Source organism: Schistosoma haematobium, chromosome 1 (assembly GCF_000699445.3).
Source record: "Schistosoma haematobium chromosome 1, whole genome shotgun sequence".
Lineage (NCBI taxonomy): Eukaryota > Metazoa > Platyhelminthes > Trematoda > Strigeidida > Schistosomatidae > Schistosoma > Schistosoma haematobium.
In genome coordinates this window covers 80,686,297-80,802,537 of record NC_067196.1, presented here as the reverse complement: position 1 = coordinate 80,802,537, position 116,241 = coordinate 80,686,297, and the positions used below count along the sequence as shown (strand labels likewise).

At 33.7% G+C, this 116,241-nt stretch overlaps 1 protein-coding gene across 1 annotated transcript; it reads right to left on the bottom strand.

Annotated features, from left to right (window-relative positions):
• Positions 1-54,439: 54,439 nt before the first annotated feature.
• Positions 54,440-101,546, bottom strand: CNTN2 (contactin 2 (axonal)). The gene is made up of 20 exons (XM_051209812.1): positions 101,386-101,546; positions 99,772-99,875; positions 92,780-93,196; positions 89,570-89,710; positions 87,746-87,904; positions 82,008-82,232; positions 81,807-81,902; positions 80,151-80,300; positions 76,384-76,524; positions 74,048-74,533; positions 73,313-73,531; positions 71,948-72,105; positions 70,725-70,958; positions 69,701-69,862; positions 68,811-68,975; positions 67,250-67,538; positions 65,199-65,855; positions 60,884-61,568; positions 57,831-58,102; positions 54,440-56,281 (listed from the first exon to the last, which is right to left on the bottom strand). The coding sequence occupies exons 2-19, from the start codon at positions 99,863-99,865 to the stop codon at positions 57,973-57,975; spliced, it is 4,608 nt and encodes a 1,535-aa protein (XP_051075274.1). The 5' UTR covers positions 99,866-99,875; positions 101,386-101,546; the 3' UTR covers positions 54,440-56,281; positions 57,831-57,972.
• Between the last annotated feature and the right edge of the window lie 14,695 nt (positions 101,547-116,241).

Sequence of the window (116,241 nt, the reverse complement as noted above, 5' to 3'; positions counted from 1 at the left end):
GTTACAAAATCCGGTCTATTGACCTCGAAGTTAGATGTCCACTGAATCTTTCACCCAGTTCAGCAACACTCTGTTGAAAACATTTCCTGGTACCGATATTAGTATTGCCTGTGTAGTTCTCACATTTACCTAGATCTCCTTTCTTTGGCAGTTGTTCATCCCTCCAAATCTTCCCTAATAGAATGTGGAACATTTTTGTAGTAACCTCTATGTGTGACTTCACTGTGTCAACAGGTATGTTCTCAAGTCCTACTGCCTGATGGCCATCCTGATTTCTTTGATCGTTGAAGTAACAGTTATAGGAAGGTTTGTAGGTTTTGCATCAATGTCTTGTTGGTTCATTGGAGCTGGTCTGCTCGAGAGTTTTCCACAGTGCTCGACCCACCTTTCCGCTGTTCATAAATCTCAGTGGTTATCTGTCCTTCTTTGTCCGTGACAATATTTCCTTGTTAGTTTCTTCATTGTATCATATATTTATCTCATATATATTCCTCTCCTACAGCTTTTACCGCGGTCATTCATAGGTAGTCCATTGTCGACTCTAAGTGTACAGAAATAGGTATATACGTTATTTAATGAATTCTTAACTGGAAAGAAGACATTCATAGCATATAAATTCATCTATATTCAGTTTTGTTTTATTATAAGGGTTAATAAACATCTTGAGATTTCTACATAAATCAAATAAATATTTTATGATTGAATTAGTATGTATTTAAAGTGTTAATAAAATAAAAGGCTAATACGTGACGTTGCATAATTCATTTACTTATTAAGGTTTACATCAAGATAAACATTGTGTAACATGGGCTGTTTGAATTATGCTATGCAAACTATTGTAAACATTCTATGGATATTTAAATCATTGAACAATTCCTATCATTTGTTTATTTATTTATTTTAACACATAGATATTGGTACAACGAGGCAACAAATGGATTTCGACAATTATTATTAATAACGCACTATAAATCAACTATACACTATTAGATTTGAATAATATAAAATCAGTGATTATCCGAATAATGTTATATATAACAGCAGTACATTTTGAATAATCTGATCATTCATATTATCGTGCTATTAAACATTTGTCATAATACTACCAATATTTCTAAAGGAATACAAACACTAATGTCAAATATTTAAATCTTATATACTTTACAATTTATCCAACTACACTAGTTTACATATTACAGATCTATTTATTTATTTTAACACATATATATTGGTACAAGGAGGCAACAAATATATATGCATCACACAAATCTCATTTGGTAGGTGTAAGGGCTGTGATACTGCTCAGATGCCCAAACCGAAGCAGATGGTTTTCTCAGGGAGCCACATCCGGAGCCTTCGACATGAAGGTCTGACCCACAAAGCAGTGGAGCAACGTAAGGAGATGCATTCCCATGGTAGCCGGTGACCAACAATTGGTCCATACGCCATTTTTTCCTTCAGGATACGGGAGCCCATGTGCACGGTTGGTTTGGAATCAGGGTTTTCCAACTCTCCTGGGTGGACTCTCCATGTCCACGAACCCGGTTAAAGCGCCGGATATTCGCTTTTCGCCCTCTCAATTTCGTAAACAACACCCTTGCCACGAGAAGACAGTGAGTAGGACTACCCTGTCAGAGGCTATATACGCGTAGCCATGTGAAAGCAGTTGGAGAGGTAGAGCGGGCCCGCCCCACTCTCTGCCGTAACAGGGCATTTGGGGGCAATTCCTATCATATTAAAATATAGATATATGAAAGAAGAATATTTTTATCAACTAACCGCTCGTTAATATGTGAGCTGTTATTTTTTCTTGTGACCAACAGAAAAGAATAGAAATAATTTATAGTAATGTCTTACAATCCCAAATGAATAGTCTGATTCATAATGTAATACAAAAAACTACATTAATTATAGTTTCATTGTAACCAGATGTTAAAACCACCGTATAGACCTTTTATTCACTATTTGTTAGCATCATTGATTTATAGTCAGAATCTTCTAACATTCTAAAATAAAAATATTATTATTATTATTTGTTATATTCGGTCATCGTAGTTGTTGTGCCGGAAAACGCTGATCACTTATACTCGGAACGAGGGACCACGGCAATTCCCACGGTGCGAAAGTAAGAACACAAAACTGGTATAAGTGAAGATTTATTAGATCCAAACACTATGACGACGACACTGGTTTATATACTGATCGTACACCCATTTTGATTAATAATTAGGGTTAAATCACATACTCAGTTATAACAAATTACATAATGAGCATAGTTCATGTCAATGGAATACAAGAATATCGTATATTATTACTGAAGAAAATATCATACTGGGAAAACAATCAAATACTACACTGAATGATCCTCATGTTGAATCAAAACGGATGTAATATTGAATAAAACTGATAATGAGTAATTCAATCGAAAATTGACCTTTCTTTCCATCATATCATTATTGTTATGCATATATCTACGCTCCCATAGATAACACTTCAAATTTGTAGAATAAAACGTGACAGCTCATCTAAACCCTATAACTTATCTAAGTCAATTCATATCACTAGAATGAGTTTAGTTATTCCTTTTTTTACTATAAAATACATTTAAATAAGAACTTTCGTTTAAATTTGATCAAATAATTTCACAGTATTTGGATGCTGAGTTGATGTGAGATAAACTGGTTCAAGCTTTCCTTGAAAACGTTTGAACCAGATTGCCGGACGAAACGTTGGATATACTACGAATTCATTCGCTGAGATTTTACAAAAACATTCTTCCTCTTTAAAATACATTTAAGTTTAAAAATAATTAAATTTTACATATTTTGTAAATAACTTAATAGAAGTACACATTGGATTATTATCTAGGGTAACACCAAAGAAAAAAATAGGTGAAATTCTTAAAATTATGATTATATACTATTCAAGATTTGTAATTATTTATTATGACAATACCTAAGAGGAATTAAATATGCAAAAAACATACAGATAAATTATCTTATAAAGTATATTCAATAAGATTTTAAGACAATAATAATTTGTTTGATTTATCTTCACCATTAAATCGATCAGTCAAAATTACTCTTGACAAGTCCCAACCGTTGTTGCTACCTTGAGGTGGTGGTCAAGCTTGCCTATCGTGATGAACCAATCAAGCTATACTGGCTGGAACAACCGTTCCTCAAGGTCCTACTATGCCAGAAAGGTTAGTTGAAGAGCGGTAAGACTAAAAGCAACAAACCAAAGGTCCGAAGGCGAAGTTATACTGCTGACTGTACAGAGGTGTGACAACAGTAAGGTGTTTCCTTCAGACAACCAGCATGACAGCAATACTGCCTTCCCACAAAAAGGGGTGGGGTTAGAGAAGGTCGACCCTAAAAATGCACACCTCGCCTTATCCCATAGATATCCGTCTCCGGCGGAAAGGTCTCAACAGGTACGGAGTTAATATGAAAATTACTCATAAAAAGGTGTGTGACTGACCTCAAGCAGTTGTCCCTTGGGCACTGCGGTCAAGCTCTCAGGTCACTAAAACCACCTCTAGTCCAATTCCCTTTTCAGGTACCTCCAGAAGAACAGGGGAGTGATAACCGCCCTCATACCTCTAACAGCATTCAAGACCACTGACTCTAGACATGTGAACGTTTCGACTATAAACGAACAAACAAAATATTGAATTTTTTTTAAAAAACAACGTATTTCTAGCATTTTAAGTTCGTGATCAAGCATATGTTACAAGACCTAATAATGTTTACTATTATTCCAGCTCGGACACTGAATATAACAAATTTCCAATGTTCCTTAGTTTTTATGTTCACTAATTTAATGTGTATCATCATTAGCTAAACATGTGAAATCATAATCCTAAGTTATTGATTTAGAACGGAAGAATTCACAGCGTTTATATCACAATATAACACTATCTTATTTGTGAACGTAGTATAACAGGCACTGCGTTTTTTAAGGTTTAAATATAGGTACTGGTTTTTTTCAAAACTTTGATAAGAATCCATGATATTATCCTAGCTCCAGATGTTGTAAGACTGTATTGCGATTAACATTACGAGATAAGAAAGAAATGTTTTCTCACTTGATTGTCATTTGCTGGAATCATCTGTTTTGGCTTTCATGTTTTCTGTGAAACCTATAATAACTAGTCACATATCCATCCGCTTAATTATGAAGTATATGCAGTCCATTGGAAATACATTATTATTTCCTGTCATAGCTGATGAATCAGTTGTGAGTTAATTATTTTTTCAGTGTTGAACAAAATTATGAAAATACAGGTTACTAATGACAAAATAATTGGTAATTAATACTATTTAGAAGTATATTATTAAACTAATGATATAAAAGTACTTGGTTCACTAATGAGGAAAATGGCATTGTAAGCATACAAGAACAAAGAATGCAACTTCCATTTTGATGAAGAGTGTGCTGTGGACACAAATTAACAAGATATGAGTCTTTGATCCCTGTAAAATATCTCTTTCAGACATATTATACCTACGGCCATGGATTAGACGAATGTAATCTCTACTTAGTTTCATTAGGGCACTTCTCAGTGGAGCATGTATATATGATCACATCTGTCCAAGTCCTTCAAATTCCACCTTAAACATTTAAAGTTTTATGATTGCGTTAGGTTAAATCTGAGTAAATCTCACATTCGTTGTCAACTGAATTTTTTTCCATAGAACTTATAATACCTAAAGTAAGAAAAACCAAAAACGCAGGTGTTGAAGCAAACATTTTACCACGGAACTGCTGAGTTTAAATATAGTCGATGAAGAAGGAGGATCGGATGCAGACGTAAAGACGAGCATTGTCAAAGCGAGGACAGCACTACTACAATTGAACAACATATGGAAATCAAAACAACATTCAACCAATAGCAAAGTCAGAATCTTCAATACGAATATCAAGATAGTTCTGCTATACGGAGCTGGGACTTGCACAACTACCACAACCAACATCAAAATGTTGCAAGTATTTATAAACAATTGTCTACACATGATACTCAATCCCTGTTGATCGGATTCCATCAATAACAGTCTACTGTGGGAGAGAACAAACAAGCTTGCCTCTGAATATGCTATTATGAAATGACGTTGGAAGTGAATAGGACATACATTGAGGAAGTCATCAAACTGCATCATGAGACAAGCGCTAACTTGGAATCCTGAATAAAGAACATACTGAGTCGTGAATCGGAAGCAGACATGAAAAAAATTATTAGCAACTGGAAAGCATTTCCCAGAACACGATTGGATGAAGAGTGCTGGATGGCGGCCTAGACTCCTCCACGAGGAGTAACGGGCGTAAGTAAATCAGTAACATACTTATAACTCCAGAGAATTTACATTTACACATCAAACTTTACCTATATTTAGAATGTTTTGCAATATGTAGGAAGATTCATTTGGACTATTAATTTAATTAATTATTATGATTCGAAATTATCTAAGTGGAAGATTCGCCTTCAAATTGTTAAGATAGAAGAAAACATAAGATGATATTTTCATAAAATGTGTCATTTATTCAATCTATCCTAAATTATATGTTTAGCATTAATCAGTGTTTGTTTTTTTCGTTGAATTTCATCTTCTATTAGTTTTTTTATGTTTCATTCTTAGATGGTTCGAATCTCTTTTCTTCATTTAACAATAATCAATTTTTTTAAAAATTCAATCTTAACATATAAGTAAGAACTTTTATCTAAATTTATTCGAATAGTTTCACAGGATTTGAGCGCCAAGTTGATATGTGACATTAAATAGGAAGAATTTGTTTTGATGGAGTTTTGTACTCTGAGTTGTATGGTTTAGTCGTGGAGCTTTCATCGTTCTTCTGAACGACATCATCCGCACAAACTTCAGATAGAAGTGAAATGTTCGAATTTCTCCATATGCGTTTCACAGCTTGTTCTGTACACCTCGACGTTGATTGGTTCTTATTGACCTGGGCTACAAATCTTCACCATCTCAGAATATATTTGTAGTGTAATGATTTCCAATTACATTTTTAACAATTTCATATTGTTGATAGAGTTTTGTTCTCTAAGCTGAATGGTTTAGTCGTGAAGATTTCATCGTTCTTCTGAACCATGTCATCAGCACAAACTTCAGATAGAAGTTTAACAATTTTTTTTATTTATATTCAACGAGTTCATTTTCTTCTCTTTTCTTTTCTTTTTTTTGTAAAGAATAAAAAAACCAGGACAGAAATGATAAATGTTTACGTGATAAATAAAAGAAAAATAAAAGTAAATAAACAACTTGAAGGTTATGGTGTGTTCTTTAATTCTATACTTTCCCATTTGTTTTTATTTATTTATTCTTATAATAAGACACATTTCTAACTACACAATAACAAACTGGAATTCATTCAGTTTTCTAAGGTTATCATCATTGTTTATTTAATTTGTATATTTATTATATATAGAATAGAAAGACAAACATTTTACTACCATTATAACTGTTAGTAGTAAGAAAGTAAATTTAGAAAATGATTCCCTTTTAATTCACATTATAATTTGTAATATTAAAATTAGTAAAATCTAAAACTGATTTAATACTGAAATCATCTTTCAATATAATAAATAATAATAATAATAATAATGAAAGGAAAGAGAAACATAAAAGAGGTTATGAATAAAGATAACGAATAAATTAATCAACTGTTTTGATAATGTAATAAGGCAATGAAAATTATCAGAACTGTATGGTATATATATTAGCGCAATACATTTCAAACAATCCGATCACATATATAAAAATAAAAGGTCAACTAAACTAGAAATGGAGGGTAAGAGGAGGCATGGATAATAATAATAATAATAATAATGTGAACACAATTCGAAACCTAATCACTCTGGATAATAAGCCAATGTAGGGCCAGTGAAATGTCACTGAGCCCTAGCCAAATCATCCGGCAGTTGGATCACTGAATGTCGAACAGATCATCACTCCCTGCCAAAGTCATGTACAACCAACGCGCATTAGTTAATCGTATGCCATGGACTGGCCCATGCGGCAGTGGTCTCACTTTCGCCTGTATCTACTTTAACTAATATATTTCTGTAATAACGTCCTCTGTGTTGTACAGTCGTCAAAGCATCTATGGTACCTTGATACGTCAATGGGGGTAGTCCACGTAAGGTGCTGACCATGAGGTGTGACTTCGACATTAGCTAGTTTGTCACATCATTCACGTCTAACTCGAGTAGGCCTCCAATCATTTCGACGTAGATCATCTACGTTGGTGACTTATACCAATATTACTAGGGTAGGTCTAAGGTGAGAATAAACTGTTTTTGAATACACGGAGGGGGTTTAAATTTTCGTAAGGCTAAGACTTCAATAAACCCTAGTATACTCCGTTTTATACTTTTGTACAACACCACAAAAGCCGAGTTAAGATCAATCTTATAACCTGTTTCAGTTGTGTTCGGCAACAGAGGATGATGGATTTTTATCCTCTACTCTTATTGGGTCACTTGATTCTATTCGTTTCTGCAACCATTTACGTATATGTTCACACACCCTAATTTTGAGATCACGATAACTCCTCCCTATGTATGTGTGACCACACACACATTTAAATCAACTGTTATTATTCTCTCTACTTTTTTTGACGGTTGATTAGGGAAAAATATACATCAGAATATAGTGTATGTTGAGTTAGTTAAGCATTATTAACTTTTCAGTATATAGTTTTGTATAGATGGTAGAATTTTCTTAATTTAAGTCACGTATTAGTTTTACCCAGCCCGTTATTGAAAACCAGAGAGCGCTGGATAGTAAATTCACTTGATGTTGTTTTACTTGTATCTTCCCATTGTTATTTAGGACTGCAATTGATCATTCTCATGTTGCCATATGTGTATCCTGTGCGGATTGCCTCGATATACTCTTAAGTCACAAGCTTTATGAGCAAAGATGGATAGTGGCTAGCAGTGGAAACCAGGACGCGCGTTTCGTCCTATTTGGGACACGTCATCTGGATGTACCTGTATCTCAAAGTTAATGGTTACTCTGAGACTTCAACCCAGTACCATAATCCTAGTACCTAGGACTTAGTAGCTAAGTGGATAACGCGATGGCGTTTGAAGTGAACACCACTGGGTTCGAGTCCCGGAGTGAACATTAACTCCGAGATGCAGGCGCACCAAGCTGATGAGTCCCAAATAGGACGAAACGCGCGTCCTGGATTTCACTACTAGCCACTATCCATCTTTGCTTTAAGCACTGGATAGTAGTTTCATCTCAGTACGAAAACCCACAACAGCATATATTCGAAAATAGAAAAGAGGATAGATTTATGTGACGGTTGGAATACGCTAAACATTCGAATATGAAACTTTTAGTATAGGATATTGGTGAATTATACGTTTTAATAAGTGGATGAGTAACAACTAATGTTTACATACCCATATACTACCACGCAATAGAATATATTCTTTGATATGACGAGCTAATTAGAAGCCCAATGAAAAGGTCAATCGATGGTGACCTGAAGGACAAGTACGTTTTATCGGCTAAGAAATGAATTGATTTTGTAAGGGATATATATACATATATATATTTATATGCAGTATTTGTGCATATTGACTCATTGACTCTTGCATTCTCGCTCAAATAGTCAGTTGAATTGCTAGCGCCTAGCTCATTGAGTCTCAGTATCCGTTTTCGGACACCAACCGTCACATTATTCTATTGATAGTTTTTGTTAAACAGTCGCTCTATATATATTTTAGATGATACACTTCAATAAATGTCAATGCTAAAGTGTTACCTGAAAAATGTACATTGGAAACATATAAAAATTAATGCACATTATTTTCAATGCCTAACGACTAATCTGAAATGAAGTAAAAACATTTCAAATGTAAGTATGAATATATACTTATCTGATACTACTATAAATAAATTACATTTTTCTCCAAAATATTCCTGTAGCAAAATTTACATGTTACTTTCTGATTTCTGACAATCAAGTGGATCAAATATAATCTAGAAGTTTATATGAAATCCTGTGTTGATTCATTTTACAGATTATAGTGAATTGTTTTTCATGAGTTAAACATATTCCATAACTATCATTTTTTTGTCATGTAACTGGAATATAATCAAACAAATATGATGAATAGAGAAATGATGTGGTTGCTGAGTTATGATGAGTTGAAAAGAAAATTTTAAACTATTAAAGTGACTAATATCAGAAGCGGTTTTGTGGATAATATAATAATTTCGCTAGTTGAGATCATGAGTCAATTGAAGCTAAACAACCATGGAAAACCCGGAAGTACTGGATGTCCGTTTTGTCCTATTGTGGGACTCCTCAGCAGCGTGCATCCATGACCTATCAGTTTCGCGCGCGAGCGCTTCACCACGAGAACACTGAGCCGTCCGACATCCAAAGTTGTTAATGTCTAACTTAAACCACGAACTTGACTTATGATTTCAACTATTGAAATTACTATAATATCCACAAAACCCCTTCTGATACTAATCAACATATGCTCACTAGTGACGGTTTCTAAGAGGTATTTCCTGGAGTTCTAGTGAGAAGCAGTGACCAGTGGAGTTCAACCGAGTCTGTTGTGATAGTAACTCACTGATGACAATGGTCGATGTGTCGCTCAATTTTGTGGATTATTTGAAGTTAGACATTAACACCGTTGGACGCCGGCTGGCTCATTCGTCTAGTGGTTATGCTCTCCCATGCGAGACTGATAAATCCTGGATTCGTATCACGCGAGGCAGGATCGTGGATGCGCACTGCTGAGGAGTTGTCTAGATATAATTGGCTCATGATCTTAATTATTGATATTAAATTGACATATTAGTTCAGATAAAATTCACCAATCTAATGAAGTAGACAAATGTATATTATCTTTTGTTGGAATGGAAGATACTGTATGATGTTCATTAACGTTTAATATATGTAATTGTTTTAATTCTAAAAAAAACATCATTTTGTTTACTCAACAGTGATAAAGGCATAAATTACAATATAAATCTTGTTTACTCATAAAAATTCTATAAAGCATAGGAAGCGGCAGAAGTTTATTTCAACATATTAAGTCATTGATTATTGAGTTAGGATTTTTTTAGAGAGTAAATGCTGATCTATTCAGTTACATGATAGGAGAAACCCCACTGAACAATCAATTACATCATTAACCAATCAACACGAACCATTGATTCATTCTTTTTTACAATTTTAGTTGGCTTTTAAAATTTATACACAGAACAAGACTTGGCTCAAATATTATTTCACTGGTTGAAATCATGAGTCAATTGAAGCTAGACCACCGTGGAAAACCTCGAAGCACTGGACAGCCGTCTCGTCCTAATCTGGGACTCCTCAGCAGTGCGCATCCACGACCTCGCCCCCTGCGAGACTCAAACCTAGGACCTACTGGTTTCGCGCGCGAACATTTAACTACTAGACCACTTACCCGGCCGGCATCCAACGGTGTTAATGTATAAATTCAACCAATCCACGAAGTTGCGCCACCGTACACCATTGTCTTCAGTGAGTTGATATCTCACAACGGTCCTGGTTGAACTCCACGGGTAACAGCTTCGTTGTTAATCTATGTATTATCAATGGAAATCCAGTTGGATTATTGTTTTATAAATTAGATATATTCTCATATCAGTCAAAAAACAACTTTCTTTCTACTTTCATTTCTTTCCAAAACACCATTTTTTTATTTCTAGAACAAAAAATAATCAATAAATTTCCTTTAATTGATTTCCTATTTTAGAAGGTCAATAGTAACAATTAATACTGTTACGTGTTTTGATAGTTTTGTTGTAATCACTAAATGTTACCAATCAGCTGTTTGATATACGATTCATGTTTTTCTTCAGATGATTACACATTAATATTTGTATATAAGATTTTGGAAAATTTATTACAAGTTGATGATGAAAAAGAAAACATAGAGAATTTGTTATTCAGATACTTACTTTCTATTGTGATTCATTGCTTCAATTGAATAATGTAACTCCAAAGGTATTGTATTACAAAACTTTTAAATTTATGGAAAAAAACACTATTTTATACCAGAAAGGGTTTTGTGGAGATTGTAGTAATTTAAACAGTTGAGACCATGAGTCAATTGAAGCTAGATCACCATGGAAAACCTGGAAGCACTTGACGACCGTTTCGTTCCATTGTGGGACTCCTCAGTAGTGCGCGTCCACGACCCCGCCTTGCGGGATTCGAACCCAGGACCTGTCAGTCTCGCGCCAGGCGCTTAACCAGATACACTATTGAGCCGGCATCCAACAATCGTGGGTGCGCACTACTGAAGAGTCCCACACCAGAACGAAACGAACATCCAGTGTTTCCAGGTTTTCCATGGTGGTCTAGCTTTAGTCGACTTATCAGTTCAACTCTAAACTCCACAAAACCCTTCCAGATAAATATTTTCTAATGATTTTCAGTTGTTCAGAATTGTGATTAAAATTAATTATATTTTATTATTTCAACATTATCCAGCAGTAGAAAACTTCTAGGTTTCCGCATCTTTACTATTTCATTTGTTCAAGTCCGCCGATTTCAGCTATGTATTTAAGTAAAATTGTAAATACAAAATCTTGATGTTTCTTAAATCACTCCTAGTTCTATTATCTTTTTAAAAAATGTGATTCCTAAACATGATCTTTGATTTACCTATGAACTGTTGGGTGTACTACTTATGTCGACATAAGTAGTATATAACGCTGGTCAGGAATAGAATGTCTGGCAACAGAAGGTTGAGAAGATCCAGGAGGAAAGAATGGGTACAGAAATCAATAGGCATGGAAATACAGGAACAATGAAGTCTGAAACAATTAATGAACATTTTGCAAATAAAGTACTGGAGAATGTTTTTTTCTATTTTATCAAGTAAATACTAAACGTACTTTGAGGTGATTTGGAAGTGTTTTAGATAAAATAGTTCTCCAATAACTTCTTATTTAAAAAACTTTAATCATAATTAAATACTTAGTAAGTATATTCAGTAAATAAATAGTCAGTCAGTTTGGTTTAAGCAAAGGTTTACCAACTTTTGACTGTCTTGCTTTACTTTCGCATCATTAAGTATAATAGATGAAATGTAAAACAATTAAACGTTGACTTTTTAAAACTGTAAACAAAATGAATAAATTAAGCGTATACAGATTTCATGAAATGTTATTTTGTCTATTAAGAATGATTTATGATGGTGGAGAAGATTTATAGCTCAGGTGGATGATATTGATGGAGTTTTGTTCTCTGAGCTGAATGTGTTGATAGAAGTTTGTACTGATGATGTTGTTCAGAAGAATGATGAAATCTTCATGACCAAACCATCCAGCTAAGAGAACAAAACTCTATCAAAAAGAACAATTTGTAAATTTTGATAAATAAACAAATTATAAAATTTTGCAGAAATAGTAGCCTGCTTAACATTTTTTAATTTATGATAACTATAAGTAGTTTACGATCATCTAAAATACTTATACAATGATATACTTATTAGTGTTACAATTGTAGTGATCGAGAACAACTATGGAGAAAATCGAATGTAATTGAATACAAAATTACACAATCTCTTATTAAAATCTGAGAACCATACTATAATATTTCATGTGCAAAATATCAATCAACTATCTCAGAGTTGACTGTTCCTTCGTTTCTATGCCAATCACTATCTGTTCTTATTCTCTTCTTTTCGATTTTGTTAACCTTCTTCCACCAGGCATTCCAATTTCAACTGATAATACATACAACTTATATCTGCCGATATCAGTAGCATACACCACATAGCTAGTAAAGTTATACTATTTGATTTGTATTCTTAATAAATAATAAAAATCAGATGACTGATAGATAAAATCCTTGGTCAAGAAGCGACTTCTTTGATTATTAACATTATACTCTGATAGGGAGTAAATTAGAAATGTATTTACTACGCATTCTGTTTTATGCTGAATTATTTATAACTTTAATAGAATAATCAGTTTCAATAATTTCACTATTAATTTCTTTGTAGCTCGAGATCACTTTCCATAGTTCAATGCTTCTACGACTGATTAGATACTGTTTATCTTTGACTGCATCAATTGTATCAACTGTAAAGTTGATATTACCGTGTTAAGTATATAAAAACAATTGACTGGTTCATAATTATACATTCATAATCATATATAATACACAATTAATTAATTCATTTTCAAATGAACAAATGTGACCTTTTCATTAAATGAAATAATTCTTATATTACATCTATTAACCATCCAGGTTTTCCATGATGGTCCAACTTCAATTGACTCATTAATTCAACTATTGAAGTGACAAGCAATTTAGAAAACAATTTTTTTCTTCCAATATCATTGAATTTTATTAGAAATGACATTTTGATTTTACTGCAAAGTAGGACATTGTATATTAATGGATTCATATTAAAGTAACGAGTATATTGAAGAAAATAAACACAATCTAATTGTTAGGTCACGATAAGCATAATGAATGGTAACTGTTGGGATACATTTGTGGACCAATTCTATGCGCCTATTTTTATCGTATAATTGTTAAATAACTAAACTATTCATATTCATGTCTCACTTATTATGAGTTTTATTTTGACCTATGAACTATTATTATACGATTTACCATTCTTCAGTTATACCATGTCTATTAATTACTACCTTCCACATTCACAGCCACTTTTGTCCAAATATTGTACAAATATTATTTTCTATTTTATGGTACGTTGTGGTCGGTTTGATTGGTATATAAACCCCGTATGTTTGAAATAAATGATTCATATTGCAGAGGCAAGGGTCTGATTCCTACAATTGAACAACATATGGAACTCAAAACAACTTTCAACCAATATCAAAGTGAGAATCTTCAATACGAACGTCAAGGCAGTTCTACTGTATGGAGCTGAAACTTGGAGAACTACAACAACCACAATCAAGAAAGTACAAGTATTTATAAATAGCTGTCTACGCAAGATACTCAACATCCATTGGCCGGATACCATCAGCAATAGCCTTCTATGGGAGAGAACAAACCAACTTCCAGCTGAAGAAGAAATTAGGAAAAGACGATGGAAATGGATAGGACATACATTACGCAAATCGTCAAACTGCATCACGAGATAAGCCCTAACATGGAATCCTGAAGGGAAGCGGAAAAGCAGGAGGCCAAAGAACACATTACGTTGGGAAATAGAAGCAGATATGGAAAGGATGAATAATTACTAGAAAGAGCTGAAAAGGATTGCCCAGGATAGGGTTGGATGAAGAATGCTGGTGAGCGGCCTATGCTTCTTCACGAGGAGTAACAGGCGTAAGTAAGTAGGTAAGTAAGTAAGTAAGTAAGTAAGTAAGTAGGTAGGTAGGTAAGTAAGTAAGTAAGTAAGTAAGTAAGTATGTAAGTAAGTATTGCAGAGGCTGAGATTGGTGTTCTGAACTCAACTGGCTGGGAAGCAAGACCAATCAAGACTCTAGGCTGCTCGCATATGTTTAATGCCTCACTGGTTCAATCGATAACTCACTGCTCTCTGATTGGCAGTATCGTTGCGTTATCCAATATACAGGGCGCACAGGTTCACAAGTTATAACATCTATGATTAACATTTTAATACTAAGTGAAACAATTCGTGAATAATACAATGTTATGGAATACAAATTATTTGAGAGAGTAAAAACTATGATTTGCGGCGAATAACATGAGTTGCTTTTTCTGTTGAGTTCTTGTTAACTATCCACAATTTATAATCAAAACTGTCATAAATTTATTATACATATAATAATAATTGGTTAGTTATTAGTATGCATCCTCGTAGGGAAGAGATGATCCAAATAAGGATAATCGATGAAGTTTTAAAAGTATCAAAGATCAATGCAGCATGCGAGAGAAGATTCTAGATCATCGAAAATAATAACAAAAGATCATAGAATCAAAAAATTAGTTGATTATGTAATAAAGTAGTTAAAATAAGGTTAATGATCATTAAATATAACATGAATGGAAATCAATTAGTTAATAATTAACTTAGGAATTTGAATAAAATTGATATGATACAAATGAAACAAGCAAAAGAATTACGAGATTAATATGTCATCATGGTTAGGAAGGATTTACTACTGTTGTTATGGCTTCAGTAGAGTTTAGAAGAATATAGTTTTATTGACAAATATCAATCTTCATGAATTTTAGTTAATCAAACTAACGTACTTAAAATCATTAATGGTAGTACATACAACATCAATGTAAGTAAAAATAATAAATATTAAGCAGAAAAAGAGAAATAAACAAAACATATGAGTCACAATATGAAGAATACATATACTTCATCAATCGGTTCTTTTTAATTTTATGGAAGTTCTGTTCTATGAGCTGGAAGAATGATGAAACTTCCACAACCAAACCACCCAGTTCAGAGAACAAAACGCCCGTTGTCATTTCGTAGAACTAGAGGTGACTTGACTACAGTTTTCAAATTGCTTAGTGATAAATCTGCACCTGATATTCCCTCATTTTTCTTGTCTTCCAAAACAGAGAATTTACGAGGACACTCCAAAAAAGTTCATAAGCCCAAAACAAATTACCTGTCAGCTGACTATCGACTTTCCCATCGAATCATCAACGAGTGGAATTCATTACCTCAGCACGTGGTTGAGGCTCCATTTGTTGACTCTTTCAAAAGAAAGTTGGATCAACTGAGAGACCGCCATTGCCAGGACTAACACAGGCCATCAAGCCTCCTGTCCTTTCCAAACTGAAACTGAAACTAAAATCATCCACATGAACTACAAATCTTGTCCATCATCTACAAGATTCTTTTGAATACTTGATATTATTTCAGAAGAAATGAATTATTGTATGAAAAAAAGAGATAATAATATAAACAGGAAAAAAATTAATAGTTGAATTTATGAGTCAATTGAAGCTAAACCGCCATGGAAAACCTGGAAACACTGGATGGCCGTTTCGTCTTAGTATGGGACTCCTCAGCAGCGCGCATCCACCATCCTGCCTTGAAAGATTCGAACCGAAGACCTATCAGTCTAGAGTGCGAGCGCTTGAAAATTGTCAAACTCTGTGATAATAAGAAATATGGACGATAACAAATTAATGGTATGAAACACATGGAGATCACACATTATTATCATGAATCACTGAGTTATTTTTATTCATTTGACAAGATGTTGATTTTTGTGTTTATTGTAAGTGAATGATTATGTAATAAAAAATTGCTTATCATTTACTGAATAAGATAAAAAAATTTTACAGCTTTTATTTAGCAACATATTTAAGAATAGAAGTTATTGAGTAGGTCTGGGGTCTTGATTCCTAACGTTTTAGGACAAATATGTTGGTTTAAACAAAGTAGACCAGAAACTTGGTAGTTATACATAATGTATATTTTCTTTGATAATTCTATGAGATTACATAATGATATATAAGAAATTCCATTTAAATTTGAAGAATATTATATAATATTAATAGGAATGGTGAGATATTATTGACTATTCTATGCCAGCTAGTAACTATTAAGTAAACCTTAAGTCATTGCATTTTTTTCCCATTAAAGCTATCACTTAGCATTAACGATTACTTTCATTTATTTCTATCAGTTGATTAATCTGAATATTTGATGAACACAAAAGCATACTTTCGTCTAAATTTGCTCGAATAGTTTCACAGTATTTGGGCACCGAGTTGATGTGAGACATTAAAGTGGAAGAATGTATTTGTAAAATCTCAGAGAACAAATTTGAAGTAAATTTAACGTTTCGCCTAGTAATCTGGTCCAAGCTTTTTCAAGGAAATAGAATCAAACATCGAAATTGTCGAATATAAATAAGCACATGGGTCTCCGGTTCACTGTATACTAAATACGTCATCCAATCATCGTTAACAATGTTTAAAGTAGGTATTTGTATAACTGTGTAAGAGACACGTAGTGTGAAATGAAGATGAGCTTAACGCCTTGCATAATACTCTCAGGGAGGACGGTTGCCCTAGAAAGCTTATAATTAAATATATGATCACGAAGGTGAAAATAAGCGGAATGAAAACGGTGAATAAAAAAATCCCTGTTCATGCATCTACAATGAAGAGGGGGATGCGGCTAGCGAAATATTAACTCAGAGATCACGCAGGACAATACAAAAATCTTCTAACGCCGGGGAACTACGATTAATGTTTTCTACGCGTCCAATGATGACACAGGCTAAAAGATGAATTCCGTGGAATGACCACCTCATTTTGTATTTATCAGTTTGACTGCTCCTGTAGAGCGAGTTATATCGGTCGAAGTTCTAGGAATTTACATTTTCGTGCACGTGAACATCTCCCAGCGTGGCTAAACAAAGGTTTGATGAAGAAAGTGAACAGCTCGATAATGGCCCATTTAGTAAAAAGTGGTCATAGTGCCAGTATAAACTAGTCTTTTTCAATTATTTATAAGGTCAGTAATTTTTTTCCAAAACTGGTCAGACTGAAAGTCCTTCAAACGGCTGAAGCAGTAGCCATCCGGATGAAGAAACCGGAGCTATGTGTACAACAGAAATATCTTCAACCACTTCTCCTTCCCTGACTAACCTCAAGGCCAATTAGTCAGTAGTAATCTTAGCTATTGAATGACGTATTTTGACTATGGTACTCACGACGTTTCGTAGTAAAATGTTATTGTCTCTATAATCTTTATTCACATATATTTTTATTATTATTATTATCATCGTCATTATTGTTATTACTGTTGGTTACACATCATTATCAATCTCTCCAACACATGATTCATTTACTTCTCAGTCATCCCACCTTATTACATCATACTAATATTTTACACAATATAGTCTTTCAATGAACGTTTGATCGGATTGTAATATTTCCCTCACCCTTACTTACTTACTTACTTACTTACTTACTTACTTACTTACTTACGTCTGTTACTCCTCGTGAAGGAGCATAGGCCAACCACCAGCATTCTCCATCGAACCCTGTCCAAAGCAATCCTTTCCAGATCTTTCTAGTAATTATTCGTCCTTTTCATATCTGCTTCTATTTCCTGACGTAATGTGTTCTTTGGCCTTCCTCTTTTCCTTCTTTCTTCAGGATTCCATGTTAGGGCTTGCCTCGTGATGTAGTTTGACGATTTGCGTAATGTATGTCCTATCCATTTCCATCGTGTTTTCTTAATTTCTTCTTCGGCTGGAAGCTAGTTTGTTCCCTCATTGATTGAAATCATGAATCAATTGAAGTTAGACCTCCATGGAAAACCTGGTAGCAGTGAACGGCCGTTTCGTCCCAGTATGGGACTCCTCAGCAGTGCTCATCCATGATTTCAATTAGTGAAATTTCTAAAATCTCCACAAAACCCCTTCTGATTATTGAATTGTTTAAAAGTACAATACAAAATTAAATATAGTCAACATAGACAATTCGGTCATAAACATCAATGTATCATGTATTACTTTAATTATTTAAATGTTAATAATATTTTGTATTTTAGGACAGACAAAAAGAAAAACAAAAAAAGAACAAAATAAAAAATGATCACCAGTTCTTTCTTCTTTTTTCTTTTTTTTTTGGGGGGGGACTTTTTTTATGACTTGCTCAATGTTTTGTTTCTTTTTGTTTTTTCTACAAAATGAAACAATGTATTATTGTTTATAGACTTGTTTATATACTTTCAATGAAATTAAAAAGAAAAGAAAAGAAATAAAAACTGTCTTTTCTTATATGTAGGCCAATCATAATATTCATTAGTTTGTTACATTTTTTATTATTATACATGAAAGTTGATTTTTTCGACGAAAAAAAAAACAAAACAAAAACAAGATTCTATATGATATTCAATTTCATGTTATTTTCTCTCTTTTATAGTTTTGGTGCCATAGATCTTATATTTAACATTATAAGTTTTAATGATCATAAAGACACAATATAATTTACACTTAACATGGTGTACTTAAGAAAAATTTAATTATGGTTATATGATGATAACAAGATTCTTATACGGTTTAACTGAATGAGAAATCATGTAACTTATATGTAAAGATGGATAGTGGCTAGTAGTGAAATTTAAGACGCTAGATATATCTGCATCTCAGAGTTGATGTTCACCCTGCGATTCGAACTCAATACCATTCGCTTCAAATGCCATCACGTTATCCACTTACCTTACGATGGTATTTAAAGCTTACGATACTGGGTTCGAGATGTAAGCATATCTAGCTAACCAGTCCCAAATAGGACGAAACGCGCATCCTGGATTCCACTGCTAGCCACTATCTATCTTTGTTTATAATGCTTGTAAATTAAGGCAATATCGAGGCATACGCACAGTATGCACATATGCCAATAAGAGACTGATCAATTTCAGTCTTAAATAACAATAGGAAGATACAAGTAAAACAATATCAAGTGAATTAACCTCCAAAATAGATTAGATATTATGAGACCTATTAACTTAAAATTGACTAACTGAGTAAAGACAAGAAAAAAGTGAGCATTAATAATAGATATTATGAAAAGAAGAATTGCGTAACGAATATTCATGAATAAAATCATCATAGTAAAGCAAGATTCATATTCATGTTTTCTTGATGACCTTATATGATTCGTTTTGAGGATAACATAGCTAAAACAATAATATAAAAACCTCATGTAGTTCTAACATACTTATTACTTCCTTCATGAATCTTTATTATTAAAAAACTGTTCTAATATAGTAATATTATGATATAAAGTATGTAAACCGGTTCTTAATGTTTCATTTATAAGCAGCTAATAACGAATCGCAAAATAAAACAAATTCATGTTATTCTGCTTACTAAAAGGGTGAGAAAAATTTTATGAAACATACTTTCTTATCAGAAGGGGTTTTGTGGAGATATTCGTAATTTTATGGTTGAATTCATCAGTCAATTAAAGCAAGATGATCATGGAAAACCTGGAAGCACTGGATGGCCTTTTCGTCCTATTGTAGTACTCCTCAGAAGTGAGCATCCACAATCTCTCCCCGCGAGATTCGAAGCCAGAACCTATCAGGACAAAATGGTCATCCAGTACTTCCAAATTTTCCACGGTGGTCTAGTTTCAATTGACTCATGAAAATATACTTTCGATTTTTAAAAGCTTATATTTCATACTTGAAGGTTTGTTAAAGAACATGTAACTCGGATAGAACAGTATTTTGAAGTGAATGTACAACATACAGTTAATGAAATATTATATTTGAACAAAATTTTTATCATTCTCTAAAACTCATGTGATCATATAAAGTAAATTATTGTCTCTTATTGTTAATCAGTGCTTGTTTTCAACTCGAACACGGGAACACGTCCAAGTGTGATTCTACAAGGGTGAGAGAAAGGCAGTTAACAGTTTTATACTTGAACATGAATTCGACTGTAATCATTCTATTGATCTACGGTTTGATTTTAAGGTTGCATATACGATTGGTCTAAATCTACCTAGATTTATTCATATCCAACTCATAAAAGTAGCCTCTGCTCTTACCATCCATGAGCTCAGGCCAGAAGTATGAGTACAAAAGAAGTACGTCCTATCTTTATCGTTACCTTGGCCTTAATTTTTATTGTTATTATTATTATTATTGTATTCCCCCCCCTTTACTTATGTCTCATATTCTCATTTATTTTATTCGTAAATGCTGATGACGTTATTCATTTATTTTCACACCTCTATGACCTTTAATCTTTGTAACAAAAATATTTTAGTAAACAACATATATAAGGGAACAGTATTATTTCCGATTAGATCCTCATCAGGCTTTACTCTAATACACAGCAATATTTATACGCATGTACGAAATTGTCAAACCAATCAAGGCAGTTTATGAGTCAATGATAACAATCGAATAGATTACAGAAATAAACATAATAAGTGAAAAGTACAAAATGAAAGTGTTATTATTCACAATACGTAATCTAGTATTATAAACTTCCTATTACATCATCTTAGTTATTCTTTGTTCACATTTCCTCACGGAAATAGTACTTTAACAAAAAACACTGTCGTATATTTATGACTGTACAGCTTGACAATAAATTCGTTGAAAAGAGATTCCCGTTCGATGAACTTCGTGTTCTTAATGTTTAAATGGGAATTATCTATCAGCAGTTTAAAAATCCCCGACAAGTAGATGGGGTAGCAATGGGATCACCTCTAGGCCCGATCCTTGCTAATATTTTTCTAACCAAACTAGAAAATGGACCGCTTAAAGACATCCTAAATAAGCTTGATTATTACTGTCGATACATAGATGACACATTAATCATATGTGACGAAAATATCGACAAACAGGAGATGTTAGACGCTTTCAATAATGTCCACCCAGCCATTAAATTCACCAGCGAGGAGGAAAAGGACAATAGCATAGCTTTTCTAGATGTCCGACTCTCTAGAAGAATAGATGGTTCCATAAAGCGAAATATGTTTAGAAAGTGTACATGGACGGGTCAGTATACCCATTTCCAAAGCTTCACACCTCTGCAATATAAAATAAATTTGGTTAAGTGTCTCAACCACAGAATCAAGGTATTATGTTCTGAAGACAGTGTGGAGGAAGAAATAGTTATGCTAAAGAACACATTACGTAATAATGGCTATCCGGATAATTTCGTTAAAAAATACCTCGTACAAAGTATTAAAAAGAGAAGACATTGCGACACGGTCAGTAAAAAGACCTTATATCTGAAACTTGACTTTAAAGGCGACATAGCGGGTGATATTCTAACACGTCGACTAAAAAGATCTGTCGAGAGGACGTTTCATGCCGCCAAGTTACACATAACTTGCTCGACTAAACCAGTACTCACACAACTAATCAAGGATAAGTTACCGAAGATGGGCTCCTCCATGTGTGTATACCAATTCAACTGCTCCTGTGGAGCTAGTTACATAGGCCGTACTCAGAGGGCTTTATCCTTGCGTGTTCGTGAACATGTACCAGCATGGTTGGGAAAAGGAGTCACCAAATCGATTAACAGCACCATTCTTTCTCACTTGGTAGATAGTGAACATCATATTAAAATAGAGGGAGCTTTCTCTGTTTTATATCAAGTTCCGAAATATCTACCTCAAGGAGCTAGATTACGACTGCTTTACACAGCCGAAGCCATCTGGATCAACTCCAGAAGACCTAACTTATGCATCCAGAAAAAATATATCCAGCCTCTATGTTTACCCTGGCCTACGACTAGATCACCGAATACCTAGACTGAATATTATAAACCTCTTACCCCTTCCTTCCTTCATTTTTATTTATTTTCCTTATTATCATTATTTGTCATTATCTATATCTTAATCTTCATATCCATCATTCCCAATTTGTTGACCGTAATTACCCTGATAACACCCCCCTTATTACATATTATATTCACACAACATTATTATTATTATTATTATTATTATTATCTCAGTTGACAAAATTATTTTCAATTTTGCAATAGTACTATTGTCTTATTGTGACTGAACAATTTACTGACCTTTATTGAATGACCTTTCTAATTTGCAAATATTACAATTTTTTGAAGTATATATATATATATATCGTAACAGATGCAAACGTTCACCATTTTTAACACACAACATTGTCAAACTCATTAATACATGCCTTAATTTTGGCCTTTGTAAAATATTATAATTATGGACTTATAACTGTAGAGCCTGATGATGAAGTTATTGAAAACAATTGTTCGCTCAAATATTCTTCGTTTTTGAATTATCTATCAATTAGTAAAATTAGTTTATTGAAAGTGTAACATAAATAATATTGCTCAGTTTTAAAAAATATCACTCTAATGTAAAAAATAACATTAAAAATTGTATAATATCACTATTATCAGAAAGCGTTTTGTAGATCTTATAGTAATTTTATTAGTTGAGATCATGAGTTAATTGAAGCTAGATAGCCATGGAAAACCTGAAAGCACTGTACGGCCATTTCGTCCTACTGTGGCACTCCTCAACAGTGCTTATCCAAGAACCCACCTCGCGAAATTCGAAATCAGAACCTATCGCTCTCTGTTGTATGATAGTAACTCACAAAAGACAATCGTGGATGTGTCGCTCAATTTCGTGGATTAATTGAAGTTAGTTATTACACCGTTATATGCCGACCGGCTCACTGATCTACAGGTTAAGCGTTCACGCACGATGCATTGGACGGCCGTTTCGTCCTAGTATCGGACTACTCAGCAGTGCACATCCACGATCCCGCCCCACGTGATTCGAACCCATATACTATCAACCATTCAGTGCTTCCAGGTTTTCCATGGTGGTCTAGCTTCAATTGACTCATGATTTCAATTAGTGAAATTTCTAAGATCTACATAAAACCCCTTCTGATAATAATCATCTACTCACTAGTGACTGACTTCAAGAGATACTCTTGGAGTTCTAGTGAGAAGCCGTTGCCAGTGGAGTTCAACCAGATCCGTTGTGAGATATCAACTTGATAAAGACAATGGTGTATGGTGGCGCAATTTCGTGGATTGGTTGAAGTTAGACATTAATACCGTCGGATGCCGGCCGACTCAGTGGTCTAGTTGGTTAGGCGCCTGGTGCGAGACCGATAGGTCCTGTGTTCGAATCTCGCGGGGTGCGTGATCGTGGATGTGCAATGTTAAGTAGTCCCATACTAGAACGAAACGGCCGTCCAATGTATCCGTGTTTTCCATGGCGGTCTAGCTTCAATTGACTCATGATTTCAACCAATAAGTATTTATTAATTAATCAGATATGATGTCACATTAATGAGATTTGATATTGATATGAAATGTATGTTTGATTTACTTAATGATATTCTCAAATTAATTAATTAAATAAAACAAACTTATTTGTACGTGTTCACATTCATTGGAAAAATAAAATTGAACACTGAATCAAGTAATTTCACTATTTAATTGAATTAATAATTGAATAAATAAATTTAGAAACTTTATGCAATTTACTTAATTATTTTTTTAATGATTTATTCGGATAAAAATCAATAAAATCAATTAAGTAATTTATTTATTTATCATTTTTAATCATTATTAAATTTTTACAATATACATAATGGAGATTGTCAACTAGAGGAATTCGTTTGATTAACATTAACTTCCACAATATTTCGATGCTTAACTAAAGGTTGTGAAGAATAGACTAGAGAAAACTAGGCTGGTTTTCGACCTGGACCTGGTTGTATAGACCAGATATTCACACTACGTCAGATCCTATAACATAGACGCATATTCAGACGTCCCACAGTCGTAGTATTTCTCGACCTTAAGGCAGCATTCGACTCTGTTGATCGTGAGGGTTTATGGTAGTGTTTGTCACTGAAATGAGTACCAAAGAAGTACATTAAGCTTGTAAAGGCTCTCTACTCGAACACAACTGGTCGAGTGAGAGCTTATGGCGAACTGTCATCAGAATTGATTACCTCAAGTGGTATTCGTCAGGGCTGTCCACTCTCTCCATTCTTGTTTAACTTTATCATTGATGTGCTCTTAGAGATAACACTTTCCTCATATAAATTTCCAGGAGTTGAGCTGCTACCGGGAGATTCACTTGTTGACTTAGCATTTGCCGATGACATAGTTTTATTTGGTAAAGACGATGACAAATGCAGAGTCTTCTGACCACTCTAAACAACAATGCAAGCATGTTCGGGATGCGATTCTCACCCTCGATATGCAAAATGTTGCTTCAGGATTGGGTTGCATCGACATCCAAACTAATAATAGGGATGGAAGTGGTTGAGCGTGTCGACTGATTCACTTATCATGGAAGTCTCATCAGCCCTTGTGGTCTGGTGTGTGAGGAAATCTCAGCACGGATACAGAAGGCTCGACTAGCTTTCACTTACTTGCGTCATTTATGGCGTAAGCGAGATATTCTTCTATCAACCAAAGGACGTGTTTATTGTGAAACAGTTCGTTCCGTCCTACTTTATGGCAGGGAAACGTGGCCGATGAGAGCAGAGGATATTCGTAGGTTACTAGTATTCGATCATAGGTGTCTTCGAAACATTGCTCATATAACCTGAGACCATGGAGTAAGTAATGTAGTTGATAGGAAACGGGTGCTAGGTAAAGATGGCAAATCAATTGATGAAGTAGTAAAACATTTTGATGATTTCCTCAATGTATGTCGTATCCACTTCCATCGTCTTTCCCTAATTTCTTTCCCATAGTGAGCTGTTGCTGAAACAATTTGTACAAGTCCTACAGTTTAAGATTTTTGCTTTTTATCCAGCATATAGGGCTGCTGTAGACTAACATGTTCGTTACAAACTGTTTCAGATAACTCTAGATGCCTAGAGTAAAATCTGTACTGACAATTACGCTCTAATGTGCAACACCTACCGAATAGATTTGTTTAAATGACCGAAATTGCCGGATTTAATACATCGAAAAATTCGAGGTTGTAGAGAACATTAGTTCCTTTATTGATACATACCTTTTTAAATCCCAATCTTCTATTCGCAGCCTTTCGGGTAAAAGTGTGTTATAGAGAAGAGTCAATCAGAATCAAGGCGACTTCCAGGCCTTTACGCAAAATGCGAGTGGCACACGTAATGAGCAGTGCTCAGAATGTCTTTAATGGTAAAAAAATGATTTTTGCATCCATAGTGTAAACCTGATGCTGTTAACCGTACCAAATGCCTGTTTCTGTCACTTCAGATTATGAATAACAGATAAATCGACACCATCGCTAAATTTTAACCTCCAATACTGAGTCGTAAAATAAATCTTAAACTACAGAGATTATATTTTATGAACAAATTAATCAGATATCATGTCGTGAGCTTTTTTTAGACCTGAAAATCCTTTATCCATATGGCTGCAGAGCAGTTTACATTATGGCTAATATCAGTCTCTTGATGGAAACCCTAACACTAACCTCCTAATCTAAACCCTAAATCTCAAAATATAACTAACAACAATGTTTGGACTTTTTAAAACCTACCCAAGTGCATTTCCTCTGTAAACCACCCATTTACAAGAGCTGTTTTATGCCTGGCTAAGATTTGACTAAAGATTTATCGATTTAATCTAAACCATACACGACGCTGTCGATGTTAGTTTCACATCTAAATAAGTCCTTGATAACAAAGAAGTAACTAAATATTGTGTCCCTTCGATTAGACTGTATTAGGAATTATTAAATTCATATTTTATACTATATTCGCGATTTCGTATTGATAAAGTTAAATATTGTAGTTTTCATGTTACTATTAATTGCGTAATTAAAATATACACACGTACTGTTTTCCTCATTCCCTAATTGTCACCTTATAAAATCCGTACTTTATGATTAGGAATGGTGAAATTATTTCCCTATATATGTTATATATATAACTGGCCTTAGATTTACTTCAAATTCATTGGTTGAAATTTTACAAATACATTCTACCTCTTTAATGTCTCAAATTAACTCAGCGCTCAAATATTATGAAACTTTTTGATTGAGATCATGAACCGATTGATGTTAGACCACCATTGAAGACCTGGAAGCATTGGACGGCCGTTTCGTCCTATTGTGGGACTTCTCAGCAGTGCGCATCCACGATCCCGTTCGCGGGACTCGAACCCAGGACTTTATGTCTCGCGCGCGAACTCTTAACCTACTGGACCACTGAGCCGGCATCCAGCGGTGTCAATGTCTAACCGTGGTGGTCTAACATCAATCGGTTCATGATGTCAATCAAAAACTTAACAATCTCCACAACCTCTATACTGATATTATGAAACTATTCGATTAAACAGCTTTTTGTTGTTGAAAATCATTTCCCTTCTGACAACCAGAGCAACCATTTATTTAGGTACATGGAATAACATCTAAATTATTATTGATTATTAGTAAGTAAAAGAATGTCATTTTTTTTATAAATTTATTTCTGCACTTTTAAGCTCAATGTAACCTTACTTTGTAATAAATCTGTTTGGGGAATAATTCGATTCTTAGATCTTTGGGGAATAAACTTAAATCTGTTGATTAATAAATTAATTTTATTCTGATTATTATTATTTTGATTAGACATTTTTCGGTACATTTGTTTTATTTCAGAAAGCGTGACCTCATGTGATTAATGCAGTGGGATTGAAACTGAAAATTTATTACTTTATGGTTAATATCAGAAATAAGCAAGTTGTGAATTTCATTTTAAATGATACTGAGGAAAAAGACCCAACGGTCTTTTGGAACCAGGGCTAGTTCTAGTGAGAACCCGTGACCAGTGGAGTTCAACAGAGTCTGTTGTGAGATATCAGCTCACTGAAGACAATGGTGGATGTGTCGCTAAATTTTGTGGATTAGTTGAAGTTAGACAATAACACCGTTGGATGCCGGCCGGCTCAATGGTCTAATGGTTAAGCGCTCGTGAGCGAGACTGATAGGTGCGCGGTTCGAATCTCGCGTGGCGGGATCGTGGATGTGCATTAGACATTTAAAAAATGTTTAGTTATTGTGAATTTCACTGTTCACACCTACAACACTGGACAATTTATTGCACAGAATGACTACTGGAATAATAGTACAGATGATATTACGTTTCCATCTGTATTCTATTCACTCTATACGTTTTGGCTTCACACTAGTCTTTACAGCCACTCAGCTTACCAATACGAACGTTTAACAAAAATCTCAATTAAATATCATTAATTAAACAAAATTAACCTAAGTTTTACTATTGTTGTTTGTACAATATTGTTATACAGCATAATAAAATAATAAAACTGTGATCATTTTGAAATGAATAACTGAGATACAGCTAGTTAACTGAAATGGTTGTGCATTATTTACATAACTTATGTTAAACATTTATAAATACCACTTTAGTGGCTTTGCTTTACTAATCAATCACCTTGATAACCGTTATACTATAAATCTCAACGGTGTTTCAAATCAGAAGGCAATGAGATGCGGTGACTACAGTTTACTAGCGGACAGCACAGATCACAAAGCTATAAGCACATCAAGAGAATTTAAAGCAGAGAGACCAATATATGTGTGCGAGAAAATACAGAGGCAAATTTATAGTAAAATCGAATAAAGACACAGCAAGGTAAAGCAAAGGCTAATAATAGGATTCGTGTGTATATATACAGGGGGATGAGAATGACCTATTGAGCGATATTTAAGCAATCAACATTTCAACTAGAGACCGTCATACGATCTGGTGATCATAACAGTACAAAGAAATAGACGAATTGTTACTATCCAAATAACATTATCTGTTAAAGAAGTTAATAAAAGGGCCTAACCAAAACTAAAAACTTAATATCAGAAGAGGTTTTTTGAGGATATTATAGTAATTTTCATGCAATTGGTTCCCTTTATGAATTTAAATAAAGCAAGAACAAATATTGGTGCAGAATAGTATGAATTCATATTATTTCGTCAGCTGCTTACAAACCAAAAACGTGATAGTCTCACAGTAGGACGAAATGACCGTCTATTGCTTCCAGGTTTTCGATGGTAGTCTAGCTTCGACTAACTCATGATCTCAACTATTAAAATTAAAAACTTATTTCATAAGAAATCTATTCATTAACAGTTAATTGTAATATAACATCTTAGAATCAACTTAATAGTTTTAGTTTACATTAACTTGTATTAACCTGTTAAGTTCTATAAATATAACCAATTTTATTTGAACTAAAGAATATTGGTCAATTTGAGGACAGTATTTATTTATCAAACAGTGTTTTACTAGGCAAAACTAATCTTGAATCAACATTTGTTCCATGATAAAATTCTAAATCTTATTAAAAACAAATAAGAAAGTATATACTAAGTTAAAACAATATATAATTAACCGACACTATTACTATAATTTTTAAATATTTATAATGAGATGGTGGAGATTTGTAGCTCAAGTGGATGATTTTGATGAAGTTTTGTTCTCTGAGCTGGATGTTTTAGTCGTGGAGCTTTCATCGTTCCTCTGAACGATATCATCAGCACCAACTTTAGGTAGAAGTGAGGTGTACAGGACAAGTTGTGAACCACATGTGGAGAAATCCTGACACTTCACTTCTGCCTGAAGTTGGTGCTGATCATGTCGTTGAGAGGAACGATGAAAGCTCCACGACTAAACCATCCAGCTCAGAGAACAAAACTTCATCAAAATCATCCATCTGCACTACAAATCTTCTCCACCATCTCAAAATGGTACTGCTTTTCTGACCTACCTTGTTTTGAAATCAATATTTTAAGAGTTCACTCGTTTTAACTGACATTATCTAAAGTAAACGCAGTTCGCAAAAGGCAAACTGTTATCTCGATATAAATCGCCTAAAATGTCGAAATCAGATTATCTGTTTATCGAATATTTTTCATAGAATAAATTACATTTTAAAAAATATGAATCATTTAGATCCGATGTGAAATTTAACAGGTGATTTAATCATATTCACATACAATCTCGACAACTAAACTGTCATCTGTCGTCAAGGTATATTTATTTATTTGGACACATAAGCATTAGTGCAAGGAGGCACCAAATACATATGCGCCATACAATAATAATTAGGCCAATAGCAGTTATGAGTTATTTGTATGAGGGATGTTATACTAGCCGGGTGCCCAAACCGAAGCAGGTAGTTTTCTTAGGGAGCCACTCTCCGAGCCTTTGATCTAGAGGTCTAATCCACAAGGTAGTGGAGCAACGTTAGAAGATCCAGTTCCATGGTAGCCGAAGACCAACAATAAGTTCATACACCATTTTTTCCTTCAGGATCCTGGAGCCCATGTGCATCACTGGTTTGGAATCAAAGTATTCCAACTCTCCTATGTGGGCCCTCCGTGTCCATCAACTTGGTTAAAGCGTCAGACATTTGCTTTTTGTTCTCTTAATTTCGTGAACAAAACCTCTGCCAAGAGAGAAGGCAGTAAGTAGGACTTCCTTGTCAGTGTGAACTTTTTCAGTGATTGATATGTTCACAGTTTTATCTAATTTAATAGGTTCATAAAATTATATTCATTTATTCTTACTATACTGACTAGCTAATTTATTAAATTTTATATTTCGTCTACTTATCGCATTTTATTATTATTAAAAAGTAATGGGGTATAATTTAACAGTATTATGTTTAAAATAATAGTTTTTAAAGTTCAATTTACTAAGAACTGTTGACAAGATAAACGTAATCATCAACCTAATGAGTAGGAGAAATTAGATTTTCTGACGTTTCATGACTCACTGTAAGCCACTTCTTCAGAGAATAAATAACCAAATCAGGATTAATCCAAGTTTAAATAATACAACGGAACAGCAAGGATATTCTGATTTGGTTATATATTCTCTGAAGAAGTGGCTTACACTGAGTCACGGAATGTCAAATAATCTAATTTTTCTACCCATTGGAATATTACAAATATATTAATTTATTTATAACATTCTATCCAATCCTCAATTTATTCGAAATTATCAAGTCAAAACTTATTAACGATACCTACGTAATGACCAACCGTTTCGCATATTAATTTGTATTCTCAAACTTTTCTCAGTCCAAATTGTTTAATAATATTTGTATCGAGTAAAGAATATTTAGCTACTGTAATGGAAGTGGATCATCGTCGAACAATTAATTGGTTAGAACTCGTCACTATACATCAAATTTATTGATTATGAAAAGGCATTAGACAGTGTAGATAGGAGAACGATATGGTAACTTCTTCGACACTACGGAGTTCCTGAGAAAAAATGTCAACATTATCCGGAACTCATACGATGGACTACAGTGCAAAGTCGTGCATGGAGGACAGATGACAGATGCATTCCAAAGCTGTAAACTCTCTCCCTTCCTCTTTCTTCTGGTGGTCGACTGGATTATGAAGACCTCGACATCTGAGGGAAATCACGGCATACAATGCACAGCTAAGAACCAAGCAGACGATTTGGACTTCGCAGATCACCTAGTCCTCCTATCGCATACACACAAACAAATGCAGATAAAGACAGCCAGTGTAGCAGCAGCTTCCACATCAGTAGGCCTCAACATATACAAGGGGAAAACCAAGGTCCTCAAATACCACACCGAGAACAGCAACCCAATCACTCTTGATGGAGAAACTCTGGAAGATGTAGAATCCCTCACATACCTGGGAAGCGTCATCGATGAGTGTGGAGGATCCGATGCAGACGTAAAGGCGAGGATTGGCAAAGCAAGGGTCGCATTCCTACAATTGAAGAACATATGGAACTCAAAACAACTTTCAACGAATATCAAAGTGAGAATCTTCAATACGAACGTCAAGGCAGTTCTACTGTATGGAGCTGAAACTTGGAGAACTACAACAACCACAATCAAGAAAGTACAAGTATTTATAAATAGCTGTCTACGCAAGATACTCAACATCCATTGGCCGGATACCATCAGCAATAGCCTTCTATGGGAGAGAACAAACCAACTTCCAGCTGAAGAAGAAATTAGGAAAAGACGATGGAAATGGATAGGACATACATTACGCAAATCGTCAAACTGCATCACGAGATAAGCCCTAACATGGAATCCTGAAGGGAAGCGGAAAAGCAGGAGGCCAAAGAACACATTACGTTGGGAAATAGAAGCAGATATGGAAAGGATGAATAATTACTAGAAAGAGCTGAAAAGGATTGCCCAGGATAGGGTTGGATGAAGAATGCTGGTGAGTGGCGTATGCTCTTTTATGAGGAGTAACAGGTGTTAGTAAGTAAGTAAGATACCAGGGTAATCTAACATTGATGGTCATATAAATGATGGAAATACTTTTACTTATGATCACTACATCCATGGTATTTGTATGATAGTTGGAAGATGTTGTCTGTATTATTTATTTAAAAAACGAATACAACTTATAATTAAGTGGTAATAAGTGTTTGTAAAATACATCAATGAATTTCCTACTGAGTATTTCATAGGTTAAACGCTTAGAAATGAGCCATGGATAATTGAAATAAAACTATTAGAAACTAAATATATATACACGCTAAAAAAACGCTAACCAGAAAAAAATATTCTAGTTACATTTAAGTGTCAATTATCTGTGATAACATGTTGATCTGCTAAAACTATTGAACCACCGTTATTCGAAAGTGAATTCATTCTCTTATATCTCCTTGGTTCAGATGCATCCTAATTTGCAATTAACTTTAAATAATATATACTTATCCCTTTTCATAAAATGAATAAATCTATAGTGAATTCTGTTACTAAGAAGTACTATCATAGTGAGTTATATATTTTCCTTCACTGTAATCATGTATGTGGTAATGCAGTAGTATATTTAATATTATTGAAAAAGTTACATCACAAACTTATTTTTCACTTAATAGAGAGTCCATATTATGTAATAATAGAAATAATATATTTTTAAACACCTAGTGATTAAAAATTAAGTAAGTAAGTAAGTAAGTAAGTAAGTAAGTAAGTAAGTAAGTAAGTAAGTAAGTAAGTAAGTAAGTAAGTAAGTAAGTAAGTAAGTAAGTAAGTAAGTAAGTAAGTTCAGTGTTATATCTTACTGAAAAATCTACAAATCAATGCAGGATAATTCGAAAGATTATTCTCAATGTTTATTGATGTACTTCAGAAGAACTCTAATCACTACATATTAAACTTAATTTACTTGATATTTTCAAACTACTCTGCTTTACACCACAGTAGAACACCTGAGTACCAGGTTAATAATAATCAATCATTTATTACCACTGTACAAAGTGTAATCACCTATAAAGATGATCATTCACAAAAAAAAATAGCAAAATAAACTAATTTAAGTCTTGTTGTTCAACTAAAAGTTCACTTCAACATGTAGTAAACATTAATGTTGCCCATGATGATTTATGATGATAAATGGCATTAAGATCTATACAAAATTCTTCACAGTTAACGAATAATTGATCAATTCTTCTATTTTTTTCTTCTTATATTGTATTATTTATCTATCAAGAAAAACATACGGAAATTCTTCAATTCATAACATCATTTCTTATTTTCATTTTATCTAGTTTATCTAAAAAAAACAAACGGATCTATGGATCAAACGGAAATTTATAAAACAAAAATAAAACACAAAATATTCCCCCCCCCATAACTTTTGAATATTTAAATTGTTTCCTGTAAGCTTGAACAATAATCGACTATAAACAAAAGCTTGGAAACAAATATTCATTTTTTTATTGTTGTTGTTGATGAAATCACTTCTTGTAAATATATGAATGACAAAACGTATTTGATTATTTTTCAATTAATGAAATTTACAATAATCATTCCTTAAGGATGTTTACAGTGAACAACACATACACACACACACACACGAACATTATACCAATTTACTTTCTTCCGTTATTTTGGCAGAGTAAACTTATTTCAAATTGATTTATTGTTTTCTTGTTTGTTTTTAGGCTTGTAAAACGAAAATAATAATAAACTAAACTAAAATAGATTATGAGTGTTACGAATCTAGTCATGATCAGTAGTTCTTGTTTCATCAAATTCAACAAACAACAAAGAGTATTTCTGAAATGCTTGAATTATAAGTAACATATTTATGTAACAATGAATTGAGAATATAGATGTTTATCACAATAAGATATTTGATAAGTTTTAAGCATTGTATAGTGTTACATCTTCAATGGTTTAGAGTGAAATATTCTCATTAAAGAGAATTAGTGCTGGGTAATTGAAGACAAGCGATGGCATATATATATATGAAGCGATTTTGATCTCTTAGTTTAAAGGAAGACAGAAAGTGTATACACCGACGCCACTGTGATCGATTCTGAGCCATGTCACCAAGTCTCCAACCATTGGTTACGATAGTCACGTGGACCCCAACCAGATGGTCTGCATCTACCAAACTTTTCGTGGGTAATTTTCGTGTTATCTCCGTATTTGTTGAGACCTTACCGCCGGAAACGGATATCCGTGGGATAAGGCGAGGTATGTGTTTTTAGGGTCGACCTTCTCTAACCCCACCCCTCATTGTGGGAAGGTAACATCGCTGTCATGCCGGTTGTCTGAAGGGAACACCTTACTGTTGTCACACCTCTGTACAGTCAGCAGTATAACTTCGCCTTCGGACCTTAGGTTTGCTGCTTTTGGTCTTACCGCTCTTCAACTAACCTTTCTGGCATAGTAGGACCTTGAGGAACAATTGTTCCGGCCAGTATAGCTTGATTGGTTCGTCACGATAGGCAGGCTTAACCACCACGTCAAGGTAGTAACAACGGCCGGGATATATATATATATAGTACGTTATTGTATCATACAACATAATGACTGAAGAACGAACATTCAATTACGTCGATAATAAATATCCCGTCTACAAATAATCTAAAGTACTCTTCATATTCTGATTTTCGAAATACGTGAACTACTGTGTTATTCCATAATATTTGGTAAACAACAGTTTGTTTCATCTTGTTTTAGTTGTTTCAATCCTCCAACTGAAGTTTCGGAGTGAACGTCAACTCTGAGATGCAGGTACATCCAGTAAGAGAGTCCCACGTAGAACGTGACTCTCATACGGGATTTCATCGCTAGCCAATGTACGTCTCTGCTTACGACAGTCTATTTAGTTTGTCATTACTACTTAATCGACTGAAATCATATTTCCCAGTGAGAAGAAAAATACGTTCAGGTTGTTAGTGTTCCAATCCAAATTTATTCTGGAGAGACATTGAAAAAACAATGTCAAGATGTCGAGAATTATCAGTTCGGTTGTTTGACATGAAAGTTATATGTAATGATCATTCATCTATATGGTTTTAGAATTGTCTGTTATTGTTAACAGTTAAAAGATGACGTGTACTGGATTGTAATATGAATCGTTTCAATACTAATTAGAAGAATAGTCAATAGACACTACCTTGATTTATTTAGTGATTCATAGTTCAAACGTGATTATGGAAAATGTGAGGCGTCATAATTCTTGTGAATAAAGATCCTTCAACTCGGAGGACAGAGATTGATCAGTTTAATTTGTTCAAACTGGTTTGAATTTTTGTAGCAAGGTTGTTTTCTTTAGGATGGAACTGACGACTCTAATCCCAACCATCATGCTTTCTGTGGACTTGTGACTGACAGTAACCCTATAAGGGCTATAGGCGGAGTTGTATTATTCTTCAGGATAGTCGGTATCAGATGCCCTGTCCGATCTTGTGCATTGGACTGCCAATCATTTCTCCTTTTCTGATGCTCACGTTTTATTTAGAAAATGAAAAACGAGAATGTCATTTAACAATGATTATCACATCTAATTTAATGTTTATGAAATTGATAACTAAGAATAATCATTTTCACCGAAAAAAAGGATTATTTTTTGGTGTTGTTAAATCATCTACTGAATCAGAAATCAAGTAGTTTAGTCCTACTTTTATAGAAAAGCATTTACAACATTCACGCAGACGCGATGCTATTTACACTATAAAGTAAAAATCATAGATCACTTTCAGTTTTATAGCGTACGTTGCGAAACCACGAATAACATTGAAACTTAGTATTTACACTGTTACCGACTAGTAAGCTACAATGTCGTTCCTGAACTTATTAAAAATCATTCGGGTTACTTTCTCCAAATTTCGATAATACAATGAGAAGACGAAGGTTATCAGAACTATGTGATATATTTGCGCAATATACTTCGAACAATCTGACCACATATATACTTGTTAAGACATTTTTATATGAAAACTAAAAGGTCAACTAGACAAATTAAAGGTAAGTCGTAACAAAGAAAAATAAAGTACTCAAAAACAATGTGATAACCAGTCTGGATGACAAATCAGTATTGCCAGGGTAGATTAATGTCAAGAACAAATTACTTTTGAATTCATGAACGAAGTTTCAGTTTACGTATAATCAAGGCTTCAATAAACCTAAGTGTAGGCCTTTGAAGGCTTTTATAGAAAACTACAAATGCTGACTTCATGTCAACCTTATGACCAGTCTCAACCAGATGTTTCGCAATGGAGGAAGATGTCTGTCTATTCTGTGATCTTATTTGAACCATTGGAATTCATTTGTTTTTGCAACCATCTGGCTATGTGTTCCGCCACCCTTACATGCATATTACGATTGCTCCTCCCGCACATTCATGTAAATTGATAGACACAATGAGATGTGACATAATCCCTTACGTGCTGTTTGAGTTTTTGGTGAAACATAAACCTTGTCTTTTCGATAATGACAAGTTGAGCTGCATAAAATATCCTGTTGACGGCTAATTTAAGTCTTCGTTTCAACATGAGAGTATTTGAGCCGCCTCTAAATTGTAACATAATGTGAACTCGCTTTTTGGGTGCCAGAATCATCATAGGTCTAATCGTATTGCAGCCCTTCCAGTGGTTTATAAACTTCAACGAATAACCATCATTCGTTAACTTGTAGTGTCAGTTACTATGTTAAGCCTATATATCTTATTCTCGCTTTCGGACAGACCAATCAATTGATTCTACTTGAGTCACATTTTGACCTTGTTAATTATTCGCTTATCAATCTTGACTGTTTTTATATGAGCTCATATATGTGTGTACATTTCTTATCCTATATTCATCACATGTCTGTAACTTATTCTTGTGTAGCTATAAATATTGATTAACGTTTGGTTAAAGGGGAGTTAGCTTGCCCACCATCTCCACTGAATGTCGTTTTGCTTTGTTCTATTCCATTCGCTTTGCATAAAAAATATGTGTTAAAAAGTCCATTCTCGTTATATGACTTACTTAATTCCGTTATTGAGTAATGCGATTTAAGTCGATCATTATATACGAAGATAGATTATAACAAACATTCATACGATCAGCTTGGAGTCAGAACTCAAGCCACTAAAGTGGAGAGCCCGTCAACAAACATCGTCCGATCTAAATGACGACAAAATAAAGGACCCACAAACTTTTCAGTCAGCAGCTTCTTTCCTACTTCAGTTGTATCGCTAGCATAAATATCGTTGATTCTATTGAATAAGCCCTTTATTAATCCACGTTTGTAATGCGTTGAGCAGTGACTACGTAAATTAAGATATTACCCTGTCTATGTAAGCTTTCTGTGTACAGAACGTTTGATGGAACCATCATTTCTCCTACTAATCAGTATTGTTTAGAAAAGAAAGTTGATTATCCTTCTCTTCTTCGCGCGTATTAGAAATATGTTTTTAACTTGTGTTGAGTTCTTTTAACAAACTGTTCACATGACGTTTATCTCCTATGATTATGATGTCAACGTACCGCTTATACAGAAACATCTTTTGAATTGAGTATTCAGCTAGATTTTCAACATATCCCATAAACACACCAGCCAGCAATGGTCCAAAAGGGCTGCCCATAGCTACGCCATCGATTTTTCGAAAGTGCTCACCCTCAAAAGTGAATTTTACACTGTCAGTACTCAATAATAATAAACCTTTAAGAGTTTTAACAGGAGATGGCAATATAAGGTTATTCAATGAGATATAGTCAAATAAAATATCAGTAGTTTTCCTAAAAGGTACTTTGTAAATAGAGTGTTCTTATCAAAGGAGCTTATTTTCTTCGTTTGTATATTCATATCCATTAAGTACTTCATTAATCCAAATGAGACAAATAAGGAATACTTATAAAATTGATTTCGGATAGGGTTTAATACTATTATCAGACGTTTTGCAAGGTTGTGTGTATGTGACCGACACATTGATACAATTTATAATCATATATAATGGGTGGATAGATAGTTACTCACAACTGCAGACATTATTTTTCGAAACCGATGCATCTTAGTGCAAACTTAGTGTGCATTACACTAGATTATTTAGTGGTTTCCAATAACTTAATGACTTACACCTGTTGCACCTCGTAGAGAAGCATAGGTCGCCCACAAGCATTACCCATCAAACTCTGTCCTGGACAATCATTCACAGTTGGCCCCAGTTTCTATTCATCCTTTTCATGTCTGCTTCCAATTCTCAACACAATATGTTCTTCGACCTTCCTCTTTTCCGTTTCTCTTCAGCATTCGAAAATAGCGCTTGTTTCGTGATGCAGTTTGATGATTTCTTCAATGTATGTCCTATCCATTTCCAGACATTTCCTAATTTCATCTCCATATGGAAGCTGGTTTGTTCTCTCACACAGTAGACTGTTGTTGATGGTATCCGGTCAGTGGACATTGAGTATAATATGTAGACAATGGTTTGCAAATACTTGCAACATTTTAATGATGATTGTGGTAGTTGTGCAAGTTTCTGCTTCATACAATAGAACTGTCTTGACATTTGTAATGATTCTGATTTTGATGATGGCTTACAGACCGTTGTTTTGAGGAGTTCTGTATGTTGGTCAGTTGTTGGGATGCTGTCCTTACTTTGTCAATCCTCTTCTTTACGTCTGCATTAAATCTTTCTTGTTCATCGATGATGCTGACCATATTATGTACGTGAACGTTTCCACCTATTCCAGAAATTCTTCATCGAGTGTGATTGAGTTTGTGTTCTCTGTGTTGTATTTGAAGATGTTGGTATTTCCTTTATGTATATTGAGGCCTGCTGTTAGACAGTATGCTGATTTAATCTTCATATCGTAAGCTGGGTTTCGATGGAACTCCACCCTGTACAATCCTTTCTCAATAGCATAAAATTCTAGTTAGCAACATCCTGACGATGTCGTTATGACGATATACTATAGTCGCATGACCTTTTCATAAATACTATCACTGTCATTATTATTTTCACAAGCGATATAATATTTCTTATATGATGCATTCTATTCAACTAATTCAGTTACTGATTGTAATTTTCCCCAGTGTAATACAATGAATATGAATTCATCTTTGTATAATCTAGCGATGAAATTATCAAAAACAAATCGCACTCAACTAGTCTTTGGTCTGGATACCCTGTGGGGATCTTTAAACTAGTGATCAATATACGTGGTGTTTCCGAATAAATAAAGTTGACGTTTATTATAAGGATAAGGAAGATGGTTATAGTTCTAACTACTGAGTATGCGAAAGTGATGGTTAATAGCAGGAATAGGGGATCATACCGAAAAATCCACAAGTGATAATTACATTACTCCCGTCGTGGTTAACCTCCACCAGTCACAGTCTCTCACAAGAACCTCTCTCAGTTAGTTATGATCACTACTTAATAAAACAGTTTCTCTAGATCTATTTAATTTGAACAAAATTTACCATTAAGGGTAAACAATTGCTTACTATTATTTTGAGTCAGTCTATACATCATTATTAGAATAGTCAAGAAAGTGTATCCTATTGTTTTAATATGAAAAAACTATTGAATACAGATTTGTACCTTTCTTTTATTATCATAATGTCTATGATTGATATTGTTGTAATTACAATGAGCGATTTAAGACACACTGATAAGACATATTCATGAAGATTATGTATGAGCCAATTGAAATAGGTGTTAGAACGTTCATATATCCATATATACATATACATACATCTATTATCTTTGAAGCCAAGCTACTAAAGTATTTGTACGTCTATAAGCTATGTAACACTTAATTATGCAATCATATTTCGTCTAATTCTATGCACCCAATTAATTATCTAAGTGCAAATTTATGCACAATATACTTTGTTGTACCTGTCATTTGATTATAGGTGTAGAAAATTAAATATTCCATATATATGTTTTCTCTATGAAGCCAAGTTACTAAATTCTCATTTTCTTACTTTATTGCATTTATAATAAGGTCAAAAGTATGACACACTTAATGATATAAATAATGTCTGATTTGAAAAAAAATTACTAAGGTAGCATAGTAAACGGCTACTCAATTTATCCGCTTACATATTACAAATCTTTTAAAATATAATAATGGGTGAACAAAAAGCAGTAATCAAAAATGCCGATATGTCAGAAGATATGCAACAAGACGCTGTTGATTGCGCTACACAAGCTTTAGAAAAATATAATATCGAAAAAGATATAGCAGCATTCATTAAGAAAGAATTTGACAAGAAATACAATCCTACATGGCATTGTATTGTTGGGAGAAATTTCGGAAGGTTAGTAATATTTTGTAACTCGACATAAATATTTATTCATTATTAATATGTAACCAATGTTATTCCTTTACTGTCTATTCCAAGACAGAAATCATTTGAAGTTATAATGTGGAGTTTGTAACGGTGTATAAGGAATTATGTAACTTTATTGGAAGTCAATAGTCTACATGTCATTGGACAGTATTCATTTAACTATTTTTTTGTCACATTTATATAATGCATTTTTTCTTCACATATACACTTACGTACTTGTGTCACCAAAATAAACGGTTCTCATTTTCGTCGTATACATTCGAGGACGAGAAAGGTTCACCAACTATGAGCTTTTAACAGGATTATGTTAGTTTCATTCAATTCATCAAATGATTCTCAAAATCACTGAGAAATAAGAAGCATTATAAAAGTGTAGATGGTAGAGAACAATTTGAACTACACCTAAGAAGAGATCCCTCTCAATGTCGTGAAACTCAATATAACATTTAAATTCTCTCTATAAATGAACAGTCTGATTTTGAATGAACATTATGTCTGTCTGATCAATCAAAAGATACTTCCATGTTTAATGTTAATGTCTTTTATATCTGCATTAATTCGGTCATTGACTCTGTTTATATATAGAATGTCTAACTCAGGGACAGTTTACGTCGAGTTAGTGTAGTTGCAAAACGTTCGATGAAAACACAGATGTTAGTTTAACTGGACGTAGGAATCAAAAGCATCATCAGTGTTGGATTTAGTAATTCATTTATGAATTGTGCAGCAGTCCTCAGAGTAACAATTACAAATCAGACTTAGTTGAATGACAGACAGTTAAATAGAAAAGATAAACAATGAAAACCACTAAGCACTAATCAACAGTGACATCTTGATTTCTGATACTTCTCAATCCAATCCTCAAGTAATTCAAACTATATATTTTGACGGATCGGTAATCTGAATTTGCAATTCTATGAATACTGAGGAATTTCATGTGCTGAATTGGTGGATTCAAATGAAGTTCGTAAGATTTTCTTGTTCTGAAATTTGCTTATATGTTGCTAACTGGTTTTCCAATTCCCTTTCTTCATTGCAGTTATGTGACGCATGAAACCAAACATTTCATCTATTTTTACTTGGGACAACAAGCAATTCTTCTCTTCAAATCTGGTTAATTCGGAGAAAGTCAAGACAACAAGAGAAATACCACCAGAAACCAAATCAAACATTGTAACGCACATCTGATCATTATTCATTCAGCGTAACCCAATTAACTTCACAAACACAATTTTCTGTAGTAATTCATCTTTCTAAGAACAAACAGAAAAAATATAGGTTGAATGAAGAGCACAAAACAGAACAGAATAAATATTAGTATTACTGAGATTGTGTTTCCACATTGTCTTTTGTACTGGTTGATCCACTATCATATTATTGTCAGTGTGTGCTTTTGTGTGTGGTAATTTTATCTGTGGTAGTGTTTCGAAATCGAAAATGAAACATCTTCATTATTAGTAAACAATTGAAATAAACAGTTATTCGTGCAGAAGACCGAGAGTGTTTTCTCTTTATATCTCGTCATATAGGTGTGTTTCAGGATGGGTAATATCATTATCGTTTCTCGTTGCTAGTGAATATATTTAGTAGGAAACAATTATCGAAACAGATAGTTGATATGTAATATTAGGTAATTTTCGAGTCGTATTTAGTGCACAGCCACTGTAGAAGAGGATCATGAGTGTGAGTCAGTAAATCATAACGTGGAGAATATTTCAATGACAATTATGAATTGATAGGTTGGTTCTTTATTGACGCACCTTCAGAATTGATGTATACAATGCACATATTCTGTGACTGTGGAACTTCCATGCAATTATCTAGCATTAACCAACCTATTGGAATCAACGCCCAAATATTTCAGATAACCTGAACTACTTATCGTTTCACTACATGAAGCTATCACAGACATTAGAAGTATATTCACATATATCTAATAGAACCTTCAGTTTATAAACTGCAGTATGTATATTTAACCACTGAAGATAGATTGAGTTAGTATAGTTTCTCGATTACGTGAATAGATCATATACAAAATGTATGCTAGTTATGATCAATTAAACTGTGCATCATATTATGAATTATTAGCAGACATCAGGCAAAGATGCATCTCGAATTGTACCAAAAGATGAATGAGATGCCTGCATATGCATATTTCGCTTGTTAAAGTATATTAATGACAAGTGAATTCCTAAATGCTGATGTCTTTCATCCAATCACTGGTTTCGGTCGCCTTACATATCAAGGTCATTTGGTGAAATGTGTCTCTGACTGATGAAGATGTGAATGTTTCAGCCTTACATGAATATGGTGGTCACGTATTTACCAGGACTACAAACATGTTCACAATCCCATTGTAATCTTATCAAGTATGATGTAAAACTGGTTTTGTGTCGAGGTGAATCGGAACATAGGTATTGATGGTCATAACAACTCAATGTGCAACTCATACCACACTAGGACCGTTGTACAGCTCACTTTGATTTAATTTATCTCTGAAAACTATTACTGCTAAATTCCTAAACAAATGATCACAAATCAGGTTTACGTTGTAAAGACAAAAGAAGAAGGATTATCTTGATAACTGAGACAAATATCACAAAAGACAATGAAATATTAGTCAATAGGCTGACTATAATTAGTACACTCGTAATCACACGAAGAATATTTCACTGAGTCAACACAGATGTGAGATGTCTGGAGTTTTGAACAAACATAGTAATAATTCTGACGAATATATATTTTTTAACAACCAGTTATGCATTTGATGATTCAACTCAACTCATATTTGTGTCGTCAGTCAAATGACATGTCAGAACGTTTCTGATTCCCAGGTTGATTGAAAGCATTTAAGAATATGCACTAAAATCCTTTTCAAACATTACCAGGGTAAAGTAGGTTTGGTGCGATACACTTAAATGTACTCAACAAAAATTGATGAGTTTCATATTTAAATTCTCTTAATCATTTCTAGTTTCGTTAGAACTTCCAATTACAGACACTCGATTTCCTCACGCAAATCGGAAACGCGTGAACGGATGTAATTCACCTCATTGAAATAGCACAATGTCCTATTATATTATCTTCTCACATGTATTAGATAAATCATTAGTGAAAAATCTAATGTTATTTGTTGTAATGTATCCATTTTAAACGACAACGATTTATGCAAGCAAAATGAAATTTATTGGAAGAACAAAAGATCAATCATGCATAAATCACTAAGTCCTTTTTCTTTCCAAAAAAAAACAAAAACAAAAGAAGAATAGGTAGTATGAAACGGCTAGAAATATGTATTCTGTTTCTTTCATTCAATGATCTAAATGTGCATGAATAATTAACAATTGTTGAATGTTAAAAATAATTTTTAGTCACATTACATTTTTAACCTACATGAAGATGCATTTTGTAATGCTTCTTCATTAATCTTTGAAGTGATATTTTAAATGATGAAAAAATCAGCGTATATATACATAGTAATAATTTGATACAGAAGAACATATACTTCGTAATTAATTTGCCTACATGTCAACGAATGGTAAATTTGGATATTTTACATATGAAGTATGAAAAAAAAACATTAACGATGAAGAGTTGATTCACTTCAAAAAGATTATGTATTCGTAACAAAGATATGGTTTAGAATCACAATTGATTGATCACTGGGTGGTGATCAATGTCATGCTTGTCTAGTCCTTATTAGTGCAGATCGAATGCTATCGATCATGTTGCGATGTGGCCACCAGTCTAGGTGACTCGACACTGCGGGCACTATGTATTGCGATTTAGATGATAGTTGGAGGTAGTCAACAGGAAACCCTGAACCCGGGTTTCGTGCTACTTGGCACTCGTCAGCAAGGTGTACCTGTAATCTTGAGGGAACTGGTGCTCCCTGGCGGATTCGATCTCGTGTCACCCAGCTTCACAGTCAGAGACGTTACCACTGAGCTATCCGAGCCGTGACTAACCTACTGTAGGACTGAGATGTAATCACAATTGATTGATCACTGGGTGGTGATCAATGTCATGCTTGTCTAGTCCTTATTATGGTTTAGAATATTTTACTGAAAGAAACAATATAAGTTTTCGTTTCATTTAAAGATTAGGGAATATTGCATAGTACTTTTAGAATCCTACGATATGATGTTCACTGTTGAAAAGTAATTCTGAGAACTCGTAAAATAAAAATACAACTAATCAACTACGAACGGTTTTTTGTAGCTATCAACTGATGTTATTTGACGGTGAAATTCATATTCAAACGGCATCAACTCTCTGTAAAATGATTTAATTCAAACAGGAAATCAAGTGAAAAACAATGGACATTATTCATAAGTTAAATCATTTAAAAAGTAAACAAAATTATTCCGAAAATGATTCTGATCGATTGTTAAACAAATGTTCTCGATGGATTACGCTTAAATTCTGTTATTTTTGATATAACAATGGATGGTAGTATTTAATTTGCAATGCTTTATCATTTTTGAACAGAATTTGTAATGTCTAAACCTATGTCAAGCCCACATACGTTATTCTAGTTTCTGGATAGACCAGTTTATCCATTAACCTCAATCCACATTTTGAACTTGGTAATTATTCACTTATCAACCTTCACTGCTTTTATGTGAACGTATATGTGTACATCGTTTATCCTACTCATCACATATCTGTAACTTATTTTTGTTTTACTATAAATATAGATTCATCCTTGGTTAGATCGAGTTGGCACACATGCTATCTCCGATTCGTTTCGCTCCAGTCTCCTCTCCACTTCGTTTTCCTAATTGTCTCTTCAGACCAACGATTGCATGAAGTATACATACACAAAATCCATTCTCGTGTTTGACTTATTTTAATTCCGTTATTCAGTAACAAGAGTTGAGTCGATAAAAATATACGAGGGTTGGAGGTATGTATATTTCAATAACAATCATTTATTCGATCCAATTGGAGTCAGATATTGGGCCACAAAAAAAACTACGTTATCATACATTAATGATGGAAGCTTATTCAAAATACATACCATAATGTTATTCAAAAATACTTATATATTCTTCATATAACTGATTACTGTGTAATAAGAAGCTTAACTGGAACTAATCAAAAGAAGACCACGATATGTTTGCATTCATAGAATTTATCGTCATTAGTACGTTTGTTGCACTTTTTAATGACATTTACAATCGTAGCATGAAGTCAAATTGCAAAAATTCGAGTTCAAATGAAGTCAAGTGATTCCTTCATTTGAAAATTTAGAAATACTTGGTGGTAATTGTGAAGGTTGTGACTGACGGGTCTTTGAATAATCCTTTTACGACAGTAATTTATATTCGTAATTTATTTACAGCAAAGAGAGAGCTGAACTCGAAATCTATGCAAGAGGCATACTGACGTTTAACTTTAGTTTGAGTATATTTATCTTAAAATAAAGGAATTTTTTAATAAATCATTTAATTTCGCTTACATTACTTAACTAAAGCACTTCAATTTATCCAAGTAAATCAAGTACACAAAAGACTGAGTTCAGTGTTTTAAAGTTCTATTGTGTAAATCATCCATAAAATTAGAATAGTTTAACTTTTAAATGTTTAACGAATAAATGGTATTGGAAAGAAAATCAACGATTAGTGCATTGAGTTGTAGTATTTGACCCCATTAATGGATATGAATAATTGAAATGACTAATTCATCATAGAAACATTTGGAACACATTCAAGTATTAGCATGAATGAAACTCATTATTCATGAAATTATCACATAAACCAGATTAGTCTTAATTCGACAAAGTTCAATATTTGTGGAAGGTGTGTTGCATTTTTTTGTGTAGATAATTCTCATTAGAATTCGTGTACTGAACCTCTTGTCTATTGTGTAAATGATTATCAATTAACCACATAGCATCTCGTTCACATATTTTTTTCTTCATTTCAAACGAATACAATTACGGCCTTACCACCACCTGACTGCAACATGGTTGCTAATCTGTCGTTTGTCTTGACTATCGCACCAATTCCTCAACCCATAATAAACGAACACACTTCATATCATCATATTCCTGAAACTTTAACACTTTCATCAGAACGAACGTCGAACACACCTAATCGATTACTGCATTCCATTGTATTCTAACGAAAACTTTTAAGTGTTGACATATTCCAACATGCTTTCACTTGACTAGCCAAATAAAGTGGCGCTTTCGTTGTTACGGTAACTTAATTCTACTCCTGTGGCTTGTATTGCTAAAACGGCTACCTCTGTTTGTTATTGGTGAAGCTTTATGACTTGTTGTGCAGAAATCAAGGTAACGAATCTCCAATTTATTATGGAATTATTTGCTTGTCTATTTTCACGTATTTATCAAATGCATGGTGCTCATTGATTTCACCAATCTGAACATCAAAATCAGTTCCACTGCATACACTGATGAAGTAATAACTGCAGTGAACAAAACCATTCTATTAATATGATCAGTTGTTGATCAGTAAGGTCGTATTTATTCCCCTCGATACTAGATGTAACTCATTGGTATAGTACGAATTGATGTGTTTGACGCTAAACGCACTTTAACTACGGATGATTGTGATCCATGTCTAATATCCAATCCGAGGTAGACGAAGAGAGATTATGCTCTTTAACGTACAGGTTGGAAGCTGAGTGTTTTAACAAAACATATTTCGTACCCATTGGAATACTGTGGATTTTCGAGAGGAGAAAAATATCCATCACAAATAGGTTTAATAATGTACGAAATACTGGCGAGAAATCTATCAAAAACACGCAAAATAAACACTTGTCTCCTTGACTTCCCTGTAAATTCACTTCAGTAGTATATAATTAACACACACATGCACATACTCGGAACACAATTACACACACATACATGCTTACACAGTTGAATACATACAACTAATCGTACATTAAGCGTTGTTGAAATAACACTTATACATAAAATATGAAACTACCATTGAGCGTTTTTATGTTGAGTTATAGAAAATGTTTGTGTATTGTTTTTTTTTATTTATTCAACTACCTAGTTATCCTTAGAATAAAAGTAAACAATGTTAAACTGTCTTAAATAAACTTAAAAATTGATTTGTTAAAATACTATTGGAAATCAACACAAGTTTTTACTGTTGGAAATCACGTTACATAAATAGCTAAATTCATTTTCATAACAATCTGATGACGAGAAAATTTGAAAGGTAATTCTGATTCCAAGAAACAGACCATTGAAAAAGAATGGAACTTCATACAAAAATAGAGAAGAAACCTTTTTGTAACATTCTATGGAAGAAAAGAGATCAGTCCACTGCAATACTCAACTTCAACATAAGAACAACACAAACTCTTTCGAATAAAATCCGACACCTCATATAATATCCAATTTGGAGATATCATTACCAAGGTTTGATTTGATAATTTCGAATAAATTGAGCATTGAATGAGAAAAAGAGAATTCAACGAAGAAAATTTTTTTTTCGACGATATCATTTACTTAAGCTGTACATTCGTATATATAATTATATGGAAAATGTATGTCTATAGAAAGATAGGAAGGATTGTATCACAAAAAGATGGATTCGAGAATAAATAACAAATGAGGTTACTTACTAATCAAGGGGTAAGGAAGAAAATAGTTTATGGGTCAGATAATAGTCCAATTAACAAATATGATGAAAAGCGACAAACACAAAGGTCATAATAATAGACTGAATAATAATCAAGAAAAATTGCATAAGGTTAGATTGTTATAAATAAATAATATTTGTTCTTTGAAGAAGTGACCTACACTAAGCCATGAAACGTATGGTTACTATTTAAAATATTATTAAATACTTAGTATTCAACTACAAAACATTGAATATCACATTAAATATTTGTTTCTATGTACTTTTAGATGATCTATTCATAAAAGTATAAAACAAAGTGTAAAATATTCTTTATTTATAGAAACATACGAGAAGAAGAATTTTATTTAATTGTAAAGTGTTACTAAAAATTTTTTGTAAATGACTAACTAAACTAGTGATAATTGGAATAAAGTCAATGTGTAATATGATAATGAACTGAAAGAAAGTTCAAATGTTTTTTTTATTTTTGTAAAATAGATTTTCAAGTTTCTAAGTGGTTTTTTTTAATCAAACATTCATAAGATTTTTTCGTTTGTTTTCTTTTAAATACCCATATAACTCATAGAAAAAAAACTCTTAGCAATCATATACTGAATTCATGAGTTTTTATATGAAACAATATAGTTTCAGAGTTATAACCCACATCTATCAGTTAGAATCGATGCATAAAACGAAAAATAAACCGTCCAATTAGTTACCAGGTGGTGGTTCTAGACCAGTTATGAGTAATATTGACAATAGTTAAACAAAAGGTATCATAGTTTACTTAATCGCTTTCGTAAAATCTGACAACTCAACTAATATGATAATAATTTATCTCAATGAGACTGAGGAATATGCAGGCTATATATATATATATATATATATATATATATATATATATATATATATATATATATATATAGCACTGTGTCTTACATTTCTGTGTAATGGCAGCAACTAACGCAACTACAAAGCTTGCTTTACATTGAGATTACTACTTTGAAGTGTTAAAAACATTATTTTTCGGAGTTACAAATATTTAAATGCATAAATCAATTTATGCTACTAGGCGTCATATTATCAAAAAAGTTATTAAACATTCGGGGTTTTTTCTCAACGGAGATTAAAGTATTTTTATTTTCAATGGTTTAAATCTCTCTAGTTATCGATCATCCTCACAAAATATATATAAGGAAAGAAATTGATCAATAACAATGCTCAAAAATGAAAATGAGATCAATCTCTTCTGGACAAGTTAACTGGACTCAGTATTTTAGTGGATTTATATTGAGCAATCGAAACAAAATAAACATCAATAGAATATCAACAATGGAATCAGAGTCCATTAAGATGATTATTTTCAAATAGGGAAAAAAAAGCGTTTTTGGCCCTCCACTACTAGTTACTATTTAACTTCACGTTGAAACAATTAAAAATCCTATTCAATATCAAGTTATATTAAAATGAGTAAACGACATAATTTCCAGTACATTATTTAAAATACCAATATACAACAAAAAAAAACCCAGCAACGACAACTGAAGAATAAATAAATTTTAAAAAAGTATTATTCAATAGACAAAAAAAGAGCATTATTGTATACAAACAATACTGTCCACTAATCATTTAAGTAGTTCAATCAATCCTATTGTCATTTTAAAAACAAAACAAATATTCTAGAGGTAAAAAATTTGTTAGAAAATAAAGTATATAATAAATTATAAACTATTCGTAGTCAAATAATATGCATATTGGGTGGGGGAGAGGCTTTTTTATTATCATTATTAAGGTAAACATTGACAATCACTATGGTAACTTTTAAGGTCAATAGATTTTTTGATAATTCATCTAAATAGAAAACAATTAGCTACAAAATAATTTATCAATTAATAATTACATAAAATATTATAAGAACACAAAAATATTGTAGTTGAATACTTTACTAAGACAATTCGACTAAAAAATTTGTTTCATTTAAACATTTTTTGTTTTGTTTAACAAGATAGATTCAATGAAAGATTCATTGAAAAATGATTATCCATATGAGAGAATTACTTTAATCTTAGTTAGCGATATTATGAATCAAATTTTGAGTTGTTCAATACTTTATATGAGAAAAAAAAGATTTAAAGAGTATAATACAGTGAATAAATTTGGAAAGAGAAAAAAGAGACAAGGAGGAATCAGGAGATTAGAATTTGGAAGAACACAAAGAGTGGATACACCTGCGCCATTGCAAACGATTTTGAGCCATGTCATTCAGGGTCTCTAACCATCGGTTGCTATCATCTCGCGGTCCCCAACCAGGTAGTCTACACCTACCAACATGACTCAGTCCACTTGTCAGTGACTTCATGGACTTGTGCCATGTTTTGGTCTGGCCGCCCCTAGCTTTCTTCCAACCTACTCCTATACCATTGAACATCGCACGTCGAGGCAGTTGGTGGTTGGGCATACGTGACACATGTCCCAGCCATCTCAACTGATGAAGTTTCACTACTTCATCAATTGATTTGCCATCCTTACGTAGTACCCGTTTCCTAACCACTGCGTTACTTACTCGATGGTCCCAGGATATAAGAGCAATATTTCGAAGACACCTATGATCAAGTACTAGTAACCTACAAATATCCTCTACTCTTACCGGCCATGTTTCACTGCCACAAAGTAGGACGGAACAAACTGCTGTGCAGTAAACACGTTCTTTGGTTGATAGACGGATATCTCGCCTACGCCATAAACGACGCAAGTTGGCAAAAGCTAATCGAGCTTTCTGTATCCGTGCTGAGATTTCGTCACACACCAGACCACAAGGGCTGATGAAACTCCCGATATAAGTAAAGCGGTCGACAAGCTCAACTACTTCATTCCCTATCATTAGTTCGGGTATCGATGCAACCCAATCCTGAAGCAACATTTTACATTTCGAAGGGGAGAATCGCATCTCGAATATGCTTACGTTGTTGCTTAGAGTGGTCAGAAGACTCTGCATTTTGTCAGCGTCTTCACCAAATAGAACTATGTCATAGGCATATTCCAAGTCAACAAGTGAATCTCCTGGTAGTTCAACCCCTGGAAATGTAGACGAGGAAAGTGTTATATCTAGAAGCACGTCAACGATAAACTTCAGGTCGAAAACCAGCCTGACTTTCTCTAGTCTGTTCTTTCCGAGCTTTAGTTAGGCGTCGAAGTATTATTGAAGCTAATATATTAGAAACTACATTAGTCAAACAGATTCCTCTGTGATTGTCACAAGAGGACTTTTGTCCTTTCTTATAGACTGGCACCATCAGTGATTGAGACCAGTCAGATGGAATTACGTCCAGTTCCCAAATTCTACCTAAGACCTCAGTTAATCTCACTGCTAATACTGAACCACCATCCTTATAAATCTCAGGAGTAAACCTGTCATGGCCTGCTGCTCTCCCTCGCTTCAGATTTCCTATGGCTTTTTCAACTTCGTAAAGAGATAGAGAACCTACATTAACTTGCCATTCAGGTTGACTGGAGATCGTGGGAAACCGAAGTGTGGCTGAAGGGCAGTTGAACTGATCCCTAAAGTGTTCTTCCCATCTATCCATTCTCCTGGATTGAGAACGTATAATATGTCTATCTTTCTCTGAGAGTGTTTCGCTAACAGTCGGGTTCCTAATATCGGTTTCCTTAACAAGTCTGAACAATTGTCTGCTATTACCTATTGCCGCTGCCTTTTCCATCTCTCTTGCTTTCGCTACTCGAAAGTACGCCTTAGGCAGAATACATGGAGGCCAGTGGAGAAGAGAGTCCAGAGTGCAAAATACATTGGAATATGCAAATGAACGATTAAAGGATTTGTCTATGTACTATGTAAATGTTCCGTAACCTTCTCACATTCAAAATACCTACCGCTTGCCTATTGCTATGCTTTAAAATGGCCATATAGATGAAAAACTGTTCCATAGTCTAGACTAGTTGATAATTAAATGACAGTGAATTAATCACTCGAAAGCTTAGGAAAATCAGTTGCATACAATAATATTTCTCAAGCTATCAGTGTTTGGAGCCTGAAAACCATTATCGAGTAAGATGTTGTAATCACCGTCGGGGTTATGGATGGACACTCTTGTGAAGCCACACTGTGAGAAAGTACAAACTTTCGGTCCATCCTCATGCTCGACAGCACCTCAGCTGAGAGCAGTGTGTCGAAAATACCACCGTTATATAATTCAATAAAAGATTAGCTGTTCGGTTAATTATTGTTCACAAACTAACACGAGTATCGAAAACTCCACCTCATTTACTAATTATCAAACTTTCTAAACACCGGGTTTCAATGTAGTGTTCTTTTCATTGTGCGGGAATAAATTAGTGCGCACAGGAATGTCTTTAGATGACATAAAAACTTATATTAACATATGCAACCTCAGATTAACCACGTTTTCATTAATAAATAGCACGGAGAATTATTTCTATTGAAACCCATGACTTCGGCGTCCACTAAGCCGAGAAAAAAGAATTGTGGCTACAGATGTACAAGGCGTCGAAAACTAAGATGAAATATATGTCTAATACGACTCTAGGTTCGGACAGTTTGTTTATCAACTACTTTCAAATGTTTTACAGTAAATAACGACTGTAGTAAAACAAAAATATACAGTTACACAAAAATATTTATCGTTGGAAATAATTTCTGTTACAGATTATACTATAAACACGCAAATCTAAGTTAAGTACTCAAATGCCCTAGTACAGCCGAGGGTGAGGAGAGACCGATCTCCCTCTCCAAACGCTCTCACATAGCCACGCATATACAGCCACTAAGAGGAAAGTTCTACTCACGGCCTAACAGCGGGTGTTTGTTTACGAAACTTAAAGGACGAAAAGCGAATATCCGGCGCTTTATCAGGGCTGGTGGACATGGACGGTCCACCTAGAGGAGTGAGAAAAACTGGTTCCAAACCAATGGTACACGTCGTCTCCAACATCCTAAAGGAATGAACCAATTATTGGTCACTGGCTACCATGGGACAGCATCACCTGACGTTGCTCCACTACCTTCCAGATCAGACCTTTAAGTCAAAAGTTAAATTTTAATCCCGGAAATCATTTAAGTATTATTTTCAAATTCAACGAATGCGCACATGAGATATAAGTGAGCATTCACAGAAGTAAATCGTTGGATTTTAGAATAATTTGATGGAAAGGTATGGAAAGAATGAGTCAACAACTCAATGATTATCCCTTTCCTCATTTATTATTCGGTCTTGATAAATGTCTCAGTGGCTGTTGAATGAATATCTTGGTGTTTCCTGTATCGACAAAACGGTTATTGTTTCTTTAGATGGCCAACAGTGACAGTGAAATGTCGCGCTTTCATCTATTTGAGGCATGTAAACTGAGTGTATTCGTCGCAATTGCAGGTCAGGTCGGGTCAAGCCGGACAAAGTTCAGTCTATCGATCAATTTAACACCATCCAATACTTTATACACTAGGCTTTCATCAGACACCATATAGCATAGTTCCAAGTTGCATTTACAGTTTCATTTTCACCAAATAATCTACAGATTTAAGATTACTCAACCTATTAATCTGACCTGATTGTATATTCAGTTCCCAACAATGTTGTTTGATTTATTTTCGTTTAATTGAGTATTGTTTACGTTTGCAGTCTTCTTCGGTTCCGAACTTCAGAAAAGTCGTCTCGAAAATGGTAGACAGTGAGAAAACAATGGATTTGTGCAAATTTATTCAAATCCACAGTTTTCATCATAACTTGACATCACCTATAGTATGAAGATTTTGTGTTGCCCTCTCTAGTTTTCAATAGTACTCTGATTTACATACAATCTAAGAACTATCACATCCCATTCATTAACAACAATAGCATCTATGACCTCATTGGTTCAAATGTACATCGGCGCGTTTGCTGAATATTATACTAATAGCTTTTGATGAACGAAATACGGTGTCCGGCTGTGTCAATTTCATGATATAAAAGACGACGAACCCCATGAAAATCCGAGTTCGAAAAATTAATGTTATTTCAGTCATCTAAACGTCCTTAGACCACTACAAAAAGCCACATACTAGCGCAGTTAGTAAGACTAGTAATTAATGATAATTTCATAAATCCTGCGTGATTTATTCGCATGCAAGTGTGTCGTGTTGGTCTCGAATTATTGACAGTGTAAACATTATTGATGTCAAATATCTCACACAGTTCACATGCTCAACTCTTTATGTAATTTATAAACATAATTTGGGATATCAGAAACAAACTAAGACGGTACCTGTAACTTTGAATCATTAATAGGTCAATAGCATTTACGCATATCATTATAGTAACTAAAACTAAATTCAGTTCACGAAACATTTAAGTAAATAACCCCTTTGTAATCAAATTGCAGATATAGTCTCTCATCAACCTAGAAATAAAGAATTTCATAAGTCGTTGCGTTTTGATAGTGCATTCAGAAAGCTATATGTTGAGATGAACTGATTTGTAAATATGGAGTACAGCAAATATATTTAATATGATACCATACTACTTACACTTTGAGAGTAGCTAAAACCATTAGCTGAAATTGCATGACATATTTTGAAAGAACCATTTCAACACAGAATCTGAGTAATTATGAGTCCCCACATTCAGTAAAATATGATGTCTCAACAAAAAAGCAAACCTCATCGTCAATGGCAGGAAGCTTTGACATTCTGTGTAGCTGAAACATCGTAATTGTACTGTATACAGACACAGTAACCAATCATGACATGCATTTACTCTGATTAGTCAGTCAATCAAGAACGTAAAACATGATGCAATCAGAAGAGATAATAAATCTTCAGATTTTAACTGAGCAGTCATAATGTATTGTTTACCCAGGCTGATTTTACACTCAGGCGGTCTACAGTTTAATTAACTAATAACATTTGAGCTTTCAAGAGAAATTATGTCGCTATTTCTTCCTGTATTTATATACGCACATGACTAACTCGAACCTTTAAAAAGAGTAGTGCATATAAAAAGATTAACACGAATTACAGGGAAAAGTGGAACTACCAAAACAACAAACAAGTTCCCAAGAATAATTTTTTTAAGTGGATACCACTCTGGCACATCAGAAGCAAAACTTGTCATTGACTTGTTAAAGAGTGAAACTGTACAATACTTATAAATTCAAATTACTGTGATAACGGTTCGTCAAATAGCTATCACGGTGTTTTTGATAAGTACTGCAAGACAAATGAAAACTTTATCACTAAGACGATTTACTATATGTTGTGTATTCTAGTGTACACAATGATGTATACATGTATTCGTCCTTGTAAACGCACTAGTTATATATGTAGAGAAACGAAAAACGACTTTCCGCAGGTTCCTTTTTTAATCAAAATAAGAAGTCGTAAAGCAGAAAAAATATTTGCATACAATGCAATTGTGAACTCGAGAATTATTCAAAGAAAATAGAGGATACATTGTTAACAATACAATCAATCTCACACAAATAGATAAGCATAATTCCGATAACGATAACAGTAACTAGGGTACTTGGACAACGAGAACGAACAACCAACTTACTCTATATACTAGAATCTAAATAAGATTATTAAAAAAGAACGATCGACTAAAAATCAACTGAGCTATTTATTCATTATTATACAAGTACACAGTTGACACGTCGTATTGAAAAAAAAACATTTCAACTAATTCCGATCATCTAGGTTTTTTTTGTTTGGTAATTCTTCAAGACGCGATGATATATAACATACTGCCTATTTACAGCAAGGCTGAAAAAACTTGCGATCAATAAAAAAGGACACAGAGTGATGGAGTAAAAGTTCAATTGAATATACTAGTTATACTCATTTTTACAAATAAGTATACAGAGATAAATCAAAAGACAAATGATCCGAACGAAACATAACGAAAGAAAATAATCGAGCACCAAAAAAACAAGACAATAGTAGAGAAATTTTATTTACAAAATTACATACAGATTAGTAACTAAAAAAGCAAAACAAGACACTTGAAATTAATCAGTTTTTGTCTTTGGGAAAGGAAACAAAAAAAGAACAAAGCATGAACCATAATTTTCTGGTTTTGAATTGAACAAGAAATGCACTTAGAAAATATAAACAATACATATGTATATAATAATTGCAATAAAATAAATAAATATACACTGTACACTTAAATTTACCAGGTTTAAAAATAAAAGAAGCATAAATGACTTTCTTTTAAATAAAAAAAGGAGAAAAAAATTATAAAACATTGTTGTATCCTCCTAAGTTACTAATCGTTATACATACGTTGTTATATTTATGATGAGTAAGTGAAAAATGGAACAGATAAATTTGGTTAAAATTAAGTAAACAAACGAAAAGAAGCGATTACTTTTAATAAAAAAAAAGGTTGCAAAATCTAATCAATTATGATAAACAAATTAAAAGGTAATTATATTTAAATGTATATGTATATAACTGCTTGATAATTTCAACAGATTCGATCAACCTTTGGACAAAAAGACTATGACAATTTTAAAAGATGGAAGAAGTTTAAAAATTATGTACAAAAGATACAGACTACAAATTTCCTGAGTACATTGACTTTTGTTTTCTAAGGAATATTAGATGAATACCTGCCAAATATATATTAAGAAAAAGTAAAAAAAAAAAGCGGAATCAAAGAAAAACGATCAACTATGCCAAAACAAATTTTATATATATATATATATATATATATATATTATTGATGAGGTTTTTACTTTCTGAGTTGGATGGTTTGGTCGTAGAGCTTTCATCGTTCTTCTAGACGACATCATTAGTACAAATTTCAGACATATATATATATATATATATATATATATATATATATATATATATATATATATATATAACAAGTTCAGAAAATCAGTTCTTAATTATTCTGAGGTAGAAAGTTGTGAACACATGATTTGATATAATTTAGAGTATTTATTTCGAAAGTATTCAGCAACGACTTCATATCAGATTTAACTATACATTTTAGTGATCAGATAAAGGGAACACCAAAGCAGTTTTAGATAATACGTTGAAATGCAATAGTTTGATAGTAATTAATTCATATTCATCGTTCTATGTTAACAGTACATAACCAAATCACGTTTCAATTTATTGATTATGTGACTTATAATATCTCGATCAAAAGAAGTAGAAAACTTTGTATTATCTGTAAATGCGTAAGTGTACAGTGTTGAAAAGTTCTTAACTAAAATCATCATAAATAGATCTTCATTTGCTGCTGATTTTTAAACAGTTTTCAAATTGACACCAATCCAAGATGAATCATGAGGTCAATAGTTGGAGTGTTCAACATTCAGCTACTAAATCACAGGTTCGATACCCCATTTCAACGTTTTCGGTATGAACAATTAACATCTATAATCAACTCTGATACTTGAAGAGTAGCTCGAAGTCTGTACCCGGTAAATGAGTTGTAAAAAATAATAATCCACAATGGAACTAACTGACTAGGTTTGAAAGTTATGTTTAATCCAGTCCATTAGAGGAGTATAGAAATATTTTTAGGTTATAATGTTTTCAAACTTTCACAATGAACAACACATTTGATCAGTAAATATCACAAATTACAGGTGTTAACACAAAGTAAGTGATTTGATATAATCTAATGGATCCATTCTAAGAAGATGTAAATTTATTTCAACCTATGATTAAAAATTAGGAAAAAGAACACTAACTTATTTACAATAACTCTATTTATTTCAATTTTATGAAGTTCTGCTTCAGGCTAATTATTTTAATGAAACGGCTAAATTGAATATCATAATATTACACGATGTATATTCCAGATTCCGTATATTTGTAAATAAAATTGTCTATGAAATCTATCCTGAATGATTAACCAATTTACTAAAAACAGATTCGTGTACTTCAATTTCAGTAGCACTCTAAGTGTGAGAGCTAGCGATACTAACCGCTTGGGTAAACCAAGATAGGAGAAGAGTTCGAACCTACGATTTAATAGCTGAGACAACACTCTAAGTATCTCTCGACATGCAAACAACAAATTGTTTAAGTCAACATTTCAAAGATTTGTGCGTATTAAATACCTAAAATTATTCATGAATAATCATATTCAGGGGCAAACGAACATTAAATTGGAAGGAGAAAAACAACCTGTCCATCTACCTGAAAACAATTGAATTAGAAAAGAAACGTAAAAAACATTTCTTTCCAGATTGAAACTTGATTGAAATTAGTAAACCTGAGGAGAATAATAAAGAAGGACGACACAAAACTGTGATGATAACAATTATTGGTATGATTTCTATTACGATTTGGATAAAGAAACATTGAAGTTCTGTTGTGAATTACTGACACAAGGAATTGAACAATGATTACGATGACAATAATGATTGATTGATTGACTCAAGCCGAAATATTTCACGTTTTTTTCTGAACTGGAAATTTGTTTTAAAGAAAGAAAATTTGTGTTAAGATTCAAAAATAAACAGATGGCATATTCAATAATGCTGAAATATTAACGTTGAAGAAAAAAGCTACAAAAATAAAACCTTTAAAAAATCGTTTCTTAGGCGTTTAAAATCTCGTTGAGGAAAACTAGGACTCATTGTATGGAACATAATTTAGAGATATGTAGATGACATTCGTATCTCCGCTTGTAGCTCTCCTAGGGTTACTGCCGGCCCCAAGCCCGGGTAAAGGACGAGGGTTGGGCAAGGGGTAGGCAACCCCATCACGTACAAAAAAGTCCGATATGGTCATTAGTGTTTTACAGACTTTACAAATCGTAGTTATTTATCAGCAACATGTTATGTTTTGCAAACATGTTTAAGCTATTAGCTTACATATTTTGGTTTAAAAGAACGACCTTCCATAAAAAAATTATACGTAAACGGAATAACATTATAATTTTTACAAAACCATTTAAGCTGTACCCTCCGAGCTCAAGGAAGAATTATGCCACATGGTGAGATACAAAATTCTTCAGAAGTCACGAGGTCGATACCCCTTCTAACAACCAGGGCAACAATTTTTATGAGAACATGGAACGCCCGAACAATGCGGAACACTGAAAGGATCAGTCAAATAGCTACATAAATGAGGAGATACAACTTGACGGTTCTCGGAAACATTGAAACCCAATGGATACAAGTTGGAAGGAAAAGGTGGTATACGGGAGAGATGCTGCTTTACTCAGGTCATGAAGAGGGCAATGCTCCACACAATCAGGCACTTGCTCTAATGCTGCCCGAAGAAGCACGAAATGCAGTCACAGGATCCAGAATCATCAAAGCATCCTTCAAAACAAAGGAGGGAATCCCGATGAATGTTATGAACCCACTAATGATAGCAATATAGACAATAAAAGTCAGTTCTACTCGAGGATACAATCAATCATAGAGAAGTGCCCAAAAAATGATCTCATCATCCTGATGGAAGACCTGGACGCCAAAGTCGGAATGGACAAAACCGGGTATGAAGATATCATGGGACGACATGGAGTGGGGACTGAGAGAAACGAATGAGAACGGTGACAGATTTACAAGTTTATGTGCAATCAACAAATTGGTCATTGGCGGCACAATATTCCTACACAAACTCACACGGAGTATCAGGTCGATCATATTTGCACCACCTAAAAATTCAGAAACTCAATGGGAGATTTGAGAACCAGGAGAGGAGCTGACATAATTTCAGATCATCACCTGGTTGTGACCAAGATGAAACTGAAGCTAAAGAAACACTGAATAACTGCAGGAACAACATTAAAAAGGTTCGATACTGCCTTCCTTCGAGATACTATCAAACTCAACGAATTCAAGATAAATCTCAACAACAAATTCCAAGCCTTGCAGGATCTACTCAAGGAAGAGAAAACTACTGGTTAGTACAAGTGGAAAGGAATCAAAGAAACACCATCAGGAGGTGCTGGGCCTCAAGAAGCATCACCGTAAGCAATGAATCTCTATTAAAACCCTGGAGATTTAAGAATGGAAGAACAAGAAGACAGCAACTAAAAACAACCTAACGAGAACAGAGAAAGCCAAAACGCAGGCCAAATACAGCGAAGCAAACAAGCTGACAAGCAGAAATACGTGGAAGAACTAGCAACGACAGCGGAAAAAGCTGCAACAGAAGGAAATATGAAACGGCTATATGACACAACAGAGAAACTAACAGGGAAATATATTAAACCCGAGAGACCGGTCAAGGATAGAGAAGGCAAGACAATCACTGGGATTCAAGAACAGAGGACCAGATGGGCAGAATACTTTGAGAAACTCTTGAATAGGATAACTCCAGTGAATCAACCGGACATTGATGCAGCACACACAGACCTTTGCCACAGATGTCTCTCCATCAACGATTGAAGAAATCAAGTGTGGGCAAACCAGGTTCCAGCTGAAGAGAAAACAAAGAAAAGACGTTGGAAATGGGTAGGATACACATTGAGGAAATCACCAAACCGTATCACGAAGCAAGCCCTAACTTGGAATCGTGAAGGGAAACGGAAAAGAGGAAGGCCGAAGAACACACTGCGCCGAGAATTGGAAGCAGGCATGAAAAGGATTGCCCAGGCCAGGCTTAGATGGAGAATGCTGGTGGGTCAATAAATAATAGTTCTGATGTGTAAAGATATCGTCATTAATCACTTACCAATCTCTGCTATTATTAGATTGGCTGTTTTCACTTCTACTTTTTGATTCTTATTGTGTTTCACAGTCATATTTCTTGTCATGTGAATAAAGCTGTTCTATAGTAGCTTTGAAATTTTAAATATCAAGCTTATCCCTGAGTCACTGATCTCTTGGTCTTCAATCGCACAGGAGATTATCATTGAATTGTTGTTTATTAACTAGTTGGTCTACCTAGTTCGCTTAAAACTCACCCTGTATTCAGGGAATCAAATTACCACAAGCTATCGCAAAAAAGTACAACCAAAAGCTAGAAAGCACTAGACGCCTATTTAATTTTGGTCTGAGTATTCCTTAGTAGTGGATACCCACGACAGATTTAAAGATTGGACCAATAATATTCAAGTACTTAAGTGGACATGCTACTTTTCAACCACTTAGTTATAATCAAATGATCTGCACTTCCAAATTTAATTAGCTAAGGGTATAGAGCGAATTATTCAACTAAGTTTCTGCCGACAATAGAACAATAGCAAAAAACAGAAGAAATGAGAACTGGCAAACTTAACACTGATCACTTACTTGTTATTATAGCTAGTAATCATTGCAGGGTGAATAAATGATGATGAAAGTGATTGTTGCGGTTGATTGAAACTACATGAATTTGAACGAGGATGACGACGTCTAGTGCGAAGAACTACATTAGGACATGGGTGATTATCGTACATATTTGTTATATAATTATTACTATAATTATGATTATTACTACTATTATTATTATCATGTACTTCATTCACATTGACAATATCCGGAGATGGTGGAGTGAGTAGACCAGGATCATAATTTGGTATAGTTGATGTAAAAATAATATTCGATGGATATTGTTGATGATGATAATTTTCACTCATCATCATATGGTCCACATTGACAAATATATTCGATGAACAAGAATTATCACATGGATTACAATGATTCTGACAATGATAACAATGAGTTGGATTAGAATGTGTATCAATTTGTTGATGCATTGATTGGTATTTTTCATTATTATTTGTACATAAACTAAATTCTCTATTAGGAACTACAATAATTGGATTTGTTCCATCAGTATTACTATTTACATGAACATTATTATTAATTGCATCAATATGATGTGAAGAATGAGATACAATGGGATTCTGATGTGAATACGAACAGAATTCAGTAGAATGAGGATATTCAGACAGATTGGTTATTGGATTTTTGTCACAAGGTAAAACAGATTCATCTGTAGTTAAATAAATAATTCCAGAAAAAAAATAAGCGAAAGTTCGAATTTCCCAGAAAATAATATCGGAAAACATGAATGAACATTATGTTAATCGACTATTAAATGGTTATTGAATGAAAGAATAAATAAATGTACAAAAAATTTATCTAAATAGTAATAATAGTGAAGTTTACATTAAACTAATTTATACTACACAAAACATTAAATTGTTTTATACTTTTCTTGAAAGAATATAAACAAGACGTTTGATTTTGGTGAATAAAGTATTTTAACTCTTCAGATTATATACATATGTAATGATTTGTGTCGCACTTCACTCAGTCATTAACTTAACTTCACTAAAGATATATAAACTTAAGTGATTTCTGAAGCTGATAAAACCTAAAGACTAGTTCTGTGATTCTTCATTAATTGAGTTAAATAAGAAACTGACGATTAGAGACTTTAATCTATATGGCTCAGAATCGTTCACAATTGTGTATTTGATTTTATTCTTTGTGTTCTTTTCGAACCTGAATCCCGAAATCCACTCATACTTTTTCTTCTCTTTCTATATCTAAATCGTTGCAACTTCTACTCCTCTGGGATTTGCTTTGATAATTTTATCGCGTTGTGCTTATGTGGTAAGATAATTTAAACTTATGCAGATGTGTTATGTTCTGCGTTGCATGTGACTAACTTGATCGGATCAAAATGATTCTTTTTGTTATCTTACATATTGTACTCATTGATACTCACATATTATATTAATTTCTCATGTTAAACAATATTTGTAACAATCTGCTGATAAAATTATGAAGAGAAACAGTTTATGAACTTAACAAGTTTAAGAATAAGATAACAGATATAAAACGGGGGGTATTAGAAATCCTAATAAGTCATGCGTAATATTAGAAAATACTGTCGACAAATACTTCGTGTAAGGTTAACCACTAACGGATGATTTTATTCGAAAAATAAACGAATACACAGAAAAATTATTAGACAATTTTAATATGACTCTATCATTATAATATGAAGATGTAAATTTAGTAGTTTCTGTCCAGTAGACGGCTTCGTGTGGTGAAAGCGCTCAAAACTCCAATAACTAAGTTGTTAACGAGATTTAAAAAAATATGACATCTGTTATGGTTGAAGCAGTTGAATAGTATTGTCATTATTAGTCCTCATTAAGTAAGTGGTAACTTGTTCTACACTTATTCTCACTGAGACAAATCGTAATAATTAGACAGAATGTAACAAATGATTCATTTTCATCTTACTACTTATGCACATCATTAGTTGTAAACTTTTAACCATGTACCTTTTTCTGTGTAAGATTGTATATACGTACGTCTATTGAACAATAACCTTATTCAGTCATTTATTCTAAGTCATATCAACTCACTCAAAGACTTGGGATGTATTTGGCTCAGGTCGATATCAATATTGCTCACTTCTGGTTTTTCCGCTGATATATTTGAATTAAATACAAACAACCCAACACAATTTATTATCGGACTGTTTTCTATCACATTTTCGAAGCAAATCTCATGATGTGATTCGAATACAAAACTATGCATTGGATTTAATGAACTTGATAAGCCAAATGATTCGATTATTAAATGTTCAGGAGTTACATAATCGAACTGTCTATAAGTACTAAAATACAATTATTGAGTGAGCAGAACCATAATCACTCACTCAAACAGTACCGGTTATTATTCACAACCTCATACATAAACATAGGTGTTGACGAACATTAACAGGAAAATTTAAACAATACGCAACATTACACAGAATATAAGAAAAAATAAAACTACAAGGGAATACTTTGACGTGAATGCGAGAAAAAAAGAGAGAGGGAGAGGAAAGGTATATAATTAACAGTAAGTATTCACCTAAATTACAAAAACAACAGGGAAAAATTAAAACAAGTATCCATTCAATGTTACATTACATGAAAAACGTAGAGTAAAAAAAGAGAAGTACAAGATATGAAAATAAAATTCAAAAACTTGTGACAGGATTCACAATGACAATTGAAACAAAACACACACACACACACACAGAAGTACATTTATTAAAATACAAATACAAAAGGAAGAAAACTAGTTACACAAGACAATCTCATATATTAAGTCAGGGTAGTCTATGAAGAATAAAAAGAGGGAAAAGGTCAACAATTCTTACGTAATCACAAACTACTAATAATCTTTATTAGTTCCAATATATAATGTTGCATACTTAAAACACAATATGTATAAAGCCTAAGATATCTGGAATTGTGAATACAAAATATTTCTCTATATAAAAGACAATTGATATTGTACATTGAAGAAAGTACATAGACAGATTGGAATAATAAAAGGTTGTAAAATGAACATGAATAAAAAAAAAAAGAAAAAAAATATACTATCACATTCTAGAGAAAATGCCGTCACATAACTGATGAAGAAGATAATGAAAAATTGAATGAAAAGCAAGAGAGAGAGAGAGAGAGAGAGAGAGAAAGAAAGAAAGAAAGAAAGAGAACAATAAGAACATATTAACAACCATGAAAAAAATTATTCTAGTGTGATAAGAATGAATAGAAAACAGTTGTTAGCGTCAACTTCAATTAGTTGTAATTCAAACTCAAATTTTAAAAAGTTAAAAAATGAAACAACCTAATTCTACAGAGTTACAAGAAATTCTCCTTCTACAAATCAATGAATATTTTCAACAATAATTGACAATCATCTAGTTTTGTGTATGATATAGGCAAAAAATATGTAAGAATGTTTGACAGAATAACTGCAGTAAACTATAAACATTGGCAGTTTAGTGGAATAAGATATCAAAAAAAAGTTAATAAACTGAGTATTGATCAAATTGCTTGATCGACGGAAACAATTGTAAAAGACTTTGATACTGGTTTAACAACTATGAATAAGACCTAGATTATTTGCTTTTGATAATCATAAAAATAATCAATGATATCCAGATGGGAATTAGAAACAAACGTTGATGTCACTTGATCATTTCGAACACAAAAGTTGAACAAATAATGATAAAACTATTCTTTCATTTAATTTTATAACACACCTGTAAAGCGACTAGATGGGTAAGGTTAAACCTCAAGTAATGAATAAAAAGTATTAATTATAAAGTGTATGGTGGTTAAAAGAAACTAGACTATTACATAGCATAATTCAATAGATCCACAACCAATTTGTACACTAGGATTGTAAATAAAGAAATGTATCCAAGATTTTGTGTAGCAGAATGTAAAAGTAGACAATAATGAAAAATGCAATTTAGATTTCTAATGAAGATGCTATTCTATTTACTCAAATAAACAAGAATTGTACAAAAATATCACTTAAATGGATATTCTAGGACACCATGAACTTACTGCATCTCTATGAACTAAAAATAGTATTTAACATAAACAACCTCAAATAATATGCTCGAAATTTAATCAATAAATGATTTGCCTTACACCTTCAAGTATGCTACATACTATTTTCTGTCGAGCAAAAAGAGTAAGATTTGAGAAAACAGAAATATTCAAGTGAAATCTTATTCAAGAATAAATGTGCAAACAGATAGATAAATAATGAATAATTAAACGATGAAAAAATAGTAATAAACAATCATTCTTACCATCAGTACCGTCATGCACTGAACCGCCACTTGGTGGTTCACGTTTTAAACCATTTAATATTGCAGATTGTAGTAAATAATTCGATATTTCATGATTGGTTAAGTTATCTATACGATTTACTGTACCGATAGACTTATTGGAAGATACTCCAACAGTAACAGAAGTTCTTGTTGACGATGATGTTGTTAATAATAAGTGAGACTTTGGAAATGAATTATTCACAACAACATTATGACCTTTACAATTCATCATTGTATGAAACACAGGAGAAGATGAAAGAGATGTTACTGCTGATGGTAGGTTATTCGGATAGAAATTAGATGAAGTTACGAAAACAGATTTAGACATATCTATACATTGACGAGGATTGTAAATACTATCACTGTCTAACATCAAACTTTTTAACTCGAAATTTTCATTCCTAGTCAAATATTTAAATGATGATGTTGGTAAATGTGAAGGTGGTGGAGGTGCAGGGCTCATAGGTGGTGGTCGAGAACGTTGATGTGGTAAATTTGTTCTGTCATTTACATCAGCCATTTGATTCCCACAAGAAGTAATAGATGAAGTCATCAAGTTGGCAGCATTCAAATTATCGAGTAAAAACCCACCAGTTCCACTGAAATCTGTCTTCTTTAAACTTTTGTCAACTGTATCTATGGTGAAGCAAAACAATATGCAAGTATACAATAGTGAAAAAGGAAGTTTTAAGTGATTTGTTTTTATTTTTAAAGAAAACCAACACATACACCAATTTATCTACGATATTGTATGGAAGTTAACATAAGACAATATGATTGAGATTTTTTTTAAAAAGATTGTTGAATGCTTTATACACGCACAATGGTCCCAGTTATGAGACTATAGAAATATGATATTTAAATAAATATTATGTGTCTGGTATGAATGTTATGCAATGATAAATATGACAAACTTAACAGCATATATTATTTGCATGTTTAATTAAACGGTATCGAGAACGGGTGAACGGACTGAGATGAAAGGAAAGAATGTATACTCTTAAAGAATAACTCATTCTTAGTGTGATTTACTCAACGTTTCATTAGGAATACAAAGAAACTTTAACGAATAAAAATATGCAGCTCAATATTTGCAGCTTAGTTCAAACAACTAACTATCATTTATGTTGACACTAAAAAGTGTGAGCATTATTTGATTAGAATCTAAGTAACTACAATTACTTTTACTAAACGCCAAGGAAAATGAATTAACACATTACTGGAATGGTGAATTTTTTATCTGTTACGTAATAGTCGGTTAGTGAAAAGTGTTAAGGTAAAGACAATTTTCAACTTGATAACTATTAAAACCGTTGTATACCGGATCAGTGATCTAGGGGTTAAGAGTTCACGTGCGTAACCGAAGGTCCTGGGTTCAATTTCCAGGTGCGGAGTCGTGGATGAGTACTGTTGAGGAGTCCCATACCAGGACAGAACGGCCGTCCAGTGATTCCAGATTTTTAATGGTGGTCTAACATTGACCATTTCATGGTCCTAATTAAAATAATTAAAAGTTGTAATTACGGTTAACTAACAGTCATCAAAATAATTATTCAACGCTATTCTATTCCACTTCAGACTACTATTTTAGCAAATATAATGAACTATAAACACGATTGTACAACTTAAAACAAAATTTTCTTGACTGAATTACCTCTATTATTCTTCAATGATACAGTAGGATCAGTTGACATTCTACAGAGCGCCAGTATAACAAATATAACTTAAACTATTCATCGAAATCTGTCCAATCCTACTTGTAATAAGGTTGCACAGATTTAATATATACCAATATGTAGATATACAACTGATAATTACCATCATACCTAACATAAAACATAGTATTCAACAGTACAAAAGAGTATAAAAGTGGTGGAAAATAATTAAACAGCTGTTAAAATAACCCATAAAGCAAGTGATCAGGTTTTGTAACATATACATACACATGTTCCCAATCAACACATTGATGTATAAGAACAATAAATAAAATACAGAACAAAACATAACATAACACAATTGTTTACACTTACTCATTGAAGAATTACAAGAAATAACATTACATCCATTAGTAGAATTATTCATTATTAAACAATGTTTATCACGTCGTCTTTGACGCCATACACATAATACAACTAAACAGATCATAATTAAAAGCATTACACCAGTTAAAGCACCAAAAATTAAGAACATTAATCGATTTGATTCAGTGGAATTAAATGCAATCACATTTTTAGCATTGTATAATTCACGAGATTTTGATATGGAGCGTAGAGCTGATGAATCGTGTTTATCCAAATTTTCATTTGTAGATAATGAAATCTAAAAAGAATAGAGAAAAAGGAAAGAGGAGAAATTTTCTTATTGAAAAGTTTCCCATGTAAAAATAGAAAGAAATCTATGAACATATGCAGAAAGAAAGTTTCATTACAAAGTGGGAATATTGTTGTCAAGTGGTTGAATCAATCTTATCGAACCATATATTTAACGATTTATTAACGAATTAACATAAATCATCTAATAATTATTTTTTCTGTATGGTTTTAAGTCATCTGAAATGAGTTGCACTATTGTTACTATTTAAATACATAAATATTGGTACAAAGAGGCACCAAATATATATGCGCCACACTTCGTCATTCGATTTTTGTGTGAGCTGGAGTACTGTCCGCATGCCCAAACAGAAGCAGATGGTTTGCTTAGAGGGCCACTCCCTGAGCCTTTGACCTAGAGGTCTAATGCACAAGGCAGTCAAGCAACGTTAGGTGATGCAGTCTCATGGTAGCCGATGAACAACAATAGGTTCAAACACCATTTGTTACCTCAGGACCCTGGAGCCCATGTGCACCATTGTTTTGGAATCAAGGTTTTCAAACTCACACTATTGCTAAGTATTATTTTCTAATAGTTACGGACTAAGTATTATCTTTCGAAAATCCTATGAATCAGTGAGATGTTGAAAGAAAATATTTATACTTGTATGTTTCTGTATCGTAATTGCCATTAATATCCCTATAATAATATTAATCCAGGATGTGACCATATCATGTTAGGTTTACTTGTTCAGAAACCAATCAAATATGATTAATGTAACCGACAGATAGATACATTTTCTAAAGTATACAAACATACGTAACTTTTCTTTCTCATAGGAAACAATAAGATACATTAATTGCTAGAACATATAAATGGCATAATGAACGTCAAAGCGATTCGGAAATGAATCGGTTAAAATAGAGTGAGCTTGATCAACCGTCAATCAATGTTGCAGAAATTAAAGTAACAAAAATAAGTATCAATTGGATAATGTCTAGCGGTGGAATCTAACAAGCGCGTTTCGTCCTATTTTGGACTTGCCAACAAGACCCATCTCCATTTCAGTGCTGTTCGCATTAGGATTTAAACCCAATACAGGATATCTAGTACACTTTTGAAGCAACTTAATGTACACTAAAGTGCTTCGATCATATTATGTAAACACATTTATCATTAAGGTTTATGCAGAATTAATTTCCATTTAAATACTATGTATGTAATCCCAACACAGGCATTGAGAAAAAAAGCACGAACAAAAACCAATACTAGAAAACATACTGAACGTGGCTTTACAAACACTTCATGACTGAATTGAGTAATTTTTCGTCCATTCAATCCACCTGTGAAAATTGTCGATTGTGGGTCGAATCCAGGAGGTGTATACACGCCGTAAACCACAATTTGATACCCTTTACCTGATTCTAAAGCCTGTAGCTTGTGTTCCTAAAAACATTAAATAAAGCAAATGGATGAATAACAACAATTAATATTGCAATTGCATCTTTTTACACTTGAGATTAAATGGTTTTCATTCTGTTTGTAATAATGACAAATTTGTTGTGTGTTAATATTGATGACAAAAAAATCTCTTTTCGCCGACAGATCTCAATATGTTTCAATTTGAGAGCAAGTAAAATAGAAAAGGATGAAGATAGTTTGCCCCCAATTTCGAACTGTTTCGACATAGCTGAACGTTTAAAACCTCTTTAAAAGCAAATTGTCACCGCTTTCACGAGAAAGCTTTTTAAGAAGACAGACAAAGACTGAGCTTAACTTAAAAAGGTCAGAAATTCTAATTTCACACCAGAATAGTTTATATAAAGTCGATGATCCGTAAAAGGCTAATGGCACATAAGCCTTCTTTGATTACTCACTATTATAAAATCCGTCCATCGACGTTGAGCTAGTGCGCCTATGTTATGATCTGTAGTTTAAGTGGAACACTCAGGAGCTAACAAACAGCCTACGGTAGGACAAGCCAATTAAGACTTATTTGTTTTACAGAACTAATGAAATATATTTATGTCATAAATAAAGAAATAGGAATCTATGAAAACATCATGAACATTAATCACTTGAGCAGAACTATAAACAATAACATGAACATCTCTTATTTAACAAAAAATATTTCCCACGAGATTCAAAAACAAAAGAACATTTCCATTTACTGTAGCATTAGATCCATCAACGAAAACTGCTTTAAATCCATTATAAGTGATTCTTCCATTGGCTGAACGTTCTTCTGGACGATAGAGTAGAAGGAAATGATCAATAGGGAATCCAACAGCAGATGTAGCTAATGTCCAACGAGTTAATATTCCACCATCCGACTAGTAAATAAAAAGTAATGTATTTAATAAGAACTATGAGTCAGAAATGACAAGAATCATAATGTTGGAAATTATGGCTCTAATGGAGATTGTTTATAGTTTTAAAAGTAAGAAAAAGATCATATTCTGTCATTCGGAAAGGTGTAGACATCAAACATAACTGCTAAGTTCAACATAATGGTGGTTAGTTTTACGAATTTATTTATCAACAACTACCAGACTGACTGACATGGTAAGAACATATATAACTCATGTCCAAACAGCATCTATCTTGATGGATAATGTCTGGTATAGCAGTATTTTGAAGGAAAGCTATGAATGGTTAGATCAAAATATTGTGTATATTCATGAAATTATTGGTTCTTTGTCTGATCCAGGCTAGTGGACACAAACTACCTAGTTGAGGTTCACATGGTTATCGTGAAGAGTAGCTGGAAACGTTCGATGACATGGTCCAAATTCGATCACAGTGGTGCAAATTTACCTAGTCTTTGTCTTCCCTTATATTCCCAGCTTCAAATTTAACACATTTCATTCATTTCTTTTGAATGAATACGCATTATTCCTAATCGTTCTGTACCATCACTGATATTGCTACTTCTATTTAGATATTCTAGGACATCATGATTTCATCCCACTTTGTTGATATGGTGCAGTAGTTTGGACTGAAGCACATTTATGACATGTTCTATTTTTGATTATGATTAGCTGATTGATTGATGAAAAGAAATTCATCCAACAAAGATTAGTTGTTTTTTTTCAACGGGAAGGATATGTTTTTAATCAAACACAAAACTAGTACTTGAGTAAAGAAATTTAACTTAACAAAGTAAGGGATTAAATATACAAATATAAAACTTACCAATCGTTCAGTTTCTGTAATGACTGGAGCAACTTTAGAAATATGCTGAAAACTAACAGTTTCAGACCATGGACTCTTATCAACTAACCGATCATCATTATTTATTTGTTTAATAGCATTTATACGAAATTGATAGCTTTTACCTGGTACCAATTCACCAGGATGACGATTAGTCAAGTAGAAATGTTTGTTTTTCAAACAACATGCTATGTCATGACTACAACATTCTTCTACCTAGAAAGTAAACGAAGTATAAGGATATAACACTGTGTAAACTGAAAGTTCACTTAAGATGTGGTTAATTATACAATACAAATGAAAAAAACCAGATCCCTAAAAATTCCAATAATTTATATTGTTCAAAATACATAAAAACTGACTTTGTGTATACGATTTGTGAAGTACTTTGAAGAGATAGCAAGAATATAGATGAATAAAGTCCCTAAATACATTTTCAGTGAGTGGACTTTATGAAGGTATCTTGTATCATGAACTGATATTGGTTAAAAAAAAACTTTAAAAATCAGAGACTAAACAGTTGTTTCTTCTTGTTGTATAGGATACGCCACATACAAAAGCACATCCACTATCTTAGATGAGATTATGGTAACGACATAGATATTCCGTGATGAATAATACGTCCTTAGATCACGGAGACAATAATTCTTCCCGAGACATTAGGTCATAATGAAAATTACCAGGGAAACTTGCATCTTTGTATGATTCTAATATTGTAGTGATTCTACACTCACTTTAATAACAGTAAACAGAAAAGTGGTACATATATTGTGAACAAAGACTAATTCAAGTGTTACTAGGAAAAAATTGATATTATTTTTAAGAGCGAAAGAAAGAATTGTGTGAAATAAATGCTCTCGGAAGAGGCAGATGATTGCCAATCAACAGTAACATGATTACCACATTTGTCAGGTACAGATTCGTGTACTTAGTGTGGAGTCACATTCTAAGCGTGAGTGCTAGTGATAGAATCCAGCTGCTTATACTGAAATGGATGGAGAAAGGATGGCAGTCATAACCTCATAGCATACAGAGGATATATCAATTAACCTCGTGAAAATTACATTTTCACACCACGTACATTACTAACATCCTATAAGTATCCATATAGACACTTACCCCTTCCTATCCACAGAATCATAACTACAATGGATAACAACATACGTATATAAATAAATAAATAATACAGATAGACTACTACTAACTGTTTCATCAATTGTTGACCGATCAAATAGGCCATCTGACTCTGGAATATGTGACCTGAGAACAATACGATAAAAATCACAGTTTATTGAATTCCAACTAATTAGTACAGCTAAATTGTCACCAACAGTTGTCGCATTCGGTTTATATAAATGTTCATCTAAGAAAATGAACAGGATAGAGAGAGAGAGAGGAATTAATACAAAACACAATCAATAAAAATAATTAAAGAATGAAAGTGAAAAAGTGATACGCGTCTAATAAATAAACGCTTAACACTGACTTCTAACTATCTAATTCCTAACGAATCTTCTAGACTTCAATCTTGAACAAGCGATAAAAAGTCAAAAATATAAAAAGGAAGATCAGTTTAGATAAATAAAACAAGGATATCTATAGGTCAATGTATGACTTTGATATTCGGAAAGCTTTGCAAACAAACTAAATTTAGTTCCAAAAATTGTCAATTATATAATAAACATATGATAAACAAACCGTTGTTTATCTAGAACTATTTGAGGGATTTCTTATGATCGCTGATTGAACGAAATGTTTTCAGCCTACTCTCAGTTCCTGATGACTTTTTCAATCAATTTTCAAGGGCTACCAACAAAACGATAAAAAAAATTAAATAACAATAGGTTGAAGTGAACACACACCGGTCGATTCGTAATTATATATATATATATATATATATATATATATATATATATATATATATATGTTAACTAGGAAGAATTATGTTTGATCTTATGAAAACTATTCAGATGAGATCGCAAAACTGAAATGACAAATGACATAAGGACGAACAATTTACTCGCCAACTACTCTTTCCATCCTAATAGGTGCATCAGTCAGTCAGCTACAACGTAGTTACATCGAATGAACTAATCCGTTGAAACATTTTTCAAATAAGTCAAACAAAATTTCAACTGTGAACCAAATTCAATATGTTAGGATTGACAGTATACCACTGATTAATTAGTCGCAAGCAATCAAAGAAAATATCTGAGCTATTGATCATAATGATCAATAATTTAGTTCTTGAATCTACCAGGCATACATCAGATACGTATGTCAGAAATATGTCGAGAATTAGTTAATATTATTTAGTGATAAATAAACCGAATTTTTATTAAGCTATAATGTCTTTCAACAACATAATTAAAAAAAAACTAGTTGTTTATCTACTCCATATGATATTATTTCATGCATAAATAGAAATCTAAACTATAATTAGCTTATCAGATCATTTATGGCTGGGACAGCTGATTGTTCTATAAATATGTAGTAAATATAAATCACTGCTCAGCTGAAATATAATCACGTGAATTAACGATAATACAGACGAAAATGAACCCACTTACATGAACTTCTTGGAAATGATAAATTTAACAAAGGCAGTGAACCGATATGTTCAGAAGATGAAGACCATTCATTAACTCTGTGCTCTTGACTACGACGTGTACGATAAAAAGGATTAGTCACTTGACTATTATGCAACAAACTATCCATCTTGTTAGAGCTTCTGTGATGAAGATCAGTGAATTTATTAGTGGAATAGTTAAACTGTAAATCGTTATTCACTAAAAGATTAGAAGGATAAGAAAAAAAATATTGGAACTAATTAAAAAGATTATTGCAAAAACATACTAATCACTTGTATCGAAGTTACAATAATTCTTCTCACTATATACAATTACAAACAAAAAGATATAAATAGAAAATAAATAAAACCAAAATCAGATTCATCATTTAGTTATAGGTCTGTCTTTTCATCTCCTCGGACTTTCCCGGTAAAATCGGGATGTATGTGAAGCACAATAAAAAATCAAAGAAAAATTATCCTTCCATTAATCTATCGCTTCATGTTTTATTTAAACAAAAGATGAGGTCTAAGGATGTGCTAACCTGTAAAAAAACAGACATTTCTAAATGGATTCAATTTAGAATCATAACAAAATTTAAATATATTGAAGTGTAACAGTCAACCAATAACCTGGTTTTTGCATATATAAATGAAATGAATGAAACTATCTGACAGATATGTAAATTATTTAAAATACAATAGTAAATAATAAAAAAAGAGAGAAATAACTTACATGAATACGATGAAATAACAGATTCCATAAGTCCGAAATAACGTTCATATATTAACTGTTCACCAAAATATATATTACAACTGTATAAACCAAAATCAGTTGATCTAGTCACATTGATATCTATTATATACAGTGTAGAACATTGTAATTTATGATTTGAAGCATTATTATTGTGGTTATTGGTATCATTAATATTACTATTCATTGATAATAATGAATTTGAGCTGTCAACTTTCAACCATTTTACATGAATCAAATTTGAAAGACACGAAATATTTAAACGTTCAGATAGACTATTACTATTTCCAATAGGTAATAAATTGTGCAGAGTTTTTGTAATATCATCAACAATTTGGTGATATGGATCTAAATTATACTGTGATAAACATGTCAATTGTTTTTTATTACCGATTTCCACCTTAAATAAATCAATTTTATGATGACGTAAAGGAAATGTAACTTTTGATAAAGCAGAATTGAATTCATCTAAAAGGAATGAAAACAAAGATAATAATATCAAGCTATAGAAGTGTATGCACTGGCAACAAGAGAAATCCGGTTAGGTATCTAGCAAGCAGAGCAAAAAATATCTACTTAGATGATACTATAAAGGAGTTGAAGTTTTTTAATAACATACTGACAGAGAACGGCTATCCAATTTCTTTTAAAGAAGTTTATGTATGCGGAAAATAATAATTTAGAGATATTGACCACTCGTAATAAACCTTTATTCCTAAGACGAAAATTTAACGGGTGTGTGGCTAGCGATGATAAAATAGCGACGGTATTCAATAGGACACAATACGCAGCTAATCTTTTGTCGGTATTGTATGGCAAACCAGTGATATAAACTCAAACAAAGAATAAGTTACTTGAGTTGATCCCTTAGATGTCCATCTACAAAATCAGCTGCTCCTGTTGAGACAATCATACTGGCCGTACTATCAGGTAATGAGTAAACATCTCTCAGCTTGGTTTGGTTAAGACCAGACAAAGACAATATACAACATTAATTTGTCACACTTGGTTGACAATGGTCATATGGTAGACAATACTGAGTTATTTCGAGTGATCGATCGTAAATCTTCATCATTTTTCCATGGGGTGCGATTACGTATTCGCTTATACGCGTTATTCTAATTTTTACAGTGGGAATCTTTAGTAGTTTAAAGTCAATAATTTACAGTTTGCTCGACTTATAGTTACTCTTATCCTGTTGTGTATAACTATTAATTGCCTAGAGATAACAGTGACCGACAAAACAACTACAAAATTAGCCTCTCGCAATTCTAGTGCACTAAAATCCTGATCCTTACAAAGAAACATCAAAGTTAGAAAAGGAAAACATTAGGTAACAGATAAAGTAGCCTAACTAATGTGTTTAACAAAAATCTAACCAAAGTCTAAATTCAATGTTAAGATTAACTCAATATGGAATGGATTAGAATATTATTATTTGAAAGTTAACTACACTTTTTCCCTTTCAAAACGCTCTTCGAAAGTACAATAAAAAATATTTTAGCCAATAATAATTTTAAATAACTCTAAATAAATATTGCCAAAATCCCAAACAATAAGTAACCGATAAGCACTCAATCAGTGTAATCATTGTGAAACATTGGTTATGATGATATAAGATAGTGGACATATTTTTGAATTAGATATATCATCCTGACGATATTCAAATGACACTGAATGATGAAAGAGAAATAATCAGCTTATGATAAAACACAATAGGATAAAGGATAGATTAAATAAACTGGTATTTATTCATTCCTCATAACTTTCTGGATGAAACTCTGTATATCATTCAACCAAATCGAATCTAGGTACAATACAACTAAAAACATAAAACACTAATACAATTCTATTGTAGTTTTTCAAAGTATTCTTCAAATAAAACAAAAACAAAACATGAATTCTAAATAAACCTAAGTTATTTCGTTTGGATTCTTATTTCAAATATATTGGCTTAGTACAAATTCTTTATTTTTCTTCCCTTTCTAAAAACTGTTAATTTCATTTGGATGACGCATTTCCCTCTTTTTTTTTTACTTACTGTCTTTACCATATTTATACATAAAAATAATTTTTGCATACACAGTTTTAGAAAAAAATTTAATTAAAACTTTATACGGTGTACAGATAATAATAATAATAGTAATAGTAATAATAATAATAATAATAATAATAATGGCATAATTTAAATGACTTTAAAATGGAATCTACAATAAGCCTGAAATGAAACTGAAAGATGAAATTTATTATCTAGAAACAAAATATATTACATTGTAAAACAGTCATTAGAAAAAAAAAAAAAACTTTAAAAATTTCACCTCTTGTAAATAATGATTGTTCACGTAAACTAACTGTACTTATTCCATCTATCCATATATTATTGACATCATTTTCAAGAATACACTGATATATACCGACATTTGATAATTGCATTGAATTAATTAACAACGATGTATGGTCTAAAAAAAGATACAGAAAAAGGAAACAAGAGAGATGAGCGTAGAGAAAAGAACATGATCAAATTTATTTACACAACCGGAAGAACTAGAACAGAAATCTAAAGCGAAAAAAAAAAAAGATATAGAAAGAGAGACAGGGGGAAAGAAAAAAACATAAAGATGAAATATTGACTATCTGCAATTTATCTGATTGGACAATCATGGCTGGCGCCGATGTCCATATAATAATTGAATAAAGTAATATCCGCAGAGCACATATATGATATATGATAAAACTCATTAAAATATACAAGAAAATTCAATTTAATCCGACTAAACATAAGGGTTTAAGAGAGATATCAGCATGAGAGGAAAAACGGATGATTTTTATGATTAACCTGTTTTAAGACATGACGTCAGAAATAGATTTAGTTTTAGTCTGAGTGAAAAAAAAAACAATGTTAGTGCAAAATAACAATAAAATGACATCGTTCTAATTGTGTTCCTTAATTTATCTCATTTAACTAGTATTACCTAGTGTATGAATGGAACTATTTATGTGACTAGAATACTTTATTGTATGTTGAACAAAAAGGTGATAATTTGTATTAATCGAAAATACATTACAATTATGTTTATATAAGCATAAAAAATGACTGAATTAAAAGATAAGCTGAGATCATTATGATAATAATCACTTTAGACATTTGTGATGAGATACTCATTTGATTTTAGTTTAATAGAAGTGTAGTATGATTGATCTGACCGACAGTGAATCAATCATAAATACCACATAGCCTGGTTCAAATATGCAAAAGTTTAAGCTTCATTAAATTACCAAGGGTGATATAGCAAAAGATAAATAGTAGTATCATTGATAGTGAGAAAGATTGAATATTGGAGACTATGATTCGGAAAGAAAGGTTGAATATGAAGAAAATATACGGAGTAATATTGAGAATAAACAGTTGAAGGAAGACAAATTGTAAATACTTTTATATTACTGCGTGTTTCTTTTCTTCTAAACGCAGTGTTTCTTTAGGACTATTCCAGGTCATCTCCTAGACCGACCATGGGAATGAAACACTTGAGTGCGTTGACCACTTTACGTATTTTGGAAGTCTCTACAACCCTATTCAGTTGGTGTCCCATGAAAGTTCAGCAATTCAAAAAGGTTGTTTGGCTTCTGCAAACTTACATTACGTCTGGTGTAGGCAAAATGTCTATCTTTATTATTCTATGGCTGTGAAACACATTCTAAGGAGGTAGAAGACATATCTAAGCTGTGAATTTTTATTAACTGAGATGGATGGAATGTGTATTTTCTAACCACCGCCTTGACATCTTGACATACGATGTCAACTGGTATAATAGTAATGTTGAGGGAGTTTTGAGGAAGGTAGACCAAAGTATAAAATTACTTCATAAAGTCACTGACTGTTGGTTTGAGCCATCTTGGTAGATGCAGGTACTCACGATAACCAAGATCAGTGGTTTCAGACCCTGCATGGCTAGCTCAAAATTATTTATAATGAAGTAGATGTATCCATTCTGTACATAACGTTACTCTTTGAATTCTATTATTTCTTCACACATACTTGTACATTCTGTGTTTTCAAACTATATTCTCAATGTTTATTTTCTCTCTTTAATATCGCTACTACATTATTTCGATCAATGTTGCAGTTTATCCCGCTATATCTATCCCGTAGTGCTAATGTGATATGGAAACTTAAGCTAACGCACATTCATAACAAGCTTTACATTTACTATGAATGACTGATAAGATCTTCCTCTGAAATGTTTTTATTCATTTGACCACATTTAACTTGAAAACGAGGATCACTAGCATTATTCACCATAACATTCAATTAATTCATTCTTTTTTATTTAATGCAATTAACTGAAATATTTTTATTGCAGTATGATAGATTCTGCTACGTATATTGAATAGTTACTTATCTTAACCTCAGCTTTTTTGAAAATATCTTTACGCTAGTATAATTCAAACTAATCGATAATAGATGAATCATGGTAATAACAAGTTTGATAATGTAAACTACAGTAGTTGTACCCACGAAGAAGCGCTTATAAAAACCCCAAATCTAGAGAGAGAGAAAGAGAATAGTCTGAATGTAGCCGACATAAAAGAGTTGGGTTATCATTATTTCAGTATAATGTAAAATGGATAATCCGAACACTGGAAGTATACAACCAAATAAACACCTTCATATTACATTTTTTAACATTGGAAAACCCATATCAAAAGAAACCATAGAGCGAAACGAAAAAAGACATAACCACATGTAGTGTAGTGGTATTAGGGTATGTGTAACAGAGTAATAAAAGAAGGAAAACCACACTTACCGAGATAGTTGAACAAGCAAACTTATAACATACTTGTAAGGAGAAAAAAACAGACAACATCCAAAACTAATAGATACTTCAACTGTAGCAAGAATGTAAACTCTATACTTATGAACAAATATATTATTATTGTACTAGTAGTGATTGTTAATATTTTTTTTATTCGGTAATTGATATTTAGTCAAATGTACATATATCATGTACATAGTACAAGTAAATTCAGTTATTCATTCAATCATTCTAATCTGCCCTACTTTCATTCTCCACCACTCTCTCTCTCTCTCCCTCCTTAACTTAATTATCATGTTCATTGTCAAAAATCGGTTAAAATAACATGAAATAGTAAAACATGAGATTATAAATTGGTTTTTTAGGAATAAAAAGGAAAAATATTAAAACAAGCAAGAGAACAAGGGAGAGAGAGAACTGAAGAAACAAAAGGGTGATGACGAAACGATGACTATGAATACAATAATAATACAACAGGATATTGATATTATAGAATTTTCAGCGTTTTTATCCTCAACTTTTTTAAAAAGTTAACTTAGTGGAAAAGAAAAGGGATGAGTAGAAAGGCATGTACAATATAATCTAAGGAACTAAGAAAGGGAAAGCCAAAAGTAAACATGTGAACAAAACATATATACTATCACCATATAGACATGTAAGGTGGCTTATGAATCCTATAGACAACATAAAAGTAGACTGTGCAAAAGAAGATAATTATCAACTGATTGGAACTTTACTCTCAATGACCAGCATCAAAACTAATGAAATACAAAGGTTTCGATCGACTATTTTACAATTGATACGTTTTTTCAATAACTCCGCCTGTGGTCTCTATAGAGCTACTGCCGGTCCCAAGCCCGGATAAAGGATGAGGGTTAGGCATGGGGTTAGCGACCTCATCCCGTAGAAAACTAACTCACTAAAAACACGCTAACGTTTTGTTAATAACAATATGTTAGATTATACATGATAACCACAAAAAATTATCTTGAATCTTCTGAAAAATTTTCAACATAATCAATTGCTGACTAACAGTTCTAAGAGCGTAATACAACCAATGTCAAGAAAATATCTGTAATGTGGAAATCAATACTATTCTTTAATTTAACACTAACCAAACACTCATAAAATATTCCGTTCATATAATTAATTGAATGTTAAGAAATAAGATAACAGACAAGATTTATTTAATAACTTTTTTCAAAAACCATATATATATATATATATATATATATATATATATATATATATATATATATATATATACTTACATGGATTTATAGACACTACAAATTGAACAGGAATTCCGTTGAAATACCAAGTCGGTGTTATATCAATTATAGAACTTATACATGATAAATTAACATAATCTCCTATATTCGCTTTAATATTCTGCGGATAAACGATTAATTGAGGTGAAGCTGAAATAACAATAATAAGTTTAGAAGAAAAAAAGAAAGAAACAATAATACATATATTTGTGGATATCACATTAAACACAAAATTGTATTAGGAAAATGAGAAAGCCAACAAATTTTAACAGGACGATATAATCAAGGGGGAAAATGTATGATATTAGAGTATGTATCAAGGAATAATTTTTGATGAAACGAAATGGAATTTGAAAATAATAATAATAACTTGTAGGTAACATTTATGATAAAATACATATTTTTAGTATAATTTAGTAGTAAATTGAGCTAATAGATTATTTTTTTCATTATGTTTCACTATATGCAACACCGTATTCGTGACTTAGAAACAACTGAACAAACATTAAATGAATCACTTGGTGTTATTTCATGTTTTTTTTGAAATAATACTCTAAACTGCGAGAGGGAAATATTAGTCAAAACTACTCGATCGTGTCCTTTATCAATACCAAATATGAGACGTTACACAATTAAAGTGAATCAGTTGATGAGATGATAAACAATCATTAGATTAGATGATTGTTTTATTTAAATCCAATGACGGTTTACCACAAAATTATATCTCGAGTGATACAAGAATGATTTGAAAAAAAAATCCGAGAATGATCAAACTACAAATTGACACTAAATTATGAAGTCGGTGCTTCGAGGTACGTACAAAAGTGCATGATTCCTAGCCAAATCATTAGGTACTATCATAATCGACAAAAGAAAATTACATTTCGTTACTGGACACTAATCATAATATTTCCTGGAATCATCTACGGTTTGTTTTTATGATTTTAATACTGAACAATTTATTATTCTAATTCGTAAGGAATTGAGTTGTTATTCCTGATTGAATTTTGATTGGTCTTGGTTAGCATATGAGCATCATGGGCGAATTGGCTCGAGAAAGTCATTTTATCACAAGTTTTATAGATGGATTGTAGCTAACAGTGAAATTGAGCAAAACAGTCAGATAACTCAAATTTTTACAAATTAAATTAAATGCATACCCGTAGCACAAGTAGGTAGCCTAAACTTAATTATTTCACTATATTTTGATGCTTGTTTATTCAAATCAAAATAAACTTAACATAAACAAGAAAAGATGGAATGTGGCCAGCATTGGAATCTAAGGCGTGTGTTTTGTTATGTGTGGAGCTCACCAGCCGAAGGTATCTGTACGTCAGAGTTCATCTTCACAACGATAATAGAAGCCAATACCTTACGTTCACACACACAACGCATTATCTGCTTAACCACTAAATGCAGATAGTTACTCGCTTTAGAAATAGGTATGAATGTTAATTCCATTTATAAAGGTTTTTGAATTATCCAAGGAAAAAAAGCGGACTAATCAGTTTTCTGAGGATTTATATTTACTATGGGAATATTTCATTTCATTGCTTAGCTGACAGCTTGATTACACATTTTACATGCATTGATTTCAGATTTGTGAAAACAAATGTTAGGCATATTTATGTATATTTCTTGAAATGCTTAACTTACGAAGAACCTTTAGATAGGCATAAGAAGTAATATTGTTAGCTGTACAAAAGTACAATCCTTCATCATTCTTCGCCAAATTATATATATCTAAAACGCCTAGAAGAAAGAAAAAACGTGCGGTAAATCGATTACTCATCGATTAGGGAGTAGAATCTATTTTTTAAAAATATACACTAAATTTTTCTCAACATTTGGACTTACCAAATAAAGAGTCAAACTTTTGATTTCCATTAGATACACCGATAACTCGACTCACATTAGCCACATATGGTTGTGGTGAACTGAATACGCAAGGTAATGTTATTTTCTGACTTTCATAAGCAGTTATTTTTATTGGTTTCCTAATGTCATTGACCGTATCAATATCCAATAGACTACCATCCAAATTCATGTATAAAACAGTTTTTAATGAAGGATTGGAAGAGACTAAAATAAAATTAGATAAAATAGCTTATGTGAATTTTGAGATTAAATAAATAATTACACATGAACGAATTAACTTATTCAACGTAGAACCATCCGAAAAAAACAAGCACAAAAACTGTGAACAATCATAAAAATTATGCTAACACAGATACAAGAAATAAACAATTCCACTATTTATTAGCATACATTAACAAGTTAGTCATGATTAACTTAGAGTCTGACATACACGTACACCGGCCCAAATTCCCATACCACATGAGACAAGAAGAAAACTGATCGAAATATACAAAATCGCTGCAATTTTCCATAATACATATTTAGGCAACCCAAAGACGGTATTTGTATATATAATTTCCCTCTACTCAAAATTTACTGCACGCACTACCTTAACCATTAAATATAACCTGATGTCTGTGATTTCAACTGGTTACTTTTTACTGTTTCAAACCGCATTATCTAGTTTCATAAATTACAACTGTGTGTTGACATTTGATTAATTTATGAAAATCTTTAAAACATTATTTCTTACAATAACTAAATTATTATATGATTTTGCAGTTTGTTGAATTGGATCTTTGATACTTTATGTAATTAACATCCAAGCAATTATTCATCTTCATTAAATATCACTTTCTATGGATAAATAAAATCTTTATAAATGCTAATACCTAATTAACACAGAAAAATAATAGATTAGTATTATAAAATACATGTAGGTGAAAAATGCCATGATAATGTACTCGTCTAAGAAGAGAATTATAAGTTTATTAATGTGTTGATTATTTTCTAAAAAAAAGGAACAACTAATATATCAGGACTGAACTATATCGAAAAAAATTGACTGAAATTGAATACATAGACAAGTATATCGTGAATTCCTAATTCAACAGTTAACTATTTGTAAAATCCTTTACTGGAGAAAGGTTTACAGATAAAAGAAAGTTAATACTGAAATGATCCTAACAAGAGTAAAACTTTAACATATATAATACTTTAATTAGGTATAGAGAGTGCTTGATTGGGGCCTATGAAATAACCGTAATCTATATTCACTTGGTATTGTTTTACTTGAATCTTCCCATTGATGTTTTAGGACTGAAATTGATCAGTCTCATTGGCATATGTGCATACTGTGCGTATGCATCGATATTGCCTTAATTTACAAGCATTATAAGCAAAGATGGATATTTGCTAGCAGTGGAATCCAGGATGCGCGTTTCGTCCTGTTTGGGACTCGTCAGATGGATGTACCTGCATCTCAGAGTTGATGTTCACTCTGGGAGTCGAACTCAGTACCGTTGAAAAAGCTTGGACCAGATTGCCAGGCGAAACGTTGGATTTACTTAAAATTCATTCGCTGAGATTTTACAAATATACTCTTCTTTTTAATGTCTCAAATTAACTCGGCGCCCAAATATTGTGAAACTATTCGTTCAAATTTAGACGAAAGTTCTTATTTACAAACAAACAGTTGTTAACATGAAACATAATTTTAATAAAGTATTTCAAAACTAAAATCAGTAGTAACTTAAATTTCTTCAACAATCAATCCACCATTAATATACAATCATTTAATTTTGATGTAGATAATTCAAAAGCATCGGTCAATTAACCGCATAATAATTATTCCCTAAAGTGAATTACTATCTCATTGAACGATCATCTGTTCTTTTTCTTACTTTCTTTGTACATAATGAATTAGTTCTAATAGAATTTATATTGTGATATCATAGTCAAATTATAATATTTACCTAAAACAGTATGTATTACTTTAAAACTATCTTTTTTTCTTTTCCTAACTAAACAACTACTTTTGACCACCCAACTGTGTATATAGTCAATATAAGTGATTTAAAACATACAACAAGGGAAAAAAAGTATAGAAATGAAACGAAAGAGAGGAAAACATGAAAAAGTTTCCGCACAAAACAAAATAGGCAAACAAAAAAAGAACAATATAGTTATAATAGCAATAATAATAATCTTTTTAACTTAAGAAAATAGAGATAACTATTTATTTTGTCCAATAAAAAGTTAAGCAAATACTTAGATTCTAGAATTGTTATAACGATCTATAAAATATGATAAATTAAAAACACATTTTCTAACAATTTCGAAATTATTATTATTATTGTGGGTGTTATTGATGGCGACGGGTTAACAATTAACAAGCTCCGAAAATTCGTTTCTCCTTCACACAAAGATATGCATCTTAGATAAAAACACAATTGTTTTTTCTTATACTAGAGAAAAAAAAATACAAAACACAGACTCGTAGAATTTTGTAATTTATTTCAATATATATTCATGAAAAACTATAGTAAAACAAGTCTGTATGAACGTGAACTACATAATCATTTTCATAGTATTTCTCTTTAAAATAATCAAAATGTGAATCGAATATAAGAAACAAGTAGAAGCGGAGAAATAAGGAAAGACAAAAAAAAACAAACAAGAACATATAGTTAATTTCCAATAAGAATGATTGTAACACAATATGTACATTCATTTATTACGTGGATTCTATTCAGCCGCTAATATCCTGCAAACAATTGTATCAGTCATTAAAAATATAACATCTATGCATACCTACGTTAGAGAACTCTTGAGTACATTTTAAGATGCTATGGAAATGTAGATTAGTAACATATAAAATAATTAAGGAAAAATTGAAATGAATCTTTTAAATACATGAATATTCTAAATGAGAAGACGCAGTGGAGAGTACGGAAATTAGAATACAGAAATGGGAGATAAGTATCAATTTATGTTATATGTATCTACTAATTTACATCTACATGCCAAAGCACATGGATTAGTAGAATGGTAAAATTTAGTGTCCGCATTTTTGATTAAATTTTATAAAAGTTAAGACTAAAATGGACAGAGCTCTGTTCGTCTTTACCGAGTGTCTGAATGGGAACTTTGTTGAATACGTTGTTATCAAAAGATGCACCCAATCATTGATATTGCTTTGCTCTGGTGACCTTAGTATGAAAAGTGGGCTACGTAACACTTTTCACATGACCTTCACTATACATTTCTACTGATTGTTTCTAAACTGGACTTTTTTGAAGCGCTATGAAGACTATGATATAGTTCTTACATTTCTAAAGATTCTATACCTATATTTTCTCAGTTTTTTTCTCCTAGGATATTTGTGTATTTAAAAGATTCTTTTTAATTTCTGTACAATTATTATATGTTATTAATCTACATCTCCATAGCATGTTCAAACTTAATCAAGAGTTCCCTAATGTACATTTTATTTATTTGAACACATAAATCTTGGTACAAGGGGCACCAAATATATATGCGACACACAAAACAATGAGAATAGGAAGAAAAAAGAAGGTAAGGTGCGTATAAGGAAAAAAAGAAAGGGAAAGAAAAGACTACTGTAAGGTAGTGTAATAATAATGATAATGGGGGAAACGGGAAGGTACAACCAGAAAGAATTCTTTCAGTTAAGGAAGAAGCAATCACTTTTTATGAAGAAAGTAAGAGGTTACAGCAGGATCGCCACTGGCTTCTATATCTGATAACGTCTCTAGCCACTGTGTTCCAACACCTCTAGGACCCCAAACAGGGAGTCGTGAGGGAGCAACACAAGACAGCCCTTTGCAGCTTTCTTTCATACCGCGACACCATGTCATACACTGACCACCTCTCGGCTTTTCCAACCAGTCCCAGAGTCGGCAAATAATGCACGACGTGGAGTTCACTGGGACGACATTCGTGGAACATGTCCAAGCCACCAAAGTCGATGCTTCAAGATAGTGACACCAATTGGATTATCGTCTCTAAGCCCGAACACACGATGCCGAACCTCTGCATTACCGAAATGGTGTTGATACTGGATGTCAGCAATCCTTCGGAAACAACGATGGGATGACTGACACAATTGTTTGTAGGATGTGAGCGGCTGAATTACTATTTTGCACTTTAAACTCTAATCAATTATTATTATTATTACTACTTTATACAATTTTTCTTGATTATTATTCAGTTTATTATTATGACCTTTGTGTTTGTCGCTTTTCTTCATATCTGTCAATTGGACTATTATCTGACCTATAAACGATTTTCTTCCTTACCTCTTGATTAGTACGCAACCTCATTTCTTCGCTGAATTCTCTTTTTCTTATTCAATGTCACTATGGGTTATTTTAATTAACCTCCTTTTTATTACATAAATATCAATAATGAATGGAAAATAATAAATTATATATGAGTAAAAATAAATACAGATTTAGATAAACTTTTGTTTTATTATTTAGTCAAAGTTTATGAAATAAAACAAAAGTTGAACATTGATATTTAAAATAAAATGAAAAAAGAAATTAATGATAATTTTCAAAACAGAAAGAAATAAACACGTGAAAACAAAAAAACCTCATCATAGGAAAATAAACTGGAAAACTCTACATATATAGTTAAACATTCTTTTCATAAGTGAATATAAATGATTGACAAAACAAACGTCTATATAATAATGACTGACCAGGAAGTCTATATATATATATATATATATATATATATATATATATATAATATATAAAGGCATTCATTTCTTTACACATGGCGTGAATAGAGAGATGATAAAATTCGCTTAAACTGTAAACTCTTTGTCATTTTATAATATATACAAAATATGATATTGGAAAATAAAACTAAGAAGACTTTACTTTACTATTTAAATCTGGTTGAAAGTATAATGTTCAAAATCGTGACTAGTTCATCTAACCAATAATTAATTATTCAATGGTTATTTGAGTTTACTCGCCTTAGACCTACCGCAAACAGTGTAAAGACAAATTACATTCAAGCTGATTTAAATCTAATTCAAAGAGTTAAGCAAATTATTCCAAAAAAAAAGTAACTAATTATACTTTGTGAACTCAGTTATAATGACTTATGAAACTGTCACTTGGTTTCCCAAACTGAAATAGATGGAAAGTTCGAACATGCGACCGGAATATAGGAATTTGTTTTAATAGCTGCACACCTAAAAAGCTGATATTTATAACTAGCTAAAGCAGTTCAGCTTGAAATAAAACCGTAACGAGTCAATAAGTGTGTGTGGGGAGGGGGAATAAAACATTCAGAATTACTTAACCTTGACATTATGAACTAGACCAACGATCGTGTTGCTGTTAGCACTCATAATTACAAAAATCCACGTTACTATAGATACTCATGAAAAATTTATAACCGAATCTCCATTAAAGATGATGACTGAAATGCTCGTTTCAGAAAAAATATGGTCAGATTGTAATCAACATGGAATATTAGTCAAAAATAAACAAAGTTTATGAATAATTGAACGCACTTTGCCTGGAACTGAACGAACCATTTTAATAATCAAAATGTACCATGTTACATGAGTTTAAATGATTGTGAAAGTTTTAACTACGATATGTATGATATAAATGTACGCACTAGTAAGAAACTATAAATTTAATAAAAGGCATACAAATGATAATCAGTTTTCTAGTGATTATTGAACTTACCATCAACTAGAAGGTGATAAGTTATACGATCATATAGTTCGGTCTTTAACTTCGTATCCAACAGACCGCATCGATAGAACCCTTGATCTTCAAAATTAAAATTTCGTATTAATAATTTAGTACGACTAGTCACAGTCGGCTGCACCAACTTGTATTTATCTATTTTGGAATAACGCAGAGAATAAAAACAAAATGAAAACAAAACAAATGAATAAAAAAAGTTTGAAAATCAAGCCTATTTTACCTTTGGTGTTAAATAAACAACGTTAGGGATAGAAAATACATGTGATAGACCTAATATGATAAGTAACACTATAAGATACTGATCTATATTAGATTAATAAATGCTGCACAATAACTAACCTAAATTGGACGTAATCATGGTGCTAGGGTGTTTCGTTACAAAGGAGAATAATTGAATAATGTATTAAAAATAACATTCTTAAACGACAATGTATGGGCTCTTTCAAAGAATATGATACTACTTACAGATGATTATCAGTGACCAGAAAAAGTTTTGGGTCTCCAAAAGAGCTCCTTTTTACAAAATCTCAAGTTAAAAATAAGAAAACTTACCACATCGGTTTTATATAATTTAGTTCAGTAGAAAATCTTACACGAAGCACCCACAAACGAATGGTTAATTCGCCACATAGTGAGTAACGAAAGATCTGTCAGTCATCTACATATCGATAACAATGCCGATCAACTAGCATGAAGACAGGAGACGGTTAAGTATATCGGATAGCAAGTAAGATTCAGGTGATGGGAAATCACCGAAATTGTGTTCCAGAAACGAATGATAGTGGTCCTGTAATTTAGGTGTTCTTGTCTCGAATCGATAAACATGGAATAATAAACACGTAGGAAAATATAATCGTTAGTGCAATAGTGGTTAAGCTCAGAAGTGAACTTCAATATGTTCCGATGAAAAGCTGTGACATCTGAAATATACTAAACCGGCAGTAAATCGGTAATTACCCAACTATGCTGAACAAGAATTAGGCTATACCACAAACTGGCTTAAGTTGAAATTGTGGACCAATGAATCTCGACAAAGTGATTTAGTGATATCATGAACATTACGTGAGACTCAAAGGACTTTGTTTTAATTAAAACCTTCGAGTTTACAACGCCTTTTCCGATAATGTCAGTCTGTGATGAAAAAGGCAATCATAAAATTATACGTATCTACACAAAATATTTAGGTAAAAAAACCAAGATATATTTCTAGTCAGGAAAACAAGTTTTCTAAAAAGTTATTAAATATGAGTATAATTACATTACATTTCCTTAGATGCTGCTCTCTCATATGCCATTTTCGTAAAATGGGATAATTTGAAATCATTTTTTAACATGTAACACGAACAATATTAGAAGACAATATATTGTATTTGGAATATACATGTTATTAGTGAGATATAGATTGGATTAAAGAATGTTCCGTACAGGATTGTGTTAGGGCCTGGTGACTGGCTATTTCTAGACCAATCAGACCCAAAGGATACTTGAAGAAAACTCTAGAAACTTATTGTGTAAATTTATAAATATTCTAACGTCCTTCTTTCATTCAACTTTTTTTTACTTGGAATATAATTACGTTCTTGTTTAACCGTGTTTTGATTTGGAGACGTATCGAGTGAAGTAGTGACCAAGACTACTAAGGGATAAGAGTAGGTGGATCATAATACAAGAGAACACAAAACATGGTTTTTATAAAACAAAAAACGGTTGGAACTATAAAAAAGACGCCACATGATAAGATTCCAAGTAATAACATAATCATTACATGCATGACCAGTATTTAAATATATACAAACTTACCAACTGAATAAACGGCAATCCTTGTGTTGTTAAAAGTAAAAAAGATTTGATCGGATGAATAGATTTTTTCCAAATTACAAGGAAGAATTGCAATATTCCCGAAATAATAAACCAGTTTCTGACGTATAAATGTATTTTCAGCTATTGTATATTAATTTAAAAAACATTTTATTAAGCAAAACAAAACTTTAATAAAAAGTAGAAAAAATAACTAGCGTGGGAAAGTATTTAAAAGAGTGGTGATGGGGTTAAGGAATATTCATCATTTTAATTTTCTTAATCGAACAGTTAGTCGGTGCTAATCAAGATGGGGACTTGATATTCAAATGTACCATCAAGCCAACTTAATTAATTATTGTAGTCATAAACTAATATCCGTTGGAATAATAGATATAATTAATATATCACTTTCCAGCTGTGCAGAGTATACTAAAAGCTCATTTCTATCACTATGAAAGAACGTTTTGTAACTAAACATAAACAAAAATTTACGCGACTCTACTATTGCACTATCTACATTAGAAAACAATGGTATGTGAATAGTTGTTATAGTATCAAGTGAATTACACTGATTACATACTTTTTCATTGATAGAATCCGAATTCATTAGTAGTAATCATGACATTCCATGTACAATCCACTCACGAACACATACACCCATTATTCAAACACTTAATTCTTACATACTAACAAACACCCAAATATAACCAATACACATCATACATATAGTGGTCTTTTTATGTCAGAATAATAAAACAGAAACACAATTACGTATCAAATACAAAGTACATGTGTGTAAAAGTAAATGAAAATACAAGTGTAGAAGAGTATTCTTTTTTTTTTCTACATCATACTACTATTAAGATTAATTCTTATTAAATGTAAAACAAAAAAACAAGACATTAAAATAAACATATTCAAAATACTAATCTTACGAGTATTTTTCCATGGCAAAACCTTGTAAACATATATATATATATATATATATATATATATATATATATATATATATATATATATATATACAATAATAGTCATAATTTAATTTACCATGAAGTTATTTCTCCGAAATAATAATATTTTTTTATGAATTATTTGATCAATGTTACAATGTTGATTCAGTCAAGTGAACTATTCCATAAATTACAATCATTAAAATGATGAGAAGGTAAAATGAATATTGAATTAATTGAAACAAGCATATAACCATATTAAAAATTTGAAGAAAAATAAATTAGTCATTAATTAGCAAATCAATTTGCATAATATAGTCTCCAGTGTTCATAGACATCTATATTGATTTAAGTTTATCAACAACAACAACAACGTAAAACGTGAAACAAATTTGTGTCAGGTCAAGTCGCCATTAATTTCACAAATATTAACACAGCTAGGAAGGATTAACAGCAGGTAGAAAACCTAGAAATAAACTGTTAGTAATAATAATAATAATAATAGTAATAATGGTGCTCGAAGACTAAACATCAAAACAACTCAAAATAAGAATAACACCAAGTCAGTAACCTGATCAGTCATAAACAATGGAGAACCTAGTGAATATGTGTTTAGATTAAAGTCACCACGGGAATAACGCTAAAGAATGAAAAATATACAATAATTGTATGTTGAAGATTCGAAAAGAATATGGAAAATTAATGGATCAGTGTACAAGTATCATGGAGACTAATTCTGACTATTTCTATATACTATCTCCATTGGTTAGAATTATGTAAAATTCATTAACACCGTTGAATGCCGGCTCAGTGACCCAGTAGGTTAAGCGTTCGCTTGCGAGACTGAAGGCCCTGGGTTCGAACCCCGCGAGCAGGATTGTGGATGTACACTGCTGAAGAGTCCTACAATAGGACTAAACGGCCGTCCAGTGCTTCCAGGTTTTCAATGGTGGTCTAACATCAATCGGTTCATGATCTCAATCAAAAACTTAATAATCTCCACAACCCTATACTGATAAAATTCATTAATCAGACAGTTAAATATGCAAGTGTAACAGCAAACGTTAAAACTAATCTTTATGATAGGTGATGAAGAAGATTTAGTGAAAAAGAATCTACAGTTAACAAATGTATTAATCACAGATAGTTAAATTTTTCATGATTAATCCATATGAACAAATCTGATCAAAATATTAAGAAAAGTGATCAGTTCATCTTTCGTCAATAATCCTTACTAACTTATTCTTGATATTTTAAACTCATTCTTTCACATTTTACTGATATTATTATTAAAAGTGATAAACTGCCCAAAAATGTACACAGAATATTTGTCTAACTGTTTCACTGATTGAAAATTTAATGGAAAAAATTTTTTTTGCCCACTAAATATTTATAGAATGAAACGGGCGTCCAGTGCTTCCAGGTTTTCCATGGTGGTCTAGCTTCAATTGACTCATGATCACAACTATTGAAATTACTACAATCTCCACAAAACCCCCTCTGATACTAAATATTTATCCACCTATAAGCACTGAAATTACTAAACAAATAATAACACTGGTTATAAATAATCCTACAGAGAAAATATCAAATTAATTGATATCAAGAACAAATCATTTTGAAAATGTATGCATTAAATCACCACCTGCTTCGGTTTAGGCACCCGGTCAGTATCACAACCCTCACAAAAATTTGATGACATGACAAGTATTTCACAAAATACATATTAACCCTAGGACTCAAATATTACAGAAATTTTCAAAGAAACCATAACGTTTAAACATTTTCTTTCACCAAGAAAACTTATTATTACTAAACGAAATAAATTACTGAAAACCATTACTAGTATTATTATTCGAAATAATAATATATTCTAGTGTTTACTCATTTGTTTAAACATGAAGTACATAATAGATAATGGATAAATTACTGAATAATAAATATATAGATTTCTGAAGTGTATAAAAATGTTTAATTGTTTTACACAATATAACGTTCTATCTTATTCTGTAGTCATGTACTATTCTGAATCAATATTTGTTCTTGCTTTATTTAAATTCATAAAGGGAACTAATTGCATGAAGTTATGTATCAATCAAGATAGATTTATTCAGATATCATTTTAGATTACTTGATTAAATACAAAGTGTAGGATAAGTTAACATCAGTAAAACTAGTTATATAACACAATAACTATCTGTGTATCACAGTTTATTAAAATTCTAATCGAATATTAAAAAACAAGAAATTAACTCACATTTTAATGCTATTTGAAATGGTTTACTTATAACTGAACCAAAATCAGTACTGGCCAAACAATAAAACTTTTCACCAGAAAACAATTCAACACTAGTAACACTTGAAAAACAAAGACAATTCTGTGATTTCAATGTTTTATTGTTATTATTATGATTGAATAAATGGAGATCACATGTAAAATTAGAAGGCACATGATATATAGTTCTCTGATGAGCAATCTTATCTGTTATTGTTGTGAATGGTTGATTAGAAGTATTATCAGATAATTGATGAAAATGATACGTTGAATAATAGGCTAAGCTTCCTAAAGGCCATTTCGGCCAAATATCACAACAGATCTTCAAAATCTTGTTGATAGGATCATTTGCCGCATAATAAATAACTGATTCGGGAACCGATTGGAATTCAGGTAAAACTGTTAAAATGAAAAAAAAGTGAAATTAATCAATTAATTAAGAGTTTTGAAAAGAGTAGATCAACAAATTACACAAAAATGTTATATTAAACGGTTATTTGATAACAGTATTTAAAATAATGAAATTCTACTTGTTATTATGATAGAATAAAACTATACAGCACAACACCATTAAAATTCGATGATAGATTTCGTCAAGAATTGTAACAGAGACTATAGAATTGCTAATACTACGATTTTATCCAACAAGACACTTTCAAGTATGTTTATTTCATGGTATTTCGTTTATTAATTGGTAAAATATAAGATAACATAGTCAAAGGTAGTGATAATAATAACAACTCTAACCCCCATTTAATTACAAATCAACTGTAACAAACATTTTGCGTTATCATTGACATTATGAAACTTAACGCAAACCGCTCAAAGCTGAACTAGAAATGTTCAGAAATAATTAACAATTATCACCTCACTATATAATAAAACTAATCGATTCATGTAGTTAGGATAAACATATACGTACGTCCATATGATATCACAAGTGAAAAATTTAACCAAGCAGTGAGTCAGATATGAGAGAGCGTATGCAAAGGAGAAACAGGAAGAAAACAAATAGGCATAATAAAATGGTAATTCAGAAAAAATGGGCAGTTATAGTTGTCATTGGTTAGTATATTATTATTATTATTATTATTATTATTATTATTATTACTATTATTATTATTATTATTGAAACAAAGGCATATCTACATCCCACAGAAGTACATTTAATAATAAATAAGCTGTAAACTATAGAAAGCGTTACGCACATTTATGAATACAGACACACACAAAAACATAAATACAGACACATAAAAACATCCTAGAGCCCATATACAGACAAAAAAACGATAAATAAGAAGAGAATGGGAGCGAGAAAGAAAAACTACTGGAAAGGAAAAATACAAAAAGTTGAAAAACAAAATCGACCGGAATTTCTCCCATTTTGTTCTCCTTTGGTGAACAATCAGTAGAATATATAAATTTATGCTAACCATGACTCTAAGAAATGATAAAAAAGTGAAATTTACAACTGAAATCAATTTACAGCTATAATGATTATCATTTTATATGAATTCAATTAAAGTAACCCTTTGTGTCATTGAATAAAATGAAGAGAATGTAGTGAAAATTTTTTCCTTTCAAATGAAATCATTTAATTAAACTGTACACTCGTATGGTAAGTATATGTCTGTAGAGAGACAGGAAGTTATAAGACATCTTAATTTGTATCGTGATATCTTAATTATTGTTGGGAAATACCAAAACTAAAATACTACAAACAATCAGTCAGTTACATTGTAGGACCAGGCACATATATGCATCCGTCCAAGTCACCATACTTCATTATCACTACAACATGAACACCAAATTCATAGAAGCAGTTACTTCAATTATAGTAATATATAAAGAAGATTGCATAAAGGATTTGATACAGGGAGAAAAAATTAGTCCATAGAAATAAAAGTATAAATTAACTTAAATCCCATAGTTTGAGAGAAAACAAAGAGTGTACACCCTGTTATATCCTAGTAAGGATTAGATTATGGATAACTTCTGAGAACTATCAAAGGACTAATATTACATATATATATATATATATATATATATATATATATATATATATATTTCTTTATGTATAACTATTCAGTAACTAGATTGTGTATATTTATATTCCTCTAATTATAAGCTTCATTTTAACGTCCCACGTTCACAACCACTTGAACTTGTAAAAATGTTATTCCCTATTTTATGGTGTGATGTGTTCTGTTTGGCCTGTATATAAACCAGGTATGTTTGAAATAAATGATTTACATAGTGGAAGTTGGTATTGGTGTTCTGAACTCAAATGGCAGGGCTAGGAGGACAAAGGACCAATAAGGATTATAGACTGCTGATACTGGTCGAGCGTCATTGGTTTGGCACAGTGCAAAGATTGGCAAACAAGTCACGTGATAATTAGCCGGGCTTGAAGTCACAACAAACACTTAAGCCATTGTGATCGATTCTCAGCTATGTCACGCGGACCCCAACTAATTAGTCCACTTCTATTAACATGGCTCACACCACAAGTTAGTAACTTTATGGATTGATGTCACGTTCTGGTTATGTCGCCCCCAACTTCCTTCCATCCGTTTACAACACTAGTCAGCGTTGCGCATCGTAGTGGTCGGTGTTCAGGCGTACGTAACCATCTCAGTCGATGAAGATTCACAACCTCATCAACTGCTTTACCATCATTCCCTAATACCCAGCGTCTAACCTCAATATTACTTACCCAGTGATCCCAGTAGATGCAAGCAATATTTCTGAGGCATCTGTGGTCAAATACTAGTAACTTACGAGTATCTTCTACCCTTAACGGCCACGTTTCTCAGCCGTAAAGTAGAACAGAACGAACTGCCGCGAAGTATACTCGTCCCTTAATTGATAGACGGATATCTCGCCATCGCCATAGGTGACGTGGGTTGGTAAAAGCCAAACGAGCTTTCTGAATACGTGCTGAGATTTCGTCAAACACCAACCCATTAGGGCTGGTCAGACTTCCTATCCTTAGTTCAGGTGTTGACGCATACCAGTCCTAAAGCAACAATTCGCATCTAGCGAAGGAGTAACGCATCCAAAACATCCTGCCATTGTTGCTTAGTGCTACCAAAACACTCGGCATTTTATCAGAGTCTTCACCAAACAGGACTATATCGTCTGTGTATTCTAAGTCGATAAGTGAACCTCCTGGGAGGAGATCAGTGCCCGAAAATCTATCCGACGAAAGCGTTATTTCCAGCAGTAGGTCTATGATGAAATCGAACAAAAATGCAGATAGTGGACAGCCTAGCCGGACACCACTTGAGGTTGCAAAAGCAGATGACAGTTCGCCATAAGCTCTCACTCGACTAGTAGTGTTCGAGTTAAGAGCCTCCATAAGGTTTATGTACTTCTGAGGTACACATTCCAATAACAGACACTGCCACAGAACCTCTCGGTCTACAGAGTCAAATGCTGTTTTTAAGTCAAGAAAAACTATCATTATCGGATGTCGATAAGCATGCCTGTATTCTATAACCTGACGAATAGTGAATATGTGGACGATGCAGCCACGACCAGGTCTGAAGCCAGCCTGATTTTCTCGTGTTTGCAGTTCACGAATCTTTGTTAGGCGCGCGATAATTATTGAGGCTAGTTTTTTATGCGCTATATTAGTTGGAATAATCCACCTATGGTTAACACAGGATTTTGATCCTTTCTTATATGAGAGGACAAATAGCCTACAGTGATCGGAGATTAAATGCCCAATATGTCCGGATCGCCCAGATTTTAATTATCTTATTACGAGAGGACCCTACATTTTACTGTGCTTACTTAATTACACCTGTTACCCCTCGTGGAGGAGCGTTCTCCATCCAACTCTGTCTTAAGCAATTTTTTTCCAGTTGCTATTCATCCATTTTATATGTGCTTCCAATTTTCAGAAGTGTGTTCTTCGATCTTCCTCCTTTCCGTTCCCCTTTACGATTCCAAGTTAGCGCTTGCCTCGTGATGCAGTTTGGTGATTTCCGTAGTGTATATCCTATCCACTCCCAGAGTACTTTCCTAATTTCCTCTTCAGATGGAAGCTGATTTTTTCTCTCCTACAGTAGGTTGTTACAGATTATATCCAGCCGATGGAGGTTAAGTATCTTGCGTAGACAACCATTTATAAATACTTGTACCTTCTTTCTTGATGATGGTTGTGGAAGTTCTCCAAGTTTCAGCTCCGTACAGTAGAACTGCCTTGACGTTCGTATTGAAGATACTGACTTTGATATTGATTGAAAGTTGTATTGAGTTCCATATGTTCTTCAATTGTAGGAATGCGACCCTTGCTTTGCCAATCCTCGCCTTTACGTCTGCATAGGATCATCGACACTCATCGATGATGCTGCCCAGGTGCGTGAACGTTTCCACCTGTTACAGAGTTTTTTCATCAAGTGTGATTAGGTTGGTGTTCCCCGTGTTGAATTTGAGGACCTTCTACACTTTACCGTGGGAGAGGGATATGTCGGTAAATTGAGGTTATATGAATATACAATTCTACAAATAAATTTCAAACTAGTCTCGTTGTAGGTCTATATTTACTGGAAGAAAAATAGCCGGACATTATGGAAAATAGCAGTTAAACTAGGGTATAAAATTTCTTTCAGAATTATTTATTAACAGTTGTTCTAGAGATTCAACCCAAAGACTCTTAGAACTTACGGATTTGAATAATGACTTCTTTAAAGGCAATCAATAGTTTGTTAACATGATGAATCAGAACATATATAAGCAAAAAAATATTTTTAATTAGATTTTGTCTCTTGTATATGACAGAAGCTATAAGGATTCGAGAAAACAATCCAATGTTTTGTGTTCATTGATCGAATTGGCCTTAACGAACGATTTTCTGTGCTCTTTAACCATTTATTTTCCTTCACCCAATTTTAAAACATACGCTTTACCGCCTAATTATTTGAACAATTCTAATTACGCAATTTAGATAATTTCCAAGTATTCTATTTCAGCGTCTACAATTTTGAGTCACTGATCTACTTCCTATTATGAAATATTGAATCAAGCTTTTACTATTCTTATCACAACTACTAAAATAGTCATCCCTATTAATTTGTAATTTTTACTTATTTATTTACGTAATCTATTCTACTGTTACCACTGACCCATAAACCTCCTTGATTAAATTAATATTTTCGGACATGTATATAAGTATTACTGAATATTAGAGTAAACCCTGATAAGGATCTAATTGAAAGAATAATGTTCGCTTAGATATGTTGTTTTAATTCACAATATAGGAATTTCTAATATTTTAAAGTTGATTAATATACCATAAAGAGCTATTTCACGATATAGTTTTGCCTGTCACGATGGAAAAATGACTAATTACTACTTAATATTCTGAAGCAGTCTCATCGGTACATAAAACATTTGGCTACTATCCAGGTCTCGAATTTAAACTAATTTTAGATGGGTAACTAAGTAGTATCACTAGTCCTCAATCCAAAAGTAACCCGAAGCCGAGTATATAAATTTGTACCTAGCTACTAAGTTTGAATAGGAAACTAAGTTTTCGATATGAAGATACGATAAAATAAGATCGGCTGTGAAAGACAATAAAAAATTAAAATTAATACGTCTTCAGATTACGAATAAATACTCGTAGCGATAAATTGAAATTATGAACAATAAACTACAAAATGTTAAGCGATCTTAGAGAGGACAGCGATACCCTAAAAATAAGCCAAAATTAGATGAAATGGTTAAGGTTTAGTAAAAGTTAGTTGGTATTAACAGACACTGGTAGCATCAATTAACACCAAAATTTTAATTAAGTGACGGTTCAGTGATCACAATACGACTTTTAACCAGTAACTAGCATATGGGAATCCAGTTTTATCTGCTTCCGTGTTGAACAGTTGGATATTATTGCTAGCCCTAAATTTTAGTTCAGAATCATATAGATGAAACTTGTTTGAAAAATAATTAATTTAAAATCATCACTTTATTGAATTATTCACATAAATCACCTGCAACCTTGATGTATTTTTCATTCGGTTGAGTAATTATGTGGTTAGTGTGTAATATAAATAAAATCTTTCCTTTTGGAGTATGCCAAAGTCTATATTCTTGTTGGTTAGTTGAATACCAACAATTTCTTGCTTTCTTATTCATTTAACTTGAAGAGGGAAAAGATCATTTATACCCCTCAATGTAATTACCATTAGCATCTAGTATGACAAATAGCTTTGGTTTAATATGAGTTTAATTTAAACCGCTGGTTTCATTCATGTTAGTTACTGACGAAAACTATTTTGAAATAAATTAGATGATGAGTTTAATGATAGTTTGATTGTGATATTTTAATATTGAAAATGAACAAGTCGCAGTTTGTGTATTGAAAAGTAAGCAATTGAAATAAGTAAAAAAATGATGACCAACTGAAAGGACTAAATGACACAATATAGTTTGAACCTAATAACTTATCTAATCCACTTGGAGTTCGTAGAGTTAACGATGCGTAAAAAGACAGAACGACTGTCCGTATAATCATAATCTATACCATCCAGTCTGATTGAAAGAATCCCTTTTCTAAGTACGAAAGCATGAAATTCAATAAATATTGCTAAGTTACACAACATAAAACTTATTGGAACCAAATAATATCCAAGGGTTATCTAACATCCAGATAATTTACTACTTTGGGTAAATAGAACAAATTTAGTTTTGTTGCGATGGAACTTACTAATTACGACTATAATTAACACCACAAATCCGACTAAAACTACCTAATACAGACGCCCTGACTCGATTTTCAGGGAAAAATAAGATAGACCCCTCTAACAGGACAGTGGCTTTCTAAGAAAACCATCTGCTTCGATTTGGGCCCAAAATCAGTATTCCAGACCTCACACAAATCGTTTGACGAAGTGTGGCGCACATATATTTGGTTTCTTTTCGTGCCAGTGTTTGTGTTTAAATAAATAAATAATACACTAACTTACCAAAAGTTCCGCACACACTCGAAGACAAAATCATAATCCAAAAGCCAATCATAGCAATGTAGGTAACATCAGGAGCAGTAGTAGTGGTGGCCATAACACTTGACCTTCGGACAAGTAAAAAGGTAGCAAGGAAGAAAGCATACTTTATTGATCGTAAAAACCGAAACTACAATACATATATGGTAAATAGGTTTGTTTGGCCAAAACAGTGAAATTTAATCTCAAGTGTGTTGGTTGAAGCTTCCCTCTAGAACAAGATAGGTGAAGCAACCAAAACCGCGACAAAATTTTATATTAAAACAATCTGGTAAATAACTGCTTTTGGTTTTGCGAACCTACGTCTACTCAGGTATTTACAAAACTAACCAGTACATGTGAATCGACTACAATACACTCTAATAGTTCAGTTCACTAGTAGTTTAACCGACTGAATCAATATCTACAGTAGTTGATTACTTTTATGGTGCACCAGAACCACAAAATTCTACCTTTTACAAGTTCTTTTAAGATAACAAAGAGAAAGCAATGTTTCCTAAATTGTGAAATAATCTTCAAATAAAATACAATCTACAACACCGGTTAGATTTCTATTTCTGTTTGAATGTACAAATATTATAACACCATTTCGGGGTCATGAAACTGCTACTGCACCAAAACAAACCATACAGAACCTTGGTATCACTTATGCTGGTGTAGGAGTGATCAAGGAAACTAGGAACAGCTACAAAAAGACATGAAACCACCAAGCGAGGTTTTCAGTGTTTCTTTCGCTAAATGATTCACTTCTTCCTGACTGCATTAATTTTGAGTCAATTCCAAGTCACTCCAAAAGTTAACACTGCAGTCACTGCTTTGTATGATTATTTCTATAAGTATAATCAGACGGAATTAGGTAACTGCAAACACTGTAGTAACGCCACTACATTTACTTCGCAGTTATATTCATTATAAATTCCGAAATGTGATGGTAACTTCTGAAGCGTGTGATATGCATCGGGATATATGATTGTGCTTAAGTCGATATGTTTGTCGCAGAGTAATAATACTTTTCGCGTAAGAAGGTGAACATGAATAGCCTCTTATAGGGATCAGAAGAGCATGTAGAAAGGATCAGTCACAAACAGAAATGGAACGAATGTTATTAAAAGACACACATCGTGGAATCCAACCCCAGACAGGTCAATCTTTGACAGTAAGATCTGTGACATTATAATTGCAAATTTTGACTCAAAAACACCGCAGATTAACGTATAGAGATATATATCTTAGTCATACATCCAACTTATTTACCATCGGAAGTTAGACATCCTGTTTAGATAACGGTTGACAATAAATGAAGAGCTCTACATAATGCCTAACGACATCTCCCTACAAGAAATATTTCACAATCACATTTTAATCTGAGGATACTACATGATGTTTCGGAATAAAAGTAGTTTCCAGAAAATAAAATGCCTTATAATGATCCAAAAGCTGAATTGTTGCATACACCACATGCGTAGCAACCGAAAAAAGTTATAATAATTGTATGTACAATCGAGATCTGCCGCTAACGTATGCATGACGAACTTTAATCAATTGATATAGCTCACCCCGTTCCCTTTGGTTACTTACCAAATGAAAACACTTAGAGATGAACGTCTGCGCCTGTAAAAAGTTAACTGGTCGTTAGAAGATCATGCTGAGAAACCATACAACTCTCACCGACACGATTTTGGGGCAAGCCCAGAAAACGCATCTGAACAAAAACTTTTGAAGCAGGCGGTCACTATAACCTTGTACACTTGAAATTCAAACGTTGGTTAAAAAATCACCGAATTGTTTGTTCCATGAAATATGTATCCGAGTATTGGAAGTGCGCTTTTTGTTGCAGAAGGCCATATTTATTTTATATTTATTACACATATTATGGGTGAAACAAGTAAGCTAATAATAGTCGTGATGATCGCGGAGCTGGTTCCGTAGTGGGACTGGGCCGTAACCACACGATCTTTGAAGCCGAGAATATAATTACTGAAAAGACTTATATTCTATAGTTGACACAAAGAGACGGTTAACAATGGAGAGCGTAGGAACTTTCAATAGAATTCAATTGGGTGGCATGAATCAGCTTTGCAGGCGTGGTCACTCTTGTGTAACTTATCACTTTTATTCGTATTAAAATTATTGTTCTGTCTTCAGTCCCAATTCGTTCTCCATCATATATTGGTGATTGTTAGATACGATGAGTCAGTGTAGACAATGATATGACTTCCACGTAAGATCTTATAGATTAACTTGTCACATGACAAATCTACAATTTTAGGATTAGGTCTATTATTAGACGGATACGTCCCACCTAGTATGTTTATCAGTGATGCTTCGGAATCCTTCCAGACTTTAAAAATGGCTGTTCTTAGACGTGGAGATCTTACCGACCGACAAAGGTTAGGTCAACTCTACAGCAACATCGGTCTACAACATGCTTCAGCAACATACACGTTTCTACGAATGCAAGTCATTAATCAACGGACACTTGACGAGGGTCTGACTGGACAGATCTTCTTGCCTAAGCTCCCCTACCAGGTGCAGGAGGTTCTTGACTGAATTCAAACAAACTCTATAGACGAACTGGAAGCATCTGCCGACCAGATTCTGGAGCGCACCAGAAATCCCAGCATCAAAATCTATTCAGCTAAATAAAAGCCTTAAATGATACGAAATGATGTCACAGAACTCCGTTACACTCTGAAATGTCACCTTAGTATTCGTCACGACCACGGACACCTCCAAAAACCTCTGAATTCTTCACGAAAACGATCTGTCTCTAGATCACGAGAGAACGATAACCAGGATTATTTCTGGTAATTCAATGAATACGGGGAATCCTCTCGAAAATGTAGAAAACCCTGCAGTGTTCCGAGCTCCAAACCATCCAACTTGAACAACGTTTCGTGAGACTTCCCAGTCGACACGCGTTAACGACAACCGTAACCGGCGAGCATATTCGTTTATTATGCGTCAACGGTGTGAAAACGAACGTTCGCTACTTCACTGAAACTGGCACGGAAGTCTTGCAAATTCTAACGATCAACTGAACGACGAAGATTTCAACTTACAGGCGGTAAATAGGAAACCGACCACCATATATGATGAGTTATATAGTGTACAGTAACGTGGGTTTACACAAACCCGTCAACTGGATCTTCGTTGTTGCAGATGCTTCTATGCTAGTCATTGGTATAAACCTGCAAAAACATCATAATCTACTCATCGACACGCGCAAACGCGAGTTAACAAATAGAAACACTGAATCGTCCATTTGTGAACATTATTCCAGTTGTAGATTATCCCCAGTTAGAGTAAGGGACAGAATAGATCCATACTACCAGAAAACACTCGATAAGTACCCTGAGATATAACAAAGGCAATCGAAATTGTCATATGTAAGCAGCAATTTTGCACATGACATCACGACTACATGATCACCCATATCCTTGATGGTTCTAAGGTTGGCCCGAAACGAATTTATGCCCGCGACTTAGGAGTCATTTGGCGGTCGGACAACTCATGAGCATCCCCCTTGTACATGGTCCCTGAAAATAACAGCAATGATCGGCGTCCGGCTGGTAACTATCGGCGATTACAAGCGAAAACCATTCCTGATCGTTACCCGTTGTCTCACGTTCACGATCCAAGAGCTACTTTGAAACGTAAAACTGTTCATTTTTCGAAAAGTGTATAGACAAATTCCCATGGTTGTTGGTGACATTACTATGACCACTATCAAGACCTCTTTGGACCAAAAATTTTCGCGTATGCTTTTGGCCTTAACAAATGCTTCCTTGCTTGCAAGTTTGGACAGAGAATCTCATCCCTAGCACCTAGACCATGTCTTCAAACAGCTGCAAAAACACGGTATTACTGTTTTTATATCGAGAGTTGCGCATAACTTGGGCACTTAGACGCTAGAACCCTCCCAAGTCGCAAACGAGAAGACGGAATACAATTGTTACGAATACTATTCCAAATAGTGTCAAGTATAGTACAAAATTATCAGGCATTTATGGTTTTTAGTAAAAATAAAATCAGTATTACGGTCATTCAATTAGCATACAAACGGGTTATTAGCATTTGTCCAATAGGGAAGCTACTTACAGGGATTCCGGAATATTCTTCCGAAAGATGATTGGATGGAATCCATTCGACTCTTTCTGAGTTTCTTGAAGCTTACTCGAGTTCACCCGTGGACCGTCCTCGAAACTGTAAAAATTCATCAATTTCAGATCGAAACTGACTAACCAGATTTTCTCGATCATGCCATAGGTGATCAAGGCATTTGTAGTGGCATTGGACAATAGCCACACAATCCACAAAGCTGTGAACACGAGACTACTCAGAAAATAGATATTCAATATTTAACGCGGAGAAATACCTAACAATGGAGAAGGCGCGAACAATGAATTGAATGGACTGAGTTGATCGGATGGCATGGCTCGGCCATGCAGGCGTGGTCCCTCTGAATGTTACCTTATATCTTCTACTCATATTAAATATATTGTTCCTTCCCTGGCCGAACCTTGTTCTACATCATGTATTGGTAATTGATACGATACAGTGAGTTGGTGTAGTCGATGGTGTGACTTCCACGTAAGATCTTATAGATTAGGCAGTTATATCATGACAAATCTAAAATTTTAGGATTAGGTCTATTATTAGAGCAGTACTAATGTCATAGTAGACCATAGTTCTACACATGCACCCTCTGAACAATAATGTGATAGTCACTATGGATTGCACACAACCGACCACATTCAAGGACTTACGTCCGTTCAACTGCCTGGTAAGTTTTTATCAACGATTCATGCGGAATCTCTCGTCCCTCATATGGCCCTTAACAGACCAACTTCTTGGAAGTGCTTAATCCATCAATTTGGATGACAAAGCAAGACCGAATTCCTCATAATTAATTGAGTCTCAACAACTGGTCTACATTCTTCATTCTACCTCAAATATACAACAAATTTCCTGAGCAAATAATGTAGTCGCAGGAGCCTTGTCTTATATAACTCCCTGGAACTGTTCTCATGGAATCGACCTTCTCAAACTTGCCCAAATTAAAAAAAAGACACTGATCTTCAGCACGAGTTATCTTTGGAGACCCTGAAACTACATATTGAACAGATAAAGAAACTTTACTATCTGATACATCTGCATCTGGGAATCGTCCGATTGTACCGAAACATTATCAGCACAATGTAGTTAAAGATGCTACAGGTATCCGGAGTTTGACAACGCTTTAACCAGTAACACCTACTATGAATCGTACCCAACAAGTGAAATGAAAAAAGATAGAAGCGAGGAGGTTCGAAGATATATTTGATAGACTATTTATATTTCGAGGATTGTCTGATCTAATCTGGCTAGCGATTGCAGGGGTTGTTGAGCACGACGTTCCCACTCGTGATCTGGTGCGGATGCATGACTGTGCGACTTCAGCTAGGTGAGTCCACTAAAACTAATGTGGTCAGCACCCAATGTCGAAAACTTACAGAGCTATTTATTTTGGGGATTTATTTACCGCTACATCGTCAATACGTTACAGAAGCTTTATCATACAGGCGTTTGTGTAACAATCATACTCATGGCAGAACTATTTTGTTGTTCTGGCATGAATAAAGACTTAAGAGAGTGGGTGCACTCCTATGTAAGCTGCCAGAAATCCAGGGTAATTAGGTACGACAAATGTCCCACAAAAATCCCGACGCCCGTTTCAATCACGTTTATCTGGGTTTGGTCGGACTAGATTCAAATGAACACTCTTATCTCCTAACTTGTGTAGACCGTTTCACACTACATTCAGATGCAGTACCCATGAAGGGCATTACTGCTGAAACCGTGTCCTACGCCTTCGTCAAACGATGGATAGCAAACTTCGACTGCCCTTCAACAATCACTAAAGACCGTGGACGTCAGTTTAAATTGGGACTTCTCTGTTGTCTGAACACAATACTAATAATTACACGATTCGGAACGTCGCCTACCATTCACAGGCAAACGGGTTGGTAGAACGCTTTCATCGACAGCTAAAAGCATCGGTCTTAGCTACAAACATTTCACAATGTACCAATGATCTTCCACTCGTGTTGCTCGAGGTTCGCAATACAGTGAAATTTGACACTAGATCCACTGTAGCACAACTAGTTATAATAACAGTATATATTTTCAAAACAATACTCTACATTAGGCACTCCAGTTTAATGGCAAGTTCAAATTGTTGCAAATGCTTCAGGCTTCATTCTATTAAGCAACCCAATTAAGTCGATATATTAGAGAGAATAGTGGTTAGATAAACAGGGGGTTAATTTTCATACATCAGAATATCACCCACTACCGCGCTCGTTTAAAAAAAGGCAGTGATTTTTGTACTTGTGATTTTACTTTCCTTGGGTACTTATTGCACTAAAGAGCATTCTTGGTCTATTTTAAATGAAAGTAATTTGGTTAAAGTTTGAAATGTTTTGCTAAATTTTGTCCTGAGTACCTGTTTTTTAGTCCTTGACTAACACTTGTGTTCACATTGTGATCATTTTGTGTTTTTTTTTAAACCTTTTAAATCGAATTACAATGGTTGGTAAGACTCACAAATGTGGGCAACCAAATTGTTTGTTCCCCGTGGAGGAGGGAATGCAATGTGACGATTGTAAAAAGTGGTACAACAAAATGTGTATACGCCTAAGTCCGACGGCTTACAAAAGATGCTCGAAGCCTAACTCGCATTGGCTTTGTATGTTCTGCTGTACGGATAAAAAGGTACTAATACAGGAGGCTATGGGCCTATTGGCTTTGGTCTGCAAGAAAAACGATGGCGGAAGCACTGATAAAAAGAGCACTGACGGTAAAGAATGTGTCAGTGTAGCAAGTGCTGCTACTGGACCCGTTAAACACCTGACTGCGGTTGACGGGAACGTAAAATCTCCGTTGACATTAACGAGGAATGAAGTGCCGCTCGATATTGACATCGGCAGTCATACACCTCTAGTCGAAATAGAAGATCCGGATAAAACTGTCGCCGTTCCACATAGTCCAGGTGTGGATATTCTAAGTGGTGACAAATGGGCTTCAGTAAAGAGAAAAAGAAATGGGAAGAAAAAGGCTGTGGGCAAAACGAAGCTGGTCAGCAAGGCATTGGAAGGGATGTTATCAGAAGAAAAATCCTCACTGCGTGACAAGACAGATCTCTCTGAGAGATCAGTCATTTTTCATAAGATAAGATCATCTTCAGATACAGAACCAAAGGCAAGATTTGAACACGATCTCAATCATATTAGGACATCATTAAGTAAACTACTCCCAGATGCAGTTTCAGGAGTCAGTATTTGTAAGCTTTATAGAATAGGAAAAAAGGTGGATTCCGAAAGTCCTCAGAAAAACCGCCTCCTAAAGGTTACATTCAACACGGTGGAAGAAAAGAACCTGATTCTAAGTAATTCATGTAAACTGATTGGATCCGGAATATATGTCCTTGAGGATCTCAGCCTAGCTGATCGTCTTAAGAGACTAGCTGCAGAAGCGGAAATAAATGAGCGTCGCCAAAACGGTGAAAGAAACCTCGTTGTTAAAGGTTTTCAAATTGTATAAGTTCGGAGCAAAACGATACCCAAGCCACTCTGGGTGGCAAGGGAAAGCTTTTCGTGCCTTAAGGTAACCCTCGTGCTATTGATAGAAGAAACCAGAGAAGTAGTGAATAGGTCTTTATTTCGATCTTCGCGCAGTCACAGTGGAGCGTGGGATTATCTGTTCAGACAAACAAAGGCTCTCAACATTCAATATAAGATAATAGGGAATATAACGCTTATACAAAACAAGGAAGTGAATGAATACTTGAACAATACTGTTTTGGCATATGCTTGGTTGTTTGGGGTCAACTCTTAACCAACCAACCTAAGCTGTTACATTAGCTTCCCCCTAGAATCGACTTCCATAGGAACGTCGGTTCGATTAACCTATCTATCGAAAACACCTTAGTTCTATTTCTCATCCCAAGGGAAAATTACCAACTCGCTCACTATTTGACTTACAATCAGTGACGACTAATGCTGTCAACGATAGTCCATGGATGTCTCCTCATTTACTAGCTTGTCATATTTTGTAGCATGTGATCTATTCTACAACTATCGCTGACGGTTTGCTGCGTGATTTCAAGAGAAAGAGTGTGAGAATGTGGAATAAGAATATCTGAGGAAGTGCCGCGAGCGGGCTACCCAACACCATGTTGGTGAGGTACGGTTTTTCCATGCTCAGACCGGCTATCAGGTGTTTACTCACCTGCCTCTTGAGTCGCCCTCAAGTAAAAAGTAAAGAAGAATCTACTTCAAAGGTAATGGTGAAAATCAAGCAAACCTGAAGAACTGCTCCACTGCCTGCATAAAATAATAAGATACAAAATGGAAATACATAAATGTAATTGATAATTGTTCGGTTCCATGTAAGTGCTTGGTCTCCAGAACGGATTGGTATTCTGGAAGAGAATAGACATAGTGTAGATATCTTGTGCACGAAAAACCATGAAAACAAAAAAATACTCTTTTGTAATGCATATATGTAAAAGGGTGAACTTGCTAGAAGTTGGACTCTTTAACAAAATCGATCAAATGTATGACCTTGGGCCTATGACGACCGCCTTTTATAACCAGGTACGTAACCAAGGGTGCATAATTGTACTCCACAAAACGGAAAAGAATATACGGTTAAGGAGGAAAAAAATTGTGTAGATTATGAGGATTAAGTACAGTTGTGCCAAATACTCTTTTCTGGTTTGATCTAGGTATTTATGATATATTGAAGCAATATTTCGTCAATTCATCCAAGTAACGAATTTGTCTGCACCTTAGAAGTGTGTAAGTCCTATTACTCATTAGTATTATATATGATTAATCGGTAAAAGGAAAGATTGCAGTCATTTCCCCGTGGTTTGATGTGGTCTAATGGCTGGGCACACGGTCTAGCATTCAGGAGGGCAGAGTTTCGAGTGCGTGTGGGGCTAGTGTTTTCGTTCACCAAAACCTCCTTCAATACGATGTTTGTTGGCCATATGTTGCTCAGATATGAGAGAAAGATAACAGGAGGACGGATTGATATGTCAAAGTTCCATATTGGAACAGTACAAGTTCTTTGTTTGTAATGATAATAATACTATAGAAAAAAAACTACAAGTGTGGTAGATTTCCATTTTACGTTATAATTATGCCAACGAGAAAAAAAGGTATATATATATAAGTTATTGACATAACATGTCTTTTTTTTATAACGCTAGTGTTAAGTTCCAGGATTTTGTATGGACCACTAATAATAATTGGTTTAACGTTAGCATAGCTGTGATATTCATATCAGTTCAATGTTGTGATTATTTAACAGTTCCTTTATAAGTTGTGTTGAAAATTAGGTATGTGGAATCAATGCGGCTAACATAGTAACCTTACAGTAACGCACTGTACTATATCTTCACGGTTATTGATTCTTAAATGTCAGAAATTATAAAAAAAATTTGAATATTGCCAATAAAGATGGGTTATATGATCACACTAAAACGCATGCTGCAGGAAAACTGGTTAAGTCATTACGTAAGTTTCCTAAACATGAGAAAAAAATGATGAGAACTTTAATAAGTACTTGACCATGGTTTAATCCAAAATGTTTTGTCTAGAAAACCACTTATTAATAGTAGTATTAAGCGTATCAGGCTACTAAACACATCTTCGACCGAAAACTTTTAGAATTAGTTCATATGGTATATATGTATAGCTAGTCTATGTGAAAAATGTATATAGATATATAAGAAGTACAGCCAACATAGTTAATTAACCAGAAAAAGAAATTATAAAACTCGCCTGGGTTGCTTTTTGAATTCGTTGTATTTGCCAGTGATAGTTGTATGAGTTTAATTAAAATCCGCAGCCATCGTTTCGGAATACCTAGCTTATGTGTCCAGTATTTTAAAAAAATATTTAACATAACACTTATATATCAAAGGCAAAAGGTCTGGGGAGTTGTAGGTGAGGCGGAATGATGAAAAAAATTATTTTTAAGTAGATGCAGGGTCTGATTAGCTACGTGGTCAGATTTTATCCTGCAGCCGAAACTGTCAACATCCTTGACTGACTAATTGGATGTGCCCAGCGAACAGTTTTAGTCATTTGTAAAGATTTATCATCTTTACGTTTCGATTCCGTGATGGATTTGTCAGTTAAACGATCTAACAACACATATGGTGGTTCATGATCTAGATAAGCCGGCTTTAGCCTATCAATACTTACTGTGTCGATGTTTCCATGTTTTTCTATCACGAAATATTTAGATTTTCTTGAGACGACTTTGAAAGGACCTTCAAATGGAGGACTGAGTGGTGCTTTTATTTTGTCACATCTTATCCAGACGTGCGTGCAATTGCTTAGGTCTTTAGGTATATATACGGCGCGCGATTGTTCACGAGTATTAATCGGCTTAAGTTTAGACATGTGGTCCCGTAGTTGATCTACATAATTTTCTAAATTAAGTTTTTTACTGTTAGTATTAGGGTTAACAAATTCACCGGGTAGTCTCAGAGTTGTTCCGAAAACCAGTTCCGCAGCTGAACACTGCATCAGTTTTGACAGATGTTCGTATTCCCAACATAACTAATGGTAGGAATTCTGTCCACTGATTGGGGTTCGAGTGAGATATAAGGGCGGTTTTTAGCTGACGGTGAAAACGTTCTACCATCCCATTAGCCTGAGGATGATATGCAGTGCAGCGTATCCTATTGGAGCCTAGAAGTTTAGCCAAGTTATTAAATAGTTCGAATTCGAATTGCGCTCCTCTATCCGTCGTTATTGTTATGGGTGTACCAAAAATGGTTACCCAGTTCTGCATGAAAACCTTGGCTACTGTTTCCGCTGTGATGTCCGCTATCGGGATGGCTATAGGGAATCTGGTAAATCGATCTATGCATGTAAAAAGATAATTAAAGCCGTTTGAACGTGGTAAAGGACCTACCAAGTCGATATGCACATGGGCAAGACGTGCATCTGGTTGCGAGAAAACACCTATGGGTGAATTTGTGTGACGATTAATCTTTGATTGTTGACATGCTGAACACTCTCTAACCCATTTGTGTACATCCTTCTGTAAATTCGGCCATATATATCTGGCATTGATTAGTTTTGTTGAAGCTTTCGCGCCAGGATGAGACAAAGAATGAAAGTTATTATATATCAACTTTCGCATATTTTTGGGAACGTAAGGTCGCGGCATTGTCTTGGTCGTGTCACAATAAATTAGAATACCATCGATAGGTGATGGGAATTGTTTTAAATTAAGACTTGAATTGTTTGTTTTAAGTAGGTTTTGTAATTCTAGGTCCTGCTCTTGTTCGTGTCTTAACGTCTCGAAGTTTACTGTGGACTGCTGTAGCACGTTCATTTCTAGCCTAGATAAAGCATCTGCCGCCTGATTGTCCTGACCTTTGACATGTCGGATATCGCTTGTAAACTGTGATATATAGTCAAGGTGTCGGACTTCTCGAGGTGAGTACTTATCGGCTCTCGCTTTTAATGCATTCGTCAGTGGTTTGTGATCCGTAAAGACTATAAATTCCCTACCTTCTAACATGTGTCGGAAGTGTTTAATGGTCAGGTAGATTGCAAGAAGTTCTCGCCCGAAGGTAGAATACCTTGTTTCGGCTGGAGCGAGTCTTTTTGAGAAGAAAGCAATTGGTTTCCAGGCGTTTTTAACCAGTTGGTTAAGGGTACCGCCTACTGCTTTATCTGAAGCATCCACCATCAAAGCAAGTGGGGAAAGAGAATTCGGATATATCAACGTAGTTGCTTGAGCCAGTTTATCTTTAAGCTGTTTAATAGCTTCGATGGCGTCAGAAGACAGTTTGAATTCTTTTGGTTTTCCTTTAAGTGAATCTGTCAAAGGTTGCATTAATTGTGCACAACCTGGTATGAATCTGCGATAAAAGTTAATTAGGCCTAGAAAACTTCTCAGTTGTGTTAGAGAACTAGGTACGGGGTATAGTTTGATGGTATCCACTTCTTTTTTTATAGGTTTAATCCCTTCTGGGCTTATTGTGTGACCGAGAAATTCTAAAGCTTGTCAAACAGTTGCGCCGGCCCGTTCTAACATATCGAAGGCAGATATGCAGGCAATTAACTCCGCAGCATCGACTGAGAACTGGCAAATTGACTCAAAGGCATCAGTACAAGAGGCATGGACTCTATTCAGGCAGTTATACAATCGGGTAACTCAACCATACATACCCTGGACTGTCCCAAAGAAAAAGAAGCACGGACATCCCTGGATAGGGCGGGATACTCGACGCTTACTAAGACAAAAGAAGAAATGCTGGGATATTGCCATCCGCCTTGGCACAACAGGTACGATGGAACACTACAGATCGATAAGAAACGAGTGTATAACTAAAATTCGGGAGGCGCAAAGAAAATATGAAATGCAGCTGGTACAATCTGCACTCAAGCAGCCCAAGAGGATATTCTCGTACATAAACTACAGAACAAGGATGCGTCACTGAATTCTCAACCTAATTAAAGTAGGAAGTGAATCTGAAATGATAGAGGAAGATCAGGAGAAAGCAGAGGTTATGGCTGACTATTTTGAGGCAGTTTTCACTCAGGAACCTCCTCTAGAGAAAGAACCAGACCCAAATACAGAGTCAACAAACCAGCTGCTCACCGTGGACTTCGACCAAAACGATGTGCTTAAGGCTCTTAGCACCCTAAACATGGAGAAGTCAACAGGACCAGATGAACTGCACCCTAAAACCTTGAGACATTGCCCAATATATCGCAGCTCCACTGACTGTGATATTCAAAATGTCACTTGACCAAGGTGTGTTACCTATGGACTGGAAGGACGCAATCGTCACTCCCATACATAAAACAGGTCCACGACAAGTCCCATCGAATTACAGTCCCGTAAGCCTCACCAGTGTTGTAATTAGAATACTGGTGTAGCGGTAAATAAATCCCCAAAATAAATAGCATTAAGTTTTCGACATTGGATGCTGACCATATGTTTTAGTGGACTCATCTAGCTGAAGGCGCTCGGTCAGGCATCCGCACCAGATCACGTGTGGTAACGCCGTGCTCAACATCAACCGCAATCGCTAGCCAGATTAGATCAGAGAATTCCGATATATTGGTCATCGCCAAATATACTCTTCCGATCTCCTCGACTCTGTCTTTTGATTTCTCTTGGTGGGAACGAAATATATTAGAAGGTGTTACTGGTAGAAGCGTTGTCAAACACTGAATACCTGTGACATCATCATTGGTGAACCCGACGTGATCTGGTACACCTAATTGCAACTGTGAGTCTGTTCCTTTTTGGGATTTTTATATATCATTGCCTTATTTTTTATTTTTTTAAACATTGTGATTTTTTTCGTGTTTTTTCTTGGATATATATATATTTTCCCTCGTTCATTATCGTTCTTCATACTTCATCATGACTGAACAGACACCTAAAGTACTCAAGCTTAAGGCTTTGTCCCCACCTTCGTTTCAACTGATGCCTTTCTGGCCCGACAACATCGAAGCCTGGTTTTGCTACGCAGAAGCCGACTTCTCCGAGCACGGCGTGATCGACACACGTGCACAATTCCTCGCAGTAGTCAAGGCACTACCGCGCGAATTCAACAGGTACGTAACACCTAGTATGTTTACTAGTGATGTTTCCGATCCTTACGAAATCTTAAAACGCTCGATTCTTAAACGAGGAGATCTAACCGATCGACAAAGGTTAGATCAACTCTTCAATAACATCGACCTGCAACACGGTTCTGCGACGGACATGTTGCAACGGATGAGAGAGGTTATAGGCCTAAGAACTTTCGACGAAGGTCTATTCAAACAACTCTTCTTGTCAAAACTTCCCCAACAGGTGCAAGCAGTTCTGGTCTCGTTCCAGAACAACGGCTTAGACGAGCTAGCTGCATCTGCCGACCGCATTCTAGAAATTACGAAACCTACTACCGAGGTATTTTCAGTCAAAGAAAGGCCTCACACGACTCAGAATGATACAACCGACTTATGTCACAAACTCACGCGTTATCTTAGTCTTCGTACCGACCGTAAGAGATCGCGCACACCACGTAGAAGCATTTCTCGTAAGCGATCTGTCTCTAGACCACGAGAGACAGATAACCCCGACTGGTGCTGGTATCATAACCAGTATGGAAAGCTTTCCAGAAATTGCAGAAAACCCTGCAATTTTCCCAACACGAAACCGACTGATTCGAAAAACAATTCGGGAAACTTCCAAGCCGGCACGCGTTAACGGCAACCGTAGCCGGCGAACAAAGCCGTCTGTTATTCGTCACAGATGTGACAACGAGAGTTCGCTACCTCGTCGACACTGGCGCAGAAGTTAGCGTTCTCCCAGCAAATCCTAACGACCGGCTTCACGAATCGACCCTAAACTTACAGGCGGCAAACGGAAAACCGATCGCTACATATGGCAAAAGGTACGTTTACCTTAACGTGGGTTTACGCAAACCCATACACTGGATTTTCGTTGTTGCAGATGTTTCTATACCAATCATTGGTATGGACCTTCTACAACACCACAATCTGATCATCGATACGCGCAAACGGAGGCTAGTAGACGGGAACACTAATTTGTCCGTTTGCGTAACTTCTTTTACTGGTTGTAGAGTATCCCCAGTCACAGTTAAACATATGATAGACCCACTCTATCAACCACTACTCGATAAGTACCCTGGGATACAACAAACTCAACCGAAACTACCGTGTGTAACCAGCAACGTTACACATCACATCACGACTACAGGACCACCTGTATTCTCTAAAGCACGACGACTAGCTCCTGAAAAGCTAAGGTTAGCGAAAAACGAATTCGATCACATGATGGACTTAGGAATCATACGACCGTCAAGTAGCCCATATGCATCTCCGTTGCACATGGTCCCTAAAAAGGACAGCAACGATTGGCGTCCAACTGGTGACTATCGGCGATTGAACGCGAAAACCATTCCCGATCGTTACCCGTTGCCTCACATTCACGATTTGACAGCTACCTTGAAAGGTACAACTGTCTTTTCGAAAATCGACTTGGTTAAAGCGTATAACCAAATCCCTATGGCTACTGACGACATACCGAAAACAGCTATCATAACTCCTTTCGGACTCTATGAATTTTTGCGAATGCCTTTCGGTCTAAGGAATGCTGCTCAAACATTCCAAAGATTCATAGACGACGTTTTCGAGGTCTCAACTTCGTACACGCGTATGTTGATGACTGTCTAATCGCAAGTCCGGACAGAGAAACACATCTCAAGCATCTGGATCTTGTTTTCGAACGACTTCAAAAACATGGCATTACTGTAAACGTTCAGAAATGCCAATTCGGAACCGACTCGTTAGACTTTCTGGGACACACTATCGATGCTCAAGGCATTCGACCTCTTAGGACCAAAGTGGCGGCCATTCTGGATTACCCAGAACCGACCACCGTCAAGCAATTACGCACGTTCAACGGCCTGGTAAGTTTCTATAGACGTTTCATACCCAAATGCGCATTACTTATGAAACCTCTGACCGACCAACTTCGTGGAAATGCGAAATCCATTAATTTGGACGACACCGCACGAAAAGCATTCTCCACAGTTAAGGAACTGATTGCTAAAGCAACAATGCTCGCACATCAGGACACCCGAGCACCCATTAGCATCGCAGTAGACGCATCCGACTCAGCAATCGGAGGAGTCTTACAACAATGGGTTAACAACTCCTGGCAACCCTTGGCATTTTTCTCTAGAAGGTTGCTAGACACCGAATCGAGGTACAGCACATTCGGTAGGGAACTCCTAGCTATGTATTGTGCTGTACGGCATTTCCAACACTATATCGAAGGCCGTGAATTCACTCTTTTCACGGACCATAAACCGCTCACTTTCTCGTTAAGCTCTCCTTCTGACAAGTACTCTCCTCGTGAGTCTCGACAACTGGACTACATTTCGCAGTTTACTTCAGATATTCAACACATCTCTGGAGCAAACAATGTAGTTGCAGACGCTTTATCTCGTATAACTTCCTTGAACAGTTTCCAAGGAATCGACCTTCTTAAACTCGCCGAGCTTCAAAAAGAAGACACTGATCTTCAGCACGAGTTATCGTCCACAACCCTTAAACTACGCATCAAACAGATGGGAACAGGTAAAGAAACCTTACTTTGTGACACATCTACAGGTAGGGATCGCCCAATCGTGCCGAAACATTATCGACGCAATGTCTTCAACACATTGCACAAACTTTCGCATCCAGGTGTTCGTGCAACCATCAAGCTTATAGCAGAAAGGTTTTGCTGGCCTGGAATGAATAAAGACGTGAGGGAGTGGGCACGCTCCTGTGTAAGCTGCCAAAAATCTAAGGTTATCAGACACAATAAATGTCCCTTAGGCTCGTTTAA

What these genes read in the sequence shown, in the direction of transcription:
- CNTN2 (XM_051209812.1), bottom strand. Translation starts at nt 99,865, where the DNA reads ATGGCCACCACTACTACTGCTCCTGATGTTACCTACATTGCTATGATT. An exon ending in AAAGTTTGACTCTTTATTTG is followed by an intron (nt 81,903 to 82,007) that starts GTAAGTCCAAAT and finishes TCTTTCTTCTAG; the next exon opens with GCGTTTTAGATATATATAAT. An exon ending in TTACAGAAACTGAACGATTG is followed by an intron (nt 69,863 to 70,724) that starts GTAAGTTTTATA and finishes TTTATTTACTAG; the next exon opens with TCGGATGGTGGAATATTAAC.